This window comes from Stegodyphus dumicola, chromosome X2 (assembly GCF_044657685.1).
Source record: "Stegodyphus dumicola isolate Sdum_Otavi_A_Nest chromosome X2, ASM4465768v1".
NCBI lineage: Eukaryota > Metazoa > Arthropoda > Arachnida > Araneae > Eresidae > Stegodyphus > Stegodyphus dumicola.
In genome coordinates this window covers 23,204,930-23,349,108 of record NC_140781.1, presented here as the reverse complement: position 1 = coordinate 23,349,108, position 144,179 = coordinate 23,204,930, and the positions used below count along the sequence as shown (strand labels likewise).

Below are 144,179 nucleotides of genomic sequence, written 5' to 3'. Positions count from 1 at the left end.
TACATAATCTTAATTACTTACCCATTGTTATTACTAAATTCATTTTACCCAGAAGTTTTTTCATACTTGTTAGCCAATACTCTTAACTTATTTGTTATCTTTTACGCTTGTAATTCCTAAATCATGTGTTTTTTAGCGTTTTTAGCTTCCAACATACTCTGAATTTTAACTAATTTGCTATATTTTCACACTAAGTACATGACTTTAATTTAATTTTTAAGTACTTTCATACGTTTTAACCATCATAATTTCAAATGTATTCTTAGTTTTAGCTTAATTCCTCTATTTTCTGACCATATATATGAGCTTTATTTAATTTTTGATTTTATTTCTAACTTGTTCCGTACATTTTGACCTTTCATAATTTTGAAAGTACTATAATTTCGAACTTGTTTCATACATTTTAACCTTCGCAATTTGTAATATACTTCTAATTTTAACTTAATTCCTATATTTTCTGATCGTATACAGAGTCTTTATTGAATTCAAATATAATTTTGAACTTATTTCATACATTTTAACCTTCGCGCATGAATTGTTTTAAATTTTAGATGTAATTTTCTAACATTTTTAGCATTCTTGTTTCCCTTGAACCCTTAATTTTTACGTATTTATCATATTTTCTGTTTATAATACATGATTATTTTACTTATTTTAGCATTTCAACTAAATTTACATGTTTAAACTTCTTAAACATACATAGAACCGAGATATTTTCAATTAAGCAATTTATTTTATAATCTTTAACTACTATTCATATCCAATTCGTCGAATAACCCTTACTTACTCTATATTTTATAGCACTATTTTAATTTGACAATTCTACAATTTATCATTCTGTGGTATTCTTACCATAACTGATTCTAATATTTTACTTCATTTATAATTTCATTGACATTTTTAAACTTTATTATTTCCTGCATATTCAGATATTTTCATATAATTTTTAACACCCTTCATATCTGAACGCATGTTTTTAAACTCTTTTGATGTTACCATTGTATAGTTTGGAGTCCGAATTATCTTTAAGCTAGCTTGATAAACACGGAATTTTTGCAAAGAAGTGCCAAATTTCATCTGTAATTTTAGGACATATTCACTATTTCATGTCCTCACCCAGAAGTCTTTCCCAAATTTTTAACATAGATAGATAATTAAGAATATTTCTTCTTTCATAGGAAAATCTTGAGAAAAAAGTCCTTATTTGTATGACATACCTAATGAAATAATTAACACTAATACTTATAGGATTAGTCTTTTACTTTGGAAAACTTACCAAATACTATTAAATTCCCAAGTAGATCACATAAAATTAATTCAAAGATTTATAAATGATATTTTTAGTAATGCTTCAGACTGCATAAAAGTCAGCATTCACTATCTTAATACATGTATCATCAGTTATTTACATTAACTAATGTAATATAATCATTCGATACATGCATATATTTTAGTTTACTTTTTGATTTTCAAGTTAATATTCTTACTGCACATGAATAATTAACTGTTCTAAGAAAAGGCTCCGTATCTGACCATATTTAGTTCACATTTAATAACTTTTTCCAGAATCCCTCCTGAGCTATTTTTCAATAAACTCGTCATAGCTCTTTTTAGTTTTTTCGAAAGCTTCATTAATTGCAGTTTCTATATCACATGCTTTAAGTAATTGCAAACAGTTGCTACGAAAATATGGGTAAATGTATTCAGTTTCCCCATTTTCACACTCGCGACTCATTTTAACAGTAGCAACTGCATACCATTTCAGATACCGATATGTTGTTATATTATCACTCAATTTTTCTACAAGTTGCGATTTTATGTACTCGAGAAACACATCTAGGTCTTGATCATACTCTGTATTAGAGAAAATCAAGGAGGTTAGAATAGAAGGAGGGAAGGTTCAACTCAAACGGTGAAGCTTGGCGGCCATATTCCTGTTATCGCTGTGACTTGTGCAAGGAAGTCTGTAATTGCAATATATTTTTTTCTTTTCTTTTTGAAGCATGTCAGCTTGTGTTGTATATGGATGCACAAACAGATTTTCGAAAAAGATTCATGGGATTACTTTTCACGCGTAAGTATTGATTTTCTTTTTTAATGTAATTTGATAACTATGGTAAAAAATATCACAATGTCATGTTGTTTTCTTTCCAGATGTGAAAAAAAGGACTTAATAAGAATCAAAATATGTTAAATACATTTTAATGTTTCTGTTTATAGCTGGCATCTTTGTTTCTTAACATACAATGATGTATGCTAGGATTTGAACTGTATAATTTGGACGTTTTAGGTAATTCGTTTGATAATTTTCATGAAAAGTAAGACACCAATTGTTACTATTTTTATGAATTGTAAAGGTGTTAAATAAAGTAATGCTTTTCTTTATGTATTAATTATAATTCATTTAAAGTTTTTTGAACTGTTAAGAATATAATTTGTGCATTTGATCAAGATAACAAAAACTAAAATAACTACGCATCAACTAAAATAACTGAATTCACATAAATCTGTTTTATTTTATTAATATTTTTTTCTTGTTATAAGTACGTTGGTTGTAGAAAGAATCTATTTAAAACTTTCATTTAAAAAAAATGCAACCTGTGACTATTTTTTTAGATAATTATCTGCTATTAATTTCAGGTTAAATATATTTTAAATGATTCTTTAATAAATTACAATATTGTGAATAAATCAGAAATATCACTTCTTAAAGGAAAAACTGGAAAGTACACCCAACAGGTTGCTAATAAAACCTAAAAAAATTTTTGAAATATGCAGAAACAATATTTTTAAAGGCTTTAATGTTATGCACATGCATTTAGATTTCGAACTATTTATTAATGATTTTCTGTACTTAGTAAATTACGGATATTATCTTTATAACTTTAAAACAAAAAACTAACAGTAGCGAAGTATTTCATTATGAATTTTACATATTTTTAGTGGAAAACACATGCACGGAACAGCTTAAAAAACACGTACGTTTCATTGCCGTAATGCAATGTTTTGAAGTTACAAATATGGACGCCGCTTGTTCGGTGGAGTTTCATTCCCCGATAGTGGAGGAAACTGCGAACCCTCCCTCCTTCTATTCTAACCTCCTTGGAGAAAATCGACTCAGTAGCGAACATATCCTTGAGACTTGTGATTTTAGCGCCCGTACATGCATTGACAGGGTCAGCATTTCTTCGTTTTTCTAAAGTTCGCGTTAAGCCATGCTCCACTCGAATATGATGTAAAAGATCGCTTTTTCTTTTAAAAGCTCGTGAACATTGGGTGCAATTTCTAACATGAGAAACTTCATGCTGTCTCAAAGCTTCATCACTGGTGAAACTCTTTGAGCAACTATTACATTTAAAAACAACTTCGTGTGTTTTCATAAGTCTTTTTAAATCCCTTTGGCTTGTAAAAACTTCGAACATTCAATACAATTTTTAAGATGGGAAACTTCATGCTGTTTTAAATTATCAAGTCACCAAATACCTTTGAGCAGGATTTACACTTAAAAGTAACTTTATGAATTTTCATATGTCTCCTAAAACCCCTCTGGCTTGCAAACACTTCCGAACATTCAGTACATCTTTTAAGATGGCAAACTTCATGACGTTCCAAATGATCAGGTTCACTAAATTTCTTAGGACATTTACTACATTTGTAGCTCCTTTCATGAGATTTCAGGTGTCTATTCAAGTCACCTGTTTTCGGGAACACTTGTAAACATATCGCACAAGTAAAATTTCAAAGATGAATCGTTTCATGAATTCTTAAGTTATCAATGCGAGTGAATCGCTTGGAACACATACTGCATTGGAAAGGTGCTTTTTCATTATGAATATTCATATGCCTATTTAGATCGCTATGTGGAACGAATGGCATTTCACATTCTACACAATGAAAGGATTTCTCTCCCGAATGGATCTTTAGATGACGAGTCAAATTATGCTTTAGACCAAACACTTTATCACAAATAGGACACACCTGAGAGAAAAGAGCAGACACTCATAATTAGTAGAATAACTTAGTACATATGTACATACACATATCTTATACACAAGCACTCGCATAAGAAAAATGAAATTTATTAGAATATTGATAATATGTATGCACTTCTTAGGCTGTAATGGCTGAATTCATCATAAATCTTAAACGTTACCACCATAAGTCATTTTTCACAAATTTAGTTTCACTAAGGCCATCACGTCCCAATAATATAAACATTATACGTATAATAAACCTTAAACATATTAAAAATATATTTCATAAAACATAGTAAAACCTACCTTTTAGGTATAAATGCATCAACAGTAGTATCATTGGAGATTGATGAAACTGAAGTATTATCCATTTTAAATCTAAAAATGGAAGCATGCAAACAACGCACAATCGTAAAATTAGTTTACAAGGCACTGTAATAAAGATTTTGGAAGATATGAATTTGTATGCTATATCATGGATCAGGAAATCACATAAATCACCAATCAGATAATATGGATAAAAAATCAGTATTGTTTAGCTAATGAAATGTTTTCCATTTACTAATACGTATGGAGCATTCTAGAACATTCATTATCATGCGATTTCATCATTCTGTACTTAGCTTAACAGATCTATTTCAATAATATCCTGTTTTCTGGATGACATCAGTCACCTTAGCAAAATTACTCAATTAATGTTAAACATGTAAACCACTTACTAAGATAATAAATACATAATTAGGCAAGGAAGGATCTACCATTTAGAACTACACATATTCTTGTTATTAATCTCTAAGAACTCAAATGAACGTTTAACAAGTTTAACGCTTTTTATAGCTTTAAACACTGTTTCAAAATAGAAAAGCACTCCAAAATGTTTATACAAAATTACCCCATATAGTTTTCAAAACTTTAACCTAATTCCTGTTAGTAGGTTTATCATCAACAGATTGTTTTAACCAATGAGGAAAGATATTTTAATGTTTTTCTAAATTTACCACATTTACCCAGTTCCCTAATTTATAAAATAAGAAACATTGAAAATAATAACAGTAGAAATATCACTTTTTCAGAATTTAGGAGGAGATATTCAATAATGAGAGAGAAAATATACTGAATTTCATGCAAGATTTTTATCATTTCATACCAAACATTTCACTATTTCGTAGATTTTAAGAATATATCCCAATTCTTTTTCAAAGAATAAAACCATCTCGCATTAATTAGGATGTGCCCTGCGAGTTTAACTGCAGGAGTTTACTGAATGATACTAAAACTTTCAAGAAAAAAATAAAATATTTTTTCATCTTTCATGAAAATTTGTGAATAGTAACGACATGTCATAACAGTTTGAAGACTTTACATGCTACGAAGACGCTTCAAAAATATAAAAATATTTTCAAAATCTCAGTTCCCATAGAAAATTTTAAGATATTCTCATATAAAACTGTATTACTACAGTCGAACTTGAAAACATGTTAACCAACCAGATTTATAACATGATTTCATACATTTCTACTACTTTTCCGAAAGGTGGGCCTATTAAACTACCATTACTAGGATATGCATATCCTAGCAACGATGGTATTGCAGTCGCTAGGGTCTTTCTGCACCGATGGGCGAAAAATCAAGCTTAGGTGCGAAAAAGAAAGAGAAAGAGAGGCAAGAGAGATAGTAAGAGAGATAGAAAAGAGAGATAGCAAAGAGAGATGGAAAGGGAGGCAATTTCGTGTTTCAGAGGAGAGTAAAAGGAACTTCGAATATTTTATACGAGTTCTAAAGGCCAGGAAGAAAAGATGGGACAAAATAAAATTAAAAGTAAATGGCCCAAAAGTAATGGAGGAAAAAAATATTAAATTAATAAATAATTAAACAAAAAAAAGGGGGGCCTATAGAAAGAAAAGGAAAAGAACTAAGATAATTTTCCTAAAAGAAAAAACGACTGTGTCCATGATGTAGTCAAAAGGAGAGAAAGCTGTTGTCATTTACATTAAAATTTACATTAAATAGCGTCTTGCAGGTGTGTGTAGTGAGTGTGTTTGGTAAAGCTGATTAGATGTGAAGATGGGGAAAATTAAATATAAATTTTGGGGGTCCAGTCACATAACAGTTTAAGTCTAGTGTAGAAGCTAACTTTTGCTATGATTGGAAACTAAAATTTATAAAATTTTAAAATTATTTTTTTTTAACATGGGAAACAAGGCTATATGTTTGCCTCTACCTTGAGACATAGCAACAAAAGACACATAATATCAGACAAAATTCCATATTAACTAAAGTAACATCATCTATTGCGATTTCCAACATATTCATACATATTTCAGAAAATAGCAACAGACAAAAATCATAGATCCTTACAGTGGGAGGCATATCAGGAAAAATAAATAAGAAAATAAATTATTTTTATTTATTTATTAATTTAGATTGCAGTTAGAAACTCACAAATCACACTTATAAATATTATATATGAAAATAGAAATTAAGAAAAAGAAATAATACAATACAAGGCATAATATCCCACATTTTGTTTTCCGAAATGTTGTTTAAAAACAATAAAAGAATTACACACATTTTAATTAATTTTTAGCTACATGAAATTATTTCAATATTATCGTGCTATAACTGACTCATGCTGCCATCTAGTGGCCGAGAGCTACAGTACTTCTCCCAACATTACCATAACGTAATTTTACTGAACTTAGCTAAGTAATCCTGCCTGGCAAACAATCAGGTTTATTTTTTTTAAAAGGCATTTTTGATTTGACAGTAAAATTTGTTGACTAATCCCATCGAGTTATACGTTTTACACAGAATAAATATATATATTGTAATGTATCAAAAATTGATGTAATTTCTTTCCAACCATTTACAGCGTCATTAATGACGAGGATTAAGATGTGAGATGAGCAGAGTGCATTTTCTGGATTTGGCTGAATAGTCTTCATCTCTTGCTGGAGCCATCATAGATATATCACTTAATAACATGAGCGTCGTCATATCTTTGTCCGCAAAACTTTCCAACTGAAATTTCTTCTTTATTCAAGAAACTGAGAATGAGTTCCTTCAATCCTCCGAAAGAATGATCTTTTATAGCATAGACCTAGAAAAATTTCTTTAAATATAAAATTTACGGTTCTGAATTATTATATGTAGCAATATTAACATGTCTTAAAACGACAGTCATTTTATCCGTCTTCGATGTATCTTGAGTAGTGCCCAATAAAGACGGAGGTTCATTTATATCTGGTTCAATAAACTTTATTCTAAATTATAACCAGCTCATTGAATTAATTTATACCTTAGGGCTCACATATTACATCCTTCCTATTGGCATTTCAAAACTTTGTCATGCTGAATTAAAAATTTAACGTGCAATAAAAAAATTGCCATTACAGTATGTATTTATATCTTCTTTATCTCCATAAAAAGCTGATGCAATTTTAACAGCATATGTTTAATGTTAAACAATCGTTCTAAAACCACTTTCCAAAAATTTGACCCTAGTCTTAAATTTGTTCAAGATCTTTAACAAGTCATACATTTTACCCCTATACTTCATATGCAGCTCTTCCACGAGTAATTTGGAAAAATTATGGGTTTTTAATTCATACCGTTAAATTTTTCCAATCTGAACATCATTTACTATCAGAGAAAATAATCAACCATGTTCACAGTATGCAGCATCCAGGAATTTGGAGTAACGCAACATCATAGTATTTAATTGTACTTCGTCATGAATGTATAATATGTAGACTAAAATGCACATTTCTTTGTTTAGCATCTTTTGCAGATGAGCCTCTAGAATATTCTTCATTTTCATTACAATTAATAAGAAATCTTCTCATATCATCAGCAATATTTTTACTTGCACAATTATCTGCATCTGCTGTTATATACGAACGTGAAGGAAGAAAACGTAAAAATATTGTAAATTTTTAAATTTTTAGACTCAATCATTGAGCTCTAAATTGTAAATTAATTGAACTGGCCTTCTTATTAGACCACTGCCAGTTTTGATCGAACATAAGCGAACTTTGCCGTACCTTCCAGGAAAAATCTCTATAATTCTACCTAGAGACAACATATTTCTGGAGTGGCGTTCTTCATTGATTAACAATGTCATATGGTTTGAATTCAGTTGCCTTTGAATTTTTCTGGCACATATTAGCAGATCTTAAATTTAATATGTAACCTTTTCACCAGCATTTCCAAAAGTTATTTAATACATTCTGTTGATGTTTGAATTTTTTCACAATGGATTTTCTCGATCCTGACAAATTATCCTTAGATATTCTAGTTTGAGGAAGGGATAGCAAACGTCTAACTATCAAAAAATGTGCAGGAGTGAGTGGAGAGGGTTCTGAGGGTTTACTATATAAATAAGTAATGGGCCTGGAATTGATCATCTTCAATCTCAACGCACACTGTTTCTAGTTCATTGAGAGAGATCGATGAACGGCCAACGATTTTTCTAAGACTTATTTTGATCGTTCTGATCATTCTCTCCCAAAATCCTCCTCACCTTGCTCCCCTTTGCATTATATATTTCCAATGAATATTGTAAGAGAAGACATTCTTTGCAGAAGGATCAGAAATACAGTTCCACAAATTTTTAAGTTCAGTGTCTACACACTTGAATGATTTTGCATTATCACTGTATGTAGTTGAACACAGTCCTCGTCGCGCTATAAATCTTCTAAAGGTTAACAAGAAAGCTACCGTATTCGTTGAAGGTTCCAGTTCTAAATGGATAGCACGGAAAATGGTTAGCACAAGTAAATACTAAAAGGTAATGTTTATTATTGCTCTCCTTAGAGAAAAATGGTCCAACATAGTCCAATCCCGTTACCACGAACGGTGGTGATTGAAGAACTCGATCCGGTGTAATTTGAGCTACGTCTTGAACTCCAGGGCGAACACTGTATCTTTTGCAAATCACGCATCTGCTCAACAAGGATTTAATTCGCTGTTTGCCTTTGACAACCCAGAATGTTTCACTCAGGTGCGTCAGAGTTCACTCTGGAATGAAATACCCTTTCATGTGCGTTGAAAGTTAACAAATCGACGTAGACACTTTGATAGAAGTATCCATAGATGCTTGGCAGATTCTAGACAGTCTGCAAATTGTATTCTGCCTTTTAACCTTAGAAGTCCGTATTCGTCGAGCTCAGGATTCAGCTAGTAAATATTGGACCTTTTGTCAACTGATTTTCCTTGAGATAAATCGAGGATTTCCTTTTCGAAATATTGAAACTGAATATTTTAATCCAATATTTTTCTGCATTCGTTATTTCAGAAGCGGTTAATGGTCTAAAAAATTTTGCGGATGTAGGATTAGAATTGTTGATGAACCTATATATCCACGCTGTTATTCGATATACCTTGCTTAATTTGCTAAACTAATTTAAATCGAGCAATGAAATAAAAGTTTGCTCAATGTCCTTGTTGTTGATGGCAGCCTGTAGGACATTATGAGTGTTTCTCTTTTCTATGGATATATCTTCCTCATTTTCCTCCATGTTTGGTCTTTTAGGCCACAAATGTTCAGGCTGAAGAAGCCAACTTGGTCCGTTTTGCCACAACGGACTGGAGATGATGGTCTCAGCTTGTTCTCCTCGATACAATAGATACGCAGGATTATCCTTGCTATTGCAATGGTACCACGGGTTAACGCTGCAAATTGCCTGGATTTCTGCTACATGGTTGCCAACAAATGGCTTCCAAACATTTGGTGATTTCCTTATCCAATGGAGCGTTATTTGGGAGTCACTCCAAAAGATAATATTTTTGCTTAACATAGGCAAGACGTGTTTTAAATATTTAGCTAAGCAGCTACAACAGCTCCCATTAGCTCGCATCTAAGGAGGGTTAAAGTTTTGAGGGAAGTTAGTCTACTTTTTGCCATTATAAAACTGATTTTAATTTCCTTATTTTCTTCAGCGTATCTAAAATATGCGACTGCTCCAAAAGCTCTAGGTGTCGCATTACAAAAAATATGAACGTTCAGCTGCGTATAATTAATGTTGTAAAAGAATTTTCTAGGGAAATCAGGGGTTTCTAAAAATTTCATTTCTGCACACCAGTTCATCCACCTTTTTTGGATATCGGTGGGAAGTACAGCATCCCACTCTAAACCCAGAAGACTAATGTCTTGTAACATGATCTTAACCCAAACTATAAATGGCTGCAAATTTTCGATAGGGTCAAATACTTTGGCGACAGTTTTCAATATTAGTCTTTTTGTGTCGCCTTCACCATTTCCAGTTGATTCCTGAACTGGTTTCATATTTATTTTTATTACATCGTTACTAGGATCCAAAATCATGCCCCAAAATATTGTTTCTTTATTGAAAATATCTTCTCCTTTAGCACGTTGAGCCTGGTACCGAATTCGCTGTTCTTTCCGTTCAGCCGGCGCTAGCGATCAAGCAGTGCAAAGTTGCAGGGAGAACCGCGACTTCATGCACTGAGTACAGCTTATCTGTTGGTAAGCTTTGTCGGCTACCGATATAGAAGCCCTGCCTGTGCGTGACAAAAGCTCGTAGCCGCGAATATTAATACTGTCGGTCCCATGGACCGACTCCAGCGAAACGAAAAGCCAGTACCGGTCCCCAGGGACCAACGCCGGCTAAGCGAAAATTCCAGTGCTGGTCCCCAGGGACCGACGCAGGCCACCTGGAAAGTTCACTGCCGGTCGCCAGGGACCGGCGCCAGGCTCAACGTGTTAATATTTGACTTCATACATAATGCATTTAATTCATCTCAATTCGATTTCAGTTTTCTCAATTTCATCCTTACATCTCGAAAAATATTTACAGCATCTACAGACAATCGGTATGCATTTTCTACGGTTTTAACTCCATAAAATAAGTCATCAACGTAAACAGAAGAATTAAGCATTTTAAAACTCTCGGGATGGTCCCCTTTATACCCTTTAATATGATATTTTATTGTGGCAGCCAACAGACAAGGACTAACCGCTGTGCCGAACGGAACTCGACACATGCGCATAATATTACATGATTTTTCATCAGTCCCAAACGAAAGAAATCTTATTAATCCCTATCTTCTGCAATGCTAATCATTAAAAATGTCTTTTCTATGTCCACACAAAATGCTATTTCAGATTCACGAAACCTCAGGATCACGTTAAGAAATTTCGGATTCAAATTTGGGCTGCTTTCTAGACATTCGTTTAAAGATTTGAATTTTCCGGTCTTCGAAGAAGCATCGAAAACTACACGGACACTAGTAGCCTCAGAATCACGACTTAAGCACGGTGCGGCACGGTGCGGGCGGTACAGTGAAAGTTTGATTTCATTAGGACGTTCTTTGACGATTTTTTCCCTTAACTGCTCTTTAATAATTCCCCTATATTTTTGCAATATTTCTGGAGTTTTCTGTAATTTTTTGCTTTAAAAATTCAAACCGCTTTTTTGCGATATCAAAATTATTCCCTAATTCTTCCGTAGTAAATTTCCACAATAGTGTGCATACGTATCTCCAGTTTCTAAACCGTGTCTCTTTCAAAACGGCTGATTAGATCATCATTAGTTTGATTAAATTCATTTTGCCCTTCATTTTCTATTCCCATTGAATCGAGTTGCCAAAACACGCTTAAATCATCTGAAACCGAGGCATTCCCTAAAATACATAATAATAAAGTATAAAGTATTTTTTGAAACAGGAATATTACTTTGAGAAGCCAAAGTGTTAGTATTAACATTTGAAACTAAAGGTTCTTTTTTCGAACTCGTGGCAATTGATTCATTTTCAGATAAATTACATAAATTTGATTTTTCCTCATTGCTTTTCAAACAGATACATTCATGATGATTTTTGCCATTGCATTTACTGCATACATTTTTATCTCTGCAAAAACGACTCAAATGAAATTTCTTAAAACATTTAAAACATCGATTATGCACTTTGAGAATATTTATTTTCTCAGTAACCCCGTTACAGCATTTAAAAGAATCGTGACGTTTCTCACAGAAGATGCATACTCGTTGTACTGTAGTGTTAAATGCACTAGCCGTCGGTGTATTTCTTTTGTGTTTTTTATTTACTGCTTTCTGATTATAATAATTAGTAAACGTTTTATTTTCACCGAAAGCCAATAAAGTACTTTCGCGACATTCGACCTCCTTCTTTAAGAATAAAATGAATTTAGAAATGTCAACGTCGCCTTCATCCCTTTCCCTGTTAAATTCTAAAATTAGATCGTGAGGCAAAATTGTTTGCAAAATAGGCATTAACAAATGTCCGAAAGAGCCGGATGTGACATTTATTGCTTCTAAATTTCGAATAGAGATCTCAAGCTCATCATAAGTTCTGCGTAACGCTGAAACATTAAAATTTTTTACTTCTTCAAAATTTATAATAAAATTCATAAAGGAATTTATAATGATATCTCTTTTCCCGAACCTGTCTTTCAGAATTTTTTCGCAGTTGTCATAATTATCGTTAAATAATTCGAATCCTGAAACAGCATTAGCAGCTCGATCAGTTAAAAAGGTTTTAAAATACGCGAATTTTTCAACTTTAGAAATGCTTTTGTTTTTATCAATACTTTCGAAACTATTCCAAAAATTTTGCCAATGTTTCGGATCTCCGGAAAATTTTTCACTTACTAATTTTGGCAATTTAATTAAACATTGATTTTTTAAACTTTCGCTTAAAGAGACATTCATACTTTGATTATGCGAATCACTTGAAGCAGACTCAATCTTAGTTTTGCTTTTAAGGTAACGCAATATTCTACTTGAGTATTTCAAACTTTTCGCTTTATATTCCTGACTCGCCATAACCTCTTTTTCGATTTGATCAACTGCAATGGAAGTTTCGATTTCACTGTAGAGAGCTTTCAATTCGTTATTTCTTTCCAATAAGAGCTCGTAATCATCTCTCAAATCCTGCTCCTTTCCTGACTTTAATTTAGCATCAATCTGATTAATTAACTGGGCTGCTGTTAATTTTCGAACTGTTGTTCTGATAGCTTTTGCTAGTTCTAACGCTGCCATTTTCTTAATACTATTCAACAGAAATACATCCAAGGATAAAAAATAAATACTAAATGAGAGCCTACCTTTTATTTCCTCGCGGGCATGATTTAGTAGTCCAAAACGTGATGGTCTAATAGTCCTGGAATTCTTCCATCAACAATGCACCATGTGAAATATAATCCAAATAAAGTTGTAACTAGCAACATTGTCAATTTCGTTTCTTTCGTTGGTTCAGATTTGTATGTAATAGGTGATAAAAGGCTCAGTTTAAAAACTCAACAACATATAATTTATTTACAAAGTTACTGAAATAGAGCGTAGTATTATTTTGTTGCTAATTATTAGGGCCGGGGACTTCCTTTACACACATTCTTGTTCATATATCAGCGCGTATCATTAGTGCAAATTCTAATCCTACACTGAAGAAACAGACAAGGTACAGCGCCGCAACAAAGAACCTACGTAATAAGGAGTTTCAAGGACCATTAACAAACTGGAATTCTTAAAATGTAGGGTATTTCATTATGTTCCTTAGTTTCTATCACTTTTTCGTAATTGCTGACAAAGTTTCACATGTTAATCGTTTTGCTGTTTTTCCTAATTCGTGTTTTTAAGCGCCTATCTTCTCTCCCCCCATTTGGTTTAATATGGCATCAATACAACTCACTTTTGAAATCAAAACGGATAATTCCCCTACTTTTCTTAATGTTCTAACAATCTACAATTAATTTTACTACAAGTTCCCGTTTACCTTAAATGTTTTTGTTTGCTCATCCAGACAAGTAAGTAGTTAGTAACTGTCTTACCGACGGGCCCGGATTCGAATCCCGCAGAAGGCATGGATGTAAATTATCTATCCCTTCAGAGGAGGCAATGGTGGCTCAACTATTAGGTGCTTCCATAACAAAGAGACGTCTTCGGCCTCAGTAGTTGTCAACGAATATAAACGGCTAGAGCCCGCCATTGTAGGGGGGGACTGTATGGAGTACGAAATTCCCAGAAAACAGTAGTAGCATCAGCCCTAAACTGGTATATAAGTTAAACCTCAGCAAGTCCTGTTGAGTCACTAGCACACTCGCAGGGAAATATGATACAAGCTGTGTTAAAAGCATTCCCACCAGCGTAAAATAACGTAAAATTAGAAAATGAATTCTCCAGTAGATTTCAAATGGAGAGTAAAATTGACAAAATTCACTGCAAGAAAGATTGAAATTTGTAGGTTGCTGTATCCCAGTGAAGATAAACATAAAATTCTGTAAATACTGATTCCAAGATTACAGATTAAAGCGCAAGATTTCATTGAAATTAGAAATCAAAAGTCATTAAATGAGCTCTTCGAGTTGGCTATGAACTAGAAAAGTAGAATGTCAGAAAATGAGTACGAACGAAATAGAATATTTTCCCCATAGTTTTCTTCAGAAGAAAAGTGAACGATTTAGAAAGTTTCCCTTAAAAGGTGAATTCAATACTGCTTGCCAAAAGAGTGAGAGAAAGGACAGTGAACCGAGTAGAAGTTGTATGCCAAAGATTCTGAAAAATCCTCTAATGCGACTGCAGTGATAACTTTAGAACTACCACTGTTCAATGGGATACAAGCTAAAGCATTAATTGATTCAGGAAGTGAGAAAAGTTTTGCCTCCGCTCGATTTTTCATAAGTACTTTTATGTTTAAAGTGAATGGTCTCTATGGAGCTAGTCGCCGTGCAAGGTACAGAGTGGGAAGTCTTGGGAAGCTCAACATTAAATGTTAAAGCTAAAAATGAATCAAAGAAAATGTTCTACCTAGTATTCAAAAGGCTGCAAGTTTAGGGTTTTCATTTTCTAAAAAGGTTAAATCTAATTTTGCTTCTAAATTTTCTAATTTAAATTTTCATTAAATTTTTAAAAATTCTAAACATCAAACATCATAGAAATTAAAGATGAACCAGTACCTTTGCCAAAAGTAGATTTATGTAGATCAGCTTGAGTGAAGTCATAAGAAGGAAATAGCGGGGTCATAAAATGAGTATGCTGAACTTCTTAATGATAACTTGGTCTCACGCACACCATAAATCATGAAATAGATGCAGGACAAAATGATCCATATACGTCGAAACCATACAGATACGACATAATGAAGGGAAATATAGAACAGCACAATAAAGCATATTCTGAAATAAAATAATTGTCAGTCTCAAGTCCAGTCATATTATGTAAGAAAAGGAATGATTACCTAGTGGCAGATTATTGTGCCTGGAAATTTGAAGTTGATCACAGAAAATTAAATAAAATTACAAAGTACCCAGTTTATCTCTTGCCAATTACAGAAGAAATCATTAGGTAAATGAAAAGTACATGTACAATGACAACGTTAGACTACCTTTAGAGTATTTCCAAGTAGCAGTTACACCTGATGATGTGATTATAACAGCTTTTATTGCAAAATCAGACACTTATGTATTTCTTCATTTTCCATTTGGCTTAAGCGGTAGTCCAGCAAATTTCTAGTGGGCCATCGACATCATATAAGGCCAGTAATGGGTCAACGCCGACACTGCTAAAATGTTAGCTTTGTTTCTCGGACTGTGTTCGTATTACAGAACATTTATATGCAAGCCCTTATTACAGCTAAAAAGAAAGACCAGATTTAAATGTCTAGTAGAGACAAACAGAGCATCTGAAGTTGTTAAAAAGTTTTATGTTCAGCCTCGGTATTAAAAGTTCCAGACTCAAATAAGACATTAAACCTTTCCCGCACGCTACCTTTTAAAGTCGGAGTTTTGATAATAAAAAAGGTAGGCAGTCTAATTAGGCCAAGAGGAGTACACAAGTAAAATTTTGTGAGGTTACACACTTATCGTTTTAATTCTGTGGGTATGACCAAAGTGGCACACTGATTGAATAGAAAGCTTCGAAACGAGTGCTGAAACGAGCATTGCTGTTAATGAACTGACCGATGAGATGCGGAGAAACAAAGAATGCAGACTCTCAGTTGTCCTAGACTATCGGTGAGCCCGGTCTGGGCACACCTAGGGTTCGCCGTTAGATTTTAGGCAAGATTTCAAGGTAAAAATTTAAAATTAATATAGAATAAGGAGATTAGCACAAAGACAAAAAAATAACATAGAAATTTCTTTTCAAACAATTCCTTTTATACCCTAAAAAAATCTGGAAGATTTCTTTGAAAAATGAGAGTCTTAAAAAACTAAACATGGCTAAAATATATGGACTCGTTTGTGTTGAGCTGTCATCTACTATAAATAAAGAAGGTTCAGAGTAACCTATAAATCCTTTTTCATTCAATTTTTCTGTGCGTACAGAAGGAAATTTTTAGGTGTGTCCAGACCGGACGCACTGTGCCGCAAAGGGTTAAGAGATACAGATACCTCTGATTAGGTGCTGTATTAACGCAAGAAATTCCTCTTATAGCATATTACAGTTAGACAATGAGTCAAATAGAACGTAATTATTGAAAGAAGCATTAGCATGTGTACACGCAGTTAAAAAATTCTTCAGAGTTTATTTTTCTGAAAAAAAGCAAAATATTTACAGACCCTGCAGGTTTAACAAAGTTAAAAAATGCAAAGAATTTAACACCTAAAATGATATGGTGGAAATTAAAATAGCAACAGCATATACTACAATTTGACCATAGGGTGGAGAAAGAAAATAAAGTCATCGATGCATTATTCAGAATTAAGATTTACGAATGCAGAAATAAAATAAATAGTAAACATTTTAATGTCTGTGATCTTAGATTCAAGGGAAACATTAATTACAGAAATACAAAAAGGTCCAGAGTTCGGAACAAATCTTACTTAAGTATCCTAAAATGATTCTTAATACTTAAAGGATCCTAAAATGATTCTTAATACTTAAAGGATCCTAAAATGTTTCACTCAGTAAATGAAAACGGAACAAAAAACAAAAAGTCGAGCTGACTATTACAAGATCACTCATAATGTTTTATTTTACACGAAACTTTGGAATTAAGATCAGTTATTCCAACTGTTTTAATTTTGGCAATATTGTGCAAATTACATGACAGCCCGATTTCAGCACAAATGGATGTGTGGAAGATTATTTAAAGGATTAGAGAAGGAGCGGTTTTCTCAAAATTACGAGAGAATATGTCCAGCGTTGTGTAACCTGTAAAAAATGTAAATACATAAATTTTACACCCGGGTGGCTATTTAAACAGCATAAAGTCAATTTTCCCAAATCAAATTCTTGGAGTATATTTATTAGGTCTGTACCCAAAAAATGAGGTGATTAAAGCTCGTTATCTTTTATTCATTGTTAATCACTTTAGTAAATGGTGTGAACCGATTACTCTAAAGTAGGGATCTTCAACCTTTCACGCCCGAGGGCCACATCAATAAATTCACTAAGATCAGCGGGCCACATGCTTGTCAAAAAATAGTGTAGTCAAAAAATTTATATAAAAAAGGGAGGTTTATTTTCCAAGACTAAAATTGATTCTAAGCGAAGAGACAGTGTTACAGATTTGTATATATTGGTGCAAAAAGTCAAATGAAAATGTTTTGCAACATTGTTTAACTATGAAAAAAAAAGTATAAAGATGATTGTACAGAACAATGATACAAAATATATTTACAATAAAAAAAGAAGAAAACATTACTGGAATGAGATGGTAGTTACTTTGTAATGTTGCGCGCTTCCAACTTGCACGCAACAATAGTGGTGACTGCTAAGAACTGGAAAGTAGACCAAAGTCTTGAGAAGGGTTTAAATCCCTTTTTATTCAACTTTAGAAATTACAAATGAGTGCTCTTGACGCTCACAAACTACGCCGACCCGACGGTAAAATAAAAATAAGAAACTAAGAAAAGAATAGTAACAAGTGACTAACTACGAGGCTCTCTAAACGTAACTAACCTCACCGCGTTCTAAAATACCGCTGATAATTCAGCAAACTTCTGAATATTACGTTGAAAGATTAACAAACTGCCGAGGCAAGCACACAGGCCGAAACGCGTGGTTCTTCAAATTTCTAACTAGCCACCTCCACGCTCGTGAAGTAAGAAAGCACACTTTCGAACTCGTTTCCCTTCTATTTAACTCAGATTACTTCCGCTGATAATTTGAATCCTTGCGCGTTCTACTAAAATTTACATACTCTGGCATTGGCAATTCCAGGGGAAAGTAAGGCTTAACAGGAAAGATAGTTTAACTTAAAATAAATGTTAGTTAAAATAAATATAAACCCTACAACTTTATTTTTAAAGTGAAATTTGATATTGTTTTTGCTTGATTAAAGCTTAGATATCCGGTGTTTAATCTGTGTTGTTGCAATTCGTACAGTTTCCTCCAAATGTCTCTCTGTCAGCCATCTTTTTGATTTTGGGATTTTCATTTTACTAAAAAGTTGTTCATATATGCATGTTTCGCCAAAAATAGAAGACATGAAGAGCGCATGTTTACGAATTCCTGGATACTTGTCTTCGTTCGAGTACTTCAAATAAAAATCAATTAATGTAAGATTTTCAAGAAACGTGCATTTTACTACAGAGTTACACTGTAAATCTATAAATTCTAATTGAAGTTAAATTAGAACACTTCCAACGTCTACCGAAAATGGTGAGGAGAACATTCTGATAAAAATTTCATTTTCACGAAAATCGGAAAATATTCTTTTGAGCTCCTCTTTCAAATTTGAAATATGGTTTTTAAAATGTTTTGGATAGAGTATTGTATTCTATAACGAATTACACCACCTGTTAGTCTGCATATATTTTAGAAATTAAATTAATGGCGAAATTCAATTTTTGACTTCTGAAATTTTATGAGTTTCAGCAGCTCACTTGAGTGGATCCTCTATACTTAGGTGAAAAATTTAATATGCGAGCTGCTGGAGTATAAAATAACTTTCACAATATTTAATGTTTTGCATAAATTTAAGTCTTTATTCTTGCAGTCTGATTTGGTAATTATGATAAATATGAATAAAAAAATATTTTTGATACAGTTCTCCAAATTTTCGATCATAATTGATTGAAAGCTCTTAAGTGGTTCTCAACCAAATGAATACTTCCACACATAGTCACCCTGTTTACATTCATGTCTGGGGATTTTCAGCTGCAGGTTTTCTTCTCTTTACGAATTCAGAGCATTTCCATGAAGCTTTTGAGAGTCAGAATGGCAGCAATTACCACCAAACGGCACAATAAACCTTTGTAAGCATCCATATACCTACAAATACCGATGATTAGGTCCTTCGAATTTAATGATCGGTTCCAAATTTTTTTTCTATGTCCGCATGTTTTTTCTACATCCGCATCGCTTAGATATAGGCATGCGTTTCTTTTGTGTTACACGTGCAACAAATTGAAATTATTATTATTTTTTTTTAAAGATGAAAAGTATTTATTTTGAAAAACATATGATTAGAAGATTCGAAGATGACAATCCGAAGATGAATATTCGCGTGGGCTGACAACATTTCCTGTTAACAGGTATTACAGCATGTGATTTGACAATTACAACATGGCAGATTGATAATCGCAATTTGGTGAAAACGCAACCTGTACTGTTTCCGAGGCTGATCAGACAAAAGTCAACCTTCTTCAGAAGAAACTTTTTTTTGGCCTGAAGCATTTCAAATCTAACATTTTAATTAAATTTGATACAGAATCGTACAATAAAACTTGATTTTTATTATTTAGATATGTTCTTCTCAAAGTTTTCACTTAGCGTATTAGAGTCAATAGGCACCAGATATATTGATGCGTGGACTAGCAAGACGTCCTGTTTTGATAAGACGCAGTTTTAGCTTTTCTCCGTGTAGTGAAACAGTAACTTAAGTTTCGAGGAACTGAGTAAATTATGAGGTTTTAACAAATAAAAAAAAAACCTAAATAACTTAAAATAGCACTAACGGCAAAAATAATACAGTAAATACATAACCCACCAAAACAGAAATAGCATTGATACAGTGTAATCCACGTTTTGTAATCAGAAAGACAACAAGCATAATAGAATATTTAAAACTGATGCTAGTGGCCATGGTATGTTAAATTAAAGTCATCAGGTTTTAGAGTCCACTAGAGTAACTCTTGTGTGAAAACTATAAGAGTAGTAACTGCACGGAAGAAGGGTTAAAAGTACCCTTTATTAACTCTTTAAAATTTATAGTGCGTTAACTCGACGCTAACAAACTACGCCTCTGCTTGGGCGGTAACTGAAATCAAAGTACTAACCAAATATTTGAAGATATGTACAAGTCGTTGAACTAAAATACAGAGGTCAGAATAATTCCTGTTTCTTAAATCCCCGTCGAAAACTAGTGGCGGCAAGTAAACGCAATTAAGCCACGTGAACCAGCAATAACTCTGGGGGGTAGACGCTTAAGCAACAGAGGTGACGGCGATAGTCTAACTCTTTCTCTTTCCTACGGAACCTCGGTTTTTAAACTCTTTCTTCAAGGTGGAATTTGCATTCCTTCAAGCGCGCTACCAAATTTAAATATTCTGGCACTAACAATTAGGGGAATGAAGACTTATAGGAAAGAATAAAAAATTAAATAAAATTGGTTATTTAGAATAAATATAAATATCTACAAGGTTTTTAGCAGGAAGAAAGAGGCTGTAGTGTAGAATAGAAAAAAAGACTGTCTGTTAATATGTGATTGTCGTTTTGATCTGTCAGGTCACTAAATTTTCAATTTCTATGTCTGCCTGCCTTCTAATTTTTTTGTCTGCAGTGGCTTAAATTGCTGTAAACTAGTAAAGACTTAAAATAAAGTAATAAGACTTACAATGCTGCAAAGACTTAAAATAAAGTAATAAAGACTTAAAATGTTGTAGTCTTCATATATAATTTCCTTCGGCAGCCATAAAATGTATTAATTTAGGTTTTCTCTAAATCCGCACTGCCGTAAAGCGAATTTTCGCAGAGCGCAGATATCTGAAATTGCAGATTCCGACAAAATATCTCTTGAATATCTCCCTTAACAATAGTCTTCTATGTTATCTTTCTTCTTAAACTGGTCCTGTACTAACAGTTTTCTCATGAAGAGATGAGCAAGAAATTTCAGTAGAAAAGTCAGTTTGAGGAAATGATTTTGTTTTCGAAAACCTTTGCACGAGTAACAGATTTGTAATTTTCTTAGTAATTTATGTTAAAGGATCTAAATTTAAATCAAATTTGCAAGTTTAAAGCCGGTAACGAGAAAGAGGATGGAAGGAAGTTATTGATGCTATGAAATGTTTAAGCCGTTCGTTGAGTTATAGGAATCTTGATTTCTATTTCAAGTAAAGAGAATAAAGAACAGTCCATAATTCTTGACCGATATTCGTTGAAAGAAAGATTTTGTGGGCTTAGTATACCAAATGCACGAAAGAACAATATATTGTAACTCCCCTAGACGCTGCCATATTTCCCACACGACAAGTAATAATGAGTAAAATAAAGTGTCTAGTATATATTAATGCACTTAAAAAATAATGAAACTTTGACTACTTGAGTTTACGTACTAATTATATTAATCATATATATTTGAAAAGCTATGAAAATAAATTAAACTTTTGAATCAATCGGAGGAAATTGATCCCCAAACTATGAAACAATTAAATCATCTGTTTTAAGAAATTTATAAAAAAATGAGAAAAATGACAGATCCGTACTTTATTGAATTAAGACTGTAAAATAGCGGCTTACACCCGGTAAACCACGGCGTTTTGATTGATATCTTGATTGGGGCGTCTTTATTGATGACAAAATGTTGGGTGAACAAATGCGATTATTATTTTTGTTTAGAAATACATTAATACATGCTTTTTTCAACGCAGAACCCAGCTCCTTATTTTTTCAGAGCTAGTCACAGGTATTTTGAAATATTTCCCGAATCCGACAACTTTGCGGTAGTTAAGTATCATATTAATAAAAGATTTTTTTACAGATAATTTGGTTAAATCTTTTGTTGTTTAACATTATTTTTCTTCGTTCTGTTAAAGCAAAAGCAGTGTTCAACAAACCAATGAATAAATTATAAATTATTAAACATATTTTCCTTAAGTAAAGTTTTTTCCAAATGTCTGAGTCTATAAAAGTGAGACGTAAATTGATATAGCAATGTAAAATTTTACCATTTATTCGATAGGGGAGCCGCGCTTGTAGTTTATCAAGAAAGCCGTGCACTCAAAAAGTGTATAAACCTCTGCTTCCAAACTACATAAAATAAAATGTTCGGTGTTTTCAAACTATTTATTTATTTAATTATTGACTTACTTGTGTAATTTTTAGTTTCTACTAAGTAAGATTTCTTGATACGCTACCAAAGTGATCAAGAAGTTCTTCATTTACAAAGATGTTTCTGTGAATGTATAATAATGTAAATCCATTTAATCTAGTACAAATATAATAGTACCAAAGCAAAAGACAAATAACATTATATAGGTTTTTCATTCGTCGAAATATGCACTGAATTTTAAAAACGTTGTTGTGACTCAGTTTTCAGTATCGCATTTTGAAAACAATGTTTGCTATCATTTTGAGAATATTGTCAATTCATTAGCCATGTATTGATGTATAAGCATTTATGTAGCATACTCATTAGGAAGACATATAAGGTATTTTCTCCCTCGACCCTAATTTCGTTTAGCATAAATTATGTCATGTAAATAAATGCAAATTTCAGTTCAAAACGTCTTCTTCGTATTTTTCTGGAGGGAAAAATGTATTTTTGTAACATTTATATAAAATATTCCAGAAGCATACATCTCATCCCCTTCAGGAAGACAGGGATTAAAATCTTCATTAATTTTTCCGTATTTTAAAGTGTTGAAAAACTTGCACAAAAAAAAGACACATGTATGAAGGCTGCTCGGCTTTTCTTATTATGAAAGATTTTTGCCTGGAATCGTAAATTAAATACGAAGAGATTATCGCGATGCGACAAAAAAGAAAATTCGGGAGAAGCGAGGCTCATTCCGAGGTTTATTGCATCACGAAGAGACCATTTCTGTCCCGATGAAGGAGGAGAGGTGAGGTTAAACCTCGCCCATGCGCATTGTTGCCTTCATCGGCGTAGTGGATGAAGCTCTCGCTCGATGCTCTCAGAAGGGCTCTGGCAGCACGTGAAGGTCGCCGATTTGTTTACCCTCCACTGCGATCTTCTCATTCATCAGAAATTAGGTTTCCCATCCCCCTCCCTCCTAAATATCGGAAATAAGCAGTCGGATTTCAGCAGAGCCGCTGTCGGATTTGCACTTCTGTGCGAAAGTTTGCGAAATGAATCTAACTGCAAGTTTTGTTTATCTTAGTTTCATAAGATCAAAGCAACTTGTCCAAAGGTATAAGTATTAACTTAATTGCTTTCAAATTTGTTACTCTATAACATCACCAGAGTTTGGTTGACTTTCCAAAGATTTTTTTCGAAAGAATATGAATAGCGCAGCTGTCATTGGCAGACAAATTCGCCAACAAAATACAGGAAGAGCCCCTCCTGCTGGAAAAGGCCGACAAAGAGCGCTTTCTCATCAACCTTTGACGTCTTCTCAACTACAGCAGTTGCAAGCAAAGAAGGAAGAGGAAAAGAAGAAAGTAGGAACTATCGAAAGCATCCGTAGCAAGGTAACCGTCCAATGTCTATGGCTTACGTGTAAAGCTTTGAGCGGTGGTATGATCCTTCTAGTAATTGGCACTACAATGTCTGTAGTGGGCTTTTACGCCGATAGTCTGTCAACGGAAATCATTGAATCTGGAAATAGAACGATTGAAGTCACAAATGATGATAAACATTATCATCTTCATAACCTGACCTATGTTGGGCCTGTTATTATGGGTCTTGGGGGTTTTGTTATCGTAGCTGCTTTCGTAATGACATTTGAAAGCCACGATTCCAGCTCTAAAGTAGTACCTGTGACTGATGATCCGACAGATGGTTCTCTGCTAACTAGTCTATTAATAGAAGAAAAAGCAAAAGACAAACATAACGGACCTTCTTCGAGTGGACCATATTTGTGTGTACCCCAAGCTTTCGATATACCACAAAATCTAAGAAGACCATCAGTAACGCTGTCAAGTAAGCCTGTCAAATCTTCAACCACTAGTGATGAAGTTAAAAGTATATCAAAATCTAATGATGTATCAGTTGGCCGTAAAAAAGACTCCGCATCGCTCCAAGTTGCTTTACCAAACGGACCCAGTAAAAATGCGAAGCCACCTCCTAACTTACCTATTTTAAATCGAGAATACTGCTCCGCTCCGAATGGAAGAATGCGAAATCGAGAGCTAATGATGATGCAGTTGTGTCTGGATGAATTTGTACCTTCTCCTCAAGATATTGAGATAATAGATCCAGATGGATGCGATACACCCAATCGAGGAGTGGCTTCTTCCATGGACATGGAAGTTTATGTTTCAAACTGTCCCATCACTGTGCGAGTGCAAATAGAGCCTCGTCATTTGGCTTCTATGGAAAGTGATGGCTTATCAGACAGTGATATATCTGACCCAGGAGAGATTGCTCGCATTTCAAAGTGCGATATGGATTTTACCGAACAGCAGATGCCATTGCTTGGCAGATGCAGCCCAGCTTTCTCGTCTCCTGAATTTCGGCGAGGTACTGCACCGCTTTTGAAACGCGACTCAAGCCGGCGATTTCCCTTACTAAGGCAAGGAGCTTTGGATAGTGCCAGGGGATTGGAAGCGCAAGCTGAAACAACATTAGCCTGATTCTTTCTTCTTTTGGTTTTGGTTTTTGCTGTTGTCAATGAAGATTCTGCTGTGACGGAAAGACAATAATTTCGGCTTCTTAAGCAGAGTGTGCAGTGTATTTGTGTTCATTGTTAACTTAAAATGTCAGGTTCATAAAGATGGGTAGAAAAGGAATCGGACCAATGACACCTTTGACAAGGTAAGTAATGGCCCTGAGTTGCGCTTTTTGTATTATAGTATAGGTATTTACGTGTTTCTTTCCATTTTTAAAATAATGCCGTAATTAAAATTTTAAATAGATATGCACTTAATTATTTTGAATCGTTTTCACTCTGTTAAGCTTAAATGTTAGACAAATATCTTTTAAATTACAAGATTCAGATATTAATACAAGTCAGTGTTCTTATATGTTTGAATCTGTTGAAATGTCACTTTCTGAAATACCTAAATTAGCTGGATTTTCAGAATGCGAGTAAAATCTTGTTAGATTAAAATAAACGACTATGTCGCAGAGCTATTTGCAGCTACTGCAGTGTATTTATATTTCATATCGTGACAATACAATGCTTATCAGTGAAGCAAAATGAACCATTTTCTAATGATATTTTCATATGTTCAATGGCAACAAGATTATTAACTGAATTTACTTGTTGTTTGAATAGTGGCCACTGTGCAATGGTTTCACTATATCAGCAAATAAATTAATAAATATTGACTTTTTAGAAAAATAGAAATACTATAAATATATATTCTAACAGTATAGTTAATAAAAGACAGTCGTTGTGTCACTTATCTGAAGACATTTTGAATATATCTGCTATATTTTTATTTTGTCTGCCGTAAAGTGAAACCAAACAATAGTAATAAACTTCTGTAGCAGCATACATATCACAACTGCCTATAGATGTAAGAATTTAATTAAATATCATGAAATGGTAATACTTTAGTTTTAAAATGGAATGAAAATTTCGCAATATACCTTACTTTCTTTGTGTTTCAATGAAGTTAGGTTTTATTGTTTCGGAGACATTGCAGTTTCCATCTTATATATGAGTAAATATTTCTCCTCATAAAATAATTCGACTTGGAGTATTTTATAACCTGACGCTGCATAGGTATAAGTTCATGTCATTTGTCAGGTGTTAAACTAGAATCTGAAAGGTACTTCAAGTATTTAAAAATTAAAAAAATTATCAAAATAGTTCAGTAATAAAATAAATAAAGAACGAAAATTTAATGAGTTATTAAAAATAATAATGAAATCCACCTCACTAGATGTAACAAGTAGTAACAAATCTAGCTATCTTTATGAAAATTTTAATATTCAGATAATATATTCAGTTATAATATTAATAATGTAACTGAACTATTAATAGCTATAATATTTAATATTCAGCTTATATAATATTTAATTTTTAGTTATGTATAATCGTTATGAAAAGTTTAATATTCAGAAAGTTCAAGATATTTTGTTTAATAAGAGATGAAAGCTTCAGGAAAAGTAAATGAGGTTAATCATTGTAAAGATTTTAACTTTGAGACATTAAGTAAAATTAAAGCAATATTCGTAAATAATTATTCGTTTTATCCAAAACTATAAAGCAACAGAACTGACGTTAGAATATAGACCAAGTTCATAATGTCAATTATATACGGCAGATATGAAACAGGATTTAAAACAAAAATAAGATAAATTTTCGGTACGGTTCTCAGAAATATTTTTACGCTTACGCTATATTTTCCTGTAGAAATATTATACTGGATTTACTAACCTTTTGTTCTTCATTAAATATTAATTTAAGTTCTGTTTAGTCTAGAGCTCTTAATACTTTGCTTTTTGCTGCATAATTTTGCCCTAGATTTGGATACAGATTGGAATAATACTTAGTTTTATAAATTATATTAATTCGTTTAGCGTACACGCAATGAGCATTTTCGTTGCCACCTTCTTAAAAGTGCCGCTTGGAAATATAATCAGTATTTTGGAGAACATAAACACTGATATTGAAAATAAACTTTCTAAGGCGACAAACTCCTCTGAAGAGTAAAATCTTCTAAAATCGTAGGTGATTGCTCACGGAAGGTTCACTAATTACAACGTAGTTTCGTTAGATATTGATAATATTTCTGACGAGTTAGAAAATTTACCATTTTATTTCTTTATTTTCGTCATTTCCGTTTGGAATTTATTTATGTGGTGATGGTTTTCTAACTATAAACGCAGTTTGAAAAAAGTTCGTTTCAAATAGGATTTTGCAGGCTGTAATCGGATTCCTTTGTACCTTTGTTTCTAATTACATATTTTAATTGTGCATTTTAAATTCCTAGCTGTAATCGGATTCTTTTGTACCTTTGTTTCTAATTAGATATTTTAATTGTGCATTTTAAACACATCAAAAAAGTACCTGTATGTTATTTGAAGCACTGCAGTGTTTCGATATTTCCAAAATGCGGAAATATTTCAGCTTGTGTTAAATACTTTGACATTTTTAACGAGTAAACTTTAATTACTATTTTTTTATTTGATACTAGCTACCTTTAATGCACTGTTTCATTAATCAAGGAAGTTAACATCTAGTTGAAACTCGTGTTAATACAAAGCTAACCAACATCTTGCAAAACAAATAATTTAAGCGATATTTTTACCAAAAGTGCAAAAGAAATGCTATGTCTAATGTTTATCAAACCTTTATGTAAGGAACACCATTTAAAATAAAGTTAAGAGTATTTAAATGTTAAATGCATTAAATTATCAGCTAATTTATCTTTCACTATTTACCAAGGAAATTAATTTCAAAAGTTATTTCAAGGACATTTAATAGTAAATTTTTAATAACAATTCAACTATTTTTCACAAATTTGAATTTGAAAACATCATTAGCTCTATAAAATGAGTTTACAGATTTTGTGAAACAAAATGATGTAATCGCTATAATTAAAAGTGTACGATTTCTTTTCTAGCCAGTGCCACGTAAGTTTCGCTTCTTTCAGGTAAATTTCGTTTTCAGTTCAAACAAGCTTGTCTTGGCGTATTTGATTACGGCAAAGCAAGCGAGACCTACCTGCCTTAGGAAAGGGATGCCTCCGTGGAGGATTTTGTAAGGGAAAATAGTTCGTATCTATATTACATGGGGGAAAATACGAAAAGGTCTATGCAGCCAGCCCCATCTGCCGGGATTCGAACCACCGACCGAAATACCAGTGTTCAGAAACTTTACCACTCGGCCACTGGTGCGACCAGTTCAAACACTTAAGGATAAATAGAAACAATATATGCGAAACGGGGAATAAATTATTTTTATGATTGAATCTTGAATAAATTCAGTTAATTTAATTTAATAATAATTTAATTTAATTTAATTAACGGAAATTTACATGAAAGAGCATTAATTTTCAATTAACAGTTATAAATTGTGAAAATAACATTAGAAAACAAGCGTGTCTTGTTTATGAAATGGAGAGTTCTGAGTATCTACTGAATTCGTTTTGAGGTTTATGTGAATACGATGCGCGTATTTGCATGCAAATATGGACATCTCGTGTTACCAGAATCAATGTATTTACCAGAATCAATGTAATTTATTTTTAATAATAATTTAATTTAATTTAATTAAGGGAAATTTACATGAAAGAGCATTAATTTTCAATTAACAGTTATAAATTGTGAAAATAACATTAGAAAACAAGCGTGTCTTGTTTATGAAATGGAGAGTTCTGAGTATCTACTGAATTCGTTTTGAGGTTTATGTGAATACGATGCGCGTATTTGCATGCAAATATGGACATCTCGTGTTACCAGAATCAATGTATTTTCAGGAATATTTGTATTTAAAAACATAAATATTGATTTATATAGCTTATTCAGTTGCAAATATTTTCTTTTCGTCATTTCAAGCGAAAGTCAAAGGAAAGCAACACGAACATTGATCTAATGGTGAGGTGAATAAAACATTCTTTTGTTTGGTATAGGATATAATTTCGCGTTTAAAGTCTTAATTGTTAAAATGGTAATTAGTTATTAGTTCTGTAAACTCCCACTCAGCAACTAACGATTTACCCTTCTTAAGGCATAGTGGTAGCGAGTTATAATACAGCAATTTATTAAATAGTTATGCTTTTATTGATGATGCTTTAATGAGGGTAAAAAACTGAGAAGATATGGATTCTAGTTAGCGTAGCGGAGATTTCGCATTCGGATCAACTTCTGTCCATTCAAGGTGTAATTCCTATTTTGTAACTATCAGCTTTCCTACACAAAATTGTTGTAACTATCAGCCTTCCTACACAAAATGATCGTGAACAGAGGCTAACAACAGCCCGAAACTTAAGCTCTCGCGTATGTGTTCTCTTTCATCTCATCTTGCGATACATCTTAGGCAATATTTTCCGTTTTCAGACAGGTGAATACTGGCCGTTATTCTTGTAAACTTCTAACTCGCAAATGTCCGTCGGTTAGCGTAAAAATTAACATCATGTAATTATGAGTTAATTTTTATGCACATGAATTCTTAAAAAAACGATTCTGCTATTGACTGTCTTCTGGATTTTGTAATTTATGACAGATTCGATTTACTAGGAAAGTAAACAGAAGACTTTGTTTTACAGTTTCTAATTACTAATTATTAAATTCCGTTTCAGTGTCTTGTATCGTATTTATTACTTCCTTTTTAAGTTAGAGATATATATTATTTTATAATTATATCTTTTCTTATGTTATCGATTTTATTCACACCATTCCATATAGGGATTGTATTAGTGTTGCGTAAAAGTCAGTAGATTTTCTAGTAAAATAATGAATAGATATTTGGAGCTGAATAATTATAATTACGTTTTCTTTCCAAATCATGTAGAAGCGGTTGAATAACAGCCGCTTTACCAAATACTTTAAAAGCCTGTGCATTCTCACCCGGTGCAATCCGTGGCAAAAGATACTACGCAGTAACAATTCATATCGTTAAAAAAGTCTGTAATTCTACGGATTCATAGGAAGTTCGCGAGCATTCTTTATTTTGATACTGCAATATTCTTCATCCTGCTAATAATAAATGAAAATAATCTTAAATTTACTCGATAATATATGAAACATTCAAAATTTAAGTATTTAAAAATATTTTTTATGATGATATACATCAAGTTTACAACTTCTTACTGAGAAGTATTGCTTTTCTGGTGGTGTTTTTTAATTTACTTGAACGACTATTATTATAATCCTGATGTAGAAACAATACAGTATACTAGTTAAGAAATGATACCTAATGAGACTTAAGGTCAAGCTGTCATATTTCACGTGGGGATAAATAAGTATTTCCGCGTTTATTCACAAAAACATACGAGTACTCTGCGAAAATTAAAATATTTCTAAAATTATGAATTTCATATAAAAGGCTTATGTTCAAACAGCTGGTAATTTCGGATTTCTAGTTTACGTTTTATAGTATTTCATATTTGGCCTACTCATGATCTTGTTTAAGTAATTGGCTCTTAGGGCAACACCAATGACGCTGATGCGACGCGACGCTCTGACGCAATGTGAAAACGCTTTGTGTTAATACAAATGTATGTGTATTCTACTCTACCGCTATAAAATAATATTGATCAGAAATTTGAGGAAAAGGAGACATGTAAATATAATGATTTCCTTGTTGTTAGAAGAATTTACACGGTGTTAATAATTATAATAACCTCTTTGTTTGTCAGTGGCCAATTAAACTTCGTCTGTCAGTCAATTAAAATAACCTGTCTGTCAGTCAATTATATAACCCTTTGTAGACCCTGTCTGTCAGTCAATTAAAATAACCGCTTTGTGCTAGTAAAAGCTAAAAAACTGAAAAGATCGTTAACTATGAAATGTAAAACCCCAATTTTTAACTACAAAACACAAAATTATTTTAATAGTAAATATTATGATATAAATTAAAGAAAATAATATATTGATATAAATATTTATTCGGAAAGAAAATGGTAATATTCTTTGTGTAAAGAAATTTTGAAAAAACGTTGTATTAGATATATTGTTGTATGTTATATATTTATTCAGTAGAACTTCAGATTATTCGGTCTTACTGGGAATAAAATCCATTCAGAATTTCAAAATATCGTAATAATTTGCGCATTTTTAAGGCTGAAATTCATATTTACTGTAATGCAAATGAGAATGTGTACAGAATGTGAACATAAAAATATTCATATTTTAATTTCCATGAAATAAAGAAAGGCCACTCACGTTTTTCGACTAAATTATACAATTAGAATTGTTATTATTATCATTTGTCTAACCACACAATCCATATATGTTTTAACTGAAATAAACCGAAGAAATTAATTTTTATTTACGTAAGCTTTAAAACTAAACGTAATAATCGCGTCAGTATTTTTATTATGTTATTTTTTCCTAAATGGCCTGATATATGTTTCTCAAGCATTTATTAGAAATGGGTGAAACACTCGTTCATTTTTCGTCTCATTACGGAGGACGTTTCTCAGAGTACGCGACAGGAGTTAAATCAATTGAAGGCCACAGTAGTTAGACCTGTGTCATGAAATCGGGAAGACATATGCAAGCAACCAAGCCCTTACGCCAGAGTCGGCTTCAGCTCCATGGATTTGCACTAGTATATCTGTCTTCGATAACCATTACACTATCCATGGCGTTTATATCTACATTTACAAGAAACAGATAAATTATATTTATTTGCAAAATACAAAACACTCATGTATTCCTGTTCCTATGAAATTAAACAACGGCATGTTTTACTGATGTGAACTAGCAAAACAACAAAATTTATAATGTTGTACATTTTACCGAATTTCAATTTAATTACCTAATAAAAATGAAAGCGTACTTAAATTAACAACAAGCTAATTTTACGTGGTCATGAAGGAAAAACAGCTCATGTCTGCAATACAATAAGTAGGTCTTGAGTCCGGATAATTGAACATTTACTTATCTGCATGTTTACATATCTAATTAGATGTTAGCTGTTAGACCGCGCTGTTATATACACTGGCAGTATCAAAAGACTCAAATTACTTACATATGACCAGCTGCACACTACCAACATTTGCAATAAAGGAAGCAACAACAGAATGTGCTTTTCATTACTTGAGAAAAATCTAGATTACTCTGTCGAAATGATTTTATCGTTTTATATGGAATTTTTCTTGTAAAAAGGTTTTTATAAAACAATAATTCTTAAACTATTAAAAAGTTTAGAATCGGAAAAAGTCTGGTCCCATTTCGGCAGACTGTTTTCAAAAACCAAACTATGATCTGAGAACTGAGATTTAGGAAAGAATGCCATTCGGCGTCAGACAGAGAAAAAACGCAAATGCAGCGTTTTGAAAGGCAGTAGTACTATTAATGCACCCTTGCGTACCCTTGCGTACAGTGCAAAAATTGGGAAACACATCCTAAAATGTTATCCTTCTAATAATTACCCATGCTCAAAAGCTGTTACCTTCCCGTCCAGAAATGCAAGAAAATTATTCGGGCTTTAATTTACTGCTCAGGCGGTATCCTATGTTCCACCTTCCGGTGAAACATTTTGTAGACTGACGAAGCACTTTTCCGTCTGTCACTATACTGTTAATATGCAAAATCGTAGAATCTTGAGGATGCAAAATCCACATCCACTATATATGGTGCCTTGCGCGTTGCGCTATTGAATCAATTTTATTTCCATATTTTAGGTTCCTTTTTTCCGAGACAGTCAGTCCTGAATGTCCATGAAATATTCTGTCAAAGGTCATCAATACGAATCTCATTCGGAAACTCAACATTATCATTATATTAACACCGCATTAGCATTAGAATCTGGGTACCGCAATTATCATAGAAGAGGGAATTCTAAGGGGAAAGATGGGATTACAGTAACTGAATGTTATTTTGGGTAGGAAAAATAATCATCCTACACTTGGCTGTAATATGGCCCAAGCATTAACCAGTTGTGATTCCATATGATTTTTGGCTCTGAAGACATAAAAAATATTGTATTTCATGGACACCATGCAGATTTAGTGGAAATGAAATTATCTGATTTTATATTATATATAAACGCTGTGTGATTACAGAAACACACAGCGTTTCTCTTGAGCCTGCTATTTTGCAGTTTCAGCGCGCATAAGGATGAGAAGCACTGCATACTGAGCATTTTTCATGCCATTCAAATATGACTATTGTTTTGACATCGCTTTTCACCGCAATAAAATATGAACTCTCTCTCTCTCTAACATCAAATATTTTAATTACATTTCTTTTTTTCTTTCTCGAACAAAACGTCATTTCTTTACTAGTATTCACGCAGAGTGTCAAGTAAGTTTGAGCAGTGGTGGTTTATTTTTCAGACCATTTTGTAATGGGAACCTTATAACTCTATACACTAAATGTAGTTTGTACGCTATATCAGAAATTTAGACATTTTTAATAACATTAGAATCATTGCAATGGACAAGATTTCTACTGAAGTCATCTATAGGTGAACAAGCTAGATGTCAACATCATCCTATGTCAATTTAAAAGAAGCATCAAATAAACGGTAGTTTTATTACTGTTGTCTTGATTATGAACACTATACCTCAATTTTTAAGTGACCAAGAGCGCAAGAGTTGTGCCTGTAGTTTAGGCTTTAGATACCTTATAACTTAAAGCGAATTTCCTCAGCTCTCCGATGGATGTATTCAAGGGTCTCATATGTTTCGTCGTCTTTATTCAACTCTTGGAGAGGGCCTTCGGCTGTGCAGTATTTTAAATGCCACAAAGACACTATTTACTTAAAAAAGTACATGTCTTCTCCAAGATTCGAGCCCTACCCAATAGTATAGCAATAAGCTTCCTACAAGCATACCAACCGGCAGTCTAACCACATGCTTGTTGTCAAAAATTATCTTCCGTCGCCAAAAGATGGACTTGTTGAAGTGCAGATCTCTGCAAATTAATTTCGATTCAATCAGAATTATCTAAATTTCGCTTACACACCCTTGAATACTACACAACCAAGCATTTTTGATTTTGTAAAAAGACTTATTCCCGATTTTTAGTGCGTGTCCCTGATAGTGATAGTCCATTTGTGTGCACTTTTGTGGCAGAAGAAATCTATAACTAGGTCCAGAGCTCTTTCTCGGTGGTTCAATTGTCCCTGTGATATTAGAGATGAAATCTTACGGTGCAGTATTTCAAAATAAGATCAAAACTTCAAAGGTGGTCAAAATTCCATGCTGCATATTTGTACAACTCTCATGCTATTGAAAATTGATTAAGTGTATGTGTGACACAGTCTTCCGTGATACCGCAACTCAATCACATTCACCACCAGGCTCTGCGGATTTATTATGTACTATTCAGAACATCTGCCGTGCAAAGTTTATAAGAGGGGTGTTTTGAATCGCCTTATCAGATGAAGAGTGAGCTGTTGCCTCTTTATTATTATTTGAATATAATATCGTAACCTAACCGCCTGTTAGATTTTTAATGCATCATAATTTATAAGATCTCCTATTCCAGGCGCGTTCCTCATATGTATCTTTAGTTTCGTTTAGGTTTGGTTCATTGCTTGAGGAGAATAGTATGTTTTGAATCTGTAAAACATTTTGAAATTCAAGCCTCGGCATGCCGCCTCAGTCCTTCTACTTGATGTCTTTAATCTCTTTGAACGATACTACTGAAGTCATCTATAGATAGCATTTTGCTGAGCACTGATGGTTAAAAGTCTGTATATTATGATGATTTGTCCTTTACAACTCAGTGTTTTTCGGCTGCATGAGGCTTGTTCCGTATCGAAATCAAAACAAACTGCTATGCATTGAGATTTATCTTTAATATCTTCGCTACCTAATTCCAAAAATTTAATTTTATGTAGTAGTTTTTATAACGAATATGAAAGTTTTCAAGAGTTTTAAAGCATTGTATGGGGCAGTTTCTTTAATCATAGGTTGCTTAATTTCAATATATGAAGTTTCTTAAAAATTGGTCAAGTGTTTAGTCGCAGAATAATTTGTTTTCGTTATATTGTGTCAAGAAATTCAACTAACCGACTAACCTTCGAGTGGAAGGGACTACTTTGGCAATTTTTAGGGTCTTAAGTATTTAGCATATTAGAATTCTTCGTTTTCCTCTCCCCCTGAAAACGCCTTAGTTGGATAAGTAAGAAAATATTGATTCAAGCTTTCTTCATATACGGCATACGTAAATATCCGAACTTCAGATATTTTTGCTAAAAGATGCCACGTGGCAATAATTACTATTCTGAACTAATTTGAAAGCCTGCTTTATTTATTGATTTCTTAAACTGGAATCAGGTGCCTGCGACTATCTACTCAATATTATTTAGTTATGGAATAATTTTGAAAACTTTTTACTCTTTAGAAATCTGCGTTCAAGATTTTACTTGCGTGGCTATCGTTAGCAGCAGTTCCATACAGTCTACAACAGTTTTTAATTAGTCATACCTCAGGCAATTTTCATCATTTATTTACTTATTTAGAAACTTTAGCCATTTATATGTCTTATCTTCATATTCTTCTAGATTATAGTTTTAAAAATGTTAAGTGCAGAGCATATATTTAAATATTCTCAGCCTGTGGGTTACCCATATTCACAAAAAATATACAGGGAAATTATGAATCTAGTGTAAAACAATTGAGCATTAAGACAATGTCCAGTTAAAAGGCGGACTTACACCACAGAAATAGCGCAAGGAGAATATGGAATGGATACCTTTTGCCCATGATGAAATGCCAGTCCTTTCTACCTTGCCTTTGCGTATAATATTTAGTCATTAGTCCTGATAAATTCCATGTTTGTAAGTCGTGTAGCAGAGTGAAAGGTCGTTATATTTATGGATCTCTGGAAGATATGTTTATGGTCGTTATATTTATGGATCTCTGGAAGATATGTTTATTGTCGTTATATTTATGGATCTCTGGACTCCTTTCTTTGCTGTGATATCCACACTGTCATTTTTCCATATCTCATAATTAGCCAGCATCCACTATAATTACACAAAGTCGGCAAGAAAATTCAAAAGATGTCGCCACTCGTATATATTTTCCAAATCGCAAGTTGTATTGCTGGCAAGAACCTAAAGTGTCCTTCATATTCTTGCCAGCAATATCTATTTTGATCACATAACGATGAATCTTTATTAAGCCTTTTATAAATATCAAGAAGTGTTATTGTTTTCCCTTAGCATGCAAACTCCTTTCCTTGAAACGAGAAAACTGAGAACTGAAATATCGTATATTTTCCTGGGTATCTGAGTTTAATCTCTAGTAGTATACACCCAATTCAGTCAACCAGTCTTTCATCTTCCGAGGTGACATTCCTCCTGAATTTATTTTAAACTACTACCATTTGCTTGCGAAAGTTTGTTCCTTTTTATAAACCGAATACGCTATTTCTCACATAGTTTAAAGTCTTTTAAATTTTTCTACTCCTTAAAATTAAATTACAACACTTACATATGGTAATTTAACAGTATTTATATAATTAGCGAGCGAACTCAAAGCGAAGTCTGATAATTTTATCAAAATTTCATGTCAAATTTAATTTTCGTTCTCGTCAATGTACAATGTTTTCGTACTCATTCACAGGTAAGTACTCCTTTTGAGTAATTTTAGTCAATAGATATAGCATTGAAGTTCAGAAGCCTGGAAAACTAGGTCTGATTTTATATTACAGAGAGTCTGACTATTTAGCCAGAAGCTATATTATATTATTTTTACAAAAAAGCTTCAGTACAGCAATGCAAGCAAACAACTGTTTTATTTTAATTTTTAAATTGTTATGTTCAGGGCATTTCAGTCTTCAGTCTACTTTTTTCAGTAATTTTAAAGGCGAAATTACATCTTTAGGTGTTGGGCTCTAGTCTTGAACATTCAGATTTCTATTTGGTTTTGAATGATGCATTCATGCAATCCCCCTTCACTAATAACTTTTCAGCAAAGTGTTTCTGTAAAATTTAAGTTTCACACATGTTTACTGAAATACATCACGAAATCAAAGCCATCGCAGTCTGAAATTCATTTTACTCGATTTAGTTTAAAACTAGATCTGCAAATCTATTATCGATCACTTAGGAGATATTACTGAAATACTTTGTATCACTAAATTAAGTTGCCTGTATCCAAATGTGCTTCAGCTATTTCTGTTGAACTACTAGCAGCTTCATTTCATTTATATCATATTTCTGCAATAGAAAGTTATTTGTAACTTGCATTTTAATTGCATTGCCATCAAACTTATCAGTAAAATGCTTCTTCTGTAGTACATAGGGCGGTCATAAATTACTGAGCAAATTTTTTCCAGCGATGAACAGCAAATTATTTAGAGAACATATCCAAGTACATCATATATCAAATTGTACAATAGATCAAACAGTGCTTTGTCATAAGTTCTAAATTTTTTAACAAAGTTTAATACGTGCTCTTTGGAGTCCGTGTAATACTTCAATCGACATTCTATTTCCTGCCATGCATTGTCAAGCATTTTATGCGTTTTTGGCCGAATGTGTTCCGTAAATCGATTACTTTAATAACCTAAAGTAGTTCTTTTGCATAACAGTGTTTTCTTATAGATCTGCGCATGAAGCGATCTAAAGGTTAGACTGGTTTCTTGGCCACTCTTATCCCCTAACAGGAATTCAATATCCAATATAAACTTAATTATTATTAACAGTTATATTATCAAGCTGATATCAGTTTTACAACTGATTTATTGTATTGTATAATAAATTAAATGCATTTTAATCCGCAATGAAAGCAAAAAATAATCCTGCGTATGTACTCTTGGCCTAGATTCGTGCAACTGTTTCACATAGGAGCTCTTTTATTATATGAAGGCGCGTATTCTGTAGTACGCTCGGAACCGTGTTTGCTTTAGAATCTAAAACTTTAAAAGTTAGACAAAAAATTTTAAAAAATTTACTGCTGAAAACCTTATTGAATATAAACTTCCCTTCTTCTCTATTAAAGGAAGTGTTAGCTGTCAGAGCCATGGTAAATATTTTTTCTCAACGATCCGCCAAGTTTTCAGGAACAACAATAATATTTTGCCTTCCGTCAAAAGATATTTTTATTCTATATTTTTGTCAAAAAGGATTCCATAAGATATTCAGCATTTTGATCTTAGATACTACAAAAAACGTTTAATATACACCCTAATTCCACAATAATTTATATATTTGACAGTATTAGATGTCTTACACATAAAAAACTTCATATAATTGACCTGAAGGTTATTTGTGCTATACAGATAAAAATCATTAGATTCTGAAATGTATTATACTGCAGCAGCTCTTATTGATTGCTAAATTCACGATGTTGTTCATGCCTCGACTCGACATATCTTTCCATTTTAGTGTCTAAAATCTTAGGATTATGCAGTTTTGTACAGTGTTGAATTGAGGTTTTCTGAATCGAAGACTTTTCGTGATCGTTTTTTTATGTTATCTTGTTTATGGTAAAATATTTTGCTTTTGTGAACTGAAAACGAAAATAAAATACTCTTGTCTTTCAGTTTTGTTCTCATCCTATCAGCTTTTTTTTCTCTTCATAGCTGCTAGTAATACTATCATACATACAATATCAGTGTAATTCTGCTCATAAGTTTCTATTAACGATGTCCTGATGATGTGTCTTATCCTGCCTAGGAGATAAAGTACTTAAAATTTCTATTACATTTATCTCAAAACTGATCTATCATCAGCCATTTTGGAGACAAAAGTTGTCTAAAATCAAGTTTCAGTAATTATGAGAGAAATTCTCATGTTTATATCCGCACATCACCTTCAAATTAAAAATTAAAGGGAGAACTTATGCCTCAGTTATTTCTCCATTATACAAAGTTATTTCCATTTCTGTCATTTTAACTTCTGCATTTAAGTTTCTCTTACTTAAATAAATTTCTCTTCTGAACTTTAAATTTTACAGAACTTTTTCAAAATCCTAGATAACATTGAGTATCCTAATTAATTTATCAGCAATGAGGCCTGTCCGTCATCTTGATTTCATATTAAAACCTCGGCACAAAGAAAATTGCATCCGTAACTCTGAATCAGAATCGGAAAAACTTTCTCCAGACAGCAAGCAAAGTTGAGGCTAATGAGCAAGATCTAATAATTCCAGAGCTAACTACAGAACCTCATTTGATCCATTCAGGTGAGCTTTAATGAACCCGTGTGTCCTTTCGATACCACCCCGAAAGAAAACTTACATAATCACGCTTATAACAACGCAATTATTTGAGAAGACATATAAAGGCATCTGCTAACATCTAATCATAATAATTTACTTCAAGAAGTAGCCTTTTGATTGATATCAAATTAGTACATTGTTATAATGTTCAAAGTTTGAATAACTAGAAATGAAACCATTTTGAACCAAAATTTAGAAACTATAGAAGATTGCGCAGAGGAAATACCGCCTTACAGAGCCCTAGATTTCGATATTTCGCCTTATCGCCTAGACACTATTCCGCTAGTGAATTCTCGAGGAATATAAATATCTGTTGTTATAGTGTTATCTGTTGTTATAATGTTATCTGTTGTTATAGTATTATCTGTTGTTATAGTGTTATCTGTTGTTATAATGTTATCTGTTGTTATAGTATTATCTGTTGTTATAGTGTTATCTGTTGTTCTACATTCATCAAAGTAGGGGAAGATTAAAGTGTGGAGTCGAAGACCTCCAGTTTACTATTTAAAGGCTAAGCATATTCTACCTCAAATAGATTTTGTTATTTAACGATATATTAATAATATATATATTTATATATTTATGTAATAATAAAATTCCATAGTCAAAAATACACTTAAAATTCTAACTGCATGTTCTTTTCATTTTTAATGGCGACGGTCTCTTATTTGAAAGTACGTGGAATTAAATCCACAGCTCCGTAGTCAAGTTGTTTTTCCCGCCTAATCTACACGTACAGCTATAGAATGTTCTGGATATATTTAAAGCGAACTGAAATGGCTGACATGGCTGACGTCATTTCTTGAAAGCTCCGCCTTTCCAGAGGCTATAAAAAGACTCGCAAAGGAATATCGGAGTCTTTCTTTAATGTAACGATGCCGTAAACTTCATACAAAAAGTTATTAGTAGTTCTTTTTTATTTTACTCCGGAGATCTGATTTTTGTAACTGCTATTTCTCTTGAATAATAAAAGGATCCTGTTTTTTAAACTTATTGAGCTTCGACTACGTCTATGATTCTTCACCAGTCTATTTATTCCGGACAAAAGCTGGTACATCATATATATATATATATATATATATATATATATGTTACGGTGAAACACCGAAATATGGAGAATGTCGACTTTCACCAGTGAATGTCAACATTAACATAGTCGCTTGCTATATGTCCGAAATATTTTCCAAATACTCTTATTTCTGACTTACACTGGTAAATGTCGACATTCACCATGTACTAATGGTGAATGTTGAACATATAAGAATATTATATTTTCCTCTCCGTAATTCAGTCGCGAAAAAACGCGCTTGAGACATAAAATAATAACTTAAGAACATAAGAACATAAAACACATAGTACATTCAAAATGAGAAAGTAAAGTAATAGAAGTTAAAAACTTACTAAATTATATGATTAAAATCTTATTTATTGCAACAACTTAAACTATTATGACACTTTGAATTGCACAAGAGGCCCTTGCTTTTACAACTGCATTTATTTGTGGAACTTTTCCTTTTGCAATGACAGCGTGTACATATACTCCTCTCTTTTCTTTTCGACCTACACCAAAGTATATCTGTGATTGTAGACATACACCGGTGAGAGTCCGAATGTACAAGACTGTAATGCAATATAAGATCTTTCACCGTCGTATTTGGTAAATGTTGACATTCTCCGGTGAAAGTCGACATTCTCCAATTTCGGTCTTTCGCGGTAAGTTATATATATCGTCAACCTATTTGCAATCCATATATGGATCTTCAATCTGCCTGAAATCAATATATGTAAATCTTCAGGGTTTTTGAACGTGAAAGGTATTTTTATAAATTTGCATAATTTTGCCCCCCTCCCGTAGTGAGAGGTAATGGTTTTCATATAATTTTGATTCCATGAGGACGAATTTTCTTGATTTATTCGACTATGAAAAAGCTTTTCTCATTAGCTTTCTCATTCTTTTCTCATTTTCTCATTGTTAGAGCCGGAACAAGGGTAAGGTAAGGGAGGAACTCGCCTCGAGTGAGTGCATAGGAGGGGTAGTAAATTAGTTGTAAAATTTTAAAAATATGTTTAAAATATTAATTAGGGTAGTTAATTTTCAATTTTAAAAACGTATCGGTAAGCACCGTTTTAAAATACCAAGTTTAAATCCTTAAAAACAGCGTTAAGTTCTTGAACATTTGCGCAACTTGTGCGCTTTTCTTTAACAATCAACCAAATGAAATCAAAAGGTTAATAAATTATTAATGATTTTAATATTTAAACCGGTGCAAAAAACGTCATTATGGCATATTTTTTATAAATTTCGAATCATTGCTTTATACGAGATTCTGACTTATTTAAGGAAGCAAATCAGTTTAAAACGTTTTGTATGACTTCGTCGAATTTAATACTGCAAGGAAACGGAAAGTAAATAGAGCCTTGCAAACAAAAACTGTAAATATACATAAAGCTGTGCGCTAAACACATGGATTAATCTAATATCGATTGCCAGCGAATCATTTATCTGCATGAGAGATTTTGTTATTTTTCTCACGTGAAACGTAATACTTGCTTTAGGAAGTCCCCACGAAAGTATAGCTCTCCTTAGGGAAATAGCCCTCGTACGTTTGTGATATTGAGTTAAACAAATATAATGGAAGGAGTATTTTTTACAGAAGATGTTTTTGAGAAGTGTGAAAATTTAGATTAAAGGGTAATTAAAAAGAAAGATTATTAAATGAGGCTATCAAAAATTAATTGTTGAAAGAATCAAGTTTTTAGAAAAATCGTGGTGGAAATGAAGGAAATAATACATATTTTAATCTCATAACTGAAATGAAGATATAAAAACTATTAGAGATAGTTTCTAATTTCCAATTTTTATAACCGATGAAAAATAAATATCATTGTACTTAGTTATTTTAATGGTTAGGTTATTTAAGTTTGTCAAAGCACGGAGGCTATCTGTGTAATGAAAGAGATGCTCAGATATTTAAAAAAATAATCAGCTTTTAACTTAGCATTTAAATATCTCTATATGATGTAAATGCTGCAGATATTCTATCACGGTCAACTACTTTTAGGAATTATGCTATTTCAATAATTCTAAACGCAAAACCAAAATCAGTTCTTTTACGGATGATTTAGGAACCCAGTTTAGTTTTATCATATCATAACTGGAAAACTGTGTTCAAACTGTTTTTAACAATTACTATTGTTAGCTTGAAAGAATCATCTTAAAACTTAAAATAATGGTATTTATAATAGCAAAATCTTCTTTTGATCTAAAACAATTTGCAGTATCACTCATTTCTCTGCAAAATATAAATAATCAAGTAAGTTTAGAAAAAATAATTGTCGGTTTTACTTCGTTAATTACATTAATTTATTTTTAATTTTCCGGCTTAGCTTTCTTTTAATATTTGTCACGCGTTGCATTGCACGGGGAATAAAACAATTTTATTTATAATTCTACTAACATTAACTATTTAAATACCAAATCCGCAACAATATTTTTACTTCACGTTACGAAATCTTTCTACAGCTCAATAGCAACCTTAGCACTGTAAGCTAAACTATTTACTTTTCAATAATTTTATGAAATTTAAAATGAAATATTCAAACAAATTAATGGAATATCCATAGGCCCATATTATTCCACTTCAATGTATAATCTCTTCCTTTTTGTATAAGAATTCAATTTCATGTAAAACTAAACAAGCTGAGAAATTTAAACTTGCGTTTAGATTCATAGGTAGGGGTATAGGTAAAAGTAATGGGGGACACTAACTATGTGCCATAGGTCAACTGGTAATGCCTTCCCATACTAACTCCTTAAAAAAAGGGGGAATTGCAAGTTTTATAAGAATTTACATAGGCTGAAGCTTTCCAAATGGTCTAGAGTCTGCCTATTACGGTACATCGTGCAATCCCAGAGTACGCCCCGCATCCAGCATTTATTAAAAATAATGGTGTAGGACATAAGTAGATAACAAAATAATCTGAATAAAAGTTGAAATTCACAAATTAAATTGAGCATCTGTTTTGGTGCAACAAAAATAAGAGATAAACATAATTAGTAAACAGATAAACATAATGAGATAATTATAATTAGTACTGGCAACACAATGTTATAATGAATTGTATTAAGAATTCCAAAGAGGTGGGTGTCCATGGGTTATTTCAGATATAAAGGTTTATTGCAGTTTATAAAGTTCACGAGTGGAGACATTTTGTTCATAATCACAGCATGTAAAAGTTCACTAAATTTATGCAGTATGTGGACTTACGCTTGACAGAGATCTAGGCAGTAGAAAGAGACTCATTGCATAATTTTTTGAAACTTTGGATACTGATGCTTATCTTTAATTAGAAACCTTTGGAATGCCAGGAGATCAGTTCGTGGGGATTTTATGTGAATATCCTCAGTTAAGGGGCATGAGAAAGTGTAATGATCAGAAGTTCCCTCGTTTAGATACATAGATGGCATTATTAATTTCAACAATTTTGGTTTAACTGAAAATTCTAATATCTGCCCTAAATGTTTAAAACTCATGAAAACAAAATGCCAGTAATAACGAGATCGAGTAACTAGACATTAAAATTCTCAACTGTAACAAAACGCTATGCGTTTTGATAAAATAATACTTTTTAACTTTCATATCTATTCAAGTAATATACTGCAGTTCCAGTATCTTTAAAAACGTAATTGCCGACACAATAATTAATCAAATTCTAAGAATGAAAACATTTACTCTGATATTGAAGACCTTTAAGGAATTCAACATCTCAAAATTGCGTTTATTAATAATACAATTCCTCTTAATTTTATTAATTTACAACTTCATAAATTGCATATTAGGTCGTTTTAATGTCTTTCTTGTTACTTATGATAGGAAATAGTTTTAACCTATTAAGAAGGTATTTATTGGATGCGTAACAAATTTAAATATTAAATGTAAATATTCAATTACTTCCTCTGTCTTTGTTACTAATAAATGGCCATTTCTATTCCAGATTTATTATACGCTAAATAGCTGAATACATTTTCCTGTTACTAATTTCCTTTTCTTCTATTCACCCAAATATAAAAATAATTTTTAAAGTTAATAATAATAAAAATTCAGTTCTGCTCATAATAAAAATTCATTTCTTCATATAATATTCCCTTCTGCTCATCATCTATCCTTTTTAAAATATTCCTCACAAAAATTCTTCCTGCAAATTCATCAACAACATATTTAAGCATTTTTGAATATTTATAATGTATGGATTTATTACATTTTTAATTAATTTAATTTCTGATTTGGTTGGGTTTTGAAAATATTTTACTTATCAATAGTTACAATCCCCAACCAGTATCTTTTTACATTCCCACTACTGTGTAACCCACCACTTTACCAAGCAATATTCACCCAATTCATCTCGTTTTTTGTATTTTTATTTTCCATTTTAAGATGCAACACTCCCATCATTCAATTCTCTTCTTCCCATTCATTGCACCCTGCCCCACATCCTGCATGTGGACACATCACACTAATAATTCTTCAAAAATTATTTGTACACTGGTTTTTTATTTTTCTTTTACTCTGTTTAACATTTTAATTGGGATTTTATGTTGTTACGAAATGTCCAGCTGCGGTAAGATAGCTTCCCGCAACGCGGGTTTTGGGTTGCCAGAAAATGGCAAGGGAAGGCAGGGTTGCCATATTTGGCTAGAAATAGTCCATTTGGAAGCATTTGGCGAAAAAAGTGGCGATATGTCATAGACGGATAGAGAGCGTTCTAGAACGAATTCTTACCGGTTTGGACCAGAATGTTCTCGAAGGCGGGCCAAAGGCTATATAAACCCCGCCTGTATGCAAGGTAGCAGTGAGACAGTGTGTCTCATAGTCTAGTGTCGAAGTGACTCGTCATTATATCGCGAATTAGTGCATCGTCGAGTTTTATCTTAGAGTGTGTTGAGTTCCGAGAACAACAGAACCAAGTCGGAAGCTGTACTGTGATGTATCGTCAAGTGCATCGCGAGTTGTAGCGGGGAGAGTCTCGAGAGTACATAGAGTTCCGAGAACGACCGAACCGAGTCGGGAGCTGTACTTTGGTGCTTCGCCGTGAAGCTGTCTGAACCGTTACAGCCTGATAGCCTGAAGGCTGTGTTGCTGATTATTTCAGCGTGCTTGTCGTAGTTTTTCCGACGACTGTAAACATGTTTTTGGAGCTTTCCTGAGTAATACTGGCTAATAACTTGTGTTTTACTTCTTCATCAAGTGTTGTCGTTAATCCTTCCAATCCACGAACCCTCACAGAACGCAACAATAGTTTTGTTTATGTACCTCTTCATCAATCTTACTGATATTTTACTTACATATGTCGAAGTTGGGATTAGAGCCTTTTGTTTTCAAATTTTTACAAAAGGGGCATTACAAGTTACGTACATTTTATTACTTTTAGGTAATTTACCTATTTAATTTTTTTTTTCGAAATTCTTACCTTTCCCAGAAATTTTTATATGAATTTCAGTTACTTGTACTTTAGCCCATTTAACATTTGTTCAGTTACTTTTAGCCCATTTTCATCTTACATAAAAATGTGTAATTCAACTCTATTTTTATTTAGTATTTAGCTATTATTGACTATTTCCCCTCATACAGTTCAAAAACATTTTTAAAATTTTAAAGATTAAAATTTAAAAAATCAGCTCTTACAAAAATTGGGTAATTTTGCTTTTTCTGTGAATGCAGCATTTCTCATTGGAATTTACCATGCTGTTTTTCAAATTACTACTGATTAAAACCTTTTTGACTTTAGGACCTGAATTTATATTGTGTAATTAATTTTGAGTCACCTCCAAGAAGATTATAACTTAATATTTAGTTGCAGATTAAAAAAAATCATTTTTAAATTTAAATTTCTTTTTGGCATTTTTTAATTTTCTAAAAATTGATTAATTAAATTAATTTTTAAAATTACTTCGTTTCAATTAGAAGTTTTTCTGATTATAAATTTGTTTTGATAATCTGCCTGATTTACATATGGATCTGTTGAAAATTTTCGGCTGCTCCTTGAAAAATACCAAGGAATTTTCAATTATTTGTTACTTAATTTTGTATTTATTTTGTTAAGTACTCGTAGTTTTATTTTCTCTTCAGTTTCGATTTTTATTTTAAATATTATTTTTTCCTATTAGTAAATTTACTACCTTTGAATTATTTAATTATATTAATTATGTCAAGATTATTTAATTAATTTCGCAGCATATAAATAATCTTAATAATTAATAATTCTTAATTTTGTGGTTTCTAATCCGTAGAATATATACACAGAGAGAGAGACACACACACAATATATTTATATCTGTATATGTGTGAAATATCGATCTGTAGTATCTAGGGTTAATTATCTGATTATATTGAAGCCTTATTTGAAATATTATCGAGAAACGTACTCTGATTCGTTCCAAACTGTCAGAAAATTTTCAGATAAAGTGATACGAAATGTCTTGAAAGGTAAGCCCAACATAAGTCGAATTCCGACTTTTCGACTTCAGCAAACTTCTAAAGATACTAATACTCATTATTGGTATCAAACATCAGCTCTGCTGCTGAGCAGAGAGTCTAAAGCCATGAGATATTCGTAGACTTTAATTTCTTACTTAGCAGTTTCTCGAGCTTTTCCGCAACTGTCCTGATTTTTTGTAGCATGAATGCTACCCATTTTCTCCTAGAAAGTATTTCAAGCAGACGACCATTCATTTAAATAAACAGTTTTCGTGGGCGGTTTCATAATTAATTAACCTAATCTAATTAATGTGTAAGGATTTCTATTAATTGAGTCAGTTTCTCATTAGTTTGTTAGGTTAACTGTTATTAGTTTAACTCAGCTTCGTATTATTCGCATCATATTTTAATTTTAATTTCATTTACTCTAGTCAGAAGCAAATTATTTAAAATAGAAGTAAGCGCAGAGTTTTTGAATTGAGAAAAGCGTTTGCAGCCTTGGTTGATCGTTATTCTGTTACGCTTCCTTGCTGCTTGAATTTACTTGTAATTTGTAGCTTCGGCAAACCAAACGCGAATACTTAGACCCCGAGTCAAAGCTTAGTTAGGTCCATGTTACTTTCTGTTTCATATTCAGTTTGTGTCGCATGTTTGTTCTGAACTTTCTGCAAACAGCGGAGCTAATTACTGTTATACTTTTAAACTTATGCAGCTGTCAACCTGGTATACTAATAAATAGGTTAATTTTAAAACTTCACTCCGTGTTTGTAATTTCTGTAAACAGAAAGTAAGACGGGACAATAGATCGGCTGATTGTATTTAGTTTGGCATTTTTACTTTAGCATAGAACTATAGCAAATTAATCTAAACTAATCACTAAACTGCAGTTCGTTAGATGTTTAGCTTTTCAAAGTTGTTGCTATAATTCTTGTAAAGATTATGTTAATTTTATTAACAGTTAAATTTTGAGTTAAATTTCCTTTCCTGTCGATTCTTAACTTCAACTTACCACTTCCGTCCAGAACGTAGTTTTAGAATCACGTCTGAATACATAATGAGGAAAAGCGGTATTTAACCGCGAAGTTCTTCGGTCGTAGTGAGAGAGATACCAGGTATTCTGACTGCACGCATCCGCCCTTTTAGGCTACTCTCTCGTGAGCTATTATCACGCTCGGCCGTACTTTAGGCCCTTGATAGCTTCTCAGTCTATTAACGTTAAGGGGCCAACTCTGTTAGAATTTTGATAGCTTAGGCTATACCTCTTTAGTTTAGATTAGTTTAGTTTAATTCTTAGTCTCTTAAGTTCAAGCCCAAGTGTCTGCTTCATTGTACAACTCCAAGACGGAGTTCTGGCAAATCTTATTTTGAATAATAAAGGGTTATTTTACCCTTCCATCTTGTTGTTTCCTGTCACACGCACTCAAGCGATTATTCGCTTACTAGTTCTTAAGTTTCTTCACTTGCAACAGTAACTTAGAACAGTAACTCTACACTCTTAAGTTCATCTTTTGCATTTAAGAATGATATTGCAAAATTTACCAAATACAGAAACTTACTTCTTCCAGATATTAAACGAAAATCCTGCAGATTATTTTAATAAATGAAAAATGTATTACTGATTCAAATAATTAAGCGATGGGCAATTACAGTTAGTTGTAGCAAGGAAAAGAATAGAAGCTAGTTATTTCCATGAAAAAAGATATCCTCCATCGAATTCTTGCTTTATTCTTTTCAGTCTATTACGTGATTCCTCTTAATTGGTTTACAGGATGTTTATGCAATCGTATTAAGTTTCTAATGTTTGTTTTCTTAATTACGCAACACTAACTTATCAGTATTTAAAGTCATATCAGAATCTATAACCTTAATAAAACGGTGTGAAACCCTGTTTTAACATAAACCAAGGAAGTTGAGACAGTGCGAAAGTCGTTACTGTCTCTAACGGGAAGCTGAAAGTCGTGGACCAATCAATATCTTGAACCAGCAGGCAGTCAGTGGTGGTAGAGAGAGAGAGAGAGTAGTTGCCAAGCAACCAGAAGATGCTGTTCATGGGATGGTGTTTCCTAGAAGGCTTGACTGCGTTTCTGTAATGCCATCGCTCGGTCAAATAGTTATCACACGTTAGTTATAATCTTTAGCAGTTTACGTAAATAAATCCTGGTTCTCGGTTTAGTACTTCGAATAATGTAAACCAGTGCCATTTATTTTAGCTTTTTCTTACCCTGTTTTGCCTTAAACTCTTTAATCTTCTTAATGTCTTGAATATAAACTAAAAAATGTACCTTTTCCTATATTTGGGACCTTTAAACACATTATAGTTAATGGAAATGAAATTACACTTTAATAATATAGTTAAAATATATTATCAGTTTTAATCACTTTTTTATCCACTACACATTAAGTTAATGTATGACCACATTTAAGTGCTTTAAATTAATCACTTTTGTTTTTTTTTATTAGTCTTTGTTCCTGTCTTTGAAATTAACTCCTTTCCAGAAGCGTTCGAATTTAAGTAATGTGGAACGTACACTTAGTTTTGTATCGGGATGACAAGCAAAGACTGCCTCAGACAATTGGGATACTTTAAAAGGAGAAGACGATAAATAATGTCGTTATTTAATTTTTAAATTAGTAAGTAGATAAATAAATTCAAACTTTCCTTCTTTTTTTCTGCCATTCCGATACATAATAAAAAGAATTCATTTGATAGTACTATAACTGGTTGATTATGCACTGCCTCGTGTTCATTAGTAGTCAATTGATAAGAAAATCACACTGAGTACTAAAACTGTTTTTTCCTAACCCTTGTCCTCAACACCAAGTGGAGCAAATCTTAATATCTATCCTCCATCGAAACAAAGAAATTTAGAGCAGAAAAACTTATGCATAGACTTTATGAAAGCTTTTCATATTCTTTTCAATAAATCGACCAAGGAATACAAAAAGATATAGATAAACATTAAACTGAAGATATAAATTTAAAACAGATTAACAAAACAAATATCAGTTGGAAAAATATGCTAGAAAAAATGGTTATACACAAGGAAGAATTAAATATAAAAAAATCAGTTAAAGTTAAACTTATGCAGTAGTTCATTCACTTAAACTCCAAACATTCAAAATAACTTGCGCAAGAAAAATTAACTGTATACAAAGGAACAAATTAAACATAAAAGCAGTTAAGATAATTACTAAGTGAACTCAATAAGCTTACATTAACACTAGGTACACTCGGGGGAAACAGCAAGATAATTTCTATATTATGTTGAATTATTAAAAAAGATAATGTACAGATTTCAATGAAATTTGGTATGAATATACCTTTATAACAAAGAAAGAGATGTACCATTCAAAAGTCATTATATGTATGCATGATTATCAGTAGAGCTCATAGTGCAGGGATTTCCAATATCCGCGTTGTGATATCAAACTGAAAATGAATCTAATATGCGGTATGATCCTCTCTCACAGCTAGACAAGTCACACAGCTTGACGGCATACTGTATAGGAGGCAGTTAAGGAGGCAATGTGGCTGTTGATCCTACGTCTACAGCAAGGCAGTTTTAAACTCCAGGGTGGTCCTCGGAAGGAGACGGTGAGGTGCAATTGCGCTCCTAAAAGCGTCCTAGACATGCTGTATAGGATTAAGGTCAAGAGAACTAGCTGGCCAGTCCATGAGGGGAATATTCTTCCTCACTTTACAGTAATCGCCGACCAACTGAGCCCTAGGTAGACGAGTGTTGTCGTCCATTGAACAGGAATCCAGGAACAGGGTTCTAAAGATTTCTTCTCTATACATCATAGAAGTCAGGGATTCTTTTTCAAACACATGCAAAGGTATGCGACCGTGCAACATATTGCTTGGCCAAACCATTACACCTCCACCACCTTAATGAGCCTTTTTCCTGATGAGGAAAACATGATTCGTGTTTCAAGCTCTCTCCAGGTACAGGTACGCCAAGAATCTAAGTCCAAACTGAATCTCGACTCATTTGTAGAAAGCATGGTGCTCCATTGAAGTCTGGTCCAAGGCACATGGTGTCTGCATCATGCCAAACACGCTATCCTGTCTGCTGCAGTAAGCAGGACCCAAACAGTGGGCCCTATCTTATGAAGACTGTAGAGAGTAAAACTCGGGCTTCATTGGCAGAATACAGCTCACGTGGAAGCTTTAAAACTGTAGCAACGCTATATCGCTGCCCTGAAAGCGACAAAAAACGATCCTCATTCTTCGTTATAGATCTTGATCGACTTTGTACAGGTCTTCTCGATATATTTCCAATACCTAAAACTGTTTTCGCAAATTGAAGATGACACTGAGCTTAACACTGAGCTCTGTAGCCACCTGTGCTTGTAATAAGTTTGCTTCCAAACTACCGACAATTCCTTGAGGCATACTGTCATCCACACGTTCGTGGCTTCCCACTTTACTTGATACTTTATATCCCCTCCGCAATTACAGCTTCGCAGGCTCGCACGTGTACGCTTATATATTCGACTCTGTATATTTAAGTAATTCTTCAACGGCATAATTTAGTACCTTTGGTTCAATGCGTTTGGTCAACTCTATTAATTTTGCTCACGAGTGTACACAGGAACACTCAGTTAATAACAATAACTGTATACACGTGAAACTAAACGAACGAAATATCATGAAATAAAAGATTTAAGAGAAATCTATTAAATGTAAAAATAAAGTATATAAATAAACTGGTCTGATATGCAATAATTAAATTCATACAAAAAATATTTAATAAAAATAAACATACGCAAGTAAAAATATAAGAGGTATTATTTAGTAAGCAAAATAAATTTAAAAAATTAAACAGGACATCAGTTAATTTCAAATTAAAAAAAAAATGAAAGCTAATGCGGAAATTGATGAGATGTAAATACAAAATAGAAAAGATAAAAGAAAGAAAGAAAACTATTATAAAAAATTAAACTACATTAGCAAAACTACGTAACATACAGATTAAACGCATATGTAAAGTTAACTATCCAAAAAGAAAATAAATATGACTTCCAATAGCATAATGTCCATAGGTTACTTAACGCGGTCAACGAGATAGCGAGATAGCTAAAGTTTGTGGCTATAGTTACTTAGGTCTTCGGCACATCATCTAAAAGTTACTCCTTATAACGGTCTGAGATCTTTCCTTACCACTGTTAGACACATGCCTTTATCTGTTATCTTATATAACCTGAGAATGACAAGGAAGCACATTTGCGCTTTCAGCCGAAAGAATTCAGAAGCTTTAAGAAGTGTTATCAGGTTCAATGTTCCGTCTTACTTTCTTTGGGAACATGCACAGACCTGACTCGGAACAGGGAGCTTACTAAAGCTATGTTCAATAACTGTGGGAAGTAGACAAGATACACAGGAAGGGTATACAAAACCCTTTATTTTTCACTCTTTACAATAATTTCCGTACTTCGGAATACAGAGACCAACTACTTGTGGTCTGAACGTAAGAATATAAAAATATTTAACTAAACTCTAACTTAACTTTGGAATAATAAACGTGGAAGATTGGCCGGATATTAACAGGAAGCCGTATGTAGTACAGAGAACTGTTACCACTACAATACGTTTAAAATTATCACGAGGATTAAACCTCTGGCCTGGAAGGCAAACAGCAACTGAGTAAAACTTCTAAGGCAAGCGGCCTGCTTCGACTAACTCCTTCCTCTCTCTCGCTTGGCAAAAAGCCACAACTTAAGTACTTGGCGTTCGCCAGACAAATTTTGCATAAATAAGTTAATGCTTTTAATTCTGGCCGGAAGTAGAAAATAAGAAGTGATAGTAAAGATTTAAAATAAAATAAACGTTAGTAAAACTTAAGATCCTTACATACTTCCCGCCAGAGTTAATTAGTTTGAATCTGAGGTCTAAAACGACCTTGTTGAAAACTTTTAGCTCTAGAATATAACGCGAGGCCAATCTTTTACAAACATTTCTCACTAGAAACTAGAAATTTAAAAAAAAAATTGTTTTTACAATAGCAGCTGCATGGACACCCAATTTTTCATCTGTACTGCATCTAAACAGGAGCTTTTATTCAAATCTGGTTCCTTCCAGAGATCTGGAAGGAAAACTAGTTTAATGAAATGTTACACAATGAAATGGCAAGTAACATGCATATTTATATTTCTCTTAACATTCTTATTTCATTCATGACTATTTTAATTATCTCTCCCCGTGCTCTCTGACATGTGTTGTAAAAGAACACCAAACACGAATGTGTTTATGTATACGTGTTCAACACTGCCTCCTACAATCAAAACACTAACGTGTTAAAATTCAACATGACAAGACCTCTTAACACACCCTATCTTCAACTCTAACCCTGAGGTACTATTCTGAAAGTGGCTAACTCTGAAGTGTAACGTCAGAGAGCCTAACTACATTCATTCAACCTTTAACACATATTCACCATAATTTGGTCTTTTTACAGTCACACGAATAAGTTTAAAATTTTTGGCATTACTTTCACTTTTACCATATCACAGTATTTCTTAACATTTAAAATAACAGTTCACATTGTATATAAGAACATATTAACATGCCGTTAATTTTACGCATTTTGAAACATACATTAGTAGTACATTGTTAACTTCTATTCTTTTCAAAGCAAGTGCCAATTCTTCTACATTGAAATACTACATTTCAAAAAGTCTTTCAGACTAAAACTTCTTTCTTGCCAGAATGTTTTTAAATAAAATTTATACAATAACTTTTACAATATTTACACATTTACACATTCCTATTCTACATCAACTTTATTTTAATTTACACATTCCTATTCTACATCAACTTTATTTTACGCGCGAGTAATTGAAAAATATAATACCAAAATCGGTAACAACTCATTTCTCGCCTTTTTGGCGATAAAGGTAGACCTCACATGAGGTAAAACTTCTTGAAATCTGCCACTTGCAGTAAGAATGAAAGATTAACTTAAGTTTGCAAAGTAACATAAAATTTTACTTATCTTTGTGATATTCGGACATTCTTTTCTGAGCCCAGTCCTGGAAGGTAGCGCAGATTCTGGTTTGATTTATCCTCCTTCTTGTGAGGGCTCGCCCTTCAGTGCCTTCCTCTAGAAGCTTTCTTTTTCCTCCAGTTCGGTCACCCTTGAATACCTTCTTTTTCGCCTCTGCCTGTGGTCTTGGCCGTTTGATGGCAGCTGCTCTTGGCGGAACCGGGACACTTCTTTCGCGTTCCTGCTTGGACCTCGTTGCTGGCCGTTCAAATTTTCCTTGTAACATTTCCTCCGCCGCTGGTGGCCCTCCCGCAGTTCGGCGACATTTGCTGCGGAGAGTCCTGTCCGATGAGTTGATCTTCCGTTTGGGAGCCGGGTTATAGTTGCCGTTATTTCTCCTGGCTTTCTTTGGATTCGTCGTACTTCTCCCTTCTTCATTCTGGGGGTGTTCGTGAGCTCTCTTTTCTGGACGGTGGAACGGCTTCTTTTTCTTGTTACCTTCAATTTTCCAGCGGGGAAACTTTCTTTTCAATTGCTCCTGCCTCCTAATGGCTTGTCCTTGTGCTTGACGTTGTTCCACCTCTGGAGCTTGTGCCTGCCGTGTCTGCCGTGCCGGATCCTGCAAAAGATCTTTGAAAATTTGCATTTTATTACGATCATAGTAGGGTTTTATTTGATCAATGTTTGCGGAGCACGTTTCACCATTTCTGGCTTTTAACACCACTACAGCGTGAGTTATTTTTTCTATGACATATGGTCCATCAAATCGTGGAAAAAATTTGGCAGTTTTATCTTCTGGTGCTGAAGAAAGTGAATGCTTAATTTTTAACACTTCATCCCCTACTTTATAAGTTACTCCCCGTCGTTTCATGTCATAATAAAGCTTCTGTTTTCTCTGTGCTACTTCAGTATTCTTTTTTGCTTCCTTAATTAATTTTTCTATATCACCCATTTTAAATTTTGGGGCTCTTTGTTGCACATAAAATAATTTATCTAACGGCGTTATAATCTTTCTGCCACACAGGAACTATGCGCGCTTGTATCCAGGAGTGCGGTGGCTGGGATATTATTCACCAACACTTGAATCTTCGGAAGAGTCAAATTTTTCACCATTACTGTATTTAACTTGAAGGAAGAGGGGTTTTCTTGGCCTTCGGATTTCCGCTCCCTCCCGTCAGCAGAAATCCGTTTTAGTTTAAATCATTTTTCATTTCCATGCTTTCCTTCTTTTTCCACTGGCCTTGAGACTTTTTTCCTGGATTGCTATTGAACTGTCGACGTTCGCCGGCTGTTTTTGAATGCTCGGGTTTCCTTGCCCACTGATTCGCATTGCTTCCGTAGCCGTGTGCTTGACTTTGCTGTGGTCTTGGCGCACCAAATTGGTTTCGTTGTTGATATTGGCGTCTTCTTTCAATGTTCGCCGTTCTTCTACTTTCAAACTGGATTGCTAGCTCAAATAATTTTTCCAGTGTAGTCGGATTCCTTAATTCAATAAAGTCTTGCACTTGGGGAAGTAACCTCGGCAAAATCACTTGAATTATCTCAGGATCCGGACGGTTTCCATACAAGAGTTTGAAGGCGTGAATGTTTCTTAAAATAAAGCTTGAGAGATTTTCGATTCTTTGCTGATATATGCTGAAAAGTTCCGTTTCTAATTTCGCACGATCCCTTACGACAGGGAAGGCTTTTAGTAGGGCAGTCTTGAAATTCTCGTAAGTATAGGTGGGACTTCCTGCTTGACCCAAGAGACTTCTGCCTATACATTTGAACCAGTTAAGCGCTTGGCCCCTCAAAGCGCTGGTAGCTAAGGTAACTATTTGAAACTCGTGCACGAGGTAGAGCATGAAGTGGTCATCCAATTTTTCCAAAAAACTGGTTACCGGTGAGTTTCCATTAAATGTTGCTTCTGGTTTCATCGAAGCACGCATGGTCTGGACGATGTAACCAAATCCTTCCAGGGCGGCAGCTGGCATTTCTGGATTCTGAGCCGCTTCTGCAGGCAGCACAGGTTCTTTTTGAAACTCGGCCACGGTTATTCTTCTTCGTTGGGCGCCACTATCAGGTTCAATGTTCCGTCTTTCTTTCTTTGGGAACATGCACAGACCTGACTCGGAACAGGGAGCTTACTAAAGCTATGTTCAATAACTGTGGGAAGTAGACAAGATACACAGGAAGGGTATACAAAACCCTTTATTTTTCACTCTTTACAATAATTTCCGTACTTCGGAATACAGAGACCAACTACTTGTGGTCTGAACGTAAGAATATAAAAATATTTAACTAAACTCTAACTTAACTTTGGAATAATAAACGTGGAAGATTTCTACAAGGCAAGCAGATATAAAGGAAGACCTAATTCTTGGTTTGATGAGTTGGAATTCTATAGCTAAGGGTAGTTACAGGAGAAAAAACATAAAATTACCGAGCATGAAATTTCAATTGATATAAAATTCTAATTTACAGAAATTATTTCATTGTAGCTTTTTCAATACATGATGATTAAAAGATCGCCAAGCTTGAGCACTATAATTAAATTTCGTGGGGTTTTCATGTTCTGTATAAGGAGAGTAGGTGGTTCACCAAACGTGAACCGACATAGTTTAAGCACTATAATTAAATTTCGTGGGGTTTTGATGTTCTGTGTGTGTGTGTGTGATTATGGCAAAGCCTCGAGGGCTATCTGCCTAAGGGTAGGGATGCCTTCGTGGAGGACTTTCTAAGGGAAACTGGCTCGTATACACGTTACACATGGGGAAAACCACGAAAACGCCCATGCAACCAGCCCGTTCGCGGGATTCGAACCTCGGACCGAACTACCAGTGTTCAGCGACTTTACCGCTCGGCCGCTGGTGGGCCCTTTGATGTTCTGTATAAGGAGAGTAGGTGGTTCCCCAAAAGTGAACCGACATAGTTTGAGAAAAATGAATTCTGTCTTAATGCTAAATTAGGGAGACCTAGAAGTGGTTGACAAGCTTCTATGTAGATTTAAACCTACAGAATTTCATATTGCTCACGTACACGATTGTAAAATTCCAAGATCTAAATTTCAATTTTTCATAACTAGACATTTTTAATACGAAATTATCTGCACTAAGTGAAAATCACAACGTGTCGTGTCTTGAGGTATATAAAATCGAGTATGAAATTTTGTTCACTTTTGCTTTACTAACTAAAGCGGAGACAAACAAATTATGTACAAATAACCTTGGCCTCTACATACTATAACTTGAATATTCAAATTAAAATCCCCTCTTGCTGTTAGTGTTGCAGTTTTAGTGTTACAAAAATTCACTATTACATTAAAATATTTATGAAGTAGCCGTTTATATAAAGGATTAGATATATCACATACCTCAATGTATGTATATAATACGTGTACAGATTTGTGAGACACATATCTGTATTAAGGTAGTTATGAAATAGCAGTAAGCAATTTATTTTATTCACATTTTATACGCCAAGGTATACCGCCTTTCGGTTTAAGATTAAAAATAATTACACAATTATATGAACCGTTTTCTCAAAATTATTCCCGAATTTATTCTTGTGGTATGTTCATATGTGATAGCTTTTCGCGCAGGATCGATCAACAAATCTATGACTAAAGGTCATAAGTAACATTTGAAAGTTTGTCAAAATTGATCTTTTCATTTAGCTAGAAAATTTAACTTAATTGAGTACATATCTAAAATAGTTGCCTAATTAATTTTCTAAAACTTTTAGAAGATTCTGGGACTACATCATGAAGCTTTGTGTAAGAAGAATAAACAAACGCTGGCCTGATGTTTATGTTGCATATGAGAGAAAACCAGTCCACTTCGCTACTGGATATCGAGACTGAGCGAAATAACTCAAATTCTGATTGGTCTAATAAGGAAACTTAGAAACCAAATAATTACATCATAAGTAGGCATTAGTTAAATTTAGAAAGAAATTCCAGAAGTAAAAATTAAAAAAATAGTAAGAGAGATTTATTTCCGTTTGTTGACAAGCCCACTAGCGGCTGAGTGGTAAAATCGCTGAACACCGGTAGTTCCGACCTGGGTTCGATTCCAGGCAAAGAGGCTGGCCACATGAGTGTTTTCGTGATTTTCCGTATGTGTAACGTGTATACGAGCGAGTTTTCCTTAGACAGTCCTGCACAAAGGCATCCCTCTCCTTAGGCAGATAACGCTAGTATGCTTTGCTATAATCACTTAAACCAACCAAAGTGTAACTGAAAAGTCAACTTAAATACGAGGCTTATATGTTGCCGTCAGATCTGCATTCTTCCTAATTTCATGCTGAGTTACGAAATAAAGAGGTTTTATCAGAAGAAAAAATGCGCTTAGCTGATGAAAGAGTGGGTTTCTATCAGTTTTGACATTTCTAGTTTTATATATGGATTGGTGAATGAGTATTTAGAAACACTTTGTGATTGTAATACTATGTGGTATAGCTTTCTGTTTAGCAGAATTAATTTTAGAATTAATTTGATTTATAACAGGAGACACAACCTGAATAGTTTTCTTCATAAAATCCATAAAATTTTAAGTTAATGTATTTTCGCGTTTTGATTAAAGACGGTTTTTTTCTTACATTTTATTTCAAGTACTATATTTATTCTTTGTATACTTTAAAAATGCTCACCAGCGGCCGAGCGGTAAAGACGCTGAACACTGGTAGTTCGGTCCGAGGTTCGAATCCCGCGAACGGGCAGGCTGCATGGGTGTTTTCGTGGTTTTCCCCATGTGTAACGTGTATACGAGCCAGTTTCCCTTAGAAAGTCCTCCACAAAGGCATCCCTCCTCTTAGGCAGATAGCCCTTGAGGCTTTACCGTAATTAAATAACCTAACATAACCATACTTTAAAAATAGTTTCCAATGTGAAATCTTGATTTTCGGGCGCTATCACTGCAATGACGATCCGATTCCTACTGTAGTAAGTCTGGAACAAAAATATTTTGCTCGTAATATTTCGCCTTGTATATTTTGCTTGCAGCATATCGTCTGAATATAAATCGTACTTTGTCTGGAGTCTTCGATAAGACTGATGAATCGTTTTTATCGGTAATACCCCATCATAGGATGAAACCGAGGAAAGCGCTTGGTTAGGAATATTACAAATGTCAGCTAGAATGATAAAACGTTATTGCCAGAAATAGCCAGACATATAATTGGAATGATCAAATTCTATGTTGGGAGTGTTCTAGCCATTGGCATAAAAAAATTCAAAACATTTCTTCTTACTAAGCTAAAATATCTTTTGAATTAGTTATGAACTTGAAACGTATGAAATCCATAAAATTCTGCACTTTAAACCCTTTTCAAGAGTTTCAAAGAAGGATTATATTTTTGTTTCATTAGGACAGTTTATGGTTAAACGTTAAAGCCTTTTATTTTTTAATACCACTTTATACGGCTGGCAAAATTTAAAATTTTTCAGAAGTGAGTCTGCGAAGTAGAGTTCCTTAAACATTAGATAGGATAAATTAGAAAGTGTATTATTATTGACCACGAGACTATGGCAAGTAGTGCTGCTTCTAAGCTGCGCAAGTGCACAACCGTATGCTGATGTCTGTGAAAGCAAAATACACTTTTCGATATAATTATTTAGATAAGGGATTTCTTAATGGTGAAATAAATGAGTGAAAATTACTTTACTTTAGTGGTATCACAAGTGAAAACCATAATTTTGAACTGGTTAAACTTAATATGGAATGTCTGGCTCAAAATATTTACAGTTTAATTGCAAGTAGAAAAATTGGTGTTATCCGTAAAACACTTGAAGATGATCGAGTAGTGAAATATAAAATTAGCGTAAAATCTAAAACAGGATCATTTAAAATTGCTTGAAATGACATATATGAAAATTTATAATTTTGGTCATATCCAGTCTGCATGATATTATGGAAAGACTTTTTGATGAGCGAGAATTTTAAGAGTGCGTTGAAATCAGTTAAAAAGAAAAATCGTATACATGTAAAATGTATGAAGCTAATAGTGAAACACAAATATCAATAAGTAATGCCAAGGAAAGTAAATAAATCTTGAAAGCGTAACTTCATTGTTAAAGTTTTAAGGTTATAAGGTATTCCTCCGGCCTTCTTCGCATGCCTTCGTGGCGTGGTGATCTGCAAGCTGGGCGCGTATTCCAGAGGTCCGCGGTTCGATTCCCGGCGAAGGCGTTGCTAATTTTTTCGATTTACCTGCTTCCAAAAAATCCTAATGTCTCTACAGGGACACCCGAACTTAAAGGGTGGTCAATGATGATTCTTCACACCCAGGATTTGGTGAATGGGTCCCCTAAAAGCTCCAGTCGCCCTTTAAAAGAGGGAGTATATAAGGTATTTCTCCCGCCTTCTTGGCCTGCCTTCGTGGTGTGGTGGTCTGTACGCTGGGCGCGTATTCCAGAGGTCAACGGTTCGATTCCTGTCGAAGGCGTTGCTAATTTTTCATTTTTCCTGCTTCCAAAATATTCTAATGTCTCTACAAGGTATTTCTCCCGCCTTCTTAGCATGCCTCCGTGATGTAGTGGTCAGCACGCTCGACGCGTATTCGAGAGGTTCATGGTTCGAGTCCCGGCGAGGGCATTGCTCATTTTTCATCTCTCCTGTTTCGAAAAATCCTAATGTCTCTACAAGATTAATTATTATTATTATTATTAGTTATAGATGTTCTTGCGTATGGTTAAAATATTTGTACAAATATTGTCTAAAAGTATTTTACTCAAGCTCATTCCTTCGTGGGTATATAGAATTATAGAGCACATCAGTGGCAAGAGATCAACGAATGAATTTGCCTCCAGTTAAAAACAAAAAAGAGCAATTCATTATTATTATTTTAGACTTTTAACGTAGGCACTAAATGAACATTTGCGCTTCCTCAAATTAGTCTGAATCAACCGTAAGTACCCATTACTTTTTAATATAATAATTATTGTTGCTTTGAATGATTGATGAAACAATGTATATTTCATTCCTCTATTTAATTGATTAGAACTGCATAACAATGCACTAAGTTTGTTATCATTATATGGATCTGTTTCGTTTTAGATTTCATTAGTTTGCTTATTTCTGTATAGCTTTCCTACAGGTTAATCCTAACCACAAATATGTTTAAGCTTAAAAAGAACAAGCCAACAAAAATGAAGGATAGTATGCCCAGGTATTTAGTTACGATATCAAAACTCTTAGATAAATTAATACGCCGATATGGGATAGACACAGATGTTTTAATAAAAAAATTTTAAATATGTTACTTGTGCTGTGCAGCTATATTTTAATATAAGATTTTATAAGTAAAAATGTTAGAAAAATCTTTAAATGAAACGTCTTATTATTCTTTTGTACATAATCGAGATAGAAAAGTTTGATTTTCAAACTTTCTTAAGCTCTAGATGCTTACGATTACGATACTTGAATAATTATGTGTGTTCAAGAATTAATTAATAGAGCCTTTTTTCTGAAGATATTGAATTAAAAATCAATTCTTAGAAAACTTGAAGTATTTCTAGTGAATAGCTATTTGTTATTCTATGGATTCTGAGAGCTTATTTAGTAATTTGTAATATTTAGTAATAAGTAAGAGCTAAGAGCTTAATAGCGTTCTATTTCATCATAGTAATGAAACTGCACACATTTCATATCTGTTACATTTCATGTACATCTTAGTAATGCACACAGTTGGAGAATAATTGCAGGATGAACTTTAAATGCTTTCAGATTTCCTTCTTTGATCCCAGTACGTTGTCTGTCTAGACCCCCAATACTTTGTCCTTCCATGTGTTGTTTCCCAAATTTGATGTGATTAATACCTAAAGACGATGAAAGTTATGTTTCAACTGGAAAGAACTGATGATGTTTTAATCATTAAATCTCACTATTAAGACGTGGAATAAAAATAAACAATTAAAACTGTTTAATGGCTGAAATAATTCATTGCTGATGTCTTAAAAATGGGAAAAATCTGGTGATGAAGAAATAATATTATAAGACGTTTTTGAAATGATCTCTAGTGTTCAAGGGTTTAAAAGCATAAAAAAGAAAATTCAGAAATGTGGTCTGAGAAAGAAAAGCGTGTTGCAGGATCTTATCATAGCTCAACATTATTAAAGGACATTAACAAGGACTAACAAAACTGAAGATGAATATAAAATAGCAAAAGTGGCTAAAGTTGCGCGCTGGAATGTGTAAATAAACTGATAGACTAGTATTTTTCATCGCAAAGCCGTGGCACAATATGGAGCTCTGTGACATCAGTCATATTCAACGGAACGTAATACTTCTGAGTGTGTCGAAATGTTCAGACTTGTAGAAAATATCAGTGATCAAGCCGCATTACTTTAAACATTGCAGCATTCATTAATAACTGAGTATTTTCAGACATCGTAATCCTTCAACAATCCTGAACGGCAATTAACATCGCACGTTTCAGAATCCAGACTGTAGGTGGATCCCTATATGTCAAATGTTTTGCTAAAGTAATTATATTCTAATTGCTTCTGTTGCTAGTAAATGACGGTTAATCTAGTTTATTTTCTAATCATCGTTTATTTTCAATTATCCTAATCTAAACTTGCTCTGTACTACTTGTTCATTTTGTATGGAAAAGAAACACATAGTGCCATTCAGAGCTATTCAGTACTTTGCGCTAACATATTATTGCTTTATACAGGAGCTATATAATAACCTGATAAAGTTGCGAAATGCTCGTAAATTTATTTTCGTATCCTGAATAACAGCAGTAGTTTAGACTAGGAAAATTATATTGTAACATATAATGTAATTTCAATGTAATTCAGTAATTCTCTTCTATTAAATTTTGATACTGAATCTCTGTCTCAGATTTCTTTATTAAAGTACAGTCTTTTTATTTTCAAAATATTGTAAGGTTTATCCTAAGTTTTTAACAGTTATTGTTTGGTTAAGCCATTTTCCTGTCGCTTCTAATTTCAGCTTACAAATTTCCCGCCAGAAAGTGTTTTCAGAATCGCGGTTAAATGCAAATGAAGGAAGAGCAAGTATTTAAAGATGAAGTTCTACTGACTTCGTTAGAGAGCCAGAGATTCTGACCAGCGCGCGTTCGCCTTTTGGCTATACTCTCTGCAAGCTATTACTACGCTCGGTCGTATATCAGGCCCTTGAGGGCTTCGTCGTTTAATTAGCGTTAAGGGGGCCAACTACTGTAGAAGTTTGATAGCTTCGGCTATATCCTTTCAGTTAAGCATTAGTTAAGTTTCATTTTTCAGTATTCTTGTAGAGGCTTTTCTGTACGTCTTGAGAGAGGACCGACTGTGAACTATATTTTAAGCAACAAAGGGTAATTAACCCTTCGTGAGTTTACGCTTCTATCTTTCTGAACTAAGCGATTATTCGCTTACCACTTCTCAAGGTTCCACACACGTTGCTGTAAATTATAGGTTGGAATATTACAATATTATTTGAAACTAGATACTTTATAGTTTTAAAATGTATATTTTTTTATTTATTAAATTGCATACTATGCGATAGAAACATTTGACGAGCGTAAACTAAAATACAAAAAATACCCCTCATGTTCCAGTATATTTTACAACAAGCAATATAAAAAAATATTTTATAGTCAATTCCTACTTAGGTCAAAAAAGAAAAATTTTTTAAATACAAACAAAAATTTAAATTAAAAATTAAAAAGATTTTTAATATACGAAAAAACTGTGTTAACATCAAGTGTCATCCACTACAAGATTAAAAAAAATGTATTTGTACTTGAGTGATCATCATCAAAATGATGAATGGATGAATAAAAAAAAATTATTAACGATTGAAAATTAATTAATTAATAATTAATTAAACAAAAAAATTTAAATCAATTCCTACTTAGGTCAACAAAGAAAAAACTTTAAAATATAAAAAATAATTTTAAATTAAAAATTTAAAACATTTTTAATATGTTAAAAAACTAAATTAACATCGAGTGGCATCCACTAAAAGTTTAAAAAAATGTATTTGAACTTGAGTGGATGAATAAAAAGTATTTTATAAACGATTGAAAATTTGAACAAGATATTGGGAGACTGTGAGCTAATAGTAGGAATTTAAAAACGCTATCAATTTTCGAAGCCAGCCGACATAGGTCTTCTTTAAGAGCAAACATAAACTACAATATTATATAAAATCTGCCTATGTGAGGTTTGTTTGTCGTATTTAATCGTGTGCTGTGTTTCTCTTCTATTAAATTCAATAAAAATGTTTTGTCTGCAAGCTTATATTCTATTGTTTTTAGTACTTAACTGATTTCTAAAGTACATTAAAATGATGAGTTAAGATAATTTAAGAGGGGGAGAAGGTATTTTCCATTACCTTCTCCCCCTCTTAAATTATTAATCCATCGACGTCATTAAATCAGTTAATATACAGTAATCCATTTTATTCTAACTAATGCTATAAACATTCGATGATAAGAATGGAATATGGTTAAAAATCAACATAAAAATGCTATTCATAACATTTTTATGGCAACAACCTATATGGCCTCAACCATATCGCAACAGCCTTTTATGGCCTCAGGCAACAACAATATGATAACAATTATACTGCAAAGAATATACTCGTCCAGTAACTGAAACTGCCTCGTCCAGTACTGTAATTTTACATTCGTTAACATGCCTCATGCCATACATATAGTAATACTCGTTATGATTAAGTCATGATTAGTCATCAATATTTATATTTTGAAAACTAATATTGGTAACATATATGAACTTCAAACAAAAAAAAAATATATACGGGTAAAATTTTTTGAACGGAAAACTTTAATAATGTTTCCCGCTCCAACAAATAATTTATGCAGTTGTGTTTTCATAAAGGATTAAGAAGAGTAGACTTTACTGATTAAATATATTGGTTAAATAAATTTATTCAAATTTAATTATGCCAGATCTTTGCTTCATGTTCGATTTATTGCCTGAAAAAAATCCTAATATGGTTCTCGAACGTGGATTATAAAATATTTTTGCCAGTAAGGGGGTGAAAAATCTATGTAACCTTTATTCCTGTTTCAAATTAATTTATTGTTTTAGGTAATATGTTGCAGCCCATAGATTTAAAACCTTTAAAGTGTTCTCGTTTTATGTTATCCGTGCATTGTGTTTTCCCGTGGCTTAATTCACTCGGCTGTAAATTAAGTGTTGTATGAGTAATTTTAGAATGTTATCTAAATTATGTGTAAAACTCTTATGTTAATTAATCATTTATTATGATTTTGATCTTTACTATAACATTTTTCAGTATTCCTCACCAGAATACAAATAAATTTTATAACATATAAGCTGACGGTTTTGAATCTTAGACAGAAACAAAGTTACTGGCACACACGCCACTCTTTTACAATCTTGTCAGCTCAATCTAAAAATGATTATTTGGGCTTTTTCATTCTCCTCCAGCCGATACTTTAAAATTACGAGCCGGTAAAATTAATTAAGCCAAATTACAGCTTAATTATTTTACTGTGTGATTTTAGATTACTTTATCAACCTTTAGCTTTATATGGCTGTTATTGCTTGATTTACATTGCTCCGAGAAGTGGTTTGTCTGTAACGTAAGTCGTGCTTTTATCTTAAAAGTTCATATTAAATAAACAGATTATTTAAACATTCTCAGGACGTTTACGTAATATTTCAGACGTAGCGATAACTCGCTAACTTCACTAAGGTCTGTAGAACCTAACTTTAGTTTCCAAATAAATAAGTACCTTACATATACATTTCATGCTTGCCAACTTGATAACGCGTATTTAAACTTAGGCAAATTTCAACTATAGGTACGTTACAGGTAAAAGGATTGACAACACCAGCGATGTACCATGAATCAACTGGTAATGCCCTCTAAATAACAACCCACTAAAAAAGAAGAAAAATCAAGTTTTATAAGAGCTTAAAATAAAAGGTTGAGAAAATGAGCAATTGAAGATGCTTTATTATAGTACATACCTATTATAGTACATTGTGCAATCCCACCGTACACCCTGCACCCAATATTTATCAAAAATAATGATTTAGGACGTAAAGAAATTATAGTTTTCAATACCATTTGAAACTATAAATTAAATTGAGACCATCTATTTTGATGTAACAAAAATAACGGATAAACATAATAAGTAATAGATAAACATAATAAGTAATAGGTAAATATAATAAGTAATAGATAAACATAATGAGATAAATATCATGAGTACTGGCAGCACAATGTTATAATGTATGTAATAATAATACTAAAGATCTGTCCGCAGGGTTATTGCAGTTATAAAGGATTATTAAACTTTATAAAGTCCACAAGTAGAATCCCTTAGAACATATTCAAAGGATATAAAAGTTCATACAATTTAAGCAGTATGAGGAACTTATACTTGACGAAGATCTAGGCCGTAGGAAGAAAGTCATTGCATATTTTTTTGAAACTTCGGATACTGATGTTTATCTTTAATCAAAAACCTTTGGGATGCCTCGAGGTCGCTTTATGGAGAGAGAGTTTGTTTTTATAGGAAAATTCCTATGCTTTCAGGGAGCATAGGAATTCTTTCATGTTTTGCAATATATCATTCTCTGAGCTTTCCTATAAAGCTAAGTCAGTTTGTGCCTGAATTGTGTTTACTTTAAAATTTTAAACTGCGAAACGCTGCCATTAAATAAAAAATATACAAGCTGATGAAAGTTAGTACATAAGAAATTATCGCTTTACCTGGTAAGTGCTCGCGTGGTGTAAGTGGTAGCACGTTAAGGACAGTTCGAATCCCGACAAGAGCGTAGCTAATTTTTCGCGTATGCTTTCCAAAATAATAATAATAATAATAATAATAATAATACCTCTACAAGTTATAAGAAATTGTCGTTTTCCTTAACATGTGGCTTGGTAACTCGAAAGCACGTCCGGCCAGCAACCAGAAGGTCCGAAGTTAGAATCCTGGCGAAGGTACGGAGATTTCTCACGATTGGGAAAAACATCGCGGATAAAAACTTCACAAGAAGTAAACGTTGTCGTACATAACATCGTGGAAGAAAAGAAAGCGAGGAAAAAATATCACATTTCTAACACATCGCTATATTTATTGCATCGTGATAGAAACAAAGCGATGCAAAAAATTTTCAGTTTTAAAATATCTGATAAAAATTAAAGCTCCTATAAATGATCGTATGATGATAGCATCGCAGACATGCGTTTTTCTGAAAAGTTTAAAATAATTTTCTCGTAATGATTTGTGACCAAAAGAAGACATAAGGACTATTTTTACCTCTATCTTATATATTTTTCAATTAACTGTTTAATTTTTACTGATAAAATAAGAAGAAACTTCAAGATTAATCTAGAATTTAGTAAAACTTAATGCTATGCTTAGCATTTAATAGTATTTTAAATTTATGTATCATTCTAATTCTAATCTTTTTTATATTACGCCTTTTCATAAAAACTTATTAATATGCCTTCATAAAAGAGGTTAATTAACTTTTAATAGTTAACAACATAAGCTTAAAATTCTAATAATTGTTATATATAGCATTAAGGTTAACCAATTTCCAAAATTTGAATACTTAAGTTTGTAAATTTAAGCCGCAGGAAAAATTAACCACGAAAATAAATTTTTTCCGGAGTACAATGACACTAAAATACAGTTATCGGTGCCTAGCCGAAATATACTCTTTGTACCACTAAAGGTACAGCTAGTGTTTCTCTGTCTATAGCAGTGTAATAACGCTGTGTTTGATTTGACTGAGATTTTTGGAAAATAGACACGGGCTGACCAATGTGCATCAAAACAGCGTTTACAGAGTAATTTGGAGCGTCCGCTAAAATTTCAATGTTTTCGCCCCCTTCCGAAAATTTTAAAAATATTTAGCTTCCTCTAGTCAATAGCAAACGCAACGGTTTGAAATTCGAATGAGGTCATTATTTTCATTATAGACAAATAATTCTATTTTCAGCATAATACTACCGGACTAGCATACGGAGCTCTGATTAGAATAATTATTTTATTTTCTAACATATCTTGAATATGCTGCTCAGTTATGTCCTCATTCACCCTATGATACATGTACGGTTTTGCTTTACAAAGGCCGTTATTCTTTAATTAAGTTTCATAGTGAGCGATTTGTGTAATGCCCGATTTATCAGAAAATAAACCAGAAAAAATCTTACTAAGTCTTCCAATTTCTTTTTACCTTCAGGTTGCATGTGACCAAGCTCTAACACCGGTGGTTCTACCTCGGAACTGGCTTACATTTGCAGTTTCAGCGTTTCCGCCTGGAAATTAATCTGTACTTCGACAGTTTTGATAAAATCTGTACCTAGAATTACCGAGGCCTGCAAATTTCTAAATATAAAAAATATAGCCTTTTGGGACTCATTTTGAACTTAAACGTTAAATGTGGCTTTGCCTATCCATGTGCAATGTTTATCTTGAGCAACTATGATTTTGGTATTATCTACGCTAAATAGTCGGTACCTTTTGAAATTTTTTTCTAAAAGAATTTTCAGAAATAAAATTAGGTCCCGTCCCTGTGTTTAACAAGGCTTCTTTTGGCACATTATTTAGCAAAATCTGAATGCCTTTACCAGTCAAATTAAATTGTTTTATTACCACTGTGTTTAAACGTAATTTAGAGGGAATTTTTTATACAAGAGGGGTAACTGCACTCTCCTTTCTTCAGCGCCCCGGATTAGTTTAACTTCTGCTTTTCCGACCCTTGTTTAAAATGTAAAATCTTGCGGTTTTCTTGGAGATCGCAGTAATTTTTCTTCTTATCTTGAAATTTTCCCCGCCGTTAAATTTTCTCCTATGTTCTGCTATCGGCCTGCGAAACAGTCTGTTCATTCTTTGTCCGTAATCTAATGTATGTTTTCTTTCAGCTACCCTCTGACTTCCAAATTTAACTGCCAGCTTAAACATCTGCTCGAAGGTGTTGGGTTTCTTTAATTAAATAAAATCTTTAATCTGTGGTAATAGCCGGGGAAAACAATCTGAATGATTTCGGTATCGGGCTTTTTCCCGTACAGTAAATTAATGACTTGATGATTTTTCTTAAAATAAAAACCCCTCACTGCCTGTTTCTGCGAGTAAAAAGTTTTCTATCCCTTTGAACCAGCTTAATGCCTGCCCTCGTATGGCGGTGGTCGCTATTATCTTTTGCATTTCCGGGGCCAAGTGCGGCAAAACTTAATTCTTCAGCAGTTCCAAAAAGTTGGTGACTGACGTTCTTCTGGCGAATGTCACAGCAGGTTTCATGGATGCCATCATTGTATCTACTTGGAAGCCAAACACTTCCACTAGGTTTACGGAAGCTGATGGGTTCTGCGACGTTGCTGGGGGCCAGCACGAAAAGGTTGTTGGATTGTAGGCCATTGGTCTTGATTTATTTCGGCGCCAATTATGAGATCTTATCTTCTTGGCTATCATACAATGTGACTAGATCTACTTGGATGTCAAACCTTTACGAATTCTCGCACAGATGTGAAGATGAACACAATAGGGAAGGGTGTAAAAAGATCCTTTTATTAACACAACTCTTTAATAGAAAGGCAGGGACTTGCGGGCTTACAACAACACCGACTACCTGGAGTGAGAGCTGAAAGTAATTTAACAATAAATTTAAAGGTAAGAATAGTGCTAGACTACGCAGTTCACGCTTAAACCTAACAGGCTGACCCAGAAACCTACACCGGCGGTATACTAACTAGACAGCCAGAATACGTAACCGCTACTCAGATTAACGAGGACAAAATGACAAACTAGCGAAGTCACGCTCTGATTAGCCTTTACGTTTCAAATGTTTAAATACTCTCGTTCACCTACTTAATTTGCATCCTAGAGAGGAAATGCGAGGGGAAATAATAGAATTCAGAAAAGGCTAAAAAATTAAATAACTGTTAGTACAACTAAAGAGAACCCTATAAGATGACCATTCTGAAAACATTTTTATAATGAAAGGGATAGTCTCGTTAGGGGGGCAGAAATTCTAGCCAGCTGACCCTCATAAAAATTACGAATGTACCTCTAGCTAACCAGTTTTTCATCATGCCTATGTTAACTGAGAAAACATATTTAATATTTTAAAATTTATCTCTTTACATAATTTTACGTTCAAAACATAAATGCAGCAACAATCTCTGAAGCCCTTAATACTGAAATTCCTTTTAAGTTGTGTTTTAATATTATTCAGCTATAAAGTTAGGCTTGGTCTGATACTGTAACTTTAGTTCTAAAATCTTACAAGACTGGCAAGGAGTTATCGCTATATCTAAAACAGCATGAAAAAGACTGAATAGAAAAATTTTATTAAACTAAACTTTTGACAAAACAGGGCACGGCTTGTGCTACAGAAAACCACCGCTTGTGGCGATGCAAATTAAGTAACAAAAGTTAACTAAGTTTAAACGTTGATCAGTAGTCCAAGACTACATAGTTAAATAACTACGCTACAAGCTGGCTCAAATAATTTACCTACGCATTAGTTTAATATATCATATGAGAATATATGCAGAGCCAAGATAATTTCATTTAGCTGGAACTAGCAGAATTGCAACAACGCTACGGGAGGACCGTAAAATCTCTTTCTCTCCAAGATCCAGAAGGCCTCACCTTGAATGCACTATAAACTAATTTGCATTCTGGTGAGGAGTACGGAAAGAAAAATTTAAAGTAAAAATCAAAATCATAATAACTGGTTAGTTTAACATAAGAATATATCATACGATAAAGATTTAGTTTTATTACTTGCCAACGGTAAATATTACTTTTTATTTAAGGGTAAAAGACAATTATTTATACGATTTTTATATTAAAAAATTTTTGTATGATCGGTATCTTAACATTTTTAATGTTAATTTTTTAAGATCTTATTTTGTAAGTTGAAAGCTTTAAATTGCAACTTCTAATCCATTTAAAGACATTTTCTTCGCAAATCTTTATGCGATATTTCATTTTCTTAGCTTTTAATCTTTCATGCAACTTCATTTAATGGAAAGTTGACTAGGCATTAATGATTGAATTTCCTGAACGCGAATCGCTGCTGTTCTTGTCTTTAAGGGCAGCAACCTCTTCTGATTTAATCAAATCAGTGATTGTATTTTATTATACAAAATGAAACATCACAAAACGGAAATTTTCAGCATGTAAGGTCTATTTTAATTTTACAGCAGTTATTTTAATTTTGGAACCATTTCCTTTGTGTTCTTATTTCCCACTTACAAATCCCTACCAGAATGAGTTTTTAGAATCGCTTTGAATGCAAATGAGTTAGAAGTAGTATTTAAATGAAGGTTTAATTACTTTAAGAGAGAGAGTGCTTAGTTTGTATTTTTTTCCCTCAGTGTTTATCTACTGGTTATTTCATTCTTTAATCTATTACGCTTGGTCGTATTGTATGTGCCTGGTGATAATCGCTGGCTAGTTTAATTTAATGGCCAATTGCGTTAGATATTTGTGTCTAACTTCGGCTAAGTCTATTTTAGTTAGTATTAGATTAGTTTCTTGTTTTCTTATCCTGATTTGAACGCCCGAGTGGAGGCTTTCCTGTAAGCCCGAGAAGGGGCTAACATTTATCATCTTATTTGAGTGAATAAAAATGTATTTTAACCCTTCTCGAGTCTACGTTGTTGGTGGTTGAACTTAGCGATAATTCGCTACACAATTCACTAGGTTCCTTGACATTTTATTATAGCCACATTATCGAAGGACATTGTAAGCATGATAGTTTTTAAACAGGAGTCAGATCCGCCGAATGAAAAGAACGAATGAAAGGGGAGAACGTCAAAAGCCTGAAATTCTTATCGAAATAAAATAATAATTAAATTTATTCACGAGTAACATCTTCACTCTTTTCTTCTTTGACTTCTTGCTTTTTGTATCTGAATATCAAGCTTGTCTTCGCTACACGCTTTACTCTGTTATTTTTTCCCTTTAACTTCGTTCCCTTTCCTTTCAGCACCGGTACTCTTGTCTCGGCAAAATTAGATTGCGTTACTGAAGGTCTCGACTTTTAATACCGGTTTTTAAATTAAACCCACCGAAACATGAATTAGAAATCATAGTTGCACTAGTAAACAGTTTTCCTTCTGTATGTTTTATAAAAAAAAAGATCCGTGTGGGTTTATGCGTATAGGTAAAATATTTATATCTATATTATGAGAGCTAATTATATTTTATATCAAGTGAGTTTGTTAGGAATTGTCGCCCTCCTTACCGAGTGATTTCGTGGTGTAATAGTACATCTGGCTAGGTATCGGGAGACTCGGAGTTTAAATCCCGGGGGGGGGCACTGCTGAGTTTTCGTGTTTCTTGCTTCGATAAGGCTAGGTATCTGGCTAGGTATCAGGAGACGCGGAGTTTGAATCCCGGTGGGGCATTGCTGAGTTTACGTGTTTCTTGCTAATGACTTTACAAGTTTATAGATGTTTAAAGTAGATTTCAGTATTTCACGAGCAGCGTAAGTTTATTGAAACAGTTGAATTTACAACTTTGTATTCTTTTTATGAGTTTTTCATAATAATTCAAGAGGTTTGGCTATTTAACGAAGATCCTGTTCTGGCAAAAATAAATTCCTAAGAACTTAAATATAATTTATTTCTCACAGGGCTTTGATGTATTCATGCGGATAGCTCAGTGTGTCGTAGTTTCCCACTCCTTACTTCAACCAACCGGCCTTTTACTGAGTACCTTTTCATTCACTACCATATTCTCCTCCAATTTACTGTCTTTAATTTCTAATCTAAAGAGGGCTCGATTGAACAAATCGTCTATTTCTCTTGTATAACTTCTCTGATTCTTATACTTCGCAGAATTTAATTACGTCGTCCAAACTCCAGCGTAATGTTGTAGCATTCTTCTAGAGAGTGACCATAGCCTAAATGAATTTTTCAACAAATCCATTTTTGAAGTTCTTTTTTCCATTTTTATTTAAACTCAACTTGATGTTGACGAGTAACTAGCCACAGTTAAAACCCTGTAACTCAACAATACAGGTGGTTAATGCCAGCCTTTATATGTCGCTACCGTGCAAGGCTACTAATCCTGCAAAAACGTTTCATTACAGTACTGCTTGCAAATAATTTCTGGCTTATCTTAGTGTTCTAAAAGGTTGCTTTTTTTTTTAGAGTACTTTAAACTTGACTACATTTTCCTACGGTTTTAGAGGTGAAATTGCTTCTTATGATGCTAGATTGAATTGCGAAGTTTTTAGAATGGAAATTTCTTTCCCCAGCAGTTTTTCATAAACATAGACTTCGTAGACTCTCTACTTGTACACAAGAGGATTACAAACTGTTTTAGGAAAGCCGCTGAAGAATCTCACAAAAAACTGTGCTAAAATGCTGTATACTGTAATTAGTTAAATATATATATTTATCTGCTGAATGTTTTGCATGTATTGTGGGGACATAAATTATGGGCAGGCCGGCGTATTTCCAAACCATAACCCTATTTTTGCAATTTTCAACCACAATTTTCAACCATCAACATCTATTTCTGCCAGAACAAGATCTTCGTTAAATAGCTAAACCTCTTGAATTATTAAGAAGACAGCGTTGTAAATTCAACTGTTTCGGTAAACTTACGCTGCTCGTGAAATACTGAAATCTACTTGAAACATCTATAAAACCATAACCTTATTTTTGCAATTTTCAACCACTGGAAATATGGGCTAGTTTCATCTGTTAAATCAAAACGAGTAAAAGAGTGGTATTTTACCAAGTGTATTGCTTTTATTATATCACAAAACAGTTGCATCTAAAATTTTATCTGAAAACTTTAAACTTTTTGTAGTTAATATAACGCACCTTTGCTTGTAATCAGGCACACCGATGATAGATATATGTATGGTAAATTCGTAATTGAGTTTAAAAACACCCTGTTAAAAGTCAGCGTTAAAGTTTTTTGTTAAGGTTTCTGATAATATAAGCTTGTCTTTTTTTTTTAAATCTAAAGCATTTCTTATTAGTCTTGCTCCACTAGTTATTGTTAGAAATCAAATAACTTCAGATTGTATAAATAAATAAGCTAAAATTTTGTTTAAATTATATTAACAAAATTAAACATACGTTCTCTGCAGCTTGTAATTGTACAGAACAATTTTGGGCTCAATTCAAAATACATATTGCGCTCATCAAACTGTTCTCTGCAACAGATGAATTAAAAAGGATAGACTTAAATTAGGAAACTTATGAACAATTCAAAACATAATTAACAAATTCGGACTGTTAAAGTAAACAGCTACTTCTTGGAATTTTAATTCACTGGAAATAATCCAAATACAGATTACACAGTGTCAGTAAGTCTGTCAAAACCCATTTAGACGACGAAAATTTTCAAACAACTCGGCGATGAAAAACATATTGGCGAAACATTTTTTTCCATACCAACGCGTTCATTCATAAATCAATTTGATGAATCGGACGCCACCCTCGTGTGATTTTCCCTCTTTTCCTAATATTACTTGGAAGAGCTAACACGCGTTTCTTCTCCCTAGAAACAATTTTTAGGGTCCGAAACGAAAGTTTTAATCTAACACCTTATAAGGTATATTTTAATTTTATAACAGTTATTTTAATTCAGATAACCTTTCCTATCGTTTCTTGTTTCAACTTACAACTCCCTACCAGAATGAGTTTTTAGAATCACGAGTAAGAAGTAATATATAAGGAAAGTTCAATTTACTTCGTAAGACAGAGCTAGGAATCCTGAGTAGCGCGTGTTTGCCTTCGGGCTATGTCTCTCTAGAAGCTCTTACACTCGGCCGTATGTTATGTGCCTTTTGATATTCGCCGGCTAGGTTAAATTAAGGACCAACTACGTTAGATTTGTGCTAGCTTCGAATAAGTCTCTTAGTTAGTTATAGTTAGTTCTTCATACTTATTCTGATTTCAAGCCCAAGTGGAGGCTTTGTTGTAAGCCCGAATAAGGGGCCAGCTGTTCATCTTATTTTAAGTGAAATAAAGGGTAGTTAACCCTTCTTGAGTTTACGATCCCTATTATTTGAACTAAGCGATAAGTCTCTTAACAGTTCCCTAGGTTCCTCGACGTTTACTTTAGTAGAATTAGACTGAGGAAATCTACAACCTATTCATCGAATTATCTCTCAAACTGATTAGGAGTTAAGACTTTTAGAAAATTACATTTAGAATCACCAAATCAATAAATTAAGATCAAAGCCATCAAATCTTTGATGTTTTTTGAGCTATACATATAGTTCTCTCACTTTTAATTCGAAGTAGATCAGAAAAATATCATATCACTTACCGCTGTTGTACTATAAATTCTTGCCAAACGCGGACTTGCGGAAGACGATTTTGCGTATACTTTCTCCATTTAATTTGATCAACGCAAAAATTCCAATTATACGTGGTCCGCTAAAGAGCGTAAGGTGCGTTGTGATAGTCCTCTTTAATAACTGGTTTGAAAATTCATTTGTTAAAGAATTCAAACATCACTTAAAACAGCAAAACTTGAGATTTAATCTTCTCCTTATTCTCTATAATGCTCCAAGACACGGTACGAAGACCCTGACAACATTTTATCCATATAAATAGGTTTTACTCCTCCAATCGAACAACACTTCTTTAATCTAATCAGTAGATCAAGGAATCATAAAAATATTACTGTTACATCAGGCATGTTTACATCTCTGCAAGTAAAGCAGTAGAAGAAGGAAAGCATGACACACTAATAGCATTCAGGAAGCAATTAAACGTAATACTTCCCATAAAAATAATTAAACTTGCATGGGAATAAGTGAATTAATTAAAAATGAATGCTTGCTGACATCAGCGCTTGCCAGAAGTTATCAGCAGTTTTAGAGTATATTCATCGATTGAAAATGAAGACAAGGCGATTGTACAAATTGCAAAAGCAATAACGTAGGCTTTTCAGATGTGGAAGAAAGAATTAATCGAGAATTACGATCTTGAAAACACAAATGAAGAACTGAATGATCTTATAACACCAACCGATAGTGAAGAAGATAAAGAGCCTTTAGCTTACTTAGAAGTTATATTAAAAATGCAAATGAACAGTGTAATTTTGTAATGGAGGTTGGCCCAAATGAAGAAAGAATAGGGCATTTTGTGAGAGGTATTGAAAAACTTTGGGCTCCATACCGCGGAGCACCAAACATATTTATAAGCAAAAATCACCAACTATTAAAAAATAATTGTATCATGTTCCTACTTATTAAGCAGTTATAGAAATCCTTTCAATTAACATATGTTTCATTTTCCCATTTTAATTATAAAATTATTTAGGTTTGTAACGCCTAATGCTTATCTAGTGTTACTAACGGGTAATTTCGTTCTAAAGAACTACGCCTTCGGTTAAACAAATTGTTCAAGTTCTAATAGCATATTTCGCCCTGTGTGACTTGTCATTTCTAGTAGCCATCTAAAACAACATTATTGAAGTCACTAAGATATTTCCTACTCTCTAAACAAGCTTATAATATTGCGTAAATCGCTTTCATTTTTGGTATCATATGTCATATATCCTTTTTCATGTTGCAATTAGGTATAGGTTTTATCTAGGCTCTTGGTTTTTGCTTACTTTATATATGTTGTAAGGATCCTAAGTTTTACTAACGTTTATTTTTTTTTTTAAATTGTACTATCACTTCTTATTTTCTACTTCCGGCCAGAATTAAATGCTAAAACCTGTTTATGCAAATTGTCTTGCTAACGCCAAGTACTTAAGTTGTGGCTTTTCGCCAAGAGAGAGAGGAAGGAGTTATAGGAAGCAAGCCGCTTGCCACTGTAGTTTTACGAGTTTTCACTCTGTTTCTGTTTGCCTTTAAGACCAGAGGTTTAGCCCTCTTGATAGTTGCAGACGTATCGTAGTTTCAGCATCTCGGCGTACTACATACGTACCTTTCGTTAAATAAAGGCCAGTCTTAATGCTAGACATTTGTATACTAATTCAAAGTTAGTTTTTAGTTAGAGTTTTTGTTGGTAGTTTTTATATTCTTACGTTCAGACCACAAGTGGTTCGTCACTGTGCTTGTGTTGTCTACTTCACACTTTCTTGAACATAGCTTGAGTAAGCTGTTCCGATTCAGGACCATTCATGTTTCCAACGCAAATCAAGAGAAATACAAGTCCTGATAATGTTTTAGTTCAAACATTACTTTAACGATCTGCACTGATGTCCAGAAACATCTTTAACATATACAAAAACATTGAATGTTAAATTATATGAATGGCTGTTTTGAGGATTACAAACGACACTTAATTACAAAGCAGAAAATGAAGGCATACGAGAAACACTTCATCATAAAAATATAAAACTGAAAACATAGTGACAATAGGGGTTTAGTAAAAGATGAATATCTCGGCCGTAAATTCGGACTTATGACATCAGTACAGAATGTATCTGAATTCCGTCACATATTTTACCATGCGTTTTTCTAATCGTAGTAAGGTAACTAAGTATAGTTTGAAGTAATACGTTTTATTTCATTGTCGGAGAAGAGCGCAGAAGTGCTTTATGTGAAACATAAAGGAATTTGGCTTTCGGTCATAGACTTATCAACCCCGTGGTGGTAGTATCAGTTTGCCTAACACACAATTCTAAATTTAATCAAGATTATCTCGAGTAGTGGTAGTCATATCCTTTTCTTCTGCCAGCAATAGTTTGAGAGATTCTTTGAGTTAATAATATAAATATAAACATTCAACCTGTATCCAGTATTCGGACATAGAACATATTTAATTTGTAACAATTTTATTATGTTGTTGATAAAGTTAATTAGCTATATTTTACTGATTAATTTCAAATATTAGATTTTATTATAGAATTATAAATATCAGAAGGCCTTTCCCCTGATGGCAGCGATTCGAACTTAAATCTGCGAGAGACTAAGGCGATATACTATGTACATTTATCCCTGCATCTCAAAGAATACTTAAATCCACACCCACACTTACGCATATAACTACATCCCTATTACCTCTCCAAAATACAGTTTTAATATAGTGAATGAGAAAGAATTTTACAAGAACACTGAAAGTAAATACAATTTTGTGTGTACAACAAGAGGACATATATGCTAAATCTTTCAATAGCTAAAAGCGTTAGTTTATTATATTATATTAAATTATATGGATTTGTTATACTGATATATTAAGTTCTTACATTCATTGTTGAAAACGAGCTCAGAAATTTTCTTACTTAGGTATGCAGCTATTCATAGTAGAATGTCTTTAATATGAACCTGGACTTTGACGTTTTATGCATCAAAACTCGAGACCGACGTTTTATAACCTCTTCAAACTATTTTTGCATGGATATTCATCATGAATCATTATTGATAAATGAAGAACAAATTTAAATTGTTTGTAACATAAGGTACCCTTCAGCAGTCGTTATATGATTATTGATAAAAAATGTTAAGTAAATGCTCATGCTTAAAGATTACAGAGTATACAGAAAACCTGAAACGAGTTTAATACCTCTGTTGACCTTCATGACGCAGATACTCACACAGCGTAAGAACAAAGAAAATAAGTAAGAGAAACAAAATCAAGCTTTTACCTAAGAAAACGGAAAATACTATATCAGCAGTCTTTTATTAAGTAAATATATGCATAGAAGGCAGAATTGGTGCAGCAACTTAAGAAGCCCAACTACCTAATTAACCCATATGAATCACCTTTGTGTGTTGACAATTTATCGCCATTTGCTTAATTTGTCTGCAGCCACAATATACAAAATAAAATATAAAAGTCAGCGCAAATGTTTATTTCATCACCGCTGGTAAGTTAATGTAAAATCACATAGTACAAATTTTAAATCTGCTTGACTGCAGCTGCTGGTTGGAACTTTGCAATAAATTAACTGCCTACAACACCAGTGATTTTATTCGAAGATACAGTACAAGCTGGGTCGGACGACAAAACTTAACTGAAGTTCAACACTTACAAAACCGTGCCAAATATAAGGCGGCCATGTCTATTGCGATTAATAAATAATTTTAATACACGAGCAACAGCGGCTGCAAAAGCCTAGTCTCTACTGCACGTCATGTCGGTTACAATTTTTCCTATTAATTTAAATTATGCTGCTGTAAATTTATGTAAATTACCCTTCTGCCTTTTGCCTCAGTATCTCTAATAAAGAAATTCCATCATTGGAGGAAGATATCAAACTATGTTCTTTATTATCATGAGTATATTTTGAGAGAAGGAAAGCACAGATATTGTTGCAACTAAAAATATCGATCAGGTATAAAATTCTAGACTTAAGATCTTTTAACAAAAAGCGACTTCCGTCCTGCCTAAAATCACATAGAATCAAATGATATTTCTTAATGCATTTGCCGTATTTTTGAAAGCGCATGGTGACTTATAACATTTAGCACTTGCCTCACACTTACTCATGTATCCTCGCACATCATTTGCATCATACGTAGCAGTTCTAGAGCGTCTCTGGCGAATGAGTGCTGGAATACTATGTTCAGTTTAGATGATGATGAATACTAACGATTAGTAGATATTGTCTCACATTCATCATCAACTAGATTTATTTCAATTTTAAATAATAAAAAACAGTTTAATTTCATTTCTCATATTACAATATTTAATTTCAAAGTATAAATTCTGAAACATATTTACATGAAAGAGGAATAAGAACTAAAAACAAATTGCATTAAAAATATAAAGTTCATAAGGTTTAGAATTCGAGCCCATTAAGTTCGATTAAACTTTCGTAAAGTTGTAGAGACATTAGGATTTTGGAAGCAAGAGAAGAGAAAAATGAGCAACGCCTTTGCTGGGAATCGAACCCCGGATCTCTGGAATACGCACCCAGCGTGCTGACCACTACACTACGAAGGCCTGCTAAGAAGGCAGAAGAAATACCTTATACAAATAATCATAATGCCTTACACCTTACGCTCACAAAGCGATTACATCTTATGGTCGTAAGGCGTATACACCTGAAGCTCATAAAATAAAGTTACTGTGTGTAAACTTATAAATAAAATAATGAAATTTGTGAGAAGAAGTAAATATGCTGATATTGTAGTCATACTTTAGGCAGGGTTGCAAATATATTTTCCCAGTGTATTTGCATATGCTTCCGCAATGATCTAGAACGTGTGAATGTATGTAATTACTGCCCATTGCCACCAAATCAAAGACAGACATCAGCGCTCTATTAGGGTTGACATTCTGCTTGAATTTTCTCACTGAATTTTATTTAACAGAATAGCAACGCAAAACCTCTTTTCCAGTTTTCTCCACGACTATGATGCAAGAATATTTCCTATTTTCACGACGAATGCTCTACCTGAGTGATTAAATGAGTTATTTTCTTCTTTGATTCACTAATTTGCTAGCGGACGAACATCTGTGTAGTCTTTTCTGAGAGCGCAACATGAGAGGATGTCCATTTGTTATGACAGAGTGGTCGTTTCAAAATGAAGGAAGCAATAGAACGAATTAACTAACATCGCATCTATTCCCACTACTACAGTAAATTATGTTAATTAGTGGTGCTATGGTGGCACTATCTATTGATGTTAATAAGAGACGCCGACTAACTAGTAACGAGGATTTTCGTAAGCCAAGTGAACGCAGTTCTTGAACTTTATTTTCCCATTTAAGGAAAAATGTGCCTCATCCGTTCATAATATCTGCAGTGCCCTCCCACTATCTTCATCATATTTGATGAGGAAAAGATTGCAAAGTCCGCACGCTGTTGCTCATGTCTAGGTTGCAACAATTGGACGCCCTGGAATCGAGGGTTTTCGATGCATCCAAACTGCGGGCAACGCTTCTTGCAGTCTGCAATGGACCTGCAGTTATTATATTATGAACTTCCGCAACAACATTAACCGGATCGCGGTCTATCACATGTGCATCCAGTTTCTTCAAATTCTTTTTACCACATTACGTACAGTTTTTGCCGAACATAGGCTTCGTCTTAGCTTATTGTTTGCGCTGATAAACTCGCACTGCTTCTGCAGCATTTTCCCAGCTCAGGTATAACAGCTTTATCAGTTCACCTCGTTGTTTGTCTGCAATTACTATTTTGTTGGCCCTTTTGAACTCCTGACAAAAAAAAATATTCCCACTCTGCTTATTAAAGGTTTCCCACAAGCAATGGTCCTTAAAAGAAGTCCTATATGAAACCATCCCTTCTCTTTAGCATCTCACTATATTTAGGATTGCTTTGCTTTAATTTATTTATCAACCCTTTGCAAATTATCAGAATAAGCATTCTTGAAATATAGTTGTTAAATTAGAACTTTTTATATTTTTTGTCAAAGCTTTTTAAAAATCATTCTGAGAAATTTTGAGCATCTTAAAGAAACATAATCTATCCTGAAGAAGATCGATACTTCAATTTCCAAACTCAAACATGTATACTAACTCCTGTACAGTAATTAGTTTATATATATATATTTTTAATAGGACATGGGGAAAATGTTCAGTGCCTTCGCCGGGTCTCGAATCCTGGACCTCTCGAATACGCGTCGAGTATTTTTCCAATTACAACGCGAAGATATGTAGCGAGAAAATACCTTATCTACTTCGCCTTTTAAAAGAGGGCTGGGGATTAGGGCATCCAATTGCCGAATCCAGGCGGTTTTACATGATCTGATTATATTAGAGATATTAATTAGTCCCCAAACCCCTAATAGATGTGAAACAAATTATCGCTCTGTGTGAAGTAACTACAAAGTCGTGGAAAGGTTTTAATAACCATTTTATTTAAGCAGAACTTAGAACATAAATACACTTTTCTTGGGCTAACAGCATCAGCCACAGCTCATGGTGATGCATTTAAACAGGACAGTCAAATTCAAGTTAAACTTAAAATAGTAGTTAAAGACTACAGTATTAAATTTTGCTTTAAGCTGGTTCAGCAATTCAAACTCGTGCGTCAAAATCAGGGTGTCGGCAACGATATAACGCAAAGCCGAATAATTACAACTAACAGAGCTAGTAGAAACTAAATATAGCTTGCATGCACAGGTCAGGAACACACTCTGTCATAAAATTGAAAAACCTCAGTTTAAATACTAGCTGTCTCATTTACATTCTGCTGAAAACAAAAAAGGAAAAGAGAAGTTAAAGTACACATCCGAATCAAAATAACTGGTTAGTTTCAAAAAATAACCCTACATCTTTGTGAAGGAGAAACAACACTTTTATGTGACAAAATTTCAATTTTCTCATAACTGTTAAATCCTAAATATAGTGTTATTTAAAAAAATAATTTGATCTTATTATGGCGTAAAAATGTGGTTAATTTTGAGAATTATCAATTGTGCTGTAACGTTTAGAAATACACGATGTTCTGAGTTTATTTTATTAAATCTGATTTCATTATTTTAATAGAAAATTTAAATTTCGTAGTTTAAAGTATTTCTTTGACTATATAGAATAAAAATAACTGATAGTTGTATGCATTTTAAAACTGAAATTTTGAAAGAAAATGTTTTTAATTTTTCAGTTATGATATTAGGAGCAGTTTTTGAGTAAAAACTTTACCAGAATTGCACACATTTAGCATTTTTCAGACACTGCTCTGATCCTCATCTTATGAAAACGCCAATGTTATACTTTTTGTTTAAATACAATGTTAATATTGTCATATTTTTTATGAATAACCTTGTCATATATTTGATGAATAATTAACTCCAATTGAAACTTTTGTGATACAGAATTCCGTTTTGGGATTATATGAGTAAAATGTTTTAGATATTTTTATACATGCATATAGGCTGCGTTTCATGGATTTGCTGGCATGACACTGATCAGTAGTTGAGCTGATAAAATCGCTGAACATTGGCCTGTATTGAAATGGAGGCAAACAGCTTGGATGTATAGGACCTTATATGGTTCCTCCTTATATATAAGGTAAATATTAGCAAATTTTCCTTCGAAAGTATTTCATGAAGGAACACCTTCCCTTAGATAGATTGCTCTTTGTCTTAATCAATTAACTAGCTTAAAAAGCTAGTTATGTGGCACGATAAACGAAAAAATGGATTAAGTGAAACTACGATTAAAGACAAAAATAGCATCCAATGATTAAGCAATAATAATTTGTATAAAATGCTGCGCAGTAACATATTTCTAACGCTACAAATAAAATAAAATTACCCTTTTCCATCTCTTGTTATTGCTTTATCTAAAATAGCATGTCGTCGTGGTATTTTACCATACTGAAAGATGGTCTCGCGACAATAAATGGGGAACAACTGCCCTATATGTCGAACATTTATCTGCACTTTATTTACTGTTTCAGTAAAAATGCAGCGATATTCGAAGTAGTTTCGTCTGGCCAGGGTTTCGGACTTCGCTCGGGAATAGGCCTGAAATTCGGAATATTTGATAAACTATCCACTGCCTACCTATAAGCAAAATTCCAAATCTCTTTCTCAAACTTTCTATATAATATTGAACAATAAACACACATAACATTCCTTTCAAATATTATGAGGGATATAAGCTAACAGTATCACAGAATCTAGAAGATAGGCATATGTTACTTTCTGCGTAGGTAACCATGAGGATTTTCTCATAAGCAATCATCAACATCTAGAATGATGATATGTTTTGAGATGATAGTCATCTTCCTTATGCAGTATCTAATATGAGTCGGAACATAATCTCTTCGCATTTGGTTCCTTTATTAGTTTATGAAACAGTACATTGATTCTAATAGTTAATAAATACTGCGGACCCTATAAGATGATTTTAATGAAATGTGTAGCTCACTTTGATAATGAAATCCTCCAAAATGTCACCGAATTAAACAAAATCAGATTTAAATAAGGTATTCAAGTACGTATTCATGATGTAAATAAACAAGATGTAATTATTAATTATGAAATATACGCTATCTTTTATTGCATTCATTAGTTTTTAGCTGTTGGTTTCTCCCTTTCATTGTGTTATGTCAATAATAGTTTCAACCAAATAGGGGACCTCATCGTTAATTTGATCCTTTCATCACCACCGTTGTTAAATTCTTCTTGCTAAATCCTGCCTTCCAGGAACATTTCTGCAAAATACCTCTGCTGATGGTATTTAGCCGTTCGTAATTCCTAGAAAGTTAGATATAAAATTATCACCGATTTCGCTGGTTCCTGGCTGTACTACCTAATCAAAATTTTATGTAAAAGGGCGCAATCGCAACCTTTTTCGCGAGACATTGAATGCTTGAATTATCCCCTATTTTTACTGAATGTCAGCCGATCTAGTGATTAGTGATAAGAACCCTTTTCTATTTCTTTTGTTTTGCGTGTACCTGCACAAGTTGAGTGTTAATGATAAAAAGTCACATTTTTCTTCTTTTCGTTTTCGTTTTCGGGACAGATTTAGTCAACCATTTTCCAACAACCTTCAATTTCATCCAGGCTCTGCGTGTCAGGTGTGCTACGATTGATGTTTCTAAGATACGTTTTTTGTTTTTCTGTACCAATGGTTTTTCAAAATCAGGATACACGTCGCAGTACAAATCTTTGTCAGCTTCTCTTTTGAAACTCTACCACCAATGCATTTTTCATTAAGTGCGACTGATTTAGTAACTGGCCCACAAGTTTCCAAGATTTTTAATCTATTTTGCCACCAACCATGTGGATCGACAGATGATTTAACTGATATACCGATTTTAATCTTTTGAGCCAAATGTTTGAAAGCAACTTTGATATCGGGTTCGGTGCCGTAACAAGTTATATTCCCCCAGAAAAAGAGCTCCTTTATAGTGCATGTTTGAGTTGATGAAGAGTTTAAGTTTGAGCGTGCGTCCTAATTCGATTTCCTAAACATTGTACATAATTAATGGAGGAATTGAAACATGGTGTCATTGGAAGAGCTTTCCTTTCAGACAACGCTTGCATTTCCCAGAAAAGGGAGAAAAAGAATTAAGAACACTTTTAAGGATTTCTAGAGCTCTAGAGCTATTAGGTTTTTTTATGGAAGCTAGGGAATGCTATACTTTCCTTATTAAAAATCAGCTATGCCTTCTTCGAGGTTCAAACTGAAGATAATCTGACTGCTAGCTAGTCAGACTATAAGTTACACGACGAAAGCATGCATAGAGCAAGGCGAAAATGCTTTATAAATTCATGTTTGCATACCATACTAAAATAGGAGTATATTTTGAAATTTTATGGAAATTTTATTTGAATTAGAAATTTCTTAAAATACCTAGTTTTTTCTCCCGATTTTCATACTTTCTTCTCGAAATTATTGCATCACTGAAGGAGAGGTTTTTTTTTATCCTCCTGTGCATCTATTGATTTGTCAGAAATGTAGCAAGCCCGTAAAAATAAACTTTTGATTAGAATAAGTATGTTATCTGGAGCATCCGTTATCGAAAACTGAAATGCTTTATTTTATAGATCCAAGGAATAAGGAATTCTTCATGGTCGAGTAGTATCTGCTAAACTACTGCTCATTGAAGGAGGTTCGACTGTGCGTAAAAATATATTTGCATTGTCTCGGTACTTGACGTTATGTTTGTTGCTAATTTATTTCATTCCTTTCCCTTTCATTCATTTTAATTTAATATTTTGTTTTCATAATCTATTTTGTATCTATGTATTTGTTACAAACTGTGTTCCTAGCATACATTTTTAAAGCTTTCATGAAACACAATTTCTTCCTTTTTTTACTATTTATTGCTAGTTGATATTCTGATTGATTATGCGAAGAAATTGATTATGATGCTTAAGCCCATGGATATATAATTTTAAATTCAATGAAACTCCGTTTCTCGAAAACAAAATTAAAAATATAAATTACCTTCCCTAAAACAGTGTTGTGAATACAAATACTTAAGTCTTTGATAAAGAACAATAAAAAGACCAGACAGCAGATTGGCTTTTGTGATGAGGTAGCTGTTGAGACAAACTTTCATGTGTTGTCACAAGGATCAAGGTAGCTGGGACGGGTTTCCAATCGCACTTCAAAGGCAGGTGACAATGAAAGAGAAAATTCTTTACCTTAATAGGAGAATGGTGAGGAGTGGAGCCAAATCCAAGTGGTAACGAGTTATCGTCGATGACCATGTATCGGGTGCCACTGCAGAGCGACCCAGGATTTTTTGAATTAAATTGTTTTAAACATGAAGAATTAGCGATACCATCATGGAAATTCGAACTCTGGACTTCAGACTGTTAGCCGGACGTGCTTTCAATTTACGAAGGCAGGCGCTAAAGAAGGAAAAAAAAATCCTTATATGTTAAGCATTACTTTCTCAGTAAACATTTACCAGAAGATACTTCTGTAAATAAATGTAAAGAAGAAGAAACGCAAGGATTTTCCGAGTATAGTTGAATGCCCGAAGGTGTTCCAAGCACGATTCGATTCAACCAAACAACTGGTTCTCGAAATTTAGCTACTGAAAATGAATTTTAGAAAATATTTCAAGAATTTAATGTTTTCACTAAAATCTTGAAAAATTATAAACTCTTATCAGAAAATCTTGATATGGAAGATTTCATCTCAAACATAAATAGTATTTCGATCAAATTTTACAAAATAAATTGTTTGAAATGATCATTGTTCAAAATGAATTTTGCTTTAATATTTGGAAATGCATAAAAACGTATTGCAAAGTGTAGCTTAAAACCGAAAAAAACTTTAGCTCTACATATTTGATAAAATCCACATTTTCCGATTTAAATATTATAAAATCAAACATATTAAGTTCTTATATTTTAATCACCTTATAAGGTATTTCTTGCGCATTCCTAGCGTAGTGTAGTGGTTCTGCACGCTTGTCCGGTATTCCACAGGTCCGTGGTTCGATTTCCGGCGAAGGCATTGCTAATTTTTCGTCTTGAATGCTTCAAAAAATACCTAATGTCTCTACAACTTTGATCTGTGCTTAAGATTATCTCTTTGATTATGCAGTTCCAGATTTGAAAATAATGTGAAATCGGGACAATGAAAAGCACCTTATTAATGATGCATTTACTTTGCGCATCAGTTACTATGTTCTTAATCCTTTTCTTCATAAGTTCAGTCTGCAGTTTTAAGGCTTCTTATTTTATGATTTATTTTCAGAATTAATTTGCCTCAATATTTTTTATTTTATTTATTTATGTCAATCAGCCATTATCATGTTCCTAATCTCTATTCTTCATATTACACGCAAACTTAATTACGTAACTAATATTAAGTAATAGCATTTCAAAACATATTTTACTTTTTCTTCGTAGTACTAATCAAAATATATAAATCGACTCTGCTCCGGATGTTAAATTCAAATATATAATCGAAATTTTCCGGTCATGGAAAAGAAATTTTGGAAGATATAGGTAAATATTTTATAAGTATATAAATTCATAAGTGCATTCAAAGAAGGAAATTATATCAAACTGACGTGCACAACTTGATTATATTTTATTTAAAGGCCTCATGTATTATGCAAATACTTGCCCTATGTAACCATGTCTATGTAACCATGTAGCTGTTATGGATCTGCGTTACACGAATACGTAGTACCCCTTACTAACTATAGCTCAAATCAATTAGTTTTAGATCTTAAAGCTAATCGATTTCAGATATAATCAGTAAAGAGCACTAGATATTCGCGTAACGCAGATCCATAACATTTACTAATGAAAATATATTACGAATTCTGTCTGTTGACAGAATTTTCAAGTGAATTTAATTAATGTTTTTAAAAAAAAATATTAAGTCAATACAGATCGAAGTACACATTATTTTCAAACTAATTTTGGTATCGAACTTTGTTTGAAGATGCATAAATATAAAATTTAAAGTCCTTTTTTAAGTGCTTTAATGCAAAAATTCCTTTCTTTGTTGCTTTATCAAAATTTGATGTCTTGTTAGCATTTAGTAAGCCATACAACGACGTACAATCAAACACGAACGTCATTTGGCTTTCATCCGTTTCTTCATCGAAAGTATTTGTTCGAAACTGCAAACGGTGAAAAATATACAAAGTACCTGGTAGGCAACAAAAATCAACATTTTGTTCTGTTCTTAACCTTGATGAGCACAGATATCTTAGAAAATGCTAACTCTGCCTATGATTCGATAGTTATGCGAGAAGCGGAGATCATAGTCGTCCACTATAATTTTGAGAAGTAAATCTGAATCAACAAAAACCGTGTACGTATTCTGCTATTAAACGTCCCGGTTAAAAGGAGTATAAACTCCACTTACGATTATCCTCCACTAACATCCTCCACTTACGATTATATAATATTATGAAAAAAAATCCGTTTGCAGGATTGAACGTGTATACCGGTTTGAATAGATACATGTTTTCTGAAGCTCGAAATCTTGACTTGCCATTGTGTTTCAGTTCAATATCACGCTATAGCTATTTTCGAACAACATTTCCAGTGCTTTTATTTCCTAAGAAAGAAAACAGAAAGTAACATCTTTATTAAATGAATCATGTCTCTTTATTAAATGCAAGTCTGATGCTTTTTATTTCGTTTTTCAGCGGAAAATGTTACTTATAGTGTATTAAAATAACGTACGTGATGATGGAATCAAAATCTGCAATAAAAGAAAAATTTCCCGTTGTCATCTGCGTCAGTACTTGAAATAAATATATAAAGCATAAAGTAAAGCTAAATTTTATTTTACAGTTATATCGCTTTTATAATTCGTTCTTTAGGAGCAGGATACAAAATGTTTTACTGCAGGTTGCATCCAACATTCGGACCGCATATCCTATAGGCATGACATAAAGTGTGAAATTTTACGACTCTCTTTTGTATGAGGATTTAGTAACATCTCTCCTAAGTACCCGACAAAAATCAGCAGGCGCACACAGACTCCGGTCTGACGCTAGACTAAGAGGCATTATAGGCTAAATTACCACGACTTTTTCGGATGTGCTGAAAAGCCTCAGTAATGCATGTTTAACGAGGTTGGAAAATGTGTTTATCTGATACTGCTGATGGCCTTGATATCGTTTCTAGTACAAAATATTTCTTGATAAAAACGCTCACCATTCTTATCACCCACAGCTTCTTTACAGATAGGATGCAAAGAATTGATGATTGAAAATTATAGTGAACATAATATATTTAGTTATATTTGCAAGGATTTATATATGTACATCACATTTTATATATCCAAAAAGATTTTACAACTTGCACAAACAAACGAAAATAACCTTAGTTACAGACGATGCAAGTGATGAAAAATGAGCAACGCCGTCGCCGCAAATCGAACTACGGACCTCTGTAATACGCGCTGATCACTACACTACGAAGGCATGCTAAGGCGGGAGAAATACCTTGTAACCTCAATGCTGTAATTAGACTTTTGTACGTCCCTTCTTCTCTTTAGATTCTTCAAACATTTCTTTTCGGATTCCATCGCAGATCTTCTCCCTCAGGAACTCACTGCTTGTGAGTATGGAATTGGAAATCTCCAGGTATATTAGCCCTTCAGGGTATCACTCTCTTGGAAAGAAGGGGGTCCAATTTCTAAGCTGCAGCGATCTTTCTTGTTTTCCATTTACCCTCACCTCGTTTGTTAATTTTACAAAGTTTTCCTACCTTGTGGTTTTCCTTTCTAGAGGGAGCCCACCAGCGGCCGAGCGGTAACGTCGCTGAACACTGGTAGTTCGGTCCGAGGTTCGAATCCCGCGAACGGGCTGGCTGAATGGGTGTTTTCGTGGTTTTCCCCATGTGTAACGTGTATACGAGCCTGTTTCCCTTAAAAAGTCCTCCACGAAGGCATCCCTCCCTTAAGGCAGATAGCCCTCGAGTGTTTTGCCGTAACCTAATAAACCAAACCAAAATCTTTCTAGAGGTCGGTGCTCAAAGTCAAATGCTGCTACATACCTTTGTTTCTAGTTTCTCATGGAGAGAAAATCGCCTACACGTTTGTCGTGCTTGTAGACCTGTAAGGCTGCAAAGGAAGGTCCTAATTGTTGGGAGACGAGCTGTCCCTAACATGCTGCTTTGGCTTTAATTTCATATTAAAACTGGAGGCACTTAGCTGTTTCCGCTAGAGTTAGTCTGCTAGTCACTAGTACGTATGTGAATAGCTTGGGAATAAGCTTTTGGGATTGCCTGCTTTCCTGAAAGTTCAGAGTATTGCTTCAAACTGCATATAGATTCGATTGACCGTGGCGCAAGAATATCCGTCCTCTTGTTAGATTCCGTGGTGAGTGGGACCGCCGGGTCCAAATGTTTTTATAGCTCCTCAGTATGGGCCTAAACAATCAACAAAATGTTGACGAAACTTCCTTTTTAAAAAAGATCAAAGCAAGTGAAAATGCGAATCCAGAATTGTTGTTATTACAATACGCCACATTTTTGTTGTTTTAACAATAAAACTGGCGAGCTTCATAAGATGTCACATTTCTTAATTCACAAACTTATCCATTCATATGAAGAAGAAACAAAGAGCAGGAAACAGCTGCGATATGAAAACCTTGTGCCTGAAGCCCGTTCTTCAACTCAATTCCTCATTCTTTTTAGTTTAATAAATCTTGGACATATCTATATATGCATCACAGAGCATAAAAAATTTGAACTGTAGGCATCGTGTGATCTCAGTAAATTTTTCTTATCCTTCCTTGTATCAGAAGAGAAATTGTCTCTGAGCTGTCTGATCAGAACATCTGTACTGTTGGGTGGATCAGGATGTGTAAAGTTGATCGGTTGATTAATACAAAACACGCAATTCTGATCTTCTGTTCGCTGGATATGACAAAATATATTAAGATCAGGTATTTGTACTGCCTTGGAAGACCTTTACATATCCAATTCTTTGTAATGCTTCTAATGCGAGAACATTGGCAATTCAAAGGTATCTTGCCGTGGAAAACTAACAAGCACTCGATGCTGTGTGGAAGACCGCAGCAGTGATATAAGTGGTTGTTGAGCCATTGTATACAAACTGAAAAGATGTGCACACAGCATTAGAAATTGGAAAAGGAAGTGCAAGAAATCAAAGTAACGAATAATAACTCAAATGCAGAAGCAAGAAATTAGTAACAGACACGCAGCCATGCCAGTGTTTTAAAAACAGTAAAATTAATAGAAACGCATAGATTAGTTTATATGCATAATAAACAGGCACTTCAAAATTTATTAGAAAACACAGAAGTCAATAACATAAATAGTAATATTGCTAAATAAAGAAACAAACCTATTGGAACAGAAAATATTAAAAAAAATTACTAAATTTCACAGAAATTCTAGTGTAATCTCCATTGGGATCAGTTTAGGTCACTCTGGTTCTGAGATGAAAGTGAAAGAGGGACTGAATATTCTAAATCATCTATTTCCATGAAAACTTCCAAAACCTCCCAAGCAGTGAACATCAAATATAATGTGCACCCTCATTCATGAAATCTTTGCACCTTCAACCAAAATCTCGTTAACAGCAAAGATATATCAATGCTCATCATTTTGTCTGTTTGACAGTAACCTGAAACCTGAATACCAGTTGAGGTATTCTGTCAATAGAAAAGATAATCTGGTAGGTGAGCTTGCCAGCAGAGGTGTAGGTGCCCTCACCTACACCTCGCTGACACATCACCTGATTACCCTTCAAATGCATTTCAATTAACGAAGTCCCTCAAAGCTGTAGCCATGCAAGCAAACTTATGTATTTTATTTTCAATCTGTTCTATTTACTTGCCTTCAGATGACCACATCGAGTAACGAGATTTAGATCAACTTGTGAAGCAGCCACCTTTTTTATAGTAAGAAACTTTGATAGGTAGTAAGGACATAAATCTTCAAGGAAGACGAATTGAGCAGGTGATCAATGATCATTGCCCTTGTCTCTTCAGTAGTGGACTTGACACGTACCTCCACTATCCTACAAGAACATTTCACGCTCTTAAAGTCACCTGTTCACCTTCTATTTTGCCGTTTTGTAGACTTAATTATGCAAATAACTCTTAAAATGGCAATAATTTTTCCATTTCTGTATCTCTCTCACGAAGAGGCCTAAATCCTTAGCCAAGATTGCCTTGCGTTTCTTTTACAGGGCAGAATGCGAACTCTTCTTATATGTTGCAGAACTCACACAAGAAATGTAAAAGATGTTTATGACGCTGATACAGCGAAAGACGTAATTAATGCCCTTATTCAGGCAACTGCACTCTCTCTCTGTCATACAGAAAACTACAAAGTAATACAAACTACAGCGGAACCGGGAAAGCCAAGATACGCTGAAACAACAGAGAATGGCCTAGGGAGCTTTCTGCAGTCAAACCATATTGCTTCGAAAGGCCAAAGCAGGTGCAAGAAGAATCAGGCGCAAAGGCTAGAGGGATCAGTGGATATCCTCTTTGTCTAGAATAGCATCGCAAATGTCAAGTAAACTAGTGTGGGGTAGAGTTTAAAAAGTATCCGGGATATATAAAAACCATTCACTTTCCTTCCTGGAAAAAGGCAGCCGAGTGAAAAACAGAAAAAACTGTAAATAACAAGTGGTGAGACGTTTGCTGCTAGTTGCAGCAACTATACGCCGGCATTTCAATCACTGTGAGAAAACCTTTATTGAATTCAACTCTATCAACTTTGTGAGATATCATGGAAAATTTATCATGCCTACTACGTACAGCTTTGATGCTAGTTCGGTCTAATCTAGGTTTAGAAGGTATAAATTATGAAACACTGAAACATCTGATTTCATTCTCATAGCTAAGCTAGGAAATGACCCGAAGAGCTATCGTTCCATCACATTTACGAGCTATATTTGCTAACAATTTGAAAAGATGGTAAACCGTTGCATAATCTGTTATTTCGAATAAACGACGTAATGAGACCATCTTGTTTTTGTCTTCTTTATGCTCACAAGCGGCCTAACAATAAAATCGCTGAAAATTGGTAGTTCTGACCAGGGTTCGATTCCAGGTGAAGGGGTCCGCTTGCGCTCCCAAATCATTATTCGAAAAGGCACTTACTTTTAAAACCTGAAAACGCATGTGTGCGATGTTATCGTCATGAGATAATTTCTAAGTACTTTATTTTTTACCACGATATATTCGATAACGATATTTTTAAACTGCGAAATTTTTAAACTGCTTTATTTTCAACCACGATATTTTGTACCATGATGTTTTAGAACTGCGATGTTTTCTCTTTGCTTTCTTTCCTCCCACGATGTTTTGTAATATGACGTTTTCGCCTTGCGTTGTTTTGTTCGCGACGTTTTCGTCCTCGATGTTTTTGCCTTGATGTTTTCGGCTAACTCATATTTATCTGTCTGCCAGGAAGGATCTTGACTTATTCATAAACAGTACCTCAGACTTTTCAAGTTATTTCAATTCCCAAGTTATTTCAATTCAAGCTGACGACCCCAATTCAGTCGTGTGTTTCTGTTTTTGCTTTACTCGCACTGTGCCCGCAGGCTCAACTTCAAGGACACAAACTAGCAGTGTTCGACATACAACATTTTAATATCTAGTTATGTGCCACACACCGATGCTGACTTTTTGCTGTAACCGTTACTGCTAGAGCTGACCTCAGGTCTCGTAAATAGCATCTAGGTAGTAAAGCCATGCATTTATTAACACAGAGAACAATAATTCTTGGATAATCGAGAATTGCCCTCAGGGTAATTAACTATCTTCACTTCTTTCAAACATTTTCAAGACGGGAGAAATTACAGGGAGGTTAATATCCTGAAAACCTGCGACATATTTAACAGACTGTCTTACTTCAAGACTGGGCGTCTGCTTTGAAAGTCCTGTATTCGTCTTTTTTGATCCTTAGGAAACTTTAACTAATCAAAGGCTAACCAGAATCAGTTTTCAGAAATCCAGTATCAGATGTTAAACTACTTTACTAAAAGGCTTCAGTGAAGCTCGACTTCAAACTACCTAATTTGCATATTTATGGAGAATAAATCCTAACTGCCCTCACCATGTGTTACTTGCACATTCTACATTTTTGCACATTTACAACTACAGAGGGGTTCACTCTTTGAAATTGACCGACACTTTTTTAATCTCAAACTTTCAATCCTCAGTTTAACATTTAGAAAGCAGTATATGCGAGAATGCAACAAAATGGATTTTTTTAAACATGCTGTATGCCATTGTTTTGAATTATTTCAAGAGATTATCCCTTTTCTTATGTTTTTTTCCATGTATTTTTTCAGGATGTTCCTTTGCAAACATTCTTGAAAACTACAGTTGTATTCTATTGCTTATAAAATGTTCCCTAAGTAAGCAATTTTCTAATTTAGGATCGGACATAAACCGCAAATTAAAAATTTTATTTTGACCGTATGTTATGTGAGGCAATTGTTTTCTCAAATATGGTAATATGTTAGTTCTAGCAACCCGTTTTTCATTTCAATTTAAGATCTTTCTAAGTAGTATGCGTGATGTCATTTCATAAATGAGGTATATCTATTCAGAATATACAAGTACTCTGCTAGTGTTATTAAATGAACGTTGCTCCTTTCGGCTATTGTTCTCTAGTTTATTTATTTTATCTTCTCCTCTTTTCTATTCATAAATGTAAGAGCAGTATTTTGACTAACCCAACTGAAGACGAAAGTGAATAGCACTCATTTTTTATCTCTAGAAATGTTTGCCTTATATTCTTGTAGTGAGCCTACTCTTGAAGTTTTAAATTTTGATGAGATTCTTTCATACTGAAAATGTGAATTAAAAGTACTGACAACGTTTTATTTCTATACTTCAAAATAAAAAGAGAGTTTATTATTACGATTAAATTAAAACCAAAATGTGGCGTGTGAAAACAACTATTAAAATGTGAAATGAAATCACAAATACAAAAACTCAAAATACCCTTATATTTAAAATTTTTAATTTATTAACACGACATAAAAGTTTATATTTCGATATACTCAATCTAATTATTTACTATCAAATGACTTTTCAAGATTTCTGCGTGATGGTACAAATTTGAATCTGAAATCATCGTACGAAAATGCATGAGAAATAAACCTCGTTAAGGTATCACTTTAACTAAGCAATTTATCTTATTAGTTTGGCTTTGGTTTAGCATTCATCAACTTCCACTAGAAGGCAAATTATTTAAAGTATAAATAAGCTCTGAGTTTCTCAGAGAGTGCTTCGCAACATAGGATGGACGTCATTCTGCTTTACATTCTGCTATTTGAATTCAGCTTGCCGGCATAAATTTCTGCTAGCTGTGATTGCTTTGCGAACACCTAGTTGGGGGGGGGGAACCAAAGTTTAATTAGGTCGTGCTTTGCGTACTATTTAATTTGAATGTATGTTTTGTTACATCCAAGCTATCGGAATTCTGTTCTGTTAAACTTTAATTATCTGCAACTATCATATCAATGTAATAACAAATAGTTTTACTCTAATCTTTTGGTCTTGTGAAATTATTTTAATGATGTGATGCTTTGAATCGTGTATTGTCTTATGTTATTCAGAAGTCAATTGGCAGTTTTAAGGTAACAGCATAACCGTACAGTCTTCCACTTTCTTTGATAAAATTTTTAATTATTAGCGTAATTAGTGTATTAATTATTTATGAAATGATAAAGGTTTTTTCATATGAAGATGACTGCAGCATAAAACATTTTAACAAATATTTTCGAAATTCCAAGCTCAAACTTATTTCAATTTTATTTTGCCTTTTGAATAATTTGTAAAGTTTTTATAAAAAGAACTAATACATTAATTTGCAGATATTAATGGATGCATCTCTTACAGCAGAGATATACACCTCTTTGCATTTCATCTATGCATTTATTATTATTTATTTTAGTTTGGAAAATCGATTTTCGGGGAGTTGGCAAATTGATTGCGTTCTAAAAGCCTCTTTCAAAACTAAGATTTCTTTAAATTCTATTTACTTTTCTGGATTACCTATTACGTCTTGATAACAAGAATATAACTCTCTCTGCTATTCGTCTATTCATTTATTATTAGTTTATTTATTTCCGTTTGGAGAATCGATCATCTTGGAATATTTTGAAATTAAGTAAAATGTATTTTAAAGCTACCAGTAATGCTGCGTGACTAAGTGCAATTACTTTTCACATTTTAACAGCCTCTTTATAGAGATTCAGCATCAAATATTTTACCATTATGTATTTTTAACGAGTGGAATCGTTTCGGAAAATAAAATGAACATCGCAATCTAGACCAGGCTTGTGAAAGCCGCAGCCTCTAAGCAGCTTGCAACAGTTGACTCATTTTTCTGTGACTCTCAGTTTCCTTAGAGAAAATAACAAAATCATATAGTTATAATAAATTAATAAAAATTGGAGTTTCAGCGAATGTTTTATTCATACATCTGGGAATATTTGGAATTATAAAAAGAGTATTTTAAAGTTACCAAATATCACAAGATAACGCTCTGTAACCAAGTTACATTTTAATAGTTTCTCTACAGAGAATCAGCATCAAATGTTTTATCAGTATATATTTTTTAATTAATGGAATTATTTTGGAAAAACAATGAACATCCCAATCTAGATCAGGCAAGCCAAACTCATTGACTGGAGGCCGCATGAGGCACTCAATTCCCTCGCAGAAAATGACATAAATATGGAGTTATAATGCAATAATGAAAATTGGAATTCCACCGGATATTGAAGTTATACATACAGCCTCATATTATAAAAAGAGTCTTGAGATAACTTTTTTAATAAATTATCATAAGAAAGGTGCTCCGATCGCTGGAGCGGTAAGTGCTCTCGGCCGCTGTATCACTCTTTGGGATGGTGTTCGAATACCGGAGAAGGCATAGATGTTTGTAAATGTATAGTGTCTCTGAGGCATAGGGGTACTCCAAATATACCACCTTAGCACATCAAATCGACCACTCCTCAATTAAATGTCTGCTTAGTTTCGTTTCTGTTTTGCCCTTCCCTCTCAGCCCCTTTTTGTCGTTAGGCTTTGCTTTATTTCGCCTGTTCCCCTTCATTTTTAGCCGTGAAGGCTCTACCCTTCTTAGACTAGTTCTTAGCTTTTGCTTCTTCTCTTTTTCCCCGAAAGGCACCCCTCCTCTTTTAGTCGTTTGGCATTTCTTGGAAGCTCCATTTCTCAGCTGACATGCTCTGCGTTTTAGCTTATTGCTTTCGCACACTTTGATACTTAGCACCTGTCTCCTCCTGCCTAATACGGAGTGAGATAACAGAGTGTCTAGAAGCATAGCTTCAAACCCACATACTGGCAGGATGTTCCCAGTACTCGCAGCAATTGCCAGTTACAAAATGCCGCAGTTGCTTTCATTAGCAGGAGCGGTTATTAGAGTTTGTTGTTGTTATCCGCCTTCACATGCTTACTTGATATGTTTGAATAGCCTTGTATATGTAACTGAATGATCTAGTTACACTACTTCAGATATGCTGGAAAGAATTAAGACACTATTTAGAAGATTTAGTTTAAAATGCTTAAGAAAGCCGTGTGATAAAATTAACCGGAATATCTTCTGTGTGCAGGCTGAAATTCACCCGGCATAATTAATTAACTGCCTCAAATCCTTTGATCTGCTGTATCAGAAAAAAATAACCATACATTGCTTTGGTTCATTCCACAGTTAATTATTTAGACGTAATAGATTTTGTTCTTAAATAAAGCATGCAACTATGTTACTGACTACTAAGTTTAGCTCATAAATTTTGGGTGTATTTCATGCATATGCATTTTATGTATATGCATTTGCTAAGAGTATATTATTTAACATAATTTAAGCTAAAATGAACAATTATAATACTGTAATAAGTGCATTATAATTACTATAATAAATGCATTATAATTACTATAATAAATGCATATAATTTTGAATTTACCATTCGTAATTTATTCTCTTCTTTTCCTGATATTTTGAAAATAAATAAAATCAGATTATAGAAGGATTATGTTAGATGCGATTTAAGATGTTGAATGCAGGACATATTTGTCCTAGCTACAGAAAAGTAGAAAAAAAAGGCTAGGTATAGAAAAGAATACGAAAAGGGGAAAGATATAAATATTTAAAATGAGTTCAAGTCACCTCACACTTAACATTCTGAGAAAGCCGAACTGTTTCGTAGGAAATCGATTTTGGGTGTGCCTGCTTAACAGAATATCATAACTGCTCTGTAATTACTCATAATGTATGCTCTGGCTTGAGGCTAACAAGTAAACAAAATATGTAGTTCAACTTTAAATCAGACAAATTTCAACCTTAAAGAAGTAACATTAGTTTTCTATCAGCTCACACTGAAGTGTGAATTAATCAAAAATCGGAGGGTTTTTATTTGATCAAAACATCTATGTCAATCTAAGTTTGAATTTCGTTTCATTTTAAAACAAAACATTTATATGCTATGAAGATGCGGAAATATTTTACCACCTGAAAACTGACTTGCCTCCTACGAAGCATATTCAGTCTTGTCAAGTGCAGACATTTAGTACCAACTTCAGTTTTCAGTGTGAACTAACAGAAAATTGGCATTTTTATTTTCGCAGACCGAAGCCAATTTGTTTCTTTTAAAATAATGACATTTAAAAATTTTTGTGTTAATTCCGAATTTTATACAGTTTGAGAGTAACTGTCGATTGATTTTTGAAACAAAAATTTGCGTTTATTGGTACATAAATACATACATTGACAAAAAGCTGAATTAAAAAAAAAACAGGACTGAAAACATGGGTTTATCATTACAGTTGGGATGTCATCTTCAAACTTAGCCCTAACATGAAATTCCAAGGATTTTCGAAGGATATTATTAATAAATGCTCAGTTAACAGGAACGAAGTACTTTACCTTCACTAATGATATCCCGAAATACCTTTTAACACATTTGTAAGGTTCTTACGTTGAACTAACCAGTTATTATAATATGGATCTGCAAATTAAATTCTTCTTCCCGTATTACTTACCAGAGTGAAACTTTGTTTGTGCATTTAAGCTGAGAATTTTGGACCTGGGTGAGAGAGAGTTTACACGCCAACATTCTGATATTCACGTCTTTTATCCATCACACCTGTAGAGATATTAAGATTTTTTTAAAGCAGGAGAAATGCAAAATGAGCAAAGCCCTCGCCGGGACTCGAACCACGGACCTCGAATACACGTCGAGCGTGCTGACCACTACACCACGAAGGCATGCTAAGAGGGGGGGAGAAAAACCTTATACAATGATGTAATGAAAGTGCGAGAACACACACTGTAGTATATAGAGGTGAACTTAAGTCAGCAGACAAGTTATATGTTCCACTGCCACTCTCTCCATCCATCCATATCCTGGTACACATGTGTGTGTCACACTTATGAAAAATACATACGCACACCTAAATATGCCATTCTCATTAATTCTAGATCGCACTGAAAATTGAAAATAATGCATACACATAAATATACTAAGCTCACACATTCTAGATTAGACATTACTTAATAAGGCATAATAGGTTTATATGTTAAGTTATAATTTAGATTTAGTTCATGTAATAGAGTTCATAAGTTTACCTCGTAACATAAATGTATTTATATCAGTTATTGTAGTAATCTTCTAACATTTTTCTGTCGTCTTCTTGTGAAACATCATTTTCTTGAGTATAAAAATGAAATTCAGGAACTTTAACTGTAAAGCTGTTTTCCTTACAATATTATTACCATTGCAGGAAAGTAATTTTATTTAATAATGAATTTGATATTTTCAAATGTAATTTCATTTCAAATTTCAATAGAATCAATTAAAAATATAAGTCAGTCTAAATAAAGTTCATATTATGCGTAAATGCATAACCATATTATATAGACAGTTTATTTTGTGAATATTCGACTTTATTTAAGATAGGATTTTACAGTTCAGTATATTTAACTGTAGAACTACTTTTCTTACTGTGCCATATTGCAAGGAAAAAAAAAAGTATATTGTTGATTTAATTCATTAGGTTTTAATTGGTATGACGTTTTTAATTTGATTTTAAGATAATTATGTAATTTTAGATGAACTACAGCTTCAAGCATGAATTTTGACATTAATTAAATTAGTGGCCACATAAATGTTTTTTCTATTGAAGATAGCTATTTCATTGTATTTTCTATTTTATTTTTTTAAATGTTTGTTTTTAGTTGCAAAACGAAGAAAGACATTGATATTTGAATTAGGCAACTTGATATGAGTTGACGTTGTTAATGGACATTGAGTAATATAAAAGTTAGGGTCACTTTCATTCACACATACGCATCGCTCAGGGTTTGAGATGTTTATTTTGAACACGTATGTGGGAAATGGCCGGTGCCCAGTTAAAAAGCAGTTTATATAATGATTGACCATTATACATGTATCATTTACATTGGGTTCTATTGTATGTAATCGTCTTCCTGTACCTATTGTTGTCCTTCCTTCTTCCCACATTTCGAAACTGATTTTTAGGTAGATATTTCTTGAGATACGATTTCGGCCAAGAGATTTTTCTTAAAGAGATTTTATTGTTGGTAATGGCTGATTTGGTTGCTGAATCGGCTTCTTCGTTACCAAGAAATCTGATGTGAGCCTTTTTGGGATTTTGTAAGGTTAATATTACTGATAGATTATCTGAGAATACATTGATTTTCTGTAAATTGTTGAGAAATGAGTATTCTATTGTCATTCGGATTGCATATAGTTCTGCTTGAAAATTACTATTTTCTTTGGCAAGTCGATTTTGGAAAGTTATTTTCTGGTTTTGATCTATTTGTATTATACATGCGCAGCCAACTCCTAAGTCGATTTTCGATCCATCTGTATATATTATTGGTAGAGATATATGACTGGTTGGAGGTTTTATTGTACTATAAATTTTAGGATTAGAAGCAGGATGTTTTCTGTACGGGTTGGCTGAAGTCTTAAAATTGTTTGGATTAACTATTTCTTCATGTAATGTGCAGGAATTTCTTGATTTGAGGACTATCACTTTTGCATACTCAGTTTGCGCTGATATATGAAGAAGTGCTATTGCTAAAAGTGCGCACAGGGCAGCATTTGATGTTGTTTTATAGCATTTTGTGATTCGGAGAAGGAAGTGACGTTATATGGCTTGCAGTTGTTTTTGTTTTCAGACAGTAATGGGTTGTGCCCAAATTTCTGCTCCGTATAAGACTATTTTTGCTATTACTGTATTGAACAATATTTTTTGAATGTAAGGATTTAGTCCCCAATTTAGTCCTTGGACATATCGTATGTTGTTTGCTATTTTATGTGTTTTACTTCTGATAAATTTGAGATGCTCAATCCACTTGAGTTTTTTTTTTTTTTTTTTTTTTTTTTTTTTTTTTTTTTTTTTTTGGTCGATAATTATGCCGAAAAATTTAAGTTTTGGAACTATTTTTATTTTGTTTTTTCTATGGAACGTTTTCATAGACGAGTGATTTTTTGAGTTTATTTATGGAAAATTATAGTTTTTGATTTTTCTTCATTTACTGTCAGTTTCAATTTATTGCATTCAATTTTAAAAAGATGTTTCATTTACATTATTTTCCAGAATATTCCTTGTTCTACCACTGATCACAAAAGCTGCGTAGTCAGCAAAAGCAACACTTTGTATATGGTTTGGCTAATTGAAAGATGTTATTAAGTTAGAAGTAGGGTTCTAAAGATCCGCACTAAGGCATGATTTTTGTGGACAACCTCTTTGTTGAGTATTTTCTATTATTTTATTGTTGTATGTTATAATACTTTTTCTTTCGTTTAGTTAATCTTTTTGTATGTTAAATATATTATTTGGACTATTTGATTTTTCTTAATGCTTCAAGTACAGATGGCCACCACAGTGAGTCAAAAGCTTTAGTTAAATCCAGACAAATAAGAGCAGAATGTAGGTTATTAGAGTTATTGGTATAAATTTGGTTTAAACCTGAATCTAAGATGTTCGTTGTCGATTTATTGGGAACGAATCCAAACTGATTATTGCTGATATATTCTATTTTTGTTATATGACGTCGGAAGCGATTTGCCATATTTTTTCTAAGACTTTTCCTATTACCAGTGATACGTTGATTGGTCTGTATGATTTTGGAGTACTTCCATCTCTACTTGGTTTGCTAAACAAACTGACTTGACCAGTTTTGAAACAAGTAGGAAATATACTTAATTGAAGGCACTTATTACTGAGATCTGAAAACAGAGTTCGATTGATATAATGGATAATTTGGACTATTTGGGGTGGTATTCCATCTGGTCCTGGTGCCTTATTTTTTGCTAATTTTTATTATATTCGAAATTTCTTTTACTTTAAATGGTAAGTCATGCATTGTATCTGGAGCTGCATTATTATTTCTGATATCTTGATGTTGATATTGATTGAGGTTTGAAGGGTTAGAGATTTGGGTTGGTTTAAAAAACTTTCTTCATGCGTATCTTGTAAATATTTCCGTATTTTTTGTGTTTTGGGTACAATAATTTCTACAGCATTTATTTTTAGTTGAAAGTATCATTTGTTTATAAATTGCTTTTTGTTGTGAGTATATAATGTAAATTTACCTTTCAATTCTTGAAGGGAAACGTTTTTCATTTTTCTATAGATTACTCTTGTTTTATTTCTCTGTATCCTTCGGTCCTTAGTCCACCAGTTGAAACAAAGTTTATTATTTGGGTCTTTGGTTATAAATGAATGTTTGCAACAGTTTTGGTTAAATATTGTAAGGTTTTCCATTGATTTATTGAGTATTACTTTATCTGATGAATTATTGATTTCCAAATGGATCTTGAGAGATCTTGTTTCATGAGCCGATTAAAATTTTTAATATATCTTGAATTAATTTTAAATCGATGAGTCAGGTTATTTCAGAATTAAGATTCTTTTATAGTCAGATAGCAAGGAACAGCAAGGACAGTGAAGGACATTATTTTATGGTCAGATAGCAAAATGTCCCATGATTAAATTTTGTTATCTATTTAATATGAGGTTGTAGTTAAGTCAGGCCATCCACATCCATGTATTGTTTCATATTGTGGTAGGCTATTATCATTATTATGAAGAACTAGATTATGTTATGCTATTACATCCCCGATTTAATAACCCCTTGTATCAATATTGTTATATCCTCATATTATATGGTGGGCATCAAAGTCGCCCCTATTATGTGCTGACATTTTGAATATTTTCTTATTATTAGGGAAAGCATTGTTATTATGTTATTTTCTAAATTCTCAATTGGCGATGTATAGAAGAAAGTAATTATAAGTGGATTTTCTTTGTTATTTAATAATATGGAGACTATATCTTTGCTTGTATAGATTATTATTGGAGATAAATATTTGTTATTGACGATGATAGCTGATCTGACTGAAGATTTATCTGAAGATTCATATTGAATACAATTCCAATTGTTTGGTATTCCGCTAACTTTTCCATTGATACAGTAGGGTTCTTGTATGAGGATTTTATCTGGATTGAGCTCGGTTGAAATTTGGATCAGTTTGGTTATAGAAGAGTGGGCTCTTTGAAGGTTAATTTGTTGTATTTTGAGAGTTGAAAATTCTTTATATTTAATTAGTATTGTCGACATTTTAACTATATTGTTTTGGTGAATTAAAGTGAAGAAGTTATTTTAACGTGTTGGTTGTAAGGATGAATTTAATCTAAGATATTTTATTCGGTTATTGTAATTATTTTGGTCACTTCCTTTTAATATATTCGGCAGTTTGGTGCGTAAGCAGGGTAATATGTATTAAGGTCCGTATTATTAGCGTCATTATGGAGTTTGCAGTTTATACGTGATGGACTTTCTGCTTGGCATTCTTTGATATTGTGATTGCCACCACAAAATGCACACTAGTTTCTGTGCTTGCAATTTCTGACGGATTGGGTAAAGTCTTGACATTTGAAACATCGACGTAAACCAAAGAAGTCTGCAATTCTGCGATTTTGTGACTTCTCCAGCCGCAGTTGATAATATTTTGTTTCATTAGTATTTTAAAGGCTAGAGGAGAGCATTCAATTGCCCGTTTTATTTCATTGTTTCTTTTGTCATTTATTTTAAAAGAGGGTTTGAATTTGTTCTCTTCCAAATTAGTTGTTTGTTTAATTACTTCAGTAACATCTTCTGGACCAGTATTGTTAGGTAGATTGTTTATTGTACATTTAGGTTTTCTTTTGCATGGTATTTTGAAAGGAACTCTGTTATTGATTTTTTTCATTGCTTTCCAATATGGAGTTAATTTTGAGTATTTCTTCTTTGGTATTGCATGAAACGATAATTTCACTTGGGGATCTTAGATAAGCCCCAAGTGGAAGTCATATTTCATTAGTTGTTGTGTAATGTTATAAGCTGTTGGACCTGCTCTTTTGAAGCACTGCAGAACTGAGAGGAAAGTGCTTCTCAATAAATTCCAATCCATGAAAGTATTTAGATCTGGAAGCTGCGCTTGGAAAGGGCCTTGAGCGCCTCTCTGTACGTCGGACATTTTTTGTGACTGGCTGGATATTTAGTATCACGTTACGTGCCATTATCTTTTTTAAATGTGGCACAGTTGTTACGGTGAGCAGGGGCTTCCTAGCAAGAAATCCGTATAGTAATTTTTCCACCACTTTACACAAATTGGATTTAATTGAGACCAGAATGTCCAAAATATTGGCAATTTTGTGAATGAATCACTTGAAAATATTGGTGGAAAAACCAGGCATTGAAGCCTTTCAAATCTCGGCCTTGTTTCTAAATAGAATCGAAATACTGCTATATAATAATCCAATTAAATTTAATAAAACAATTATCAGTCGAATCTGAGGAAAGTGCTTCTCAATAAATTCCAATCCATGAAAGTATTTAGATCTGGAAGCTGCGCTTGGAAAGGGCCTTGAGTGCCTCTCTGTACGTCGGACATTTTTTGTGACTGGCTGGATATTTAGTATCACGTTACGTGCCATTATCTTTTTTAAATGTGGCACAGTTGTTACGGTGAGCAGGGGCTTCCTAGCAAGAAATCCGTATAGTAATTTTTCCACAACTTTACACAAATTGGATTTAATTGAGACCAGAATGTCCAAAATATTGGCAATTTTGTGAATGAATCACTTGAAAATATTGGTGGAAAAACCAGGCATTGAAGCCTTTGAAATCGCTGCCTTGTTTCTAAATAGAATCGAAATACTGCTATATAATAATCCAATTAAATTTAATAAAACAATTATCAGTCGAATCTGAATTATGAACTGGAGAAGGAGGAAGGATATCTTCTTCTGTAGCAGTATGATTTAGCCTAAGAAAAGCACTTTTGATGTCACTGATGTGGCTGTTCCAGGTACGCCAGAAATTATGATAGTTCTGTTTCTTATCTTCGGTTCCCTGATGTCCAAAGGAAAGCTCTGGGCGCTCTGTAATAGCATGTTTGAGAAATTCCAAATGATAGTGTTCCTTACACCTAATCAATATTTCGTTGGTGCGCATCTGTTATACTTGTTCCAGAAAGCTACCTACTTCTGAAGTCTTGAAAGAATTGATAAGTTAGAATCTGACTTGCTCAGTCGATCTTTTCTTGCCCTTCGGACTAATGAGTATTATGTGATCTTAGGGTTCCGTTATTCTAGGAGACTTACGCTGCTAATGCACAACATCTATGAATGGGGCCTCTGGTACAAAATGTTGTTCTGTATATCATAAGCAGCTGCCTCTTCCAAGCGCTTCTTAGAGTGTACAGGCTATACTAGAAATTTAAATTTGTCTTTAAATTGAGTTATACAGCCTTCTTGTTTTGCAAATGAAGCTGATGCTCACTGCCCAGTAGTTGAAAGTGTTCTATGTACTTGTTATCAATAGCTGTATCATCAGCGTTAAGTTTATACCTATACTTTCATATGGGAAAATTATCAGGAATATCATTGGTCATATTATTTATACCTTCTAGGCAAGGTGTCGCAAAGTCTTCCACGTGAAGACTTAGCAACGGAACAGTTGCTGCTTGATGTGGAACGATCTGGCGAAATTTCAGAGGATCCTATTAGCAACCAGAAATTCAAGATTAGGATGACGAGAAATTTATAGCGGAGGATATTCAGAGAAATGCTGGCTGACGCATTCAGCAGTATACAAGGGCTTTAGATTGATTGATTATTGTCGGACTGGTGGTAAAAGACAAAATGTACTGGGTTGTCAATAGACACTGTAAAACTCTAAGGCACAAAGTATACATTAAAATTCTAAAAATAGCAGAAAAAACATACAATTGAAGTGTCGAAAATATACGATGAGATGTATCGTAGCACAACACCATATGTACAAAAACTAATTGAGCTATTAACAATATCAACAATAACGAACAAAATGCATGAAAGATGAGCTGTGAATTCTTAGGATTATAGGAAAAAATATACAAGTGGCTAATAAACTAAATGTGAGTAGAAACTTTATTGGATTTTTATAGGGATTAATTAGCTTAATTGAAATTAATAATTTAATTATTGGGAGTAGGTGTGTGAAAGACTTGTTTTTATATAGAGAATTTAATTACACTTTTACATAGAAGTTGGTTTGGAGACTAGGATTATTAGAGAGCAAGTTATTGGAGAAATATAAGCATAAAGTTAATTAAACTTAAGGTTAATTACTTACTTAATTGAGATAGAAGTGTGAGTGATGACCCAGAAGAAAGACAATTAAATGACTATGTTGAAGATGTTGATTTGATTTCCCTAGTATAATTAGAAAAAGATTTGCAGGAGAAATGAAAATAATATTTAATTAGAAATGGATTAAGAGATGAGGAGTGAGCCAGTAGGGAAGTTAACTATCGGCTGGGTATCTGCGAGTAGGAAATTAAATGTAGAATCTAGGAAATTTGGAACGCGATACGAGTGGATGAGACGGAGTCATCAGACAAATCAAATGCAATTAATTAAAATACTAATAACTCAAAAACTTAAAAGGCTACTATTATAGGGTTGACACGAGAGGGAAGAGGGAACCGTGTAATAGTAATGCCGTGATAAAGTTTTGGGTGATCTAGCATCGAAATTAAAAGTTGGGAGCTTGGAAGGAAGTTTAATTAAAACGGTTTTCTGAGTATACAACAATGCTCGAGTGAAAATTACTTTATAACCGTAAGCCTGGACTTCGAAAAAATTCGTAGAATAGAAACTGCTTCACAGTCTATTATTTATAAAGTATAAACTATAATATAAGTATAAACTGTAATATACATATAATATGAAAGACAAATAACAATATACGTACTGTGCAAGGAAAACGATGCACATTAAGATAATTATTCTCTATCAGTTATGAACCAGATAATTAATGTAATGGTAGCATCATAAAAAGTCAATGTTTGTAATAAAATACTTCAAGACGGTGAGTAAAATGGTCGACTCAGCAGCAACAAAATAGTTAATTACGTGTGTGGCCAGAAATGGCGATGTGAACTGAAATAAACCCATATAAATACAGTTGTCAAAAATGTCTGATAAGCACTTAATTTAATGAAGGAAAGAAATAAATAAACAACGGTATGGTCAAAGATGGCTACCTAGGAGGTTTTACATACGATGCTACGACCACATTTAACTTATATTACACTCATCAAAATAAATAGTTAACTTAAAGCCAAGTGAGTAAATCATTAATTATTACAAAAAGCCAATAATGTACATTTAGATACAAATTGAGAAAATAATATTAAAAAGATAGTTAAATAGGAAGACACATTTAAGTTGTAACAACAATGGCTGCCTATGTTGCTGCTATAAGATATCAATAAAAATGGCTGACGGTGACTCTCAATTGGAAAAATCGTAAATCGAAAGATGCTAAAGTTGCAATTTATTTCCCTGAAGGAATTAAATTATCAAGCCAAATCTGCAGGAAAACTGAAGAGAAAAACTCTCTTATCTTATACAGCCAAGTTGGAATTCTGTACTATGAGTGATATCCAAGGAATAAATTTTATAATATTTTCAAGCAATTTTTAAGCAAAAAAAGCTTCGTTGATGGATTGGCAGCTAATGAAGAGCTCTCCTTCGAAGCTGCAGCAAACACAGCACTTCTTAAATATCTTCACAATATTCATAAAATTAACCTCACAAATCAAAATCGGGTAGCAATTGATAACCAAAACACATGCGCATACACTGAGATTAGACTGGGAACAAAAGAAGCAATATTTTCCGAATATATTTCAGTTTCTTTCGTAGCGCAGGTTACGCACGTATTACCTCGACAGTTGCTTCGGGAGACCCGCTGTTTTATAGCACGTGGCAAAGCAAAAAATTGTACTAAACAGTTATTTTTCTGAAAGAATATGTGATGCGATCTTTAAAGATGGTGTATGTGCGGGACATCCTGTGCTAGTCAGAATAACTCCTAGTAACTAGAGCAATTGCTTCAATTATAGAGGTAACACTGTTTAATCCTTCTTCATGATAACACTTATCATATTCAGTCTCTTCCTGCGCAATATGAGCTTGCCAGACACGACACAGCACTCCTGCCCCACTTTAATGAATTTTATTCCAGTGATAAAATTTTTTTTTCATGTTCGGTATGTGAAACAACTGCTTGGGAGAAGTTTCCAGTGCCTAAGCGAAAATTTCACCGCAGGGAAAGAGGATCATTTTTGATCCCAGTCCATGAATTTCAGGAGTCCTTCCAGCAGATTCATCCGCTACGGCAGTGGTGCTTTGTGGTCCATGGATATTGCTTCAGAAATTGGATAATCATAGTCGAAAGTGGTACCAAATTTACTCTGAACCAGTCTTAATAGCTTTTTCGACAATATTTATATTAACTACATTTAATCAAAATTAATAATGTAAGAATGCCTTAAATAGTTAAGAGAACTTACATTTTTTATAGCATGAAACAAGAAAAATTAACTCTTACCACAGATTTTGCACTTTGCTAACAGGAGAGTCACACAGGACACCGTAATAATTCCTTAAAATCTGATAAAAGATGAAAATTGACAACTATAAATTGTTGAAAAGTGTCTTAAGTTGTTAGAAAGCGTTTCATAGGTATTAAAGGCTGTCTTCTAACTTCACTACTTGTAAGATAACGATACATAAAAACTGTGACAGTGCATAGTAACAGAAAGAGAGAACATATGAAAAAGTTGTACAAGAATGTGTAAGTATTATATAATGATAGGAAACAAAATACCTAATGACATATAATCCTGTAAACGTAAACGAGAAGAATAAAGTTCTGTAAAGACTAGGGATAAATAAGTTTTAGGATTTAGATTATTCACCAAATCAAAAGACTTTTATGGCTATGGGAAGCCAACGGAAAATGCTTCTGCTACCTAATTTTTTTACCTAAGCTTTTTAAGAAATTTGATCAACAGGAAAATGGAAATTAAAATTTCCTAATCAGCAGTGCTATGCAATAGATAGTTTTAGAATTTCCTTTTTTCGAATATAATTTTCATGTTCCTTACCGCGAAATTATAAGACTTGCCTAGCTTCAACGATGCTAGCTTGATCTCATGGGCGCTAAATGCTATGATGACCTCTAAACTTCTGTGTTCTGTGTACTCCAAATGCCTCGCAATTTCACAGGTTGAAAGGGTCCAAATGCTCCGAAATTTAAGTGGCAGAGAAGGGAAGAAAGATAATGAAACGTGATTGCAGCGTCTCTCCTTTTGCAGCTGCACGCAAATAGTTCAAGAGAAATAGCGCTACTATCTTCTTCCTCTCCTCTCTTCCATGAGTCATAGCTTTACGAGTACTCGCTTAGCTGGTATAAATATAATGATTTGATCGTTAGATTTCGTTAGTACAATAATGGTTGATATCTGCTTGGTCGCCCTTCATATATTTCCCAAAACGTTTGTATTTGGAAGAAGTCTTTAAAATCCAAAATGCAAATTTTATTTTTAGCAGAATTAAAGAAACTTAACTCTATGTAAACGTGAATATAACTAAGGAAACGTTACTTTTAAGTTCCTTTAAAATCATTTTCACTGTTTAACTATTTCATTAATCAGTATCATGATGGCCCTAATAAAAGAATTCAAAATCAGTTACAATATTTATAGTATGAACTTCATTCGCTGTAATTCACAGCACTCTTTTCATTAATAGTGATTTGCATAGTTGGCTATTACAAAAATATACACTGGTGTGCAAAAATTAAGGACGAGACGGTTTTTTCAATATAACTTTGTACAAAAGCTTTCCAAATCAACACATTTAATACCGTAAGATCCCCAATACGTAAGGACCTGAGTAATGTAAGCAACACTTACTAAAAGATAAATCAGAGGGATAAAAAGAAGCTTTATTGAAAAAGTAGCATGGAGCGCAATGCGACTGAAGGCCGAAACATCCCTGTGATGGGTGTCCAGCAAAAAACATCCGGTCTTTAATAGGGGATATGATCTCTCCTGACTGCTAGGCAGGTTTCACAGCGTCTGCTCATGCTGAGAATGAGGGTGTCAATGAGTTGTTGAGGGATTGCTGCCCATTCGTCTTGCAGCGCCAATCGAAGCTCCGGAATCGTTACTGGTGGTAAGGTACGAGCTCTGCCTAGAAAATCCCATACATGCTCGATGGGATTGAGATCCGGAGATCGTGCCGGCCAACCCATACGTTCAATATCCTCACTCTCTAAGAGCTGTTCGGCAGCTACTGTGCGATGACATGGTGCATTGTCGTCCATGAAAAGGAACTGCGGACCCATAGCGCCTCTAAAAAGACGCACATATGGAAGAAGAATCTCGTTACAATAACGGGTCCCGTTGACTGAACCTGCGTCGAAGATGTGAAGGTCTGTACGACTACCAAGCATGATGCCTCCCCAAACGAGAACACCGCTACCTCCATACCTGTCCCTTTCAATGATGTTCGAGGGATGATTGCGGCTTAACCGCTCTCTCCAGATGAGTATGGGATGAGAATCGCTACTCAGACTGAATCTGCTCTCATCTGTAAAGAGTACTCGTCCCCATTCATTGTCTCAAATTCCGGTGTTCACGGCACCACAGAGAACGCCTTCTCCAATGGGCAGGCGTTAGAGGTCCACACCGTACAGGGCGTCGTGCAAACAGACCATCACCGTGCAGTCTTCTGGCCACGGTAAAACGCGATATCGGTCGTCCAGTCGCCTGTGTCGTGTGTCTAGCGATTTCTCCCGCTGTCTGCCGCCTGTTTCTTCTGGCCTGTAAGGCAATATACCGGTCATCTGCGGGTGTGGTTCCTCGTGGACGACCACTACTAAACCCCCGGATAGCTGTTCCTGTAGTTTGAAATTGTCTCCAAAGTCGTGAAACGATGCTGTGAGCAATTCCGAACTCTGCAGCCACACTTGTCATACTGCGGCCTTCCTCCAACTTCCCAATGATTCGACCTCGGGTAAAAGCATCCAGATGTCGTCTAACAGATTGATTATTCGCCATTTCTCGCTGAGGCAGCAACTCGATGTGATTTTAACTGCTATACGGCGTGCAATCTCTTTGCCAGAAATACTGATCTTACACTGACAACATGCTTTATACTACTCAGACACTCCCCCATTACGTTTACCTGCATATCTGCGCATGTGCTACCGTACATCACCTTACTTAATCTCCTGATTGGTCTTTCTGTCCGCTCTGCCTCTTCGTTCAGCTGATATGCTAATTTTTGGACTTCGTCCTTAATTTTTGCACACCAGTGTATATTTTATTTGAATACTTCGGCGGATTGTTACGCCCTTATTTGTACAAAAATTATTTTGTTGACAAAAAATGTCCTTCACAAAATTAAATATTTAACTTCAGAAGAAACTCTTGCTTTGATCCAAACCAGGCTATCAAGAAACATGACCCTTGTTACTCTACCTCTTCACGCAGAGAAGATGAATTACTAAGAAGAAAATAATGTAAGATTTTATTATGGCAGCTAATGATTTACAAAAAGATAAGGTGAGCTTGAAATCCATAAAAATAAACTGATATGACCCTTGAAAAATTTCTGAAAGGCAAATTTTAAGAGGGAAAAAAGTATTGTTGCAAATTTTGTATAATGTAATATTTGTATGGTGAACTGCGTGAAAAAAAAGCGAAGCTTTTCCGGAATAATGAGATTAGAGGACAAGGTCTATTTAACATTGAAGTAAATGGGTATCTCACTAAATTAGCTTGATATCTCCAAGTTGGTGATGGTTTTGGCGGCAAAACTTTGGCGAGAAATCAACAAAAGTTGCCGAACTTGGAGACATTTTCGTCCGGTCCCAGTATTTGGTACTGTTGATCCCTATATGAAACTACAACCGAATCCATTTGTTATATGTAACTTCCACCGTATATGCGTTCCAGTACTTTCGAGAAATGGACTGTACTAGAGATTTCTAGGAAGTTAGGGGAAAACTATATAAGAACGGAGAGTGCACCAGCTCTTAGTTTTAGTTTAGAGTCACCTTCAGACTATTGAAATATCTCTGTGAGAGCTTCTCTCTTTACAGGTGCTTTGCATTGCTTGTGTTTAACATTCATAGTAGTTTGAAGTAGTAATAACTGATTGTGCTATGTCATACTGCGAAAAGCTGTACGAGTGTTTTTGTGAAACATTCCAGAACTGCAATGTGTTTATTTTTGCTAAACTAAATTTTATCAAGCTGTCATCGGTACTGAGTGCATTCAATCTATAATGAGCCCATACGCACGTGACAGTATGAAATCTTTTTTTTAATCTTAACAGGGAAAGACAATTTTCGATATGCTAAATATAAGTGCTTGTACCGTATACTTCAAACTTTATACAAAAAATTAATCACAAGCTAAAATTTATATTTATATTATGCTGATGCTTTTTTTTCAAAAGAACATTTTCTGCTCGTTGGTCTTTATATAAGCAAATAATATGCAACAGTTGTATCGGACTCTTTCTATCCATTAATTACTTCAAAGTCTCACTCAAATATTACTTAAAAACACGATATGAGTTACCTCTGATAGCTTATTGAAATGGTGAAAGCACACAAACACAAACTGATAATATAAATTTGTACATCTTCTCCACATATGAGTTAGAGATAAAAGATTACAAAACAAAATTACTAGTAACCAGGGGACTTAATTAACTAGCACTGAAACTATACTGGTACTTACGATTCTTGTATTTACAGTTCTAAGTACTTTCTACCCAAAGCCTCAACCTACATGTCAGTAGCAAAAATTATCTCAAATCTTAAATTACCAAGCAGGCTAAAGTCTTCAGATTCTAGTTTCTTATCGAGCAGCGGTGCTTCGTTAAGAGGCTAGCGGAGAAGCCGTACAGCCTACGTTTATCACCTACACTCATGTGGTTACGAACTCTTTCGCTAACTTTATCCCAACCTATTCAGATCTGCATAATTCTTATGAATCAGCAAGTCCGTAACAAAATGAGGTATACAAGAAATAAGTAAATTAAACATTAATTGATTACTGATATTCAGTGCCACAAAGAAACAGATATTTCATTAAACATATTGTTATTAACACATTTGTTTACTACCTCACCTTAATATGAAACGTTCCATAGCTTATTTTGCCTATAATATATCTAATTTTACTTCATATTTAAGGCTTTCCCTAGTTTGCTGTCTAATTGCCATCTGCATAACTTTTTTCGGCCCCAATGAATTTTGTCTTCGCAGCTAAGCAAAAGTATAACTAAACTTCATCAAAACGAACTAGACGCAAAACTTAATTTGAAGGTTTATTAGGCTGCTATTGGGTTATTCGGAAAGTAACGTTTCGCTTTCTTCGTCCCTTTCTTACCATCGGGGATTTACAGATATTTTTAATCCGTCAACTTGCTTCAAAACCGTATTGACATTATATATTTTGACAGCTTATATTTAGAGGTTTATTTGTAAAATATTTCATTTGATTCTGTACAGATGCTTTTTGTTTCCGGGGAGAGGGTCGCATCAAATACGGAAACTGAAAAGCAGAAATTTCGACATACTTTGCTTTTTAATTGCCGGAAAGGTATAAATACTGTTCGAGCATGAAAATCATTTTCGGACGTCCATGGAGATGTGTGAACAGAACACTGATGCCGAACTTGGTAGAAAAGGATTTATTTTTTAAACCAATCATAACTGTCGTAGACGGGAAATGGACTGTTTACAACAACGTTTATTGGAAAACGATCATGGAATAGAAAAGATGAAATGGGTCAAAGAACTTCGAAAGCCGATATTAAAAAAGGTGCGCTCTCTGTTTTATTGAATTCTAAGAGAATTTGTTTTAGCTGCTATGATATTAAGCATACTGGAATTACCTGGAGAAACTGAGTAATACCATAAAACAGAAAAGGCCAGAACTAATCAACAGAAAACGTGAGTGTAGAGTTTCCGATGATAATGCCAGACCTCACACAAGTTTGGTAACTCGTCAAAAGTGGTTACAGCTTAGATATGATGTGCTGCCATATCCATCATATTTATCAGACATGGTACCCTTGGATTATTACTTGTTTCGGTATTTAAGATCTTTTTTAAACTATAAACCATTTACTTCAAATGAGTATATCAAAATTCATTTAAATTATTATCTTGTGAGCAAGGATCAGAACTTTTAAGAGGGTGGAATCATCCTACTATCCGAAAGGTGGCAAAATTTTGGTGAGGGCAAAAGATGGCAGAATGGTCAATATATAAATCAATAAACTATTTATGCATTATACAACTTTATTCTACAAAAGGAAGAAAGACATATGAAAATGCTTTACGAGTAACCCAATACTTTTAGTTTTGCAAGCTTAAAATTAATCACCAACATCCACACCTACCTCCGGGGCTTCAGTGATACTAGCATTTAAACCTGTAAATCAAAAGTTCAGACTTCCATAAATTCAGCTACAATAAAGGGGATTCTAACACTAATCTTTAAAAGGTACAAAATAACTCATCAATCAACACGTCGGCTACATGCGTGGCATTTCTATTCAAACTAACAAACTAGTGAGTAATTGTCAATGAATTCTGCTAAATTACAACTACATTTAAATTTGGGTTAAGTTTAGTCTAGGGTATGAATATTGAAACGCTACTAGAAACCAGAAGAGGAAGCCTTATTAGCCCGTTTTAGAGTCGGTTATTCACAAGTCACTCATAATTATCTTCTAAAAGCGAAGAGTAAACCTGCCTGTCCCACTGTAATGCTATTCTGTCAGTGGATTGCTTTCTAATTCAGAGTCTATATTTCAACAGACATCTACGTAAGTGTTTTAAATGACTGCAACTTGACTCTTGAATGTATAATTAGGAAAAAGGTCATTATAAATTTGTTCTAAAATTCTAAAAATAATTCTAAAATGCTTTAAAATTCTAAAAAGTTCTAAAAGAGAAAGGTCTTTATTATTTGATTTGGTTTAAGAATAGTTTCTTGGTAATTTAAGTTTATCTGTTATAATGTGTTTCATGTTTTGTTAATTTTACCTGTGTTTCACGTTTGCGTCATTATCCGAGTTTCATGTACATATTCATCTCAACATTCATCATTATTTTATTTCGCTTGATTTTGCAAGTCTGATTTTGTTTTATACTTACGTTTGTCGATAACATGTACCCCTACAAAAGAAATATGTATATATGGAAAAGAGTTAATATTAAAGCAGTACTTTAGCACAAACAGAGCTTACACAAGAAAAACATAAAGTGTTTTCAGACTTTTAAACGTGTAGAGTCATTAGGTTAATTGAAAGCAGAAAAGATGAAAAATATGCAACCACCTTCGCCGGGATTCAAACCACGGACCTCTGGAATACCGGCCCAGCGTGCTACCGTTACACCACGAAAGCACACTAGGGAAGTGGGAGAAATACCTTATATACTCCTCTTTTTATAAGGCGACTACGGTTTTAGGGGACCTAGTCGCCAAATCCTTGGTGCGGAGAATCATCATCCACAACTCTTTTAGTTCGGGCGCCACTTGTAGAGTCATTAGGTATTTTTTGGAAGCCAGAGAGATGAAAAATTAGCAACCACCTTCGCCTGGAATCAAACCACGGACCTCTGGAATACCGGCCCAGCGTGCTACCGTTACACCACGAAAGCACACTAGGGAAGTGGGAGAAATACCTTATATACTCCCCTTTTTAAAGGGCGACTAGGGTTTTAGGGGACCTAGTCGCCAAATCCTTGGTGCGTAGAATCATCATCCACAACTCTTTTAGTTCGGGCGCCACTTGTAGAGTCATTAGGTATTTTTTGGAAGCCAGAGAGATGAAAAATTAGCAAACACCTTCGCCGGTAATCGAACCATGGACCTCTGTAATACCGGCCCAGCGTGCTACCCTTACACTACGAAGGCACGCTAGGAAAGTGGGAGAAATACCTTATAAACGTACCCTCTTCAGTGACCGCTGACGATAACAAATCGGCATTTCTGAGAATTACATCAAATAACAATTTTGGTATCTCTCCGTGTTCTCCAATCCGCCGATATGAAAATACAAATAGTTCGATTGTAGAAATTTCCTCTGATTCTTACAATTGTTTTATCTCATGAAGAGTCTTCATTGATTCAACTCGCGCTTTTCCCGTCCTTACATTTCACTTGCCCGTCTTCTCCATTCTCAGGGTCATGGACACAATAATTGTTAAAATCCTCCTTGCTGATCTGTTTGCGCAAAACAACACTCTCATAGAGAGTGTTCCTCAAATGTAAAACTCTGTGTAAGTTGCGTTCCCAGTAACCACGGTACTGGTCCTTTATGGCCTACTGATCACAATGCTCATAAAAGAATATGTCAGACTTATCGGAATCAACTCAACAAATTATTATATACAGACAAAGCGACAATCCGACATTATGACAAAATCCTTAATTGAAAATTTTTCAGCTACAATTAACAAGAAAGAATACATTATATGGAACAGCAGTCCTACTCGAGATTCTAGCCTGGCCAATAATGCACAAAATATAGTACCTCCAACCTTACTAAAAATTCGGTATCTTTTTCTTCAATTCATTTTTTTCAAATCAGGTTACAAATGGCAAAAACTGCATCTGATCACCTTACGAAATTCTTATCTCAAAAGATAAAGACTTTTTAATTGAAGAATCCTACTATATATAAGCTGCTACTGAAGTAAGGTCTTGAAATGTCGTTTAATATTTTCCTCAGCCCTTTAATCAACATCCCGGAGCAGCTCTCATCAGTTTCAATAATAACTAGCACTCAATCCTATTACATCCAGAAGAGACCTGGTTACAATCTGCCTTAATATTTCCACTTCTGAACTACTTATTTCAAGTGGTTTTATTTCTGAACTACTTAATATACCTCTGTAATAAGATAATTCCCTATTGCTTCAGGAGTCAGAAACCACCTTGTCTTCCTTTTAGACTTCACATATTATTTTTGGAGACTTCAGTTCACACAATCATCTTTGGGGTTACACCTACACAAGTCCAACAGGAAGGCCACTTGAGAGGAATTCTTCAGTTCACACAATCTTGTCCTTCATGATCAAGCTTCCCATTTACCTTCTTTCGAAACGATATATGGGAGTGGGTGGCCAGATCTGGTAGTTTCTTCCCAGTACCTGATTTATTTCATTTTCCAAAATCGAAGAAGCAAAACGCAAAACCGAAGAAGACAACTCCCACTCAGATCATAAATATGTAATTCTTGAAATTAAAAAAAAATCAGCTTCGGTCTTAATGAAAAGTTTCAGACTTACTAAAAAGAAACGGACTTTGTTAAACAAATTGAACAATTTGCACGTCCCATGACTTCCCCCTTTCAACTTAGTTCAACGAAGGAAGGTCGAAATAAAGTCTCAGAAGAATTTACAATAAAAATCGAAGAAATCTGTGAAAATACTTTCCGAATAATATATGCAAAATCTTACTTTCATATAAATTAGTGGACTAAAAAATGACACACTCACAAAGGTAAGATGACAACCTTAAAACGGAAAAAGAAATCAATTACTGACAATGAATAAAGACACCAAGCCTGGATTAATTTTAAAAAATAAAATGCGAAATATGAAATGATGATTCTTAAAGCTAAAATAAAAAGCTAAATTATTGTTTAAGTAATAAAGAAATTTATTGCACCTTCTGGAGACGTTAGGATTATTTTTTGGAAGCAAGAGTCATGAAAAATGAGCAACGCCTTCGCCAGGAATCGAACCACGGACCTCTGGAATACGCGCTCATCATGCAGACCACTACACCACGAAGGCGCGCTAAGAAAATGGAAGAAATACCTTATATACCCCCTTTTAAAGGGCGACTTTGGATTTAGGGGACCCTGTCGCCAAATCCTGGGGGTGGAGAATCATCATCCACCACCATTTTAGTTCGGGCGCCACTGTAGAGACATTAGGTATTTTGGAAGCTTTAGTTGTGAAAAATGAGCAGGTGACAGGTGACGGAGTACGGGGACGCCTGGCGTATAACATAGGTAAACAGGCATATGTCGCACGTCAACGCCTTTGCCGGGAATCGAACCACGGACCTCTGGAATACGCGCCCAGTATGCAGACCGCTACACCACGAAGGCACGCTAAGAAGGCGGGAGAAATACCTTATAAGCTTATATAAGATAGCCAGTAGCACAATATTTAAACCGTTACTAATCCAAGTTCCCTCAAATTCGCTTTCAAGTTTTGCTTACATTCAGGATGGCATTCTCTCAACCCTAAATGAAATTCTTGACTTAGCCTTTCTAAAAGATGATCCAGCCAAGGATTCTACTACTCAAACTATAACCCTTTTTTTGTCTGGTTCCCGCACTTCCTTCAGCAGACACATTGAAAGTTTAGCAACCAAGATAAGATATTACAAAGTATTGTTACTTTATAAATTTTTCCACTGCTTACCAGGCTTTGCCATCCATGTTTTCTTTATCAGAAACAAGTGCATAGATAAACGATTTATTTCTATGAAAAAAATGTATACATAAATTATTTATTTGATTGTAATTACCTTAAATTGCGAAAATACGCGACTATCTGTGATATTTTACCTTTACCTTATTTTACCTTTTTTGTGATATTTTACCTTTACCTTATTTTACCTTTTTTGTGATATTTTACCGTTCATTTTAGAGTACATCACTAGTGGCTAGCATGCGGATTTAAGTATTTTATTAAATATATTTATGTTTGCATTGCATAGATAGTTGACAAAAATGTTTTTCTATTCCTCATGTACGACTTCTGAGTCTCATGATGGAAACTTAAAGTCCGAAAATTAATCTTAGTGGCATAATGAACTCAACCCCGGTATTTTATAATTTTTCAAATCTTTAGTAAGTAGTTTTCCCCAATTTACTGTTATTTTGATAACAAAGAAGTTCATTGCATCGAACTGATTCAGCTTTATTTCTATGTACCTTTGGGCCTACCAGCGGCCGAGGGGTAAAGTCGCTGAACACTGGCAGTTCGATCTGAAGCTCGAATCCCGTGAACGGTCTGGCTGCATGGGCGTTTTCGTAGTTTTCCCCATCGACCCAACTCCCCTTATTAAAGTCCTCCACGGAGGCATCCCTTCTCTTAGGCAGATAGCCCTCGAGGCTTTGACGTAATTAAATAAACCAAACCAATCTATGTACCTTTAAACACAAGAATTCATTTGTTCTCTAATTTGAGGGCAAACAAAGATGCAGTCCTTAATTTTGGTTTCTCTAATTTTGGAGGGAACTTTGTTTTCTGGAAGTTTAAATCCTCTCATTTTAAATCCTTTGTATTTACTCGTACATAGTTGTTCTTCAAGTATAGTTTGATGCAAAGAATTCGCAAAATTTGAGGACGTATGGGTAAAGACAATCAAACTATAGGATTTAGAGCTGGAGTTATTGTCTTCTTTTTATGTAAAAAATATTTTTGTAATTTTCACTTTTCCCGTATTATCTAATTCACACCCAAAAGAGTATATTGTGTATCCAAACTATAGCCCATGCACAAGACGTATCAGTTACATAACTCCATAGGCATGTCACATGAGAATTTCTTTAATTTGTACTGCTTATGAAGAGTTTCACATTTTTATGTTTTTTGTTCATAATAAACAGCGCAAGCAAATGGCACCCACATATACCCATTGTTATAAAGCATCTATTGACAAGTTGTCAGTCTTAAAATAGTGTTGGTACCCCAAAACTTGACAAATAATAAAGTTATATCATCATAATACACTGTATCATATCCTTTTGGAAAGTAAACATACAAAGTCTAGCTGGTTCTGAAGAAAACAGCATACTTTTTTTGCCTTCTTTTAAAATTTGTCTTTTTTTTTTTTTTTTTCTTTTTTTTTTTTTTTTTTTTTTGAAACATTATGAACTCAAAAAATCATTTAATTCCCTTTAACTTATAAAATTTGATTCAGAGGAATTTTTTAGCATTCAGTTCTTTCTCTATTGTTTCAATACATTAAACATCTATTTCGCTTGTGTCATTATCCTTCCAACTCCATAGTTGAGGAGATACACGAACAGGAAGTTATGAAGCGTGACTTGCGTGTCTTATAACTAAAGAAAGGTTTACTAAACACTTAGTGAAATAGAATTAGAAGTCTGTTAAGAAGTCTTTCGATTCTGTGGAAACAATTGGTTTCGCAAACAGTACCTGACGAACTCCTTTCAGCTTGTCACGCTATTGAATTTTACGTGAATTAGTGCGAATATGAGAGCTCTAAGATTTAGTACCGGAAGCAAAGGCAATAGTACATCTAAATTAATGAGCATAGTTTGGCCGGCTAGGAGAACTGCATCTCAAGTTCAGCAAAAAGGCCAGACTGACCTTTGACAAAGAACAGGAATATCAATAAAAAGTTCTGTTCTAAAACTTAGGCCTTAATGTAAAAATTTTCACTTTTTAGTCTAGTTCAGCATCACAAAATTAATTTATTTAAGTTGTTTAAACTATTTTTATCATTGATTTTGATATTACTTGAGAATGCGTCAAAAGTTTCTGAACTTAGATTTTTTTTTATTAGTTTAAGTAAGTAATCACTCAAGTACTTTAAGCGTCAGCAGGAAATGCAATAACGAAATCACATGGAAGCGCTAAGTATTACAAATCAGTATTAAGCTGAAAGAGAATCTAGCAATGTCAGACTGGTAAATTGATACCAATGCATTTACATTCCAAACGTATTATAAGAATATAAAAAGGTTAACACTGTTTAAATTACAAATTAAGATGTGATTTCGTAAATGTTTTCAACTAATTTCTTTCGCGTGATAACGATAGAAAGTTTTCTTCCAAATTACATCTATTAATTTTAGTTTTGAGATTTTGTACCATTTATTTATAGGATTCTGACATGGACATGATCACCAAGGAAGCAAACAAAGGGAATTGAGATATCTTTATTAAAGAGGGTAATTTTTTCTAAAGTTCATTTATGCATATCTCTATTATATCAACAATCAACCTTATTTCAACAATGAAAAACATAGTGATGAATATTCTTTCTTTTTCCCCTCCACTAAAATTGAAGAAACATTGTATTGTAACTAACTATACTGCAAATGCTGTAAAAAAAGCAGTTTACTCAAAAAATGTATTTATTTTGATTAGCTTTATTTGTATTGTTAATTCATTTTATTTTACATAAATGTTGGAACACAATCATATACCTCTTTTTTAGGTTAATTCATTTATGAAAATGCATGAGTATCGCCGCAATATATACATTTACACCTAATTGTTTCAAAAGAATAACTAGTAAAGTTAAATTAAATTTAAATAATTCTCTTGCGCCATTGCTGCAAGGAATGAAATTTGAATTTAACAAACATTCTCTATTCGTAAAAATCAAATTTAATTATTTAAATTTGCTTTCTACGAATAGAGAATGTTTGTTAAATTCATATACACCTAATTATATTTTTGCACAATTCTTTTTTACATAAATTTGATTTATCACGAATTAAAAATAAATGTTTTTATATGATGTTCAAAATAAATGTTTATTCAAAATGAATATTTTATTAAAAATAAATGTTCAAATTAACATGAAATTCGTGACAACAATCATTCCATTAGTCATAATTCAGCCATTTAATTCTTTTAGGATCGGAAATGGACATTTAAATGTAAAATGAATTGCATCTGTGACAGATACTTTTAAGTATTACATCCGAAAAAGGATTATATAAACATAAAATGCTTTCTAGTATTCTATCCGATTTGTGTCTGAAAAAATTGTTCTTCGGAGCTTTCGACCACGGAATAGTGCCACCTGTAGCAGGCAATCTAAAACTTCTATCTCTTAATCGTCTTTCCGTTGGATATCTGGTTATGAATGATACTAGCTACCTAGTGTGCGTACTTAGAATTGATCCATGTTTGGACGTATTTTTATTACTTATTGCCTGCCTAATATATTTTTCGAGTACCAGTGTTTCTGATTTTACAGAATTTCAAAATGATAAAAGAGAATGAAGGGAAGCTCATTTTTACTGAATGCGGATTAACATTTGAGAGCTGAAATTCTATCTGACTGAAATAAAATAACTTAATTCCTACCCTTTTCACGAAACTCATCGACTGATGTAAAAAGGCTAGAATCTAGAATCAGGATAGAATTCAAAAAAATAGCACCATAGTCGAACTGATAGTAACTTCTCAATATAAGAAGTTGAAACTTTAAATACTGCAGCTTTTACCAGATCTAATAATGATTTATAACTGTTGCATAACTATTCCAAACTCTGTGTCGCCCAGCCGGTATAGCGGTTAGTCACCCTGACTGCCGAAGCGGTGTGCCCGGGTTCGAATCCTGGAGAAGTATGGTTGGCATGGTTGTAGCTGTCCGCCCCTTCACAGGAGGAAACGGTGGCCACTTATTAGGTGCTTCCATAATGGAATGGACACCACTTCCGGCATTTTTAGTGGCGCAAGACTAATGGATATTAAGTAAAATGCCCGGTTTTTAAAAAACAAATTCCCAACACTGTGTAGAGATATTAGGTATTTTTGGAGGCTATGGACGTGAAAATAAGTAGTACCCGCACCGGGACTCGAACCACGGACCTCTCGAACACAGCCGAGTGTGCTGACCACTACACCACGAAAGCATGCTAAGAAGGCGGGAGAAATGGCTTGTAACTGAAGATCCTACATTGCGCTCACAGTCTGTACAAGTATGTGCACTTATACACTACTTGAGTAAAAGACGAAACACCTTCGCATTTATTAATTATTGTTCATTGAACAGGAGTTGGTTTGTTCCCTTTGAAAAGTCAACTAATTTCCGATCAATAGCGATAATTACTTGTTTTTAATTATTAATTTCTTTTTTAAAGTTTGAAATTTATGTTATTCATGATTTAAATTCTTGTCCCCGTAAAACGTTTTTTCATAATTTACATCCAAGTTACTTTAAAACAGAATTTTCGGAATTAAACTTCCTACATATGGGTTCCCTCTTTTTTGATACTTCTACTAAGATAATATAATCAATATTTCTTTAGTAAATAAATCATATATGTATACATATATATATATATATAAATTATTTTCTATAATTACCACAAACAAGGGAGGTCAAAATAAAATACAAAGGAGAAATGGGACGCAATATAAAGAGGCAAAAAAATGGTGTCATAGTGAGAATGGCAAAAATCTAAAGACCTATACAAATCATGAGACAGTACTTTGATCAATGCAAAATTATGGGCAGTACTTCAGGCATTCACTCAAGGCCTAAGATTATGTGACACACTAGCAAACACGAAAGAAAGGAAACTCACGGACGGTATACAACAGGGTGTATCATCCCATATGCTTTTCAACAATGCAAAAAATGAATAAATATTTGTTAAATATTTTAGGTACCAAATAAAAATAATTTTTAAAATACCCACTAAAACAGTTTTACATTAGAATATTTTGCATCCAAGTAGCAGGTTTTGGAACAACGGTTTTGATGACTGCATTTTGTAAAAGGACATTTAAATGCTTTACTTTTGATTATGGGAATGTTGCCGCTGGTACTTAGTGATGTTTGAAATTAAAAGTGAATTTATTGTTATAAAGTAGTTTGAAGTTTTGCTTGTAAAATATTTTTTATTGTTACACTATTTAAGGAACTGGAAATTTTATCCTAAAATTATGTTAGAAATATAAAGTTTTGTGTGTAATATTTCATTGGTTCACGACATTTTTCTATAAATGGCTCCTTCTGTCGTTTTCCTCTAATTTATTCGGCCCACCAGCGGCCGAGCGGTTAAGTCGCTGAACACTGGTAGTTCGGTCCGAGGTTCGAATCCCGCGAACGGGCTGGCTGCATGGGCGTTTTCGTGGTTTTCCCCATGTGTAACGTATATACGAGCCAGTTTCCCTTAGAAAGTCCTTCACGAAGGCATCCCTTCCCTTAGGCAGATAGCCCTAGTGTGCTTTGCCATAATTAAATACACCAACACCACCTCTAATTTATTCAGTTATTTCTGTCGTATTTTGTTTTCTTAAGAACAGAAAAAAAATGTAGAAAAGGTGGAAGAATTACAGCATCTTCTGATCATTTATGTAAACTTTTAGTAGCTAATATATGGATTACATGCAATTAGTTACAGATCTTCATATATGTCTGTCATACTTCTACCTTTTATGTGATATATCATTTACAAGGGATAATTACCTTATATTCAAACCTTCAGTGCTTCATATAAACTCTTTATCAGTCTTAAAATAATACTGCTTTTATTATTCATAATTGGGTAACAATTAATATCGCTTAAAGTATTCCGGAGACAAGGACATAATTTAACAGTATATTTCGTTTTATATTTCTGAGTCTCCCAAATATTTTATTGGGCAATCCAATAATTATTGTGTTTTTTTTTCAACTAAACTAAAAGTCGGTCGGATACAGAATAAACTACCTGCATCATCTTTCTATAAAAGCAGGTTATAAATTTGCCCTGTCCTACTTCTTAGTAAGAAATAAAAGACCAAATTCGGTTTACTTTGCTTCATGAGTTCAGTTAAATAATTATTAATGGGAATATTAATGCAATATGTGGCAATCGGACACTAACCGTAATACCGTGCCAACGATAGCTTCAGAAATTCCGAGTCAGAAATTAATGCCTTACAAACGAACCTCTTCCTCGAAGACCTGAAGAGCTCGACGAGGACATTCTGCAAATCCTAGTGGGACAAATTCCCCATCGTAACTATTAAGAATTAGTACAGCATGAAGAAGATTGTATTTTAAATTAAGAAAAATCTTCGTTTATCTATATTTTGAAAAATAAAGTATAAAAAACCAATTATGTATGGGATAACCCAATACTTCATTCACATAACTCCCAGTAATGCTGCGTGACCTCTGAGGGAATGATATAGCTTTCTTTTGAAGACTATTTTATTAGATGAGAGTAGTAAGAAAAGAAATATGGTAACAGGAAATTTATCTTTTGTCATTAAATATCAATATATATTTTTCAAATGATTATCTCTGTCATAGCAAAATTTAAATAAACTGAAATATTGTACCTTAATTAATATTAGAACACAATTCATTTGTTGATGCAAAACTAAATTGCTTTAAAAGGAAAATTGAGGCATTTTTCGAAAATATCCTATTAAACAATTCCCATTAAAGAATTACTTATTATATTCCCATTAAAGAATTACTTAATGCTCTATACACAATTACAGAATTATTGATGCAATTACTAATTAAGAATTATGTAATGAAGTTCTCGATTTCACTCCGGATGATTTTATAAAACTCAAGATATTGACTTTCCAACGTCATGCAGCAATTTGTACTTAATAATTACATTATTTACATTGCCTATGACATATTTTTGCAGTTAGCTCAAAATGGGAACAATGACTTCTAATGCTGATGATAATTTGTTTCTCGTTTGTGAGTATAATTTTCATAACAATTACAAGTTTTCAATTAAATTAAGGGTATATGATGATATATAAGATAAATTAAAAGTACATAATAGTTAAATGTATACTGATGGTATATTAATACCCAGTTTATAAACTGGCATTGTAGACTTTTCAGAATTTATTTATACTTCTAATCTAAATTTAAAAACACAAAACTAAACATTTCTTACCTTTCTGAGAGCATTGTGTAACTCATTAAAGGCACTGCTGCCTACTTAATTTTATAATTACGAAAAACGTTTGAATTTTCCTTTTAAAGTAATTTCGTCAGTACACTGCTCATCTAATAGGAATAAAAAGTTTGTTCTAATATTAATCGGGAATATTATTTTCATTTTAATAATAATAATAATTTTAACAAGCAGATGGGTTTATAATGTGTTTTAATTTATGTTTGGGAAACGATATTTTTTAGACATCAGCGTGCTCCTGCATTAGAATCCCAATTATCAGCGGTACTATTATTTATTCTATTTATGGAAATGCAGTGAGAGAGTGAATTTCGGGAAATCGTTATGTATAAGTAGTAATTTTGATTGTAAGGGCTTGTTACTGGAATTTTTGTACCAGATATATGTATAAATTTGCATTATTTGGATAGTCAATAGGCACATAATTTTGAGATTTACTAAGTTTTTAAATTATCATCATCTTATTCAAATTAAATGAAAATACTTACTCATTTTTTTTTATATTTTAACAACGCAAAGTGGCAGGCTATATTTTCTTGTGCCTTGATTTGCCCAATTTTTTCCCTTTCTTTTTGGTCTAGTAGGCAATTTTATTAAAATTAAAACTTTCCAGCGCTTCCTGGTCGAAACGCCGCTTCATCATGCTTTGGCATTCCCGTTACTGAGGAGACTGTTTCTATCTTTTCCGTACATTGCATTCTATTTCTTTCTTTTTGTATATGTTCTGCATTAAAAAGGTCTCATTACTGAAAATGAATGTGATAGAAATTTTAATAAAACTTGCTATTATTTTTTTGACTTTTTGGGCTGCCATAGTTAGCTTTAATTTTCTTTTACAAATCCTACACATATTAGTAACACTGCGAATGAAATATACTAAAACTTCTGTTTCTAAATATTCTGTTTTTTGTATTTTCCATGCGGAATATCTAACTTTATACTGAACACCTGTTTCTATACTGCAATATTGTACTATATTAACAGTTATGATTAGAAGTTGGCAGCATACGTAATGTCTTAGAATTTCTTAATTTTAGTCTGTTCGCATTTTTTTTATCATGCGCAAAGGGGAGCCAATAATTTTTTCCTTACTTGCATTTATTTCACCTCTTTCAGATAGAAAAAAGCACTAAATCCTCCACTGCCTAACATTTTTAGTAACAAAATATCTTCAGTATATAAGATTTTTCTCCCGCTTTCTTAGCTTGCCTTCGTGGTCTGCACGCTGGGGGGGGGCGTATTCCAAAGGTCCGCGGTTCGATAAATACATAATGTCTCTAAACAACAACATCTCAGTTACCTGGGGTGCTACATAGTTGCTGGTCTAGCTTCTACTTGCTCATGTTTTATATTTCTATTAAATACAGACAGCAAAATATTAAACATACACTTATCATTTCTTAAAAGTAAAGTGAAAAGACAAAAACCCTAAATAATAGATTTTAAGTTACAATTTACAATTATAACCTTGATCATTAAATATTATTGACTTATTATTTGGTAAAATAATAAACATAAGTATGTAGCCACGGAAGAAGAGAAAAGCATATCGCATATCTATCAATTTTTATTTACTTATTTATATTTTCCCATAATAATATAGTTTGCTGATATATTACTATATACCCATTTACTATATACATGTAAAATAAGTTTGATTTTTGATTAATGGTATTATTTGTACGTCGTTAAATGATAAATTTTGTAACCTTATTAAAACATTTCCGAGATACACATCACAAACAGCAAGATAAAAAATCTCCTGATCTCTTACACAACTATTGTTTACATTATCATTGAAAGGTACCACTGTGTTTTACATACTAAAAATATGCCAATCAAGCACGTGTAATATGCAATTATGTTAAATATCGGACTCCTTCGAATTTTTATTTGCAAATACATATGTGTTAGATGTCTAAAACGCATATAAATCTAGCTTCACTTATATTATTTTCACTTAGAATACCTACAAACTCCTTACTCTTCCATCATTTTCCTCTTGGACTGTGTATCACACATGTAATATCTAACCCATTTATGCATAAGCTGTAGAGACATTAGGTATTTTTGGAAGCAGGCAAGATGAAAAATTAGCAACGCCTTCGTCAGGAATCGAACCGCGGACCTCTCAATTATGCTCTGAGCTTGCAGACCACTGCCCCACGAAGGTTCGTTAAGAAGGCTGGAGAAATAACTTATATACTTCCTCTTTTAAAGGGTGACTGGGGTTTTTAGAGGACCTAATCGCCAAATCCTGGGTGAGGAGAATCATCATCCAACATCCTCTTAGTTCGGGCGCCACTGTAGAGATATTAGGTATTTTTTGGAAGCAGGCAAGGTGAAAAAATAGCAACGCCTTCAACCGGGAATCAAACCGCGGACCTTTCAATTACGCGCTGAGCGTGCAGACCACTACACCACGAAGGCTCGCTAAGAAGGCGGGAGAAATACCTTATAAAGCACGGATTATTCCTAGTAGGCATCCTGTTACAAAACAAAAAGATAATCATGCATTCGCTTTTTCCGCAAAATTATCGCTTTGTGGCATGTACCTCATTTTTACTGGACTCTTCTAAATGTTATTGCATTTCCAGTACGCAAATCTCTAACTGTTCAGGTTTAACAATTAAACACTAAACTCGATAGTAAAATCACTGATAGCTGACACTTCAATTTGAGTTCCATTCGAGCTAAGCGCGCTGGCTGCATTGGTATTTCCGTGGCTTTTTCTATGTGTAACTTAAACTTTCCAGGTTATGCGCCATTTAAACCACTAAAACCACGAAACCCCTAAAACCCAATCTATGTGTAACTTAAATACGAGCTACTTTCCCTTAGAAAGTTCTCCATTAAGACATTCCTCCGCTTCGGAAGATAGCCTAGAGGGCTTTGCCTTAATCAACTAGTTAATCCTAAAACGTTGTTTTAAAATTTTGGTTTTCAAGAAAATGATGCTACAGGTGGTTAGTATTTTGTATCTGTGAATATTGAAATAAAACTATGTTTCCAACCTAATACCGAAAACGCAGAATAAAATAAAATATCGCTGTATAATAATGGATAGAGGTTTTCATTCTTTTGAAGAACTGCATCATATGATCGTATTATTGCCATATTACGTATTTCAAGAATTCTGTCTTCTTATGCAACTACAATTTCTGTAGTGTTACGAATATTTTTTGTAAGCGCGTATTAATTTTATAAAAGCATATTATTTTTGCAAGCACATACTATTTATGGAAACTTAATTTATTCAAAACATAATTATATAATATAACTATGGAATATAGAATATTATCAACAATAAAAGCATAAATTAAATGCAAGAACAACATTATTTTCTGTTATTAAATTCATTAAGCAGTTGCTTAACTTGTCTTCTTGTACGCATATGCTTTAGAATGAAGATTACAACAAGCTTTAGAAAGAGTTCTGAGTAGCAAAATTAAGTTACCAATAAATGATATGCACTTCTGCAATATTTATTTTAATAAATGGAGATCTCAGTTTATTACATTAGATTCCATAGAAAGTTTAAACTGCTGTGCTACGTGTCGATATTACTTCACTAACCACTCTAAACTACCTCAAATAAGCATCCACACATCCAAGTACTTCAAAAAATTCGATAAAATGGCATCTACAAATTTCAGTTACTGAAATTTAAAACTTGAGTTTGTAAAAAATTCCTTCACTGAATTCTGGAGCCGAGCTAGAGCTGAATATCCCGCCATCCCTGAAATGGCATAAAGTATTCTGCCATTCAGCACCACATATTTCTATGAAACAACTTTTCAGCTTTACTGTTTATTAAATCCAAATATCGTTCAAAGCTGAAAAGCGATGAAGAAGCTTTACGTCAAGCAGTATCAAATACTGCAGCAAGATTTAATTTGCTCTTCAGCAAACAGCAAGCACACCCGCGTTATTAAAACGTGATTTGCTTTCATTCATTTTCGTACACTTGAAAAAAATTCCAAAATTGCTTCATTTCATGAGTATATATTATTTACTGAAGAAATAATTTTTATTTTTGGGGAAATTTTATTTTTTTAATCCCTATTTACATTTAATATCTGACATCTCGAGAAACCCTCGATGACAAAAAGGGGTAATGAATAAGAAAAGTTTAAGAACAGCTGGTTTGATATTCTAGTTTTATAGCAATATCAAACGTTATGATCACCTTAATGTACATCTGATGATCTCAGTAGGGTAAGAAAATGGTCCTCGTAGAGAAAATTATCATAATTATCAATAACCATCTTTATTTACTTTCTAAGAAAAAATAGGTCGCATTTAGAAGGGATTGATTTAGGGTCACCAGACGATTCGCTGCTTTATTATTAAGTACAGTCAGTGATTGGTAAGCTTCGGCTATTTTATTAGCTGGAAGTATGCAAAAGTTGAAAGAAATGATATTTGGCAGAAATTTAGCATATCTGGTCCAAATTATTCATTACACCGAAAGACCTATTCAAGTGTAGGATGTTACATATTCATCCTTGGAGTCCATATACAAGAGTGTTTGTTTGTAGGGTACAAAATATCTACGACTTTAGGTAAGAAAAATAAAGTAAAAGTCCTTTGTATCAGCTAGACCAGCTTATCGCCATAAGCATTACGAGCGTTAAGGCTGCCACTTCGTAATGGCTACCCAGAAATAAAGGTAATATGATGTTGCAAATAGATCCTTAGAATTCCTACAAACAAACTAACGATTCTGTTCTTACATGAAAGCTTAGAGGCCATTAATGAAAGAAACGGCGAGATAATCTTCCTCACATCAGTTGATTTAGCGTCTTGTCATTAACGTTAGGCGTGATCTGCCTGCCTAAAACCTTAGAGATCGTTCGAAGCTTTTAGTAGTTTTTCTATCCTTGCTTAGTAAGACAGCTTAACGAAACAAAAAAGAGGCAATTTAATCTTTTTTTCTAAAATAAATTAAAGGAATCTTTTACCGGGAGTTCTTATCAATTTGTAATTTGTAATTTTAGTTTTTAACATCAGTTGGTGAGATGTTAACTTTATCCTTATTAGTATGATGAATTCAAGTATAAAAACATTAATATATTGAAACTATTTGCAATTGCAATATTTTTCTAATTTTGCTTTCCCGAGACCTTTTTAGAGATCTGGAATTTCGTACATTGGCTCTCCAACTAGAAACCTGAAAGGAAGGATGATCAAGCTCATATGCAGCTTAAGCCAAATCTATCCTTCAGCGTTCACCCTAAGTCTATTATTTGCTATATGCTAGTAAAAGCATTTGTGAAAATAAGACATATTCCTATTTTGTAAATGTCCATCTTGGATAGTGAATCAGTTGTTGGTTTCCCAGAATTTGTGGGCATTTATGAAAGACAAGAAACAGTTTAAACAATAAATTACTTTTCTGATAATAAAAAGTAAATACGTTTAATGTTTTCTTATCCATGGCTCGATCTTCAACCCAAAACGATACCTACTGCAAGTTTTCTTTTGTTATCCCTTTCATATATAGATTTAGCTTTCGATAAATACCTACAAATTCAAAATTTACGTGCTGGAGCTTAAAATATATTACAATTTTGATGGCTAGAATTAGTTTAAATTCTGAGGAGTGAAAACGAAAACTAGTTGCATGTCAAACAATTTTGATGAGAAAAATTGCTCGCCAGCTTTTCACACTTATATCTGACATATATTTATCACTGGAATGCCCAATATTTCTGAATATTGTCTAGCTCAGTGCTCCGCAACCGGTGTGCCGCGGCACACTGGTGTGCCATGAGTAGGATATAGGTGTGCCGCAATCAAATACATGTATTTGACATTTTGCAATTTTTTATCATGTATTTAATACACAATGACAATTTTTTCCTTAATAATGTCTATTTTAAATGTTTTTATATATTTCACTGTTGTGTGGTTGTGTGTGTGATTGTCAGTGTGTCAGCATTTGAATTTTTTACGGCACTTCCATGATAACTCGGAACTTCCTTGATAACTCCTTGATAACTCTTTGGTGTGCCACGAAATTCCAGAAAGATTTTTTCTGCTTCGCAGGTGAGAAAAGGTTGCGGAGCACTGGTCTAGCCGATACGAAACTGAATTTAGTCAGCATAATTTACTTGATAACACTTAGCGTAACCATTACTTTTGAGTCTGTTCCGGTTCATTTGCTTATTATTTGAAAAGAACAAAGATTCAAAATGCAGAATTTATTAAAAATAATTATTATTATTTTTTCAAATAGCTATAAATTATCTGGACAATTAGTTTAGTTGGTGATATTTTAGAGAGTGAGATAGAAAGTCCCATACAGTTTCAATCAAGATAGATCAGTCCACTGCGTGTGGCTAAACTAGCCCGGCTTCTCTCTACCGTAATTCTCAGCATAAAAAGATGCCGCTTCTTCTTCGTCATTTCATCCAGACCACCATCTGGAGAAGAAAAGAAGCTAGGCATGATAAGCTTTTGCTCTTCCTTTCACATTTATATAACTCATAATTCTGTTTTGTTTCAGGTATCCATGGTGACAAAGAAGGAATGATGGACTCCACCCTCTTCGTGACCTCTTCACAGAACGCCCTGTGAGAGATTAGTTTGTTCAGGAGTCTTTTCTTGATCCCAAAATCATTGTAGGTCCACTGAATGTGGAATATCCTTATTGGTGCTATGAGTAAGAATATATATTCTTTCTCGTAAGATGTTTTCTGAGGACGTCATTTGTTAATTATTACAACTTCACTTTAAGGAATTCTGCTGTTGCTTACCTGCATACATTATATGGAAAATTAAGCAAGTTTATAAATTACGATGCTTGACAATAAATTTATGAATTAAAATGTAAAAGCTTTTCTCATAAATTTTGCTTTATGATCAAGAAAATACATGATATGCTTTCATATAACGGATCTTACACCTTCCTATTTGAGCTGCCATTTTACAGATGTAACATGTTGTTTTTTAAACGTTTCTTTATATTGCGTACGGACATTTTCTAAACTAGTTGAATTCGTAAAATGAACCAAGCAAAGAATTAACTGCTCAAACTTCATGTACTCTTTTGACATATCTCAGTTGTGTAATATCACAGCTTTTTGGAACAAGATCCTTGAATTCATATTTACTTTAATCGCAATTTTTTAAAAAATGACCATATTTATACAGAGCACAACTTGCATGTCAATAAAGGAATAAGACAAAGGAATTAATTTTTCCTAAATTATACCCATAGCATTTTTGTTGGACTTCATGTTTAAAATAATAATAATACTAAATTTATTTTAAGTTAATGTAACCGTTTACAATACGTTATTCAATTAATTTTTCTAATTAAAGCTCATAAACAACTGAATGTAATTTTTATTGCTCTTATATTCCGCTATAAAATAAAATGCCAAGGCTAAAGAAACATTTTATATCTTTTATCAAAAAGTGAGCTTATACAAAATATTTATGTTTCAATAATGGATAGCTATTACATTTCATAAAAATGTTACTGTAAAATGAATTTTCTCTTAAGATTTGAATCATACGACGGATAAACTGAAACCAATTTCCTATTTAATTCACGTTTGTTGCAAATGTCAAGACATTTTATCTTACAGGCGTTGTTTACATTTTCTAATGAACTCAAAACCTTTTCTTCATTTAAAAGTTTTATTTCAGCATATTACAAAAATCCGAAATTCTTTAGTTATTGATGCATGTATAAAAATAAATTTCGGACGTAGTTGCATATATTTCATAAAGTCAAAAAACGTAAAATTTGTTAACTGAATACTCAGGCTTAGACAAACAATTTTCTAAATTATCAGTTCCTAAATTGCTAGCAATAATTTTAATTCATAACATTTACTTCTGAATCTAAGCTGTTATCGAAATTTCCATTTATACGAGTACAGCTTGTTATTTTTCAAGCAGCCCAAAACTCACATCTTTTCCCTCTTAAATATTTTTTTTAAATTTTAATGTATTTATGAATAAAGACAATAAATCTTTCACCTTAAACAAATTTGGGAAAATGTATTAAGTTTTTAGGGAGAAATTAGTTTCCTTAATAAATGGTACTACATAAACTCATATCTGGCTGATTAAAAGTAAATTGAGTGTCGACCTTGAACTCTGAAAATAATCATTTAATGCCTTAGAGCCATAAATTTGTCACTTATGTAATACTTCTATTTATTTTATGTATGAAACTCCGTTTACGTCCTACATCAAAGTTTTCTTATATGCCGATTTTGTTTTTCTCTCAAGGAAAGATTCCTGAATAGACACAATGCCTGGCATGTAGTGACTGCTTTAAGTTCCTTCTTCAAGCGTTTGTTGTTTAATGTATACATTGTACATATACTCCAGTGTATCAAGAATACAATAACCACTGATTATGGTGTCACATTATTGTTGATATTAAAGAGTATAATTATCTTTATAAAGAAATATATGACAGCTTCAGGAAGATATTTCTAAAGGTGATATATAATGTAACACAACTGCTCATTCCAGAAATTTTCAGTCACTTCAAAGACTATTTGGATCGCATATGTGAGCTTGGGTTATGAATACCGAATATGTGTTACAAAACTCAATTTACTTCATTTAATCATTATACGCAATAGTACACATGTTAAAATTTAAATGCTAGAGCTAGTAAAACCTAAATATATTACAAATTGAGGAAAATGAAAGTAAAACCTAAGATGAATCTAGTTACGCGTTAAAAAGATGTGTATATTTGACTGAAAAAAATGTAGAGAACTGACGTCTGCCTTGGCCTTTTCTCAAGTGTCTAAATTCTGAAGCTGTCATATAATAGTTAATCATTTGTTGTTGTGTGATGAAATACTTATCTGCATAATAGTTCTCATAACGAACAAGTATTATTTCTGGTATGTATGACTCTGAGAGTAAAATATTCAGAATATAGATATATCTTAATGCTATGTGATTAAAGCGTAAGGAACTTATATGTGTGAGTGTGCTTATGTAAGGATCTTAGCATCTCAAAGGAGTCTTCCGCCAAATGGCCATTGTAAACTATGACCTCATAATAAAATCTGTGTCCTGACGGCTCTGCAGAATATGTAGAATCTCAGAGACCGTGAATGTTCAGGGATTAGTTTCATCAATCCACAGATACACGATTTTTGTCGTTAAGCAGTTAGTTCCTAAGTCTCTTTGACGATTTAATTCAAAAAGGAATTGTTGATGATGTCGAGTTTAAACAACAGAAGTTTCTGCACTGCTTGCATGATTATGGAACCTTAATGACTGTTTTGTAGTTTTCATTATTATAAAGGTCTGAAGAACAAAAGGTGAAAAGTCTTTGTTTTTGCTTTTAAGGCAAGACACATGCATCAAGCTTACTAGAAAACACTTCATCGTCTTAAATTCTTTCAATAACGTTTATTAAAGCTACTTTACATTAGTTGTCTGATTTATATTACATTCAACTTTCAAAACGATTTTTTTCCTAGCATTACCTTCATTGTACTTAATCGTTTAATAAAATACCAGTAAACTTACACATATTTTAAAATCCGATGCACATAAAAAACTTAAATAACAACACATGGAAAAGAATTTCGTTTCATAAGTAATAATAACTTCACCTTTATATTTACACGTAAAAAGCATTAAATAGAGATAGATAGATAGGTAGGCTGGATATTTGACCTGTATTAAATTTGGTTTGAAACCTATTTTGAATTCACGTGAATTTAAACTGAATATCTTTTAAATGCGTTCAGGCTCATATAAAGCAGATGCATAGGAGTTTGCGAGTTTCATGAAAATAATATCCATACAGGAAGTACCAAATGCAGTTTAAATGTATTTGCTGTGCATAGCTTTTTGAAATAAATTTTCATATATGTAAGGACTTTTCGGATTTTCAAAACACTAACAGTGACTTTATCTTTTAAACCGCTGATGGTAGATTCACAATTCCAAATTTGGTTGGTCTGGCAAATAATGAAACGAATCAAGTTGTACCAACTTGGTACCACTGGAAGTTACTTGCATAAAAATGGGAAGTAGTATTTTTTTACCCTTTTCTAGCCATGTATTTGATTAAAAAATTCTTAAGAATACGAAAGTTAGGCATTTTTGTCTATATGTCAAGTTATGTAGTGACGAAAGGAATTCAGAAACCATACAAGAATTTCAGCATTTTAAGCACTTCTTTATGACTGAAATTTATTCGCTGCAGAGCAATCACAGCTAAAAATTTGATTTAAACTTTACAGACCCGCTCTGACTTAAACGCTACTGCAATGCCATTTTTGAAGTTTACATAATACACTCTCTAGAATATAGAAATATGCACTAAACATTGCTGCAGTTCTTTAAGAATTTTATAAATGAAGCTCAATTTTACAATCAATATTTTTGCAAAGCATGTCTTTATGAATGTTGCAGTTAGAATTTTTGTTCTTCTCCTGACAGAGGATTTTATGAAGATTTATTGAGTCATTTAACTTTTACAGCTAAGATAACCCCATTTTAATTTGTATTTCTCACAATTTTGAAAGCAATAAAATTTATTTCTAGCCTTAAGTTCAAAGAAACTTATCTGCTAGAAGTATGTGTCTGCATATAACGTATGTATATAACGCTTGCTTTTTCAAGGTTGTTTTCTTGTAAATTGGAGCAGAGAATGGTGCTAAAAATGATTATATGTCCTACAGTACTAATGCTTAATGTTCATGTTGTTGATATCTATGCTGCATTCAAAATCCTCAGTCATTATAATTTGATTCCTGTAAAAGAGCTAATAGTTTACTTCAAAGCTCTTTTAACATGTTAACAATTAAAATTTTACAAACATATATTTAACATAATGTCCTTCACAAACAGTTGAACATATCCAACACCTTTCTAATTTCAGTTAGTGTCTGCTATGCTATAAAAAAGATGCATGTCTCTTTAATATGGCTAAACTTTGAGGTTGGGGGATGTAAAACTATTTACCATCTTCTTCTTTATGCCTGTGTTGCTTTTCCCATTTTTCTGAAATGTGGTATGTTTATGAAATTTTTGTGTATATCTCTTGATGAATAACAAGTTTTGCAGCATTTTCTTTAGTAACGCTTTCTAACAGGAAGGTATGTAATTCAGTCTTTTGAACAGCACTTTTCTACTAAAGGTCTGCCACAAAGATATAAATTTGAAGAGCAATTTAACTCATTAACTTCTTAGGCCATCATTGCAAATGAATTTTGGGAATTTAAGAAATGCGTTCAGTTTGGAAAGCTATGGAAGTAATTTTAGGACAGCTATTCCATTGTCTGAAATGTATAATGATTCTTGTTTATAACTGTCTACTCTGTAACTGCTATTTTAGTAGATTTTAGAATATGGTTGTTTGCATAAGCTTGTAGATTTAAACATGTGGCTGGTACAGTGTCTTGCTTATGTAGTGCCAATATATATTTTGTAACAACAGACTGTAAATATGTTAAATATGGAAGAAAATATACTTATTTTCTGTTCATGTATTGAATATGTAAGTCAGTGTATCAAAGTCATGCATACTTCCCAAAAGTAATAGTGTGAGTTTAAAACTTTAAAAATAACTCGAGTACAAATATTGTATTACAAGAAAGTGCATATTATTAACAAGTGTATTGATTTAGACGTATTTTATATAAGCAAAAATAGTATTAACATTTCAATTACCTTTACTGCGCTCAGCAATGCCAAATTTACTACTTTTATACAGTTTGAGGAGTGAAACTTAGGCTGTTACTTTTGGGTAGTCTTCATATTTCAGTCTAATTTTGTAACATTAAAAAAAGTGATCTTTTATCCTCCACATACAATAATCTTGTCAATTTTGAGAGAATTGGGCGTCATCCAGTCTGGAGTTTTGTAAATCCATTCTGAGCGTAATATTTTTTAATACATTATGAAATTGTACAAGTATATACTATTTTCTGCGCAGCAGCAATTGGTTTTGAATGCATAATGAGTAAATATGCAAAACAATTTGAAATTATTAATGCAGGTTTAAAAATGTGAAATATTAGAAATCACAAAAAATGTTTTGGATGTTAAATTATAATGATTTAAGCATATATTTCTAAATAAATAGTTAGGTATATTAATCTGGCAATTAAAGGTGAAAAATGTTTATTCATCAAATTGTAAGTATATTTAACAAATAATCATTTTCAGACGTTAATCGAGAGCTAAGAATTTAAAAAAATAAGTGTTATAATCTTAAAATATTGTGTTGCAACTAAATTTTAATTTTCGTCCTTAGCTAAAATGGATTTTGCCTTCCTTCGGCATGCAGTTGCTACCTAATAATTAGACCTATACATTCATTGTTTTACAACACTGTGAATGTAAGGTGCTATATTTCAAAAATTAAAATGTAGAATATCACTTTTCTTTCAGTTAAATTTAAGTCAGGCTGATCGGAAAGGTAAATAAATATCGTTCAAATGACTTTCGAATTTAAATGAACGGCCTTTTACAAAGGATGATTCTTATCTCTTTTAACAGAAAGTTTTTTTTTTAATTTAACCATGAAATATTAGCCATTCAAAAATAATAACTAATTCTATAAATGTGGAATAATAAAAAATTATATAAATTTTATAAATTTCAGAATTTAAAATTGCTGACAGGAATCATGCTTGCATTCAATAAGACGCCAAAAAAGAGCATTCTTTTTCTCCTTGATTTTATTTCCATTCTAGCACATTTTATTAAATATGTAATATCTCTGTTGACAGAAGTTGGATATATTTTTATATGAATATGAATACCGATCAAAAAAATTTACACAGAAATTAATTAAAATTTGATTAATTTGTTGGCAGTGTTTTCTCGGATCAAAATCAATTTTTCAGGAAATTAGTGAACATTGAACTCTTACTGTGCTTTACCTTTCTTAAGATTCAAAGCACCTTGAAACACATAAATATTTAGATACTTTTCTGAAGTATAAAGATTCCGAGCACATGCGAAATATCCGCTGATTAAGTCTTTAGCTCACGAAATACTAAAAAACACATTCGCAAAGTAAAGCCTTCTTTTGCAAACTATTTCTTTATTTCTGCAAGATAGGCATTCTTCTTTGCACCTAATTTGCATTCTTCTTAAAATAATTAGAGCAATAATATATAAAATGGCTTTCCAAGCAATAAATGCTTATTCTTCCTATTTGTTGTACAGAAAGAGTTATGGTTTATAATTAAGAATTAATGCAACAGCTGCCTTTGTAACATTAACTTTCACGGTTGCTTGTAAACGGAGATCTTCTATAGAACACGGTTAAAAAATAAAAAGCAACTTATGTAATATACTACCAGATGCTTAATGTTTGTTGCTGATTGTCTCAGTGTTTATTTAGAAAGTGGTTTGCATTCTCCTGTTAGTGGTGAAATCGCTTGTTCACGTAAGACTGCTCTTCACTCTTCGCATTGCCATTCTTTGATAGGGTAATTAAAGCTGAAAATTCGGCACTATCTTTTTATCTTCACTACGGGCAGATATTTTCTTCACTGGTTAACCTCTTTTAGATTACATTATTCAGAAAAAATTTTGTATTTTCTAGCGATTTTATCCTGTACACTATTTAAAAAGCATTTAGATTATAAAATTTTGATGAAAATGAGGTACTTGGGCCGAAATAAAACGGAACATTGCTATATTTATAACAGGAGCTTTTCTACTCCTTATATGCAACATATCAATGCAATGTGAAGCGTTCAGAGAGTCCTTCGTAAAACTGATTTTTACCTGTAATTATCAATGTATAAATATATAGTCTAGTCCATGTTTTCCCCTTCAACTTAGCAAGAATCTGGAGCTAAAATGCTCTAGCTGAAAACTGTTTGATTAATAATTGTACATTTTTATGTAGTTACAATATTTTTGCTACTAAAATAATGAGAAAGATTTAAAAGAGCTTCTTTATATGTTCTTTTTGCCCAGTACAAGAGCTTGAACTTAAGCACTCATAAGTAACACAGGCTTTGGATATTTGTTTATAGCCACACAAAGTCTTTTTTGTATATTTACATTCTAATAAAAATTAAAAGGCTGTTCAAAATAAATATAAAATTAGCGAATGTTAATAAGTCTATATGGTGTTGATCTGTGTGATAGAAATTTAATCTGATATTTCATTGATATAAGGCCAAAATACTAAAGCTCAATATTATTTTCAAACAGTTTTGCATTTTAGTATATTCGGCAAAATGTTTTGCCAAATTTGTAGTGTTTCAGTTTTTTCTGCAATACATTTTCTTGAAGTAGTTACTCTGGTATACTGACAAATTGGCAATTATTTGTATGATATTTAGCCGCAAAAAGCGTTATTTGAAATGTAAATAGCAAGAAGCAAATTCTGAATGGTCTTGGACACTTAAAAACCATTAAAGCATATCTTTTTTTTTAATTTTGTTTTATTTCTTCATAGTAGATGCTTGGAGTATTAAGATACATCAGTAACTAAAGTACTCACTTAAACTGAGTTATTAATTAATGAATTTCTAAACGCACTAATTTTTTTTCTAGTTTCAAACTAATTCAACATAGAAAAAGAATAAATAACTAAGTAAATTTTTAAGATGCAACTATTATAACGATAACCATTACTTAAAAGTGGATTCCAAATAAAATTTCTTTCATCTTCCATTAAAAGGTGATGCAAATCTTACTTTAATTTTGTGTTTGAGTATACCACAAAGAAGCTTTGTTTTCTTCATAGCATTTAGCACACAACTTTTTTATTCGATAATAGTATGCTTAACGTTTCCCTTCCACCAAGAAACTCAATCAAGGAAGAGTCAATTGTAGCTATTCTAAAACCCTTTCAATATAAAATCTCTGTCATATTACATTTCGTGAACAGAAAGTTATCATAAGATATAAAACAAATTTAACAGCTCACAAGAGTAATTTCTTCCACATATCACCAGAGTAACTACGAAATTTTCATTTGAAATTAATTAAGTTCTTTTGTACTTTCATGATGAAATTTAATATAATTGTTAAAAGCTGTGTGCTTATGAAATGGTAAGCAGCTTGCATTTCAAGGCTAATATTTAGCTCATGTATGTCGACATAATATGAATCTAGCTGCATACATTTGTTATTAAGCGCAATATACAATGCCTAGATATAAACAGTGTTTGGCTTTTCTTCAATAATTTGCTATGTCTAGGATTAGGAACACTTCAAAGTATTCAACATGTTGTTGAAATGGTTGATGAAGGTCAGCATTAGGTTCCTTGGGACCAAAGAAAGCGGCCAATTATTAGTATTATAGAATTTATGCTTGTTTTCTGCAAACACTTTGTTGTGGCCAAATGTCTTGGTCGTCATGTGCCTCATTTGTACACTGTGATGTGTGACAACTATTGTTATATCTGTTTTTTGTGAATGGGATAATTGGGGTGGGATGACAATCCTGTTTGTAAATAAAAAAATTATAAAATGCAAATTCTTGTGTGTCTTTTCTAACTTATTAGCGTTTATTTTTGCTACACAAAAGTGCGATGAAAAAATTATTATAAAAATATATATAACGCTTATTATGTTTTGAAATCATTCAGTTATAACCAAACTCTTCGTGGAACTTAAGCGAATTATCGCGAAGTCTAAAATAACAACTGAAACTTGAGAAGGGTGTAAAAGACCCTTTTATTTAAAACTAAGAACGAAAGGCACTCCTGGGTGCTTACAAGCTCAACTAGTACTTATGGCTAGATAACTTAAAGTAACAGTCAGTTCAAATGTTAGTTAAATTTTAAACAAGCTAGTAGTCAAAGGCTACACAAATCAATTTAATGTGAAGTTGACTGGAATGGAGATTCAGTATCGGCAATTACAATGTAAGGCCTAAGACTATACATCTTATCTAATCGAGCAACCTAGTAATGTGGCCTCAAGAGGCAGAACACGTTTTCCATCAGAAAATGGCAAAAATAATTGATTTATCTTATTTATCATAGTAATTTGAAGAATGTGAGAGTTAGTCCTTTCGATTTAAAATTAAATCTTATAAGCAAATTTTTATTGCTAATAATTCAAATGCTTTATTTCCTTCATCTGGTTGATAATTGTTATACAAATTGCGAAATCCCTTTCTTACATATGGCTACAGGAAAAAAATGTTTATTAGATAATAGAAGGAACAATATTTCTTTGAACTGCTGCGAAAAATAAAAATTCTCCCACTTAATACGCTTAAAACACAAAAGAAATGTTATTTTTTACCACTATCGCTGAAAGCTTTTAAGAAAAATTTTCAACACAATTTAATGGTATAAATTATATTTTAGGTAAATTATAAAAGTAAAACATGCAGTTTGCTCTCTGCTCTGCATGTATCCTCACACCCAATAAACACAATTTAGTATAATACAGATTTATATCAAGGCTCCTACATATATAGTTTCATACTTGAGGAAATGAAATAAGCGTTATTAAATTCACTTGTATGTTAGGCATATTAAGTTTGTTTGCTAGTCTGCAAATAATACGTATATCTACAGTGAATTGCCAAACCCAATGCTACAGTTAAACCTATGCAGAATGATGTTATTTATGCACCAGTATGCATACCAGTTCAGCAATGTATATACATAGTGGTAGACTTTTGTGGAAGTATTTAGAGCTGTTTGCGCCGCTTGAGTTTTCTCTACCCCAGAAATGTTGTGTTGCCCCTTGCGTTTCGGAGGTAAGAGATAACTCTGTATTACCCCATGATGGAATTTCATGAATCCATGGATCCAACAAGTAAACAGAAGAATGTACAATCTGAGCAGCCCATGATCGTAGCGAATTTGTTTAGCTGGTATTCAGTGGAACCCGTATTATACTCATGAATGTCTCTGGCAGATGAACACTATGCAGGAATCCTTTCCAATGAATAGCGCCCATTCATGTCCTGAGGTCTTTCTGATAGGTTTGTCTTTTTGTAACAGAAAAATATAATAATCACACAAATAAATAACCGGAATTCAGGTTTATCTACTATATCTGAGGTGTTTTGCAACGAGCTCTAGAACGCAGAAATCATGCACTTCTATGTGCATCAAATTCTTGGACCGTACTACAAGAAATAGGGTGTTTATTGTAAATAGAATACTTGGACCGTACTACAAGAAATAGGGTGTTTATTGTAAATAGGCGGGAGAAATACCTTATAAGGTGTATCAATATCTTAGCAATTTAGTGTACAACACTAATGATAACAAATAGCTAAGCTTACAGTAAGGCTTTCGCATTACCTGTGAATAAATTCAGTAACAGTAGTTCTTAAAAAGAGAAAATATTAAGTAATACCATTACAAAGCGCTTGCATTCTTAAATTTGCACGTGTGCAGTGTTTCTCGACACCCACCTTTCCCCATATATAGGTACTCTGTACTGCGCGTATTTAACGCCCTGTAATGCGGATGTTTTAAAAAGATCAAGCGTCCAAGCCGCCTTTATGAAATAAAGTCTGGTTATTCACTTCCTCTACTGACTGCAAAAATGAAACGTCAGTAAAGTTCCTCTTCAGGTCTGTGCAGTGGATGATCCAAATATTGAGTGATGGCAAAGTTTGTACCTTTGAGAGGCTATTTAAGGAAGGCCAGAATAATATGTGTGATGAACCACCTTGAGTCGACTGGAAATCATCGCGAATCATCATGTGCCTGCGATAGACATCATGACTCGTAAAAACAGATGATTACCAATATGTGTTCTATCGATGAATATGTCGCAAGATTCCTAGTTCCTAGTCAGTTCTTTACAAAACTGAGACGGAAAACTTGGACTGCAGGAAATAAGGCTCTCTATGAATTCTGAAAACACTTATTGAAGAACATAAAATGAAGAAATTAGCCAGTGTTAAGAGTATTTTAGTAATAAAATGTTGTGTAGTTATTGGTGAAGCCACAATAATAACATTTATAGTGGTATGCTTACTCACATATGTTACTGGTAGATGCCCGTCGTGAAAAATAAAGATCGCAAGATGAACTCAAAATTCCCATTTCCTTCATTTACACTTCATGTTAACTTAATCTCCATTTTCAATAAACCAGAAAGAATTTATGCTGATCCGCATATGAGATGGCTGACCGCTTAATTTTGCGTGAAACGAGAATTCCAAGCCACGGATATTCAGCACTGCACTTCTAGATTAATACGTCCTCAAAGCTAATACTCTTGACTTCATAATAGCATCAAAAATTGCGAGTCATTGTCATTCTTCTATGCACAACTTTTCCAGAAAAGCAAAAATTTGTAACAGGCCAACGCGACAGTGTGCGTGAGCGACCTCATAACTCCCCCCGTCCCCCAGGAAAAAACATCACAGGCGAAGAGAAATTTTAAAAAAAGAATCATGGTTTGCATCTTCCCACTTTTTTCCCTCTTAGCGGTTAAGTGGACGCTTATTCATTTCAACCAGCAAAACATTCTACAGAATAGGATCACCAAGTTAAATTTCCTCTTGCTTAAGACCAAATGAACTAAAAAGTGTTCTTGTCTGACCATATCGTTAAGTCACAATATCAAGTTGGGGAGGAAAACTGTCGCAAAAGGATCTAATGTAATGCTCAGTTACTTGCACAATATCTCGTAAAATATCTAAGGAACTCCAGATTTAAATTAATGTGATGTCATTATATAATTACCTCCTTTTCAGGGAAAAAAAGGACAGCGAGAAATAATTCATGTGTGCACAATTCCAGTGCAAATACCAGCTTCATATCTGATCAAAACATTAGTGTGACACAATCAGTCTGAAATACATATAAAGACTGCATTTTAAGTATTAAATATCAGAGAAATTATTCCATTAGATGTAATCATTACATGCAATACAGATACAACTCATTTACCTTGTAGAGTTGCGCGCCTCCAACCTGCACGCAACCAAGAGGTGACTGTTGAAACTGGAAAATAGACAGAGTCTTGCTAAGGGTTTAAGTCCCTTTTTATTCAACTTAAGAAGTTACAATTGCGTGCTCTTGACGCTCACAAACTACGCCGACCTGGCGGTAAAATAAAAAT

At 33.3% G+C, this 144,179-nt stretch overlaps 1 protein-coding gene across 1 annotated transcript; it reads left to right on the top strand.

Annotated features, from left to right (window-relative positions):
• The first annotated feature begins 23,034 nt into the window (after window positions 1-23,034).
• LOC118182667 (uncharacterized) lies at window positions 23,035-140,610 on the top strand. Its single transcript, XM_035352050.2, has 2 exons — window positions 23,035-24,836; window positions 131,668-140,610. The coding sequence occupies exon 1, from the start codon at window positions 23,363-23,365 to the stop codon at window positions 24,653-24,655; it is 1,293 nt and encodes a 430-aa protein (XP_035207941.1). The 5' UTR covers window positions 23,035-23,362; the 3' UTR covers window positions 24,656-24,836; window positions 131,668-140,610.
• Window positions 140,611-144,179: the final 3,569 nt, after the last annotated feature.

Excerpts from the sequence above, each read along its gene's own strand:
- LOC118182667 (XM_035352050.2), top strand. The coding sequence starts at position 23,363 with ATGAATAGCGCAGCTGTCATTGGCAGACAAATTCGCCAACAAAATACA.